This window comes from Homarus americanus, unplaced genomic scaffold, assembly GCF_018991925.1.
Source record: "Homarus americanus isolate GMGI-L3 unplaced genomic scaffold, GMGI_Hamer_2.0 scaffold45562, whole genome shotgun sequence".
NCBI classification, from domain to species: domain Eukaryota; kingdom Metazoa; phylum Arthropoda; class Malacostraca; order Decapoda; family Nephropidae; genus Homarus; species Homarus americanus.
This window is the reverse complement of record NW_024744839.1, coordinates 333,719-477,897: the sequence shown is the minus strand read 5'-3', so window position 1 is coordinate 477,897 and position 144,179 is coordinate 333,719. Positions and strand designations below refer to the sequence as shown.

The following is a 144,179-nucleotide window of genomic DNA, read 5'->3' as shown; positions in this document are numbered from 1 at the left end:
CAAGTCAAACCCAAAGGCGTTCTACAGCTATGCAAAGTCGAAATTAAAAACGCGAGTAGGAGTATCAGACCTGAGGCTTGAAGGTGGTAGTTACGCAGATTCTGACCAGGATAAAGTTGAGGCATTGAACAGCGTCTTTTCCTCGGTGTTCACAAGACAGGATGCGATTAACCTTCCTGCGTTTGAGGACAGACGGTTCGACACAGCACTGACCCACATTGTGTTCACAGAAGAGGGTATTAGAAATAAACTGTCAAAGATACTAAAGGTCCATAAGAGTACCGGCCCTGGCGTGGTGCATCCTAGAGTGCTAAGAGAGTTGAGCAACGAGCTTGCTGAGCCCCTGAAGATCCTGTTTTGTAAATGCCTAGATGAACAAAAGGTCCCCAGTGATTGGAAAGTGGCTTATGTGAGTCCTATCTTCAAGAAGGGCGATCGTCACTCCACGAACAACTATAGACCGGTGAGCCTGACCAGCATAATATGTAAAGTACTTGAGAGTATTATCAGAGATGCCACGATGGAACATCTACTACGAAACAACCTTGTAAAGGATTGCCAACACTGTTTTATGCCGGGGAGCTCTTGCTTAACACACTTGCTCAAGGTATTGGATATTTGGACCCATATTCTGGAACGGGGTGGTAATATCGACAATATATACCTAGATTTTGCCAAGGCTTTCGACATTGTACCCCACGAAAGGCTGAAAATCAAACTGGAAGGGTACGGAATTCGGGGAAATGTCCTAGCGTGGATAGAAGACTTTCTACATGACCGCAAGCAGTGTGTGGTGATTAATGGCACGAAATCATCCTCTGTACCTGTCACAAGCGGGGTACCACAGGGCAGTGTATTGGGCCCACTGTTGTTTGTTTGTTTCATAAATGACATGCCTGACGTTGTACACTCCTCCATACAAATGTTTGCCGGTGACGCCAAGTTATTTCGGGAAATCAAGAACCAAGCGGACTGTGAACAGCTGCAGAAGGACCTCTGTGGGCTCCAGGAATGGTCGAAGAAATGGCTGCTGAGATTCAATGTCATAAACTGTAAGAGGATGCACCTGGGGCGTACCAACGGTAAGGAGGCGTATCATATGTCCTAACGGGATGAAGAAACTGCGCTATTTGAGACTGAATGTGAGAAGGACCTAGGTGTGTATGTTGACAATGAGCTGAAGTTCTCGGGCCATTGCGAGAAGAAGGTAAATCAGGCAAATAAATTATTGGGTCTTATAAGAAAGTCGTTCAGATATCCCTCGTAACGATCTTCAAGAGTGAAGTGCTTCCCCATCTGGAGTACTTTCACCCCGTCTGGTCCCCGAGATATGCTAGGGACTGTCAGTTGGTTGAAAATGTTCAAAGGGGGCCACCAGACTGGTGCCTGCACTTCGGCATTTCAACTACCCTGAGAGATTGGAGCGCCTGAACTTGCCTAGCTTATACTACAGACGGGTAAGGGGCGACCTAATTGAGGTGTATAAGCATCTCAAGGGGCACTACTCAGTCGAGTGTCCTTACTTGAAGCTGGCGGACGCTCACCCCACAAGGGGTCGCAGCTCAAGAATGAAGAAGCCGCAGGTCCAGAAAACTGTGGGGGCAAACTTTTTCGGAGTGAGAATTGTGTACTGTTGGAACAATCTACCACAGAGTGTTGTGACGGCACCGAGTGTGAACTTTTTCAAGACCAGACTTGACCAACACTGGAGCAGATTCAGGTACATTCAGGAGCGGTGCATGCCCAGTACTTGCCAATAGTGCGTAACAGAGACGTGACCGAACGTCCAAGCGGCTAACGAGCCGATCAGTGGTGAAGAGGATAAAAGTAAAGCTAAATTAGCGAATTTTATGAGAAAAAAAAATCCCGACCTTAACTTGATGTCGTAATGGTCTCCAAGTAAACATATTCTGTAGGTAAGATAAGAGTCTCCGTATAATTGTGATGATATATTCAGATGATATTTTTTGTTCTGTAAATCAACAAATTATGTGCAATCTTTTTGTTCTGTAAATCAACAAATTAGGTGCATTCCTGCAACTTTGTTAAAGCGGAATAGTCATCGTCCGGAATTCTAAGAAACCGAGCTTGGACTGCACGCCGATATCAGGAAAATTTTATCTCTCTCCCTGTCCCTCCCGCCACACAAAAATAACACCAGGTGCAGGAGTGATATTTTAAATGAACTCTCCAGGTGAGCTTATACCTGCTTCCCACACCTGTATTTCACTAATACGCATCCGGAAGCGGTAACTTGCCATGTACCCTAACACATGTAGACTGAATCATACACGTAGCCTCGGTAATCCCAAGTGAGAAGAGTACGCCACATGGAAAAGGGGAGCTCATTTCTTTAGTATTCATTCTCCATATGCAAATGAATGTACAGTGCAAGCTTAGTTTTTTTAATCAATTAATCTACCATACATATTTCCTTTAGACTGTACTGGCATAACTTTGCAGACGTGTGCATCATCATCCCTTGATTTTGATTTTGCCCTCTAGAAAAAATTCTGTTGATACCCATGGCAGTCTAGGTGTTCCAGTGTGACACGAAGCTTAGGTGAGCCAGTGAGAAATACACGTACCCTTGGTGATCCAGTGAGAAATACACGTACCCTTGGTGATCCAGTGAGAAAAACGCATTGCCTTGTGTTCCAGAGTGAGAAAAACACGTAGCCTTGTGATCCAGAGTGAGTGAAACCCTCCCATGTCCAGTACACTGATGAGGTGTTTTGAGTATGCGTCCAAGACTGTACTGCTGACCATGTATTCAGTAGTTTTGTTATGCAAAGTCTAGTAGATTTGCTGCTTATAAAAGTCGTGTTGCTTATTAAGAATGGTTGTCCTTCCTACGACCTACGATAATGGGTTTGTAGGGGTATCGAGATATTAATGTTGTCTAGCACTCAGGATGGAAGGAAACACTAATGTGGTTTTCTTGTATAATATATAAGTTATATGAAGACAGTCTGGTGCTGGAGATGCTGTGTGGTGGGGAGCTGCTCAGTAGAAGACGTTCGGTGAGTAGCGTGTTGAAGGAGGTAGATGTGCAGGAGCTTCGTTAGAGAAGATGTTGCCTGTTGCTGGCCTCCTGGTTGAATAAATGTTAACAGCTAGGAGCTTGCTGGAGGAGGTGTTGCTTGTTCAGGAAAATGGGCAGAATGAATCTCAATGGAGAGACAGAGCTTATATACCCAGCAGCCGCTATGAGTCATGTTGGGAAAACCCGAGAAGTCGCCGGCCTTTTGGCTCGGTTGCTAGGATACGGCGGGCATTGGAATGCGGATACGCTTGGTTGCTAGGGAAGACGGTAGCAGGTGGTGTGCAGCTACGCAGTTTGTAGGGGAGACGTCCACTACAGGTTCCTTAATCTTGCAGGTGAGACTCCTAACTCCATTAGCTACTGGCCGCTTACTGAATCCAACTTATGGAATCGTAATCTCTGTGCCGTAGATCTCCTTGTGTGGTTTGTAAAGTAAATTTAATTGGATATGGCAATGTAATGACCACAGTTGCTCAGGGGAGAGTAGTACTGCCTGCACCTCTAGTATTGCTCTTGCCTTATTAGTGTGAGAGTTAACAAGATTTGCTCATTTTACGTGTGGTTGACGTAAAAAGAAGACTCCCAGTGTTGTCTGTGATGATCATTTAATATTTGAGTAATAAAAATCATCCAATAACATAAAGCGTATTATGTAGCTTCTATTGACACGTTGTTCAGGTGATCATTGGCTGCTTTTCCACTCTTCGGAATGCTGTACATCTGCTTGAAGCCTAATCTTTGCTCTCTTGTTTCTCAGATATATACAAATGATCTTAATATTCGAGTTGCAGGTCTACGTAGTTAGTACATAAACCTGTTTTAGTATACTATGCAATGCTTCTCCCTGTATCACCTGCCAGGTTTGTTGTGAAAGTGCTGTAGCCATCAATTTCTGAGTAAAACTGTTTTCTGATTTCTTCGATTTCTCGGGTATTGTACGGTACCTATTAATGCCTGGTAATTTGTGTTTGTAGGAGACGAAATTTCAGGACAGTAAGACTTATGAGATGAAACATTACATTTGCACTCCACACGTAAAAAAAGCAAATCTTGTTAACTCTCACATTATTAAGGCAAGAATAATAATTCACGTGCAAGCAGCACTACCAAGACCACCGAGATACAAGGCCTAATTGATCTGACGTCTCTTGCATCTGACGTCACGGGTGTGTTAAGGCAGCGCGATATTGATATACTTGTACGTACAAATATAAAATACTAAAATTTATTCACTTAATTAAATATACTCTCTTTAGCTGCTATTATATTAGCAATATATTTTAGAAATTAGATGTAACCTTTTTGTAAATATCTTAGTCTAACGAAATTTTACTGATGATATATGTTTTACGTTTGACTGGTGCGTAGCTTGAGCAGAAAATGAATGAAAACAAACTCGAAAATTAGTCCTGTCTCTTTTGTGCTTTCTTTTGCCATTTCATGGAGAATATTATCTAATGATGAATGAAATTAGGTAAGGATGCTGAGGAAAAATATTTACCAGTAATGATTTTTCTGGCAAACTCGGGCTACCACCTACAGTACATAAAAAGGCAAAACAAATAAGTAATTTGCGGCCTTGAAACATATCACACATTTAGTGGTAGAACTGACAGATTATTGAACAAATGAACTAAAAATGAAATATATACTAACAGGTAACTCAGACAAATCATCTTGAAGCAAGGTTTGCATTTGGTCAGTATCGCCAGCTTGCAGGTGGTCGTCAGTCCAACACATCAGTGCGTCAAGTGTTAGAGTGTGAAAAAAAATTAGAATGATATCTGTATTGCATTTGATCCTACCACTTCATAACCAAAATGATTACCTAAGGAATTTTGAGGAAATTAACCGGGATGACATGGAAAAGAAGCACAAGGTAGATCTTCACAAACTCAACGTAGATGTGACAGATAATGATATTAAAGAATGTAAGGACGTTCTTCCTGCTGTAGCCTACTTAGCTGATTACTGCTGCTATGCAGTTTTCATGAAAATTAAATGTAACTTTTGAAAGGAATTAATAACGTGTACAGAGAGTGAAGATAAACTGCCAGACAGCCACAACTACATTCAACATATTAGCAGAGGTGCTCTGTTGTACCTAAATGAAACTGCAACAAACATTGTTCAATATAATTATGTTATTGCTAGAAAATTGACAAAGCATAATTTTTCCTCATTCTGTCAACCCTTAGCAGTGGACACTTAGTCGAATGTTCTGGCAGATAATGATGTTTTCCCAGCGACTTTTGTGATGGTGGTCACAGTATGGAAAAGGTAGAAAGAATGTTGCTATGGGCTTCTAATGCTCTGGTAAACAATTATTGTGCTAGGGAGAGCAGTGACATAGCTAAGGTTGGTCTGGACTTCATCCAACATATGTGTGTGTGTGCACACAAGCCTGGCTATTTCCATTACAGCATTTTGTTTCACTTAGGCTGCATTTACACCAAGCCAGTCAAGTCAAGTCAAGTCACGTCAAGTCATGACTCATCGTGAATCGCCACTCTAATGCACATTTACTCCAATGTATATTCTCAGAAACCATTCCCACTAGATGAGTCAAGTCAAGTCAAGTCACGTCGCATCGTGTCACGTCAAGTCACAGATGGGGTTGGGCCCATTTTCTTCATCAGTCACGCCGAGTCCTCAGTGGTGTGTACATCATGCAGGTTGACGTCCTGATAAATTTAGTTCGAGTGCGTCCTGGAAGACCCAGTCAAGTCCACCAGCTTTATGAAGTTTTCAACTGTCATCCTAAAGAAATTGTAGAATTTGTCTTGATGGTTCACCAAGTCTGGGAATAAATGACTGAAGCTTCCAAAATTGGGTCTTTTGGTGTTGAGTTCATGCATCCAGATTCGGGTCCTCCTCTTGCATTTACGACGCCGAATCCACAACAAAACAGCTAATTCAGCGAGAGAATATGCGCCCATCCTCCTCGAAATCAGTCTGGGTACTGAGTCCTGATTGACTCAGGTTGACTCAGTCGGTGTGAACGGCAATGAGTCAAGTCAAGTCAAATGACTTGATTGACTTGACTTGACTTGACTGGCTTGGTGTAAATGCAGCCTTAGTCTGGTCGTCTCTTCGATTTTTTACACCATGTCTCCGGGAAACTACAAAAATCTTACTTGATAATTTCTTTACAGCTTCGGGCCTATTGTTTGTGTCACCACATTTTTTCCTCTAAGTTGAATAGCATTAATTATTTTTCCTTCTCTTGCATCTCTTTTTACTTTTACTTTTATCCTCTTCGCCACTGATCGGCTTGTTAGCCGCTTGGGCGATCGGTCACGTCTCCTTTCCTTTATATTCACCAAAAGGTCGGCTCGCTAGCCGCCCGGGCGATCGGTCACGTCTCTGTCACGCACTGTTGGCAAATACTGGGCATGCACCGGCTCCTGAATGTACCTGAACCCGCTCCAGTGTTGGTCAAGTCTTCTCTTGAAAGAGCTCACACTCGGTGCCGTCACAACACTCTCTGGTAGATTGTTCCAAGAGTTTACAACCCTCACTCCGAAAAAGTTTGCCCTCACGGTTTTCCGGACTTGCGGCTTCTTCAATCTTGAGCTGTGACCCCTTGTGGGGCGAGCGTCCGCCAGCTCCAAGTAAGGACACTCAACTGAGTAGTGCCCCCTGAGATGCTTATAAACCTCAACTAGGTCCCCCCTTGCCCGTCTGTAGTATAAGCTAGGCAAGTTCAGGCGCTCCAATCTCTCAGGGTAGCTGAGATGCCGAAGTGCAGGCACCAGTTTGGTGGCCCTCCTTTGAACATTTTCAACCAACTGACAGTCCCTAGCATATCTCGGGGACCAGATGGGGTGACAGTACTCCAGATGGGGAAGCACTTCACTCCTGAAGATCGTCACGAGGGACGGACCGTCTAGATATCTGAACGACCTTCTTATAAGACCCAATAATTTATTTGCCTGATTTACCTTCTTCTCACAATGGCCCGAGAACTTCAGCTCATTGTCAACATACACACCTAGGTCCTTCTCACACACAGTCTCAACTAGTACATTTTCTTCATCCCGTTGGGACATATGGTACGCCTCCTTACCGTTGGTACGCCCCAGGTGCATCCTCTTACACTTCGTGACATTGAATCTCAGCAGCCATTCCTTCGACCATTCCTGGAGCCCACAGAGGTCCTTCTGCAGCTCTTCACAGTCCGCTTGGTTCTTAATTTCCCGAAATAACTTGGCGTCATCGGCAAACATTTGTATGGAGGAGTGTACAACGTCAGGCATATCATTTATGAAACAAACAAACAACAGCGGGCCCAATACACTACCCTGCGGTACCCCACTTGTTACAGGTACAGATGACGATTTCGTGCCATTAATCACCACACATTGCTTGCGGTCATGTAGAAAGTCTTCTATCCACGCTAGGACATTTCCCCGAATTCCGTACCCTTCCAGTTTGATTTTCAGCCTTTCGTGGGGTACACTGTCGAAAGCCTTGGCAAAATCTAGGTAAATATTGTCGATATTACCACCCCGTTCTAGAATATGGGTCCAAATATCCAATACCTTGAGCAATTGTGTCAAGCAAGAGCGCCCCGGCATAAAACCGTGTTGGCAATCTTTTACAAGGTTGTTTCGTAGTAGATGTTCCATCGCTGCATCTCTGATAATACTCTCAAGTACTTTACATATTATGCTGGTCTCTGATACCTCCTCATTTTCCTCCTTACCTCTAATGTGCCCCCCCCCCCCCACCGGTACTTATTCTAGCCTTGCAGATCTGTGCCAAGCCAGATAATAAGCTACACCCTGTCCTCTTTCATCCTTCTCGCATGGTCAAGCCACTTCTGAGTCTCTCCAAACAGCCTGTACGATTCATTGCCTCTCGTCAGTCCCTTCCTTCCCTGATACAGCTCAACTCTTTTCATTCACCACCAACACAGTATATTGCTCTCTCACTGAATTTCCTCTCCATCGTAATGTTTTCACATATGATCATTTGTAAATATCTGAATCTCTTATGCTCCTCCAATATATCACCATAACTTTACAATGTACGAATCACTTCTGTGTATATCTACTCTAAACGCTGTCTGTGCTCTTCTGTCTTGTCTCCTTCATGCACTATTGGCCACTGGCTGGAGCTAGACTGGAGACGCACCAGAGTTGTGGCTTGTAACTGAGAGATCTCTTCCCTTATGTCCACATTTCCGGTCCCCCAAAGCAAAGAAGGTATGTCAGATTTTATTATTGTATTATTTTCAACCTTCTTCCCTCTTAGTTCAACATCCACATTTCTATATTCACAAAAATGGGCCATTACCTTCTGGTTGTCCTCTACCTTTTTTCTAAGCATTTGAATTTCTTGCTTGAGTTGAACTACTACACCATACACATCACCAAACTTGTCAATTACCTTATCTTCTGGAACAACTTTTGGTTCAGCCCCTGCATCATTTCCTGTTACCTTCAAAGTGTTACTCTGTTCCATCCTCCTCTTCCACACGTTCTCAGTTGAAGGTAGAGTTGTCTCACTTGCATCTCCTCGTCCTTCCTCATTTTCTCGCTGCCGCACCTCCCCCGTGCCCTGCCACCGCACACCACGCATCTGTGGCTTCTTATTGCAAATTGAGAAACCTGCATTATGCGCGCCGCCACAATTACAACAGCACGGCACAACATGTTACCCCGACTTTATTTTATTTCCACATTTTATTGAATTATGATTTTTTCCACAGTAACAACACCGACATTCACTTTGACATTTCCAGGCCATATGGCCCCACCTGCTGCACTTGTAACACAGAACAGGTTGTTCAATGACTTTGCAATTCTCCTGTATCCTATTCCAGAAATTAATATCTTCTCCGGAACGTCTCCCTTCATCAAGGCTTCCACTTGGTTCTTCTTCTCACCTCGGATTTAGTGTCGCTTTGCCCATACGAATATTGTATCAAGTAGAAAATCAGGATCCAGTATAACCGGGTACATGAAGACGATCACCTTGGTGTGTTGCTCTGTGTCCCGAGGCATCGTCATAATCACCTCTTTAAACCCTGTCGTCGTCAAAAACTTTACCGCCTCATCCCCAGCTACAGTCAGATAGGAATTATTATAACCTTCCTTAAGCATGGGTTCAAACCTTTCATGCCCTCTTCCCAGTGTAGCAGCCCACAGCAACCGCTCAAAGGACATCCGTAAATCAATTGGAAAGTTCAACCTCATCCTACGTGAACGGTTTCCACCACCCGAGTTGCTCGGCACATTGGTACTTTCACGATGATCCATTCGACTAACCTGCTGTGTTTTATTCCCAGTTGAATTCTTTCTGCTTTCTTCTGTGTGTCGTCCTTTTCTTCCTATCATTCATGATCTCATCACTATCACTTCCTTCACTTTTCTTCGCCAACTCTCGCCTCCTCTTCTTTTCTTTCTTACTAATCGCCTCTTGAAAACTGTCTTTCACCTCCATTGTTGTTGGCCGCGGATCATCTGCTTCTGATTTGCTTCTTGAAAGCCGCAGATCGTCTTCTAAGCTGTTCAGTAGTGCAATATTTTCTTCTCTAGCCAAATCTTTCACAAGTTTCTGCTCACCACTTGCCCGAGGCATGGTGCAAAGCTTAGGCAGCCAGTGAAAATCATCAGTGTTGTCGCAGAGAACAAGGCTGACACGCCCGACAAAATGCTTCAAGTAAACAATCTCCCAACAATGAGTTTCCCAGACAACTCAGCCTCTGGATCGGTGCTACAAGCGTCCCGCCTAGCCAACCTAATAACACCACAGGAGACAGACAAATCAGAAGAAAAGGGAGCAGCAGAGCAAACACCAGTCGCAACAGCAACAGTACACGAAACGAGCGAAGCTGACAAGATAAAGCCACAAATCATCAAAACATCCACCCAAAGTACAGGAAACAGAACCTTCAAAATACCATCCAAAGAGAAACAGGTGCTGTAAGGAAAAAGGTCTCAACAGCAACCATGGATACCGCGGACGAGAAAACGCTTCAGACATTAGAATATGCAGACGACTGTAAACTAAACATTCATTGGTGTGATAAAATATTAGCCGCTAGTAAATGCAAAACAATGCCGGACATAATACAAGCCATAACAAAACAAGAACTAAAATGGACCTACTCTATGATAAATACTCTGAAGCACTAGTAGAAGCCTACCTCATAAACCAAAGAATTAAAATTAGGAGACACAACTTCAAAAAAGAAGAAGAATGGAAATTCCAAAGAGATCCCCATCCGCGCAACAAAGAAGAAACAAAAAAATAAACTAAAAATAAGACAATGAATAACGAAAAGCACGGAACACTTACCATTATGCAACACAACGTCCGCAACTGGGAAACAAATAAAACAATCTTGCAAACACATACCTCAGCGCTGATCCGTACATAATTTTAATAAATAGTCACGGCAATTCAAATTCCAAGAAAATAAAAATATTTGGATATACAATCTACCAAATGAACAAAACAGAAGAATTAAATGATGGCGTGGCCATTGCTGTAACACACAGACTCAAACATCAAATCATCGACGATTTCCAGGACGAATTGCTAGCAATCAAAATCACTACCTCACTTGGAGAGATAACAATAGCCACAGCATATTTACCGCCAAGAAGGAACTACCTAACGGCCCCATACTTAATGAAACTATTAAACTACAACTGCCCAACATACATAATAGGATATTTAAACCCAAGACATCCAATATTCGGCCACGGAAACAAACAGGGTGGGCACTGCACTGCATGCCATAATGAACACAGGGAAGTTGATCCACCTAGGACCACACTTCACCACATTCATTGGCATTAACAAAACAACAACCCCAAAGTCTTCACCAATAACAAGGCATTCCTGAATTACCATATAAAACAAGGACCACTAACTACCAGTGACCGCATCCCAATGATAATAAAACTATCTACAAGCCCAATCCAGGTTCCAACAACCCCACGATTCCAAATGCAAAAAGCAGACCGGGAAGGTTACAGGAAGCAACTAGAAGAAGTCAATATCCCAGATCTCCAAGGCAAAATACGAGAAGATATAGACAACGAACAGATACCCTTATACTTAACATCAAAAAGGCAATAGAGAACAATATACCAATCAAAACATATCAAACGCTACCACACATCAGGGCAACTCATGAATTGCGAATGCTCCAAGTACAATATAATAACATAATGATGTACAGTACATACAAAACTATCCACCAACAGCAGAGCTTATTAGAAACTTGAGGCAAATACAACAAAAGCTAAGGGATGACAGTCTAACAGCACACCAACAGATATGGAACGAACTAATAAACAACCTGAATACCACAAGAAATTATAAGAACTTCTGGCAAAACGTAAACAAAATTCTAGGAAACGACAAACCCCAACAAAAGTACATAAAAGACCAAAACGGGAAAAACATCTTTCAAGAAAAAGAGATAGAATCCGCATACAGGAGAGAAGGGAAAAAAGTTTTTTAATTATCAGAAGAAGAAATGGGCAATTTGATGAGGAACACGTGAATCATATCCGCAGAGAGATGGCTCAAATGATAAATAGGATAACCCCATACCATGTGGTGGATAAAACCAGGCTCAACACAATAGAACCAATTACAGAAGAACTGCTACACTACCTCAGACACACTAAGAAAAAGGCACCAGGATTCACAAAAATCACAAGAAATATGATCCTATACCTACCCAACAACTGCACACAAGGCATCCTTGAAATATTAAACTCAGCATTGGCAGATGGATACTTCATGGACGCATTCAAAAACGCAAAAAATCATATTCAAATCGAAACCAGCCAAAGACCTCACTCAAGTAATTAACTACAGACCGATTTCTCTACTCGAAGTTATAGGAAAACCATATGAAAAGGCAATTAACATGAGAATCAGAAAACACAGGAGCGAAAACGGACTACTAAACCCTAGACAACACGGAATCATTGAAAGAAAGGGAACACATACTGCACTAGCTATAATCATGGAAACGTTATCTAACAAGAAAGCAGAAAGAAACCAAGTCAACATTGTATTAAGAGACGTTAAGAAAGCTTTTGATCAAGTATGGCACCTAGGACTAAAATTTAAACTGCTTCAATTAAATCTTCCAGACCCACTAGAAAAAATCGACTGTCACTTCTTAGACAATCACACGGCACAAATACAAATCGGCAGCTATATAGTACCATCCATAGAACTGAAAAGTGGAGTACTCCAAGGCAGTGTCCTTTCACCCACGCTGTACAACATCTATACAACAGACCTTCCAGAACCAGCTCCCTACAGTGAATATATAAGTTTTGCAGACGATATCACAAAATCATCACATACCCTGGCAAATCAACAGCATTAATGGCACAACATACTGCCAACGCAATAGAGAAAATCAACCAGTACGAAGATAACCACCAACAAGTCGTTAAGACAAGGGATCATAATCAGACAATAAAGTAATTCCATACGCTATGGAGAAGGCACTGTCCCAGGGCTGAAGAGGTAACTGAAAACTAAAACCAGAACCTGTCAGTTATATAGAGCCTATGTACAATCCCGACTAGTATATCCACTAATTCCCCTACATGCAATAAAACAAACAAACATAAAGAAACTGCAGACAATTCAAAACTTAGCCCTAAGGGATGTATATAACATCAGTTATCCTGACATAGTCACCAACTGTCAACTACACCAACGAGCGTAAATAGAACCCCTAAACATTTACCTACACCAACACTCAAAAAGAATATGGACAAGTTAGAAGATATGGAGATAGGACCAATCACAGAATGGATGGAAGAGACAGAAGAAGGAAGAAGAGAACACACGTGGTTCCCTCGCAGTAAAGGAAGAGCCCTCGAACCCACACCAACTCCACTCTATTGAAAGAATGCAACGTTACCCCAGTGACAACCTTGGTAGCCCTGTAGTGGATCTGGAGGGTTGGAAGTAGTCCGTGATACATGCGAGGCGACTTCCGTGGGCAAGGAGGAGAGCAGGGCACCGTACTTTTGCTCGTCAGTAGCTTGTGAGCCGATGAGAGTTGCTTCCACATGATCTAACCAGTTCTCGACGTTGTGGTTGAAAGTCGGTAGAGAGATCCGTTTCTCCGCCATCCTGTGTGAGTGCGTTTTTCCGGGGGTCACCATTGAACAGCTCTGCTCCTCCATGCCTGCTTCTTCTCCTGTTCCTGCCCCACGCAGTGTGTCCTACCAACCCCAACACCCCCGTCCTGCCCCAGACACCGCCGCCAGCCCCCAGCACAATGTACCTACCTTCTGTTGGTACCATCAACGTTTTGGCGCTAAAGCTAGACGTTGTGAGGCTCCCTGCAACTACACGGCGAAGCAACATCGACGGAGACTGGTAGGCGCCATAACCTCCGCCACTATCAATCAGCACATCACACGCTTTACTTCTGACCTTGACCACTTCACTCCTGCTGCCCGTCACGACCTACTACAAACACTACATCAGGCGGTTTCTGCATTCAAGGTTACTGCCCCACGCCAGCCTTCCCACTGCCCTGAACACATTCATCCCGCACCTCCTCCGCCAGTCTACCCACCATTGCCACTTAGAGCACCACCTCGCCCACAACATTTCTGCATACCCTCTTTTCATCCTCAGGTACCTACTGCTCCTGACGACCCCGCAGCCGGCCCTAATGACCCAGATACCCCACCCGGCACCCCTGCACCTGCAGCGAAAGAAGCACCACATTCCTCGCCAGTACAACCTTCTCCTATCCACAACCCTCCTTCTCTCCCTGATTCTCCCACAGGTTCTGTTTTACTGGATGGAGTCGTCACCCGTAGCGGCCGAGTCGTCCACACCCCTGCCCGTTATGACTCACATGTGAGATACATCCCTGCCGACAACAAATCTCCTGCAGCGCCCCAGGGGAGGGGAAGTATTGTAGTGGATCTCTCCCCTACAAACTACATCCGCATTCCAATGCGACAGTATCCTAGCAACCAAGCGAGCTGTTCAGGGGGGGTCACCAGCTGCTACAGTATCCTAGCAACACGTGGGGCGGGGAATCACCACCTGCTACGTCTTCCCTAGCAACGGAGTCAAGAAACCGGCGAGTTCCCACAGGTTTACTTCCGGCTGCTGTGTATATAAGCTCTGTCTCTCCATTGAGATTCATTCTTCTCTAAGTTCCTGAACACGCAACACCTCCTCCAAGCAAGTTCCTCGCTGCCCAGCTCTCATTCAACCTGGAGGCCAGCAACATGCAACATCTCCTCTAACGAAGCTCCTGCACATCTACCTCCTCCAGCACGCTACTCAACGAATGTGTCTACTGAGCAGCTCCTCACCACACGGCATCTCCAGCACCAGACTGTCTTGTATACAATATATTTTATATAAGAAAACCACCACCTAGAGTTTCCATCTATCCATCCTGAGTGCAAGACAACATAATATCAAGTACCCTACAGCCCTACCACTTACAACATTAGATCATAAAAGGACGGGATGTTCTTAGCAGAAACACAAGTACCTGCCCTAGACTCCCCACCATTGGCTAGAACACAAGACACGAAAATGTAAGGCATAAAATTGCAACACTTGTTAAACATACAAACACCTAACATAAATATAATACCTACTACGAAAATTAGCTAAAACACAAACATGAGAAAACAGAAGCACTTGGGTTGAGCCCCAAGACCTATCATTCTACTACTATTTTCCAATTTCCTCACCTTTCTTTTTGCACTATCCACCAACCCCAAGCCCCTCCAAATTCCACCATCATTCTTCAAGTCTGGTTCCCTTGCACCAATCTACGCACCAGCGGATCAAGATTTCTTCACACTTTACTTCACTCATCGATTCTATTCGAAGGTCATTCTACTCAACGCTCTCAAACGGACAGGACCTCCTCTCAACGAGCTCCTCACCGCACAACTCCCTAGCACTACATTGTACACTCACGCGCCATAGTTTCGATGCACACACTACCCCTACTCCTGACTCAATGGAAGTCGTAGCCTTGGCTTCATACCGAACGCCCCCCCCCCCCACCCTACTCACCTCCCCACCCTTCGTTCAGTGATGCAATGTGGTAGCTCGAAGTTTCGCTGGATTGCACTTATCAAACTTGAATCCGTTGTTCCGAGTCCTATCCTGCTCGGATATTATAAGAACTTTATCTATATCTCCTTTATTGATTTCTTTCACCCACTTGAATACTTCTATCATATCTCCCCGCACTCTTCGTCTTTCTAGGGAATGCAAGTTTAGTTTCTTTAACCTATCCTGATATGGAAGGTTTCTAAGTCCCGGAATCATTTTCGTCATTCTTCGCTGCACCGACTCTAGTGACTTGATGTCCATTCTATAATAAGGGCACCAGAGCTGAACCGCATAATCGAGGTGCGGCCTGACTAGCGCAAGATATAGTTGCAATAAGACCTCTGCACTCTTATTACTTACACTTCTAGATATAAAACCCAATACTCTGTTTGCCTTATTTCGAACATTAACGCACTGTTTTCTAGGCCGTAGGTCCGGGCTTACAAGTACCCCTAGGTCTCTTTCACAAGTCGACTTCTCTAGGTTGATGTTGTTAAGGCTGTATACATTACAGTATTTGTTCTTCCAATATTAAGTATGCTGCACTTGCTGGTGTTGAATTTCATTTGCCATTTTTCAGACCACCCCTGCAGTTTATTTAGATCCTCCTGTAATGCATTTGCATCCTGCCCTGAATTAATCTGCCGCCCTATTTTGGTGTCATCCGCAAACTTGCTTATGTCACTGCTGATCCCAGTATCTAGATCGTTTATGTAGATTATGAACAAGAGTGGGCCTAGTACTGACCCCTGGGGAACCCCACTGGTTACACGACCCCACTCAGATTTAACACCATCTACGCTGACCCTCTGCGTTCTATCGGTGAGCCATGATTTTATCCAATTTAAAACTTTCCCCTCGATACCATGAGCCTCAATTTTTCTCAGAAGCCTCTGATGCGGTACTCTGTCAAATGTTTTGCTAAAGTTTAAGTAAATAACATCGTAATTTTCGTCATTATCTACTACCTCGAAGACTTTCCTAAAAAATGTCAGCAGATTTGTTAGACAAGATTTTCCCTTTGTAAACCCATGTTGAGAGTCGTAGATTAAATTGCTTTTCTCTAAATGCGATCGGATGTTATCTGCTATAATTGATTCAAGAAATTTCCCCACTACTGACGTCAAACTGATCGGCCGGTAATTTGACGCTGATGCTCTGTCTCCCTTTTTGAATATGGGTACTACATTTGCCTGTTTCCACAAGTCTGGCACAACTCCCGTGTCTAATGATTTTGTAAATAAGTTTACAATGGGTCCGCTCATCTGTTCCCTGCACTCTTTCAAGACTCGAGGGAAAATTTCATCCGGCCCTGGGGATTTTGTCTTCTTTGGTATATTTATCTTCTTAAGAACATCCTCTTTTCTGATAGTGATATTCTTTAATTTCTCTTCTTCCTTTCCCTTAAATATCAGTTCCACCTCTGGAATTTCATCGCGAATTTCTTCTGTGAAAACTGAAAAGAAGTAGCTATTCAATGCTTTGCTTATTTCTTCACTGCCATGTATCACTTCTCCCCTCCCTGACTTTAAAGGCCCAACTTTGTCCTTGACCTTTGTTCTATATACCTGGAAAAATCCCTTGGGATTCGCCTTGGATTCTCTTGCTATTTTGATTTCATATTCTCTCTTTGCTTTCCTTACATTTTTCTTAACATTCCTAGATAGTTCATTATACCTATTTCTGAGCTGCTCCTCCCCTCCCTTTAGTTTCTTATATATTCCTTTCTTTATTCCTATGTCATGTTTAAGTTTTCTGGTCATCCACCTTGGCTCATTCTTATTTGACCTAATTTTTCTGTATGGTATATTTTGTTCTTGTGCTTTATGTAGTATACTAGTGAATATATTATAGTCATGATCAATTGTTGTGTCATCTGTGACTTCACCCCTTCCTACTGGGGACTGACGTAACTGTTCCCAGGTGACCTCACCTAGGTACCTTCTTAACCCCTGATAATCCGCCAACCGAAAGTTTGGGACTCTGGCCATATTGTCATTGTTTTTCGTTTCCCAATTTAGGGTGAACCTGATTTCTCTGTGATCACTGTTACCTAGTTCTTCCCCTACTGTGATATCTCTGATAATATCACGTACCCTACAGCCCCTTTGCATTCTTAATATATATATATATATATATATATATATATATATATATATATATATATATATATATATATATATATATATATATATATATATATATATATATATATATATATATATATATATATATATATATATATATATATATATATATATATATATATATATATATATATGCAAAAGGCCCCCGCACCCCCCTAGGGACGGCTCTGCACCCACGCTGTACAACATCTATACAACAGACCTATCAGAACCAGCTCCCTACAGTGAATATATAAGTTTTGCAGACGATATCACAAAATCATCACATACCCTGGCAAATCAACAGCATTAATGGCACCTTGCCAAGACTGGCTGCAACAAGGCCACACCTGACTACGTTGTTCCTCGAACACTTTTACAGTTTAGGACCCAAATTCGCCGCAAACAGAGAGAAGCTCGAGAAGCAGCCATCCCCCTGGACTCCCCGCCCACCTGGTACGATATCCTCCGTAAACTTCCTGACGTCTCGTACAGTACGTCTACGGGAAAGGGTCGCGGAAAGGGGACGTGATTGCTGCCCGTATCATCATTGGGTATGACTTTGCTTGGGAGATTGGTATCCCCGCATCCCCTGAGCAGCGCTCTTGTGCATTATGCAGAAGACCCGACAGCCGCACCCTTATCCACTACCTCCTAAGAAGTCCCCACACACAACGCTTCCGTGACGCCTGCTGGACCACCACTCCATGACCCCCTGACGGAGACACGATGATCCTCCCCATACTGGCCAGATATTTTGTAAATAATATTGATTATGTGTTAAAGGGATATCCTTCCTTCCTTAGGCTTTAGTAAGTCCCTTTATAATATTTATACTGTATATACTTGTCACACTTGCCAGATCCCGCTTCCTCTATCAAGGAATAAACAATTGAAATTGAAAATTGAATTAATGGCACAACATACTGCCAACGCAATAGATAAAATCAACCAGTACGAAAAAAAGTGGAAGATACAAATCAACACCAACAAGTTCAAAATAATACCAATCGCCAAAGGGAAAAAAGACCCCATTCTTGTAGACAATAAAGTAATTCCATATGCCATGGAAGGCACTGTCCTAGGGCTGAAGATAACTACAAGAGGCTACAAAACATTCATAACCGAAAAACTAGCAAAAACCAGAAACATGTAATTAAATTAAAAAGCTTTAGAAACCTATCAGCAAAAAACAAGTTAAAGTTATATAGAGCCTATGTACAATCACGACTAGTATTGTAGTGGATTCCTCCCCTACGTCCGCTGTTTGTCGCTGAGTAGCCGACCCTCTTCGAATTCCCAAGCCTACGCCTCGTGGTCTAGGTCGGTAACCAGCGCCGCCTAACAAAGCTGAGGTCATCTATCAAGCCATGCCTACCCCCGCTATATAAGACCTCACGTGGCCGTGAACTACCTGTTTCTTCTAGCTCAGGCCCAGCAAGCAACACCTCCTCCGCGCCTGCCTGGTGGCCCTCACTCCCGCCGGCGACTATAGTGCCCCTCAAGCTGCGTGTCTTCCTCTGAGCACCCTCACCAACCAGCTCTCTCTACTCCACGCTTGGACCCACGCTGCCACTCCCCAGCACCAAGCTGCATTGTACATCCAATACAATATGTATACAGAGAGCACATTGTGCGTTTCCTTTCTCCAACCCATCCTGAGTGTGAACCAATATCTCATAACCCCACAGTATATCCACTAATTCCCCTACATGCAATGAAACAAACAAACATAAAGAAACTGTAGACAACTCAAAACTTAGCCCGAAGGGTTGTATATAACATCAGTTATCCTGACAGTCACCAACTGTCAACTACACCAACGAGCGTAAATAGAACCCATAAACGTTTACCTACACTTGGTTACTACTAACCAAGAGTTGTAATGTAGCTTCTAATATTACACGCTGTTTACTTGTTTGCATCCTTCTTTGTTTAAAACATTCCTTATTTCCTTATTACTGTACTTAATTCAACCAAATTTTTAGTTATCCGGTACGTTCTAAGTTCCTCCCTTACTTAGTTCATTCTTGCTTGCTTGCTTAAGTTGCTTATATACTTTTTTCCGTCTTTCCTTAATTATTTACTCCCCAACTCCGCAAGGGAAATTAAAACATAATTATATTTAATTATTATAACTACAACTAGGTGATCTGTATTTACTTCTAACAACAGGATTGTCACTTACTATCAGTTTGTTCGTAAACCGTTATGGCTCCTCTAATTATCAAAACTGATTTATTTTATTTTAAATCCTCTTCAGTCACTGATCGGCTCGTTAGCCGCTTGGGCGATGGGTCACGTCTCTGTTACGCATTGTTGGCAAGTACTGGGCATGCACCTGCTCCTGAATGTACCCGAACCTGCTCCAGTGTTGGTCAAGTCTGGTCTTGAAAGAGCTTACACTCGGTGCCGTCAAAACACTCTCTGACAGATTGTTCCAAAAGTTCACTTTTCTCACTCCGAATAAGTTTACCCTCACAGTTTTCTGGACCTGCGGCTTCTTCAATCTTGAGCTGTGACCCCTTGTGGGGCGATTGTCCGCCAGCTCCAAGTACGAACACTCGACTGAGTAGTGCCCCTTAAGATGCTTAAACACCTCAGTTAGGTCGCCCCTTGCCCGTTTGTAGTATAAGCTAGGCAGGTTCAGGCGCTCCAATCTATCAGGGTAGTTAAGATGCCGAAGCGCAGGCACCAGTCTGGTGGCCCTCCTTTGAACATTTTCAACCAACTGAGAGTCCCTTGTATATCTCGGGGACCAGACGGGGTGACAGTACTCCAGATGTGGGAAGCACTTCACTCTTACAAGACCTAAGAATTTATTTTCCCGATTTACCTTCTTCTCGCAATGGCCCGAAAACTTCAGCTCATTGTTAACATACACACCTAGGTCCTTCGCACATTCAGTCTCAAATAGTTCAGTTTCTTCATCCCGTAGAGACATATGATACGCCTCCTTACCGTTGGTACGCCTCAGGTGCATCCTTTTACACTTTGTGACATTGAATCTCAGCAGCCATTTCTTCGACCATACTTGGAGCTCACAGAGATCCTTCTGCAGCTCTTCACAGTCCGCTTGGTTCTTGATTTCCCGAAATAACTTGGCGTCATCGGCAAACATTTGTATGGAGGAGTGTACAACGTCAGCCATGTCATTTATGAAACAAACAAACAACAGCGGGCCCAATACACTGCCCTGTGGTACCCCGCTTGTGACAGGTAAAGATGATTTCGTGCCATTAATCGCCACACACTGCTTGAGGTCATGTAGAAAGGCTTCTATCCACGCTAGGACATTTCCCCGAATTTCGTACCCTTCCAGTTTGATTTTCAGCCATTCGTGGGGTACACTGCCGAAAGCCTTGGCAAAATCTACACTCCAAATCTTATATAACAGTTCGATAAGCTTACTTTATCCTCACTACTTGTCGACTTACCAACCGGCTGCGGACACTGGTTTTATTTTATTTTTGTGTGTTTCTAAAGGACTGAGTGTGTGTATAAAATACGTTATTCATAGCAAAATGCAGTGCATATAGAGATAGCACATAAATACTGACACACCGCCGAAGTGAACTGAAAAAATAAAACATAAAAAGAAGAGAAGAAAAACAGAAGACAACCCTAAAGGCAACAGGGAGGTTAGAACCAGCAGAGGGCAGCTAAATACTGTGTGTTTGTTTTTTGTCTTTTTTTTTAAATAGGTGTTGATCTATGCAGTCTGCCCCCCCACACACACACAACAACAACAACCATGAACAACCATGAGGGTTATGATGATATGTGACTACTGTTGGGAGATGACGGTTATGGGTGATACAGGCCTGACCCTTGCAACGTTTAGGAAGATGCAAGCTGCCGTAAAGCATGAAGGCTGTTGCTGGTGTTGCTCTGACTGCATAGTCAAGGTGAAAGAGGCGATTGCAAGCCATAGGGGAACGAGTTCCCTAAGTACGAAAATAGATGAAGCTGGAGCCTTGCTGGTTACCAAACTAGAAAAAGTTGGGAAAGAGATCCCTGCTAAGACTGAGGAAGTAGCCGATAGAATGGAGGTGGTTGCTAAGAGAAGTTATGCAGGGCCACGGGAGGTGGTGGAGAGTAATGCAGGATCAGAACAGGTTCTACAGCAGCTAGGGACTGAAGAAGTGTGTCGAAGAAATGAAAATTAACGGACCTACTGTTAGGGGAGAGGAGGAAAAACGGGAACGTTTCCAGCTCAGGAACAATGTAATAGTTTTTGGAGTCCCTGAGAGCCGGGCGGAAGGAACTGAGAGTAAGGTAACACACGAAAGGATGCAGTTAAAGAATATTTGTACGGAGGTTCTGAAGATGCCATCAACCCCACAGGATGTGAGGAGGCGTTTTACCGCTATGCAAAGTCGAAATTGAAAACGCGAGTAGGAGTATCAGACCTGAGGCTTGTGGATGGTAGTTACGCAGATTCTGACCAGGATAAAGCTGAGGCATTGAACAGCTTCTTTTCCTCAGTGTTAACAAGAGAGGATGCAACTAACCTTCCTGCGTTTGAGGACAGATGGTTCGACACAGCACTGACCCACATGTGTTCACAGAAGAGGGTATTAGAAATAGACTGTCCAGGCTAAGGGTCCATAAGAGTCCCGGCCCTGACATGGTGCATCCTAGAGTGCTAAGAGAGTTGTGCAACGAACTTACAGAGCCCCTGAAGATCCTGTTTTGTAAATGCCTAGATGAACAAAAGGTCCCCAGTGGGGGCGATCGGCACTCCACGAACTATAGACCGGTGAGCCTGACCAGCATAATATGTAAAGTACTTTTGAGTATTATCAGTGTACCCCACGAAAGGCTGAAAATCAAACTGGAAGGGTACGGAATTCGGGGAAATGTCCTAACATGGATAGAAAACTTTCTACATGACCGCAAGCAGTGTGCGGAGAATAATGGCACGAAATCGTCATCTGTACCTATCACAAGTGGGGTACCACAGGGCAGTGTATTGGGCCCGCTGTTGTTTGTTTGTTTCATAAATGACATGCCTGACGTTGTACACTCCTCCATGCAAATGTTTGCCGATGACGCCAAGTTATTTCGGGAAATTAAGAACCAAGCTGACTGTGAAGAGCTGCAGAAGGACCTGTGTGGGCTCCAGGAATGGTCGAATAAATGGCTGCTGAGATTCAATGTCACGAAGTGTAAGAGGGTGCACCTGGGGCGTACCAACGGTAAGGAGGCGTACCATATGTCCCAACGGGATGAAGAAATAGCACTAGTTGAGACTGAATGTGAGAAGGACTTAGGTGTGTATGTTGACAATGAGCTGAAGTTCTTGGGCCATTGCGAGAAGAAGGTAAACCAGGCAAATAAATTATTGGGTCTTATAAGAAGGTCGTTCAGATATCTAGACGGTCCGTCCCTCGTAACGATCTTCAAGAGTGAAGTGCTTCCCCATCTGGAGTACTGTCACCCCATCTGGTCCCCGAGATATGCTAGGGACTGTCAGTTGGTTGAAAATGTTCAAAGGAGGGCCACCAGACTGGTGCCTGCACTTCGGCACCTCAGCTACCCTGAGAGATTGGTGCGCCTGATCTTGCCTGGCTTATACTACAAACGGGCAAGGGGCGACCTAACTGAGGTGTATAAGCATCTCAAGGGGCACTACTCAGTCGAGTGTTCGTACTTGGAGCTGGCGGACGCTCGCCCCACAAGGGGTCACAGGTCAAGATTGAAGAAGCCGCAAGTCCAGAAAACTGGGAGGGCAAACTTTTTCGGAGTGAGGGTTGTGAACTCTTGGAACAATCTACCGAGTGCGAGCTCTTTCAAGACAAGACTTGCCCAACAATGGGACGGAGAAATCTGGCATGCCTATCCAGACCTCAGTCTTCTTCAGACACACACAATACACGGTCACTCATAAAATTCAGAACCGAAAGCATTTAAGGTTACAGGACTGCCAGAGGGCTTTGAATGGCACCGAGTGTGAGCCCATTCAAGACTAGCCTTGACCAACACTGGCGCAGGTACAGATACATTCTGTACATGCACAGTAATTGCCAACAGTGTGTAAGAGAGACGTGACCGAACGCCCAAGTGACTATCGAGCCGATCAATGACGAAAGGATAAAGTATGAGTATACTGTATTTACCATTATATTAATAGGAAATGTATGCATGTTCTATCAACACGGCTTCCTTTAAGGTTTCCTGGTAATACAGAATAGCTATTGCTATAAAAACAACCATATTATTATAGTACCAACCATTATGTATTGTATTTAATTAATAGTTTTCATTATATCAGAGAGACCGAGGATGTGCTCACAGCAGGGAAGCCTTTGGTATGGCAGTTAAAAATCCCGCTTACACTTTACCAACCGTAAATAACCTTTACCCGTGTTTAATCTATGTTTCTTTTAGAAATAAAAAGTTACGTAAATTTTAATAACTAAATTGCTATTAGAATTAATTTAGTCACTTTGCCAGAGGGAAAATTTAAGATATAGTGTGTAAATATAATGGAGAGATGGCAGGCCTGGTACCCACAATACCTCGGTGCAGTCGTACACAACAAACATGTCGGCGGTACTCGTATAGGAAGTGCTATTTTTTTGGTCATGAATATACCCGATTTAAGTGAGGTTGAAGCCTGATGCCAGCTCAAAACTATGGCAGAGTCCAGCCTAGATTTACGGCCTTTAACGGCCCTGGAAAATCTAGTGGGAGTGCAGATAGAAACTTTACAAATGGTTGGTGGCGAGGCTGTGGACGAGGAGTCGGCAGCCACAGAGAGGGACAGGGGAATGGACGCGGACGACGACCAGCCCCTGAAACTGGTCGACGACGAGAGGGTCACTCCTGCTACGCCACCTTCTGTCACGGAGGAACCTCCGGAGGCGTCGGGGAGCTCTGTGCCCGATGGTGACACGGTGGAGGGGGACGGGGACCTGCCCCAACTGGACAATCAGGCTGGGGGAGAGGGGACCGTCCCTCACCAGGACAGAACTGACTTTACCTCCTGTACAGAGCCTCCAAACTCCCATTTAGTGGGCGAGACGCCTATTGCCTCCGATCTAGAACATTTAAGTGTACAAAATGATACAGAACAAGTTTCAGAAAGTGAACAAATTGAAACGACTAGAACCTGGTCTGTGTCAGAAAAGGACCCAACGCCGAATGATATGAATGATGAAACGGCGACACAAGAACCAGAAACTGAGGAAGCTATGGAGGGAGGGGGGGACTCGAGTGCCAGTAGTGGGGGAGGTGAGGGCAGTGTGTCAGGTACAGGGGCACCTGAGGCAGAAGACCAGTTTAGTTGGGATAATGTGCATTGTGTGTTTTGTGACTCAAGTGCAATGGACCAGGAGCCAAAACTGTTGCCGTGCCTCCACTCAGCGTGTAACAAGTGTCTAACTCATGAAGCAGCTGAACCAGATATGAACAAAGATGAAGACGTAGTTGCCAGTGAGTATAAACACGATATGAAGATTTTGAATTAAATTTTTATTAGATGTAATTTTTGGCTGTTGGTAAGGGCAGTGAATCTAGTTGACTATTAAGACCCATGAAATTCTGGATGTAGAGTAGATGAAGAGCTGCCCTAACCAAATGCCTAATCATTTCTGGAAATGATCTAAACATAGTGTTGAGTTAGGTGGGGTAGGCTTCGTGTGGTTAGTTCAGCACTCCCGGAAGGATTATTTGTTTACAAGATGATGAGGCTCATATGGATACTTAATACCATAATCTGTTTAGTTGTAATTTTTGCTCAATGAGATTGTCATAAGAATGTCTGTTTTGTATACTGTATGGAGCGGATCCACACTGGAGAATAAACAAATCACCAAGTCTTAACGAAAGGGTAATTGTTGGTTATACTTTGCTGCACCTTAACCAGCAGCTTGAAAAAATTATTCTATTGAAGGTAAATGCATTCTTACCTCGAAAAAAAATTGGAATGGCATAAGTTTTTCGCATACATGCTGTATTTCGACAACTTTTTCTGTCCCGAACATATGCACGGCTGCACGCTACGATTTATCAGCTACTGCTAGAGTATATGATTTATTGGACATAGAATAATCAAATCTATTTAACTTAGGTTAGATTGGTATTAAGTATCGCCAATAAATCCTAAAATGTAGCAGTAGCTCGTAAGTATTTGGAGCATCTTGGATGGAACATAGTGGATATGTCATCTAGCAGGCAGTGCAAATAGTACTCAGAATTTTTTATTTATTTTTAATTTATTGGGCACTCACCTACATCCTTGTGTAAGGTGAAGCGCAGAAGCGTTTACAGCGCCCAACAGGGAAGCATGCTAAGTTCATGCTTGCCTTTATGTCTCATGAGTTAAGGGCGTGGGAAAAAAAAAATCTGGTATTTTAGTTTTGGTCATCTGGGGAATCTTAAGAATTTTGGTTAGGTTAGATGTAATTTCTGAGTTTTGTGGCTAGGTTAGGTTCGCTAGGATAGGTTAGGTAAGATCAAAATCATTCAAAACATGTCAAAAACCGTTGAAAAAACATAGGGATGACCGAAACTAAAAGGAAGAGCCGAGAATGTTCGTGAAGTGGTGTGTGTGTGTGATGCGGTAGTAGTGACGTAAACAACACTAACTTGTAGGCAGTATGAGTTACAGGACATTTATTTTACTATGTTATTACTATTTACACTATTAACAATCATATCAGTAAAAGTCCAAAAATCCGGATGCCAGAAATCCGGACCACCTGAGAATCCAGACTTTTCGAAAATTCAAACTTTTTTTTTTTTTTTTTAGCGGGCTTTTGTGTGTATATGCGCATACGTGAGCGCCACAGCTGCACAGCGACAACAAGCGACCACGTGGTCACCACTTTAAAACGAGCAATCAAACTGTGACAACATATGTAATTTTGAGTCCTACTCTTTCCATTTACAAAGTACTGTACAAGCCCATAATAATGGCTCCTAAAGTAGATAAACTTCGTTGTGTGAAGAGAAAGAAGAACATGTTGAAATTGAGTGACAAACTTGAAATAATTAAGAAATTAGAACGTGGTGTGAGCAATACTGTTCTAATGGAAACATATGACATTGGAAAGTCTACAATTTATGATATAAAAAAGGCAAAGAATAAAATTCTAGAATTCACAGCTTTTTCATTAAAACTGCTCGTTTTGATAAATGAAGCATGCTATATTTGCTAATGAATAAACTATCAAAATGTACCTGTTCATCTCTTCTTTATTCCTCCTTAAATTTGAATTTTAAAAGTACTGCCTGAGAATCCGGAAAATCTGAAAATCCGGACTGATCCAATCCCCAAGCAGTCCGGATTTTGGACTTCTACTGTATTACTTCTCCAGTAATTGATCACACTACAAGACTTGTGCTTGGGGGGTTAAAAACACATGATGCAGTAAGTCAAGTAACTCAAGTCTAAGGGCGAGTTGCATACATCACAAAAGCTCGCCTCGCAGTATTACATTTATTTATTACTGTAATGTACCGTACATACATTTTAAAAAGTATTTGCCTGCACAATAATTATAAAAAGATTATTTTATGTGGCAGCCAAGGCAAGGTGCAAGAACTGAACAGAAAACGAACGAATAATAAAAAATTAAGAAATTGTTGAATAATGTCAAAATACTCTATTCTGAACTCGGTTAATTTGGATTTTTCGGTAATTTGAGTGACCTGGACCCTCTTTTTTGTGGAATTAATGGGGGAACATAACTGCACTTTGAGTACTGTAAAAAGTTTTACTTGAAAGAGCAGAAAAGTAGTAACGAATGATGAATAAAATAGATACCTTGTAGTGATATCTCAGTTAGCTAGAACGATTAGTGCTGAGCACTTCGGGAATGAGAGATTTCCGGGTAACGAGACAACTCTCTCAAACCCGGACGAAAGTCCCCCATCCCTATAATTTTCCGGATACCCGGAAAATTTTCTCGGGAATTTGGGAAATTGCGCATAACTTCAACTCTCAAGCCCTGAAAAACATCCCCCATCCCTGGAATTTTCCTGGTACAATACTAGGAAAATTGTTCCCAACCCCAGAATTTTCCGAAAAATTCCGAGCAATTTTCACTTCAGGCTATCGGAGAGTTCCAGTTAAGGGGAGAATCTGGTGTTTGGTGGAGGTGCTTTTAATTTTGGTCGATTGTTATGATATTCTTGTCATCAATCAAGGATCATATATACTGTACATCAATTCTATCCCCATAACCCCCTTCTACCCTTTCAAGTTTTTCTACCCTTTACACCTTTTCTCATATTTTTCTAAATTTTCAAGGCACTGTATTGTATAATACCCCTCCATTGCTTCTTTCTATTTTGCCTTGAAATTGATAGTGCTAAGAGATCTAGTACTATTGTCATTGAATATTACACAGCGATGTGTTTGTTTTTGTCTTTGGTTTTAAGGATAAAAAAATTTCAAGTTTGGTCGAATTTTTTTTCAAAACATCGAGATTAAATATTCAACCAAAAATAAATCTTACGAGATAGAAAAAATTGGAGTCTGTAGTTATATTGGAGAAAGGTTCTTCCTCTGCTGAATGTTTGTTTCATTGAATTAGGTAAAAAACTGGCAGAGAACTGTGAATCTGAGTGTTGACACAAGTCTCACTGATTGTCACAGGGTGTGTTTGCACATCGATACTTGTCAGAGAGGAAGAGGGTTGCCTGAAATCAATTTCTAAAGTCTTTTTTTGTGCTATCAATTCCCTATTTTTGGGGACAAATGTTTTACCACGATCATTCATATGTATACCTAAGGGGATGTGGGAAGGTTGGGGGCAGAGGGGTGAGGAAAACCATACATAACTGTACCCAATAATGCCATAAAACTCTGTCCACATACAGCCATAGGCAACACCTTTGCTCGGGAATTTTTTCATATTTTATGATTTTTTCTTCATTTTTCACCGATCTAAGCTGGACGCTCCCCTTAAGAGGGGTTCTGGCTAACGTAGGTATTACAGTACTGTAATACTGGAATAATGTATTGTCTAATGGTAGACCCTGCTGCTATATGGCATTGCGAAAATTGTGACCAAGTCCCAGGTTGCTGATCTGACTTTCTGCCTCATTTACACACAATTGCAGGGTCTCAATTGTTTCTCTTACTATTGACAACACAACATACATATATTGTTTCTCGCTTTTGATCTTTTCTTTAATTTTTGTATTTATATATGGTTCTTTATTATTATTATTATTACGACATGGTCATCGGAACGGAACCCCCGTCTTAAATGGAGGAGACTGTATACAACAAAGATATATCAAGGGTAGATTGGAGTTTTTGGGGGGTGGCAGGTCCCTAACCCCCTGAATTTGTTATGTTCTTATGGGATTAATTGCTTCAATTTGGTGACCTGTGGTGTAATGGTCAGCATGCTTGCCTCACAAGCTAGTGGACCCGGGTTTGATTCCCAGACAGGGTGAAACTATGGGCAAGTTTCTTTATGCCATTTGTCTCTGTCTACCCAGTAGTAATTGGGAACCTGGCTATTAATCGATTTGCGTATCGTATTCCGGGGTAATGGTTAGCCAGTGCAGTTGGCGAGTTGTCCGGTCTTCTCGGACTATTCGACACTGGGTCATGCAGCTCGTTAACTCAGGGTGTGGTTGTTGTGTTGGCGACAGCTTCAACACCTTAAACAAATTCATGCCTAGGTGGCCTTAGGGCTGGCCATCCTCGATTTCGAGGGGCAACCATTATTAATTGCTTTGATAACCGATGATTCACTAACCAATGACTTTTCCTGGTACCTATATGCATCGGTTATCAGGGTACACTGACGGGTATTGGGGTGTGCTCGAGTACTTATGGATGTGTAAAATGTTATACTGTACAGTGGTCCCTCGGTTAATGAACACAATTCGTTCCAGAAGGTCGTTCGTTAACCGAAAATTTTGTTAACCGAAACCGTTGTTTCAATGGGATTTTGGGTAATTGGTTCCAGCTCACCGAAAATTACATACAAAGTAAAAATAAATGCAGTAAAGTACACTTACTTTGAGGTGTGTATGTAGAAGTCTCCTGGTTGATGATGATGATGGGGATTAGAAGTCATTTCACCCATAAAATGTTAAGTTCACTAGGTGTAATTCAAGATTATTTTCTTTAAATCAACACTGCACTGCACTGCACTATATATTGTCAATATGTAAAATAAATTTCAGACTGACCAATAATTGTACTGTAGAAACGTAAAAAATAGTTTATGTTCAAGAGAGCCACAAGCAAGATGTTACCTCCACTGACCAGAGGTACAAACTGACGCCTTGCTGGGTGAGTCAAGTGGCTGATTGGCGCACCAAAAACTAGTTTCCTGTACTGTACTGCAATTATGTTAAATAAGTGTTAAAATGACTAAAAATTTTAATATAAAATTTGGAAAATTATTGAATAGTACAACCTTCTTGATATTTACTCAAATGGGAACGAATTTAAGCCCTAGAATCGATTACTGTATTGGCGGACTAATATTCCAGCTGGTTAGCAAGCGAAAACATATTGACATGATTTCATAAAAATTTCGTGAACTGAATTTTTGTTCGTTTACCGAATTGAAGATTCTTATGGAAGGTAATTCGTTAACTGAGGCGTTCGTTAACCGAGGGATCACTGTACAATACAAAGAAGGCGTATGGTGTGGCTACAGCGCAACTAGTACTACACATGAGCGGCTTTAATCCGGAAGTTGTTCCCGTGGTGGCAGACCAAGGCCACACCCAAGAAACCCATGTATTGTACATGTATTGGATTGCCAGTCTTAACAGGTATAATTTGTATGTTTTACAGAGGTTTTTGACCATCACGAGTCAATTTCTGCAGAATAAACTATTTAGCCAACGCTGGCATGTCATTTAATTGTGCGGTATTGTAGCCTATATTATATTACGGTGACATGGGGATTAACAAAATTGTGAAGATAAAATGCATTGGATTTTCACTTACCATGATGTAGAGTATTGAAAGTTACATGATATGATATACTTACATAATTTTTTACTGGTGCAAGTCGGCAGTGGGAATACCATTTTTTTGTGATGTTCTCTTTTTGTCTTGTTTCTTCTTCACTGAGCTCACTTTTGGTACTGTTTTCCAAGTAAAATTTTTCTGAAATCAATTCCTTTTCATTCTGTCTCACTTCAATAGATAAAAGAAAGTACTGATGTATGGATCAGTAAGACATTGGGGCCACCGACCCCATCCCCATAAGCCAGATGACACTTATTTTATATACAGCCTCAAAAGCCTCATTGACCATATTACTATACATATGCTGTAATGTATTACTATCTGGTAACTATAGGTTGCCAAAGAAATGATTGACTAACATTATTGACTGAAATAAAGCATGAATGATTGTAAATCGGTAATTTGGTCATATGTTTCAACCAGTACCGGTACATACTGTACAGTACCTGTATTACTGCACCACATAAGGTGAGAATTTCTAATAAAAAAAAATTGGGTACCAGTACCACATATTATCACTTCTAGCAACACTAAGTGGTTCATTCCTGTTAAGATCATTCATAGTTCAGTAATACAGTGTCAAATAATAAAATTAAATTTTATGGCCAATCCCCCTACAGCTAGGTGGTTTGAGTATATAAACTTAAAGTTGTTGGTCAAGGACCCATAAGATCTTGGTGTAAGTGGCTGGGACTAATCTATTGTTAAATAATAAGTAAGCCTCCTTTGTTACAACTACCGTACTGTACTAATGCAGTAGGTATGCATCCCTAAAAGGGGGGTACAGTATTTACAAGCAAAGGCTTATCCCTCGCACGAAGTATATGTCAGACAGTGGACAAGCATAAGACATCACCTGAGCTACTCCTTAACTTAACTTTCTTCTAGGTTGTCCATCCTAAACTTTCAAGCTTCAATGTTCATTCATTTCCAGTTACTCATCACAGTGAACAAGTTGCCCCTCTGTTCACTTTGCTTCACACTTGGCTATTATTTTTCATACATGGTTTAAAGATTTCATGTGTCATATTGTCCACTGTATTAATATTTGACTGGAGAATATTTAATTCATGTTTCACAGGTTGATATACTGGTTCAACTAATATAAACTTATGAGTTGATGAAACTGGCAGTAATTGCTGTGTCAAGGTATTCCCTGACATCAGTGTGATTAACACTGTACAGTCTTTCTCTTGACTTTGTTTTCCGGACCTACTGGGCCCAAGTTGGCAGTTAAGAGGCAATTTCCTTGTAGAGTTACAGGAATTTCTGTTTTAAGATGTTTGTAAGACTCACTAAATTTGTGCTTCGTAATTTGATGGGTCTGCACTTAGCCTTTCCCTTTGAAATCATATTTAGTACTCTTCTCTGCTCTGATAAAAACTTAGGTGAACCATTAAAGGCATCTGTTTGTCAGTTGATATCATTGAATTATTCAGTCTATATAATTAGGTCATTATGTCCTATCCTCATTTTAAATTATTACCCTTCTTGCTTGTGATGTTACTAAGTCAAATTATGTCATGAAATATGGGTCCAACACCTCAATCCCAGATCTTGCAACCCAGGAGGGGACTGTTGAGTTCAAATAATCCTTTATATTGCTCAAATTAATTTAAAAGCAAGTACAGTAGTTTGCTTAAAACATGAATAATCTTTACTTAAAAATAAAGAGTAAGGAGATATATAAAGTGTGTACATGGGTATCATAGAAATATATATTGATGACAGACCAGTGCAACTGTGGTGCTTGTTAGGTTACTCCACAATTGGGACAGCCAAAGTAATTGTGTCTGGTGCATGATCTCTGCAGTCTTTGAGCACTTGATTTCAAAGAATTTGCAGCTTACAACAGAATTTTGGAGTTTTCTGTATGTTATGTTTAAAGACAGTGTACAGTGGTCCCTCGGTTAATGAGCACAATCCGTTGCAGCAGGTTGCTCGTTAACCGAAAATCTCGTTAACCGAAACCATTGTTTCAATGAGTTTTTGGGTAATTGGTTTCAGCTCACCGAAAATTGCCTAAATTCAACAAAAATTTTAGAAATTGACACTTACCTTGAGGTGTGTATGTAGAAGGCTCCTGGATGATGATGCTGATGTGAATTTGAAGTGGGAGGTGCAGGAGGAGAAGAGAGAAGAGAAAGCAGTGGAGGTGGAGGAGAAGCATTTTACTGCTTCTTGGAAGGTGAGTCACCTTCCATGAAAATGTCAGGAACCTCTGGACTGACAGATTCTCCACCATGAACATCCTCTCTTCTTGAAGTGGAAGGCTGAGGGCTAGCATCATCCTCTCTCCTTCTTGAAGTGGAAGGCTGAGGGATAGCATCTTGTTCCCTCTGCCTTTTATTGAAGAAAGTGTCAATTGTGGTCTGTGGGGCATCTCTCCTCCTCACCATTAACTTATGTTTAAAGAAGGAGACCATTGAGTCCTCAACATGACACAAAGTTAGTTCATTTTTTTCACATCTGGGTGCTTTGAAGCCAGTTCCCTGAACTTCTCCCAGTGGTAAATCACATCTTTCAACTGTTTAGCTGACATATGGTCATCACTTTCAATTTCCTCCTCACCACTGTCAGCCTCTACCTGTAACATCTCATCCAGTTGCTTCAAGTCATCAGGAGTAAGTTCCTCCTCATGAAACATCACAAGCTCTTCGACATCATCCTCTTTCACTTCAAGGCCCAATGACTGACCAATGGACACAATCTCCTGGTCCAACTCTGTGTCATCCTGAAATCCCTCAAAATCATGGACTACTGATGGCCACAGTGCTTTCCATGAAGAATTGAGAGATCTAGTGGAGACTTCTTGCCATGATGACACAATCAATTTTACAGCCTCCAGGATGTTGAATTGTGTCTTCCAGAACTGTTTCAGTGTTAGTTCAGGATCATTGGAAGTTGCCTTATGATACCTCTTAAACATTTTCTTCATGTACAACTTCTTGAAGTTGCTGATCACATTCTGGTCCATTGGCTGTATGATTGATGTAGTGTTGGGAGGCAAAAACAACACTTTCACAAAGTCAAATTGATACTCCAAAGTTCTGGCAAGTTCAGGGTCATGACCAGGAGCATTATCCATGAGAAGAGCCTTTAAAGGGAGTTTATTGGTGGTTAGGTAGCTCTTCACAGAAGGGCAAAACACATCAACAGCCCATTCATTAAAGAGCTGTCTTGTCACCCATGCCTTACTGTTGGACTTCCAACAAACTCCAAGCTTTGTTCTTAACACTTTCTGTTGCTTGAACACCCTGGGGTTTTCAGAGTGGTAGACAAGCATAGGCTTCAGTCGGAAATCCCCTGAAGCATTGGCACCAAGCAATAGAGTGAGATGGTCTTTCATGGGTTTATGCCCAGGTAAAGAGGCTTCATCTCTGGTGATGAATGTTCTTTTGGGCATCTTTTTCCAGAACAGCCCAGTTTTGTCCACATTGAACACTTGCTGTGGAAGATAATTTTCTTCTTCCATCAGTTCTTTAAATTCACTAAAAACTTTGCTGCCCCTTCCTTATCAGCACTAGCAGCTTCACCATGCCTAACAACACTGAAAATGTCACTTCTTTTCTTAAATTTTTCGAACCAGCCTTTGCTGGCCCGAAAATCTTCAAATTCTGTGCCTGAAGAACCAGGTTGATCTGTCTTTAAATGTTCGTAAATCTCCCTGGCTCTTTCACAAATGAATTCAGTAGAAACTGAATCACCTTTCATCTGTTTTTCCCTAATCCAGATGAGAAGTAACCTCTCAGTTTCTGCAATTAGGGATCTACTTTTAAACACTCTTGTAGATTTGTCTCTCACTTTCACTTCTTTAAATTTGTCTTTCTGTGCAAGAATTGTCGACACAGTTGATGTCGACATGCCATATTCTTTGCATAGCGCATTTGTTCTAATGCCTTGTTCATGTTTTTTTTATAATTTCCTGCTTGGTTTGGATTGAAATCGCTTTTCTTGATCTCTTAGGCCCCATGCTGGATTCAAACAATGTCAACACGTGATATTGTAAGTTTACACTAGCTGTAAATAAAGAATATATTCTTTAAAATAACACTGCACTGCGCTATATATTGTCAATATTTAAAATAAATTTCAAAATGACCAATAATTTGCTTGGAAACACAGAAAAAAAGCTTTTAGTAGAAGAGAGTCTCAAGCAAGATGTTACCTCCACTGAAAACAGAGAGAGACTAACGCTTGTTTGGTGTGTTAAGAGGCTGGATGGCGCGCATAAAACTAGTGACTTTACCTTCAATTATGTTCAATAATTGTTAAAATGACTGAAAAATTTAATATTAAACTTTTAAAATTATTGAATAGGATAAACTTCTTGATATTTACTAAAATAGTAAGGAATTTAAGCCCTAGAACTGATTACTGTATTGGCGGACTGATACTACAGCTGGTTGACCTCCAAGTGCAAGCGAAAACATGTTGAGGTCGGCTCGTAAGAAACTCGTTAACCGGGGGATTGCTCGTTAACCGAAGTTAAGAATCTTATGGGAGGTAACTCGTTAACCTAGGCGCTCGTTAACCGAGGGATCACTGTACTGTATATACCAGTGGTTCCCAACCTTTTTTGGCTGTGACCCTAAATTTCCCAACAATACAGTGTCATGACCCTCAGGCATATAATATATTATATAGCTTGAATGATATGTACAGTGAGTTCTGCTATAACGCGTGTTTTGATAACGCGAATTTGCTCTAACGCGATATATGAATTAGGAACGATATTTGTATAACGCGAACGCTTGTTTGCTATAACGCGATTTTTGCTTACTATTTCTCCAATTTTGTGGTACAGTGGGGTATGCTATGACGAATCTAATTGGTTCTAGAACCTTGTTTGTTATAGCATTCGTTCGTTATAGGATTAATCCGTTCTAGGCCCCCAAATACAACCACTTAACACTGAAAAATATAATATAGAATTGTAAAAATTGTAAAAAAGTGCATAAATATGCATCTAAACCCATGAAATAAAGAATATCATTAATATTTGTAATAAAAAAACAATAAATTAGAAAAAAACAAAAAAAAAATTAAATAATGTTCGTTGTAGGAGTTTCGTTCGTTATAGCATACCCCACTGTATTAACTGTGAATATAGTAAAGAATATCAACGAGAAGCGTTCTGGTGATAGAATTCCCGGTGATGATCGTGAATGAAAGGATATAACACTTGAAGAGAAGCTCGATTTTATCAACCTCAAAATCACCCTTCTCCCCCATCAACTAAAGTGTTACATTTACTGTATGATTTCATTATTAGATATGAATGTAACATTTATTTAGACTGTGCTATCCTTTGTATTAGGCTAACTACTAAATTTTTTCGATTTCGAGTAATCTGCACCTAACCCTATTTTCTCCATAAGCCCTGTTATTTCTATTACCCGATTTTCTATAACACGATATTTTACATGAACACAATTATCGCGTTATAGGAGAACTACCTGTACAGTACTATATTTTTAAAATTGTCTGAGGGGACCTTGCGACCCTACTGAGGACACCCCGCGACATGAGGTTGGGAACTGCTGGTATATACCGTCGGCAGTTTTTATTCTGAAAAGTGCTTCCATTTTCAAGAGAATGTGTGTTGGAACAGGATAAATTGCTAAGAAGTACCTTTTTGCTGTATGGAGATGCCATTTTCTTTTTTCAGTAGCTGAAATTCTAACTCTGGTGCAGTATACCATTAAAAAGTAGTAACATGATATTGCTCTAAGGTACGGTTGGCCGGTAGAAGGTTTGCCCTCCCAATGCGTGTGTGGCTCTTTCTATGACGTCAATCACGCCATGGTGTGCACTGTGCAAGAAAGGGGGCTTCATATGCATGAGGAATGACGAAGTAAGAGACCTCACAGCAAATATGTTGAAGGAAATCTGCCGGGATGTCATGGTAGAACCGACCCTCCTTCCTTTGGTCGGTGAGTTCTTCCAACATAGGACTTCAAACACATCTAACGAAGCCTGTGTTGACGACAGTGCTCGAGGATTCTGGACGCGAGGACAGCGAGCTTTCTTCGACATCAAGATTTTTGATCCCATGGCCTCATGTCACCGTAACCTAGCTCTCGATGCTGCACACAGGAGGAACGAGAACGACAAGATAAGGGTATATGGGTAGAGAATTCAAAATGTTGATCAAGGCAGCTTCACTCCTCTAGTGTTCACAACCTCTGGTGGGATGGGAACAAGTGCAAGATGTTTCTACGCCAGACTTGCGGAGGTGATCTCCGAACAGAAGCAGCAGCCCAGAAGTTATGTTACTGCCTGGATGAGATGTCGACTGTCTTTCTCTCTCCTTCAGTCGGCTTTGCTCTGCCTCAGGGGAACGAGAGCTTCTGCCCCAATGCCGACAACAGCTGCAGATATTGACTATGAGGCTACAGTCACTGAATGCCGCATAGATCTGCGGCTCAACTAATTCAACACAGATAGGATAGCTACTTATGTATTAGGATATTTAATATTACTGTAATAAAATGGCGGCGAAGGTGTGGCTATTGGGGGAGGCTGGAGGCCACAATAAAAAAAATAAAAAAAACACAGGATGCAGGGATCTTTCAGTAAAAGGACTGGGCCTTGAAACTAAGTTGGGTTTCATTCATCCAACAGAACTGTCTACTGATGCATAAGGTGGGGGATAAATGTCCAGTCTCCCACTCCTTCCCCTTTTTGGTTTGGGTCTCCTTGACCTGACCCCCATTCCCGTGTAGAGTCTGGGTAACCAGGATACAGTAGATTTTCCTGGTCCCAACTGGCCCTGTGTAGTGTTCATGACAGGTTTGCATTTGTAGATAAGTCAGACAAGACTACTTACTGTACTGTGGTTCAAACTGCTGGCCCTTGCAAGTTGAAGTGTTTCGTTTTCTTTATCTGGTGGATTGGAAGAAGGTAATGATTCAAGGTTTGGATGTGAAGACACATCCACAGGCCAACACCATTAGGAAATACTTTAATTGCTTGTGCAAGGTGACTGTGTACCACTTGGGACTGAGAGCCAATTGAGTCGTGGTGTAGCAGCAGCTACCACACACAGACTTCCCTAACTGTTATTAGCCATAATGGATTTCCAGCACCAGTCATGTAGTCTAGTCTTCTCTCCCCACTTGTAACTTATTGTTATCTGAACAGTGCTAGGTTAAAACAAAGCTAAACATGTAAATATATATATGGCAATACCACAGCTACAGGCAACTGCTGTACTGTATCTTATTCAAATATACTGTATACCTGGAGTGTTGCCAGTAGTTTAATGGTGTACAGTATAGAGAAATTAGTGCTATAGGACTGTTGGTAGAGTTTTTATGTCTGACAAACATGCCAAACATTTTCTTCTGTGTTGGAGGAGGAGATTGTTGATAGGGGTAATGCTCTGACGTCCATGTAATAAAAAGGGACAGCCTTTGACTTGGGCATCAACCAGTATTGTTTTCCTTAGTTATCTCCTGTTACCATCCCACTGACCAAATACACTAGGTGTTTGCTATCTGTTAGTTCATAGACATAACTTTGTTTAAATAATAACTGAAGTTTCACACTGGGCATTTCAATGAAACTTAATACATAGAACCTGTAGAAGTAGAGGAAACAGTCCATAGATTTTGATAGTCATCAGGTCATGGTCAGATTTTGATAGTCATCAGGTCAGGGTCACAGGTAGGGGGATAAGTCATTACACTGGTAGCAATGTGTTAATAACCTGTCCTGTTCCTGAAGACATCAGAACCTTCCATATTCATCTTATTTATTTCAACCACTTTTCACAGTATGGGTGCAGGTTATATTAAAAACTTTCTGATAATAATGTCAAGTATGTCACTGGTATTCTGAATGGTTAGCTGCACATGTCTACATTTAGTATAATTTTGGATACTAATTCATTTGTTGCATTTTATAGCACTCAAACTCTCTTAATGACTCAAATTAGATCAGTATAATGCTCATATTGACTAGTGTAGCTACATTACCACTGTTGCGAATGACCTCAGATATCTCACAAGTGCTCTTAATGACACCAGGAGTCCCACAGGTGTTAACAGAGACTCATATGTGCCAGGGAAGTTTATAAATAACACCTAAGGTCATACAAGTACTCCTGGTGATAACTTTTAATTCACGGGTGCACAGTATGACTGAAGGTATCCAACAGGTGCACATTATGGTATCATGTGTGATTATACTGTAATTATGCCAGGTGTCGTGTGTTTTTAGTGATATTATTATTACTACATTTTCGCCCCCCAGGCCCCGATATGGGTCAGTGACCTGTGCCAGGTTGGGCTAATCCGGGTAAAAAAAAGGTGTCGGATTGACTCCACATGTTTCAAAAGTATTTAAAATAATGCCAGACAGGCCACTGGCACTTGTAATATCCCCAGGTGACTCTTAATTAGTCTTACTTATCCCAGTGTCATAAGTGTTTGTGATATTGCCAAATGATTCACAGGTGTTCAAAATGGCTCCAAGTGTTTCACAGGTGTTTATGATAATTCAATCACAGGTGTTCAGCGTAATTGCTGGGGACTCACAGGTGCTTACAGTAGGCTCTCGCCAATAACGTTTAATAGGTGCCTGAAAAGCACCGTTATTAGCGAAAACATTATTTGTGTGACATTAAAATACATGTAAAAAGGGTTTATTGGTGCTGCCGCCACAAGAATTTCACCCATTTTTTCCCCTTGAAGCCCTCCTAACGGATGTTAGATCAAAGTTACAGGTCAGGGAGTAAGGTTTGGTTACAGGCCAGAGGTTAAGGATTGGCTACAGGCCAGAGGTTAAGGATTGGTTACAGGCCAGAGGTTAAGGATTGGTTACAGGCCAGAGGTTAAGGATTGGTTACAGGTCAGGGGATAAGGATTGGTTACAGGTCTGGGGGTAAGGATTGGTTACAGGTCAGAGGGTAAAGATTGGTTTACAGGCCAGAGTAGTAAAAAAATTTTACATGCCAGAGAAGTAAGAATTGTTATACTGTATGCCAGAGGAGTAGAGAAGGGTTACAGGCCAGAGGAGTAAGGAATGGTTACAGGCCAGGGGATAAGAAATGGTTACAGGCCAGGGAATAAGAAATGGTTACAGGCCAGAGGAGTAAGGAATTGTTACAGGCCAGAGGAGTGAGGAATGGTTACAGGCCCAGGGGTAAGGATTGGTTACAGGCCATGGGATAAGGAGTGATTACAGGCCCAGGGGTAAGGATTGGTTACAGGCCAGAGATTAAGGATTGGTTACAGGCCAGGGGATAAGGATTGGTTACAGGTCAGGGGATAAGGATTGGTTACAGGTCTGGGGGTAATGATTGGTTACAGGCCAGGGGATAAGGATTGGTTACAGTCCAGAGGAACAAGTTTTGATTACAGGCCAGAGAAGTAAGGAATGATTACAGGTCAGGGGTAAGGAATGATTACAGGTCAGGGGTAAGGAATGGTTACAGGGGAGGAATGGCATTTGTTACAGGCCAGAGGAATAAGGATTGGAGTAAGGAAATGGCCAGAGGAGGAAGGAATAATTACAGGCCAGAGGAGTAAGGAATGATTACAGGCCAGGGGGTAAGGATTGCCAGTCCAGAGGATAAGGATTTGTTACAGGCCAGAGGAGTGAGGAAGAAGTTACAGGCCAGAGGAGTAAGGAATGGTTACAGGCCAGAGAGAGTAAGGAATGGACACAGAGGAGTAAGTGAATGGTTACAGGCCAGAGGATTAAGGAATGTTACAGCCAGAGGAGTAAGGAATGGTTAAGGCCAGAGGATTAAGGAATGGTTACAGGCCAGAGGCAAGGAATAGTTACAGGTCAGGAGGAAAGGAATAGTTACAGGCCAGAGGAATAAGGAATGGTTACAGGCCAGAAGATTAAGGAATGGTTACAGGCCAGAGGATTAAGGAATGGTAACAGGCCAGAGGAGTAAGTGAATGGTTACAGGGCCAGAGGATTAAGGAATGGTTACAGGCCAGGAGGAGTGAGGAATAGTTACAGGCCAGAGGAGTAAGGAATGGTTACAGGCCAGAGGATTAAGGAATGGTTACAGGCCAGAGGAGGTGAATGGTTACAGGCCAGAGGAGGGAATGGTTACAGGCCAGGAGTAAGGCCACAGGATTAAGGAATGGTTACAGGCCAGAGGCAAAGGAATAGTTACACGTCAGGAGGAAAGGAATAGTTACAGGAATAGGTTACAGAATAAGGAATGGTTACAGGCCAGAGGATTAAGAGGGAGGAGTAAGGAATGGTTACAGGCCAGAGGAGTAAGGAATGGTTACACAGAGGAGTAAGGAATGGCCATGGTTACAGGAAGGTAAGGAATGGTTACAGGCCAGGAAGAGGAGAATGGTTACAGGCCAGGAGGAATGGTTAGGAATGGTTACAGAGGTGCAAGGAATAGTTACAGGCCAGAGGGAGTAAGCAGCTGGTACAGGCCAGAGGAGTAAGGGAATGGTTAACAGAGGGAAGAATGGTTACAGGCCAGAGGAGTAAGGAATGGTTACAGGCCAGAGGAGTAAGGAATGGTTACAGGCCAGTGGATTAAGGAGTGGTTACAGGTCAGAGGAAAGGAATGGTTACAGGCCAGAGGAGTAAGGAATGGTTACAGGCCAGAGGAGTAAGGAATGGTTACAGGCCAGAGGAGTAAGGAATGGTTACAGGCCATAAGAGTAAGGAATGGTTACAGGTCAGAGGAAGGAATGGTTACAGGCCAGAGGAGTAAGGAATGGTTACAGGCCAGAGGAGGAATGGTTACAGGCCAGAGGGTTAAGGAACAGGCCAGAGGAGTAAGGAAAGGCCAGAGGAGTAAGGAAATGGTTACAGGCCAGAGGATTAAGGGAATAGAAGGCCAGAGGGAGTAACAGGCCAGAGGAGTAAGGAATGGTTACAGGCCAGAGGATTAGGGAATGGTTACAGGCCAGAGGAGTAAGGGATGGTTACAGGCCAGAGGATTAAGGAATGGTTACAGGCCAGAGGAGTAAGGAATGGTTACAGACCAGAGGTGCAAGGAATAGTTACAGTCCAGAGGAGTAAGGAATGGTTACAGCCCAGAGGGGTAAGGAATGGTTACAGGTCAGGAGGAAAGGAATAGTTACTGGTCAAGCATGGTAAAGATTGGTTATAGACCAGGGGGGGGGAGGGAGGAATTGTTCCATGCTATGGCATAAGGATTGGCTACATCCCAGAGGGTGAGGAATTCCACTGTTTTTTCTTATGTCAATGTTATTGATTTGCTATTCACTTCTGTGAAGCTGAGGGCCCTTTAGGCTACACTATTACAGAATTTTTTAATGCTGTGCATATACCTGGAATTCCCAATACCCAGAACTCTCGAAGAGCCGGGAAAACTCCCCATTCCGGGCATGAGAACGAGTTTCCGAGGATGAAAATAAGGGCCTTTTGTGAGAAAATCTCTCCGTTTTGAGCATAAGAACAAATTTTCTGGGTGCTCTGAGAGAAAGCATCATGCTCTGATGCGTCCACTCGTTTCCTCACTTTCCGGGCTGCGTAGGTGGGCTGTCTTTATGTACAGTGCATGTCATTATCACAGATAAATTCATAATACTGTACATAATAGTTTATATAAGGAAATTAATAAAATACAGGGCGTATCTAAAAAAAAATATATATATATTTATTAAGCCTCGTACACAGACTACACACTGAGGTACATTGTTGTGCAACAATGTCTCTGGACTGTTTCGCGGCTGTCTCAGAAAAATCCAAATTTGTTGCGCGACTGTCGCGCAACAGTCCAGAAACACGATTTCGGATGTTTCTTGTTTCCTATCCCATATGGGAAACACGATATAAAATTGCTCAATCTGGATGCATTTGGCAACACGGAGGATCAGTTGACGTTCAGCTTGTGATCTGTGAGGTGGGTTGCTGACACTTAAGAACTACATGCATTATTGTTTGCTTTGTAAACAGTACTACAGGTAGTTGATAACTTTTATTTTCAGCATCATGTAGACACCTGAAACAACACTTTCTGTAATTGAGGTGCTACATGCTATTCCTTCTTTGTGGGATGTCACATGCCCAGACTAAAAACCGAGGAAAACAGAAAGACGCCATACAGAAACTTGCAAGTGAGCATAATGTAAACTTTATTCAAATGGAAAAAAAAATCATTCCTTAAAGACACAATTTAGGCACCCGCTGCAGCGGCCACTTCTGCATCCACCAACATGACGACGTCGACTGCTTTTCCCGCCAGCTTGGTCTGGACGTTCTACATTGTTTCTGGACTGTCTCGCAACTGTTGCGAAACAATCGTGAGACAGTCCAGCAACAAAGTTTACCGATTGTTTCTGGACTGTTTCGCAACAGTCTCTAGACAGTCCAGAAACAATGTTGCCGTGTCTCCCAAGTGTTTCTTAACTGTCTTGCGACTGTTTCTGGACTGTCTTGCTTTAGACACTGTTGCATGACTGTTTCTAGACAATGTATCTTGGTGTGTATGAGGCTTTGGGTCTTGTAAGCAAACACTAGAGGCCGCGACCATCGTAAAACTGATCTTGGCCATCGCATAGCGGTAAATGCTGTTAATTTTTAACATCATAAAACTGATCGATCATATATAGGCCCATCGTATAACGGTCAACACCTGTACTGTATTTGGGAAGTACCTAACATTAGCTGTAATGGTAAATGTATGGAAGAAATCAAAACAAGAATAGGGCAAGCAAAAGCTTCATTTAATAATCTTAAAAGACCGAATGAAAAGGGACAATAACTTCAATCTAATAAAAAGGCTGCAGAAAAGCTTTGCTATAGCGCGTTTTTTCCCAGCTGAGAAAAGATGCCCCGCCTCCTCCTCAAGAGTTACAGCTGATTGGCTGTTGGAAACGTGTCCGATTTTGTCCTGAGTAATGATGTATTTCTAAATGAGTTTATTCATAATCGCTGGGATGACCGTTTATGACGAGAAAGATATTTAGCTAAATTATATAAAGATACACACATTCATTATTTCAAACATAAGCACGTAGGAAGTTTATCATTAGTACAGTATTATACATGTATTAATTGTTAAACTCTGGTTAACAAATTCACGCTTTCTGAGGATGCATTTAATATACTGTATACTTATTTTTATTGACAGTAAGACATACTAAGACAAATTACATATCAATAATACTACATTATGCAAAAACAGCATTTTAAAATATCAGAAGCACATTGAAATACAGTAAAAACCTTGATTAACCGCCCATATATGGGGGGAAGGGGCCGACGGATAATCCAAAAGGTCGGTTTATTGTAAATAAAGTCTACGGAAATAACACACACCTTTTTAAAGTACCTATCCTTAATCCACCTCATTTAAGTCCCTCTATTCATTTTTGTATTTAGCATCTACGTGCAATATATTTTTTTTCCATAAAATGCATATTATTGTATAAATAATATATAAGATTTGTTTATTTCAAGCACTATATGCACTGAGTAAACAAGCATTTTTAAATCAAAGCACTATATGCACTGGGATACGGAAAAATCAAATACAATCAATTTTCTTATTTTTTTATTTTTTTGTATTGCCCATTTATTTATTTATTTATTTTAGGGGTCCGGGATCGTCGTTTAATCGAGGTTTTGCTGTATTACATGACCGTAAGCAGAGGCGGGAAATATGAACTGCGAACTACTTCATATTTTTCCCGCCTCTGCTAACGGTCGTGTAATATTTCAATGGGCTTCTGATATTTTAAAATGTTGTTTTTGCATAATGTAGTATAATCAATATTACTGATATGTAATTTATCTTAGAATGTCTTATTGTCCAGTAGGTAAAAATATGTACAATAGTATACAGGTATGGAATGCATCCTCCGAAAGCTTGAATTTGCTACCCGAGTTTATCAGTTAATTCACGTACAATACTTCTGATACCGGTAAACTTCCTACGTGCTTATGTTTGAAATAATGAATGTGTGTATCTTTATATAATTTAGCTCAATATCTTTCTCGTCATAAACGGTCATCCCAGCAATTATGAATAAACTCATTTAGAAATACATCATTACTCAGGACGAAATCGGACACGTTTCCAACAGCCAATCAGCTGTAACTCTTGAGGAGGGGGCGGGGCATTTTTTCTCAGCTGAAAATAAATGCACTACTGTATACTGTACGTATATGGCAAGGACTGGTGTATGGGTTAGAAGCCGACACCATAAAGAGGTTGGAAGCCTTTGAAATGTGGAGTTATGGGTGAATGCTAAGAATATGCTGCACTGACAGGAAAACAAATGAAGAAGCACTAATATTAGCAAAAACTTCAAGAGAAATGTTGTACAGGTTGAACCTCCCTAATCCGGCACCTTTTGGACCTGACTGGTGCCGGACTATAGAATTTTCTGAACCACAAGTGGTCTTTGTAAAATACATACAGGGTAGTATTATTGTTGTCACACAGTTTTAATGTAAATGATATAAGTAAATATGCATGCAAAAGGATAAAGAAAGATATATGAAAATTAAATACCTGTACAGGTAATGTATTTCAACTACATTAACATAATACAATATAGCTGCTCCTCGACTTATGACGGGGTTAGGGACCCAAATCCAGGTCGTAAGTTGAATTGGTCGTAAGTCGAAAATGCGAAGATAATACATAGAAAATCTAAAATGGGTGTCTCTTTTGCTTCTCAGCACCACAAAACTCTCACTTTTAATCTTGCCAGCCATTTTAAAGGGATTTACAAACAAAAATTTTGTCTGTACACAGCGCAATCACTAACGTCGGGACTTGAAAATTCGTAATTTGAAAAATTTTGGGTACGACTGGGGCGGTCGTATGTCTGGGTGGTCGTAAGTCGAGTAGGTCGTAAGTCGAGGAGTAGCTTACAGTGTAATTGTAATAAACGAAAATAGATAAACAATAATTCTCATTCTGCACTTAAAATGACAAAATAGTTATGGTACCTGTACCTGTACATAAATTGGTGATGTTCACCTGTAAAGAAGAAAAAAATACCTGTACAGTAAATGAAATACAATAAAATAAAGAAAATAGAGAAAAAAAGGAAAAATTAAAAACTATAGAAATAAAATAATTACAGAAAAACATAAATATAACAAGTTTACTTACTGAAAATTAAATAAGCAAATTATGAAAATAAAGTAAAACTACAGAAAAAAAATAGAAATAAAGATAAAATGAAGAAATAAAGAAATATCAAAAAACAAAATCAATTAACTTGACTAAAATGTTTACTGATTCTGCACCCAAATTTATGTACAGTACAGGTACGTACACACATATCCATCCACACTACATTGGAGTTACATCTGGGGTCTTGGCTGGGGTGACTTCTGGGGTCTCAGCTGGGGTGACTTCTGGGTACTCTAAGTCATTGGCTGGGTCCTCGTGTAAGATGACATCTGGGGTAGCAGAAGTAGATGCAATAGGATGTTCAGTTGAAGAGAGTTGCCTACTGGTCTCTTGCTTTTTTTAATCAATTATCCAAAGTTTTTTGTTACAGGTATTTGGGCTTTTCTTTAATGAGACGGTCTTTCATTAGGTAGAGATGCATGCTTTCTTGATCGGTAAATGTTTCTCTACTCCAGATCTTCTACTAGATCTGTGGTCAGCTGAATGCATTTGTCAATAGATATTCATTCTTGAACTTTCTCCTCATCATCTTCACTGTCATTACTGTCTGTACCTGTATTTTGTCCTTTCTGTACCATCTACACAATTTCTGCATCCGTCAGTTGATTCACAGTTGGTTCATCTCGGTCAGTATCCAGCCACTCTAGTAAACCTTCTTCCCCTATTTCCCTGACCATTGCACGTGCTGCTGGGTTGATCAAACTGTTGGCATACTCCATTATATCACGCACAATTATTTTATTTTGCGGCAATTGAAATCCAGCGAAATCTCTCTCCTCACTGACATCGGAACTGTCCTGAAACATTAGTGTTGGCCATAAATTATGCCAAGCGTTCTTCAGAGTAGATGGTGTTACTGCATCCTAGCCTTTAGCTACTGTCCAGATCATATCCTTAAGAGTGAATTCTTTTCGAGCTGTCCCAATATCTTTGCCATTATTAATGGCTAACAGCAAATGGTGCATAAACACTGATCTGTATTTACTCTTCATGGAGCGTAAAATACCTTGATCACATGGATGAATTAAGGAAGTACAGTTAGGAGGTAAATACAGTCCCATAACATTATCTTTGACAACTAGTTCTGTATGAGGGTGGGCTGAACAGTTATCAAGCAGGAGGACAATTTTGCATTTAGCATCCAGACCAACTGATGTGCAATGAGCTCTAGCCTCCCATACGAAATATTTCTCGAACCACTCAAGAAATATTTTACTGGTCATCTAGCCCTATTTGTTTGCACGGTAAATAACTGTGAAAATTTTTAGCCCCATAAAACACCTAGGGTTCAGACTTTTTCCAATAATCTACAGCTTGGTCTTGTGTGTGTCTGCTGCATTACTGCAACCAAGCACAGAAACCCTGTCCTTAACATCCTTCGTTCCGACACATGCCACTTCTATTTCTTACGCCAAAGTTTTGCTGGGGATACGACGCCAAAAAAGCGCCATTTCGTCAGCATTATATGTCTGCTCGGGGGATAAATTGTCATGTGCAACATGCTGTGCAAATCCATCAACGAACTTAACAGCTGCTTCAGTATCTACATTTCCTTTTTCCCCCACATATACGGTGTAAACTAGTAGCATGCCTTTTTAAAAATTTTTGCAGCTATCCCTGGGAATACTCACACTCATGCTGCAGGTTAAGTTCTTTGTGAAATATTTTTGCCTGTGCAATTAACATATTGCCCGACAAAGGAAAACGTTCACTGCGCCTAAGTTTGAACCACTGTATAAGAGCACTGTCTAAATCACTGTTTTTCCCTTCCTTCAGTGTTTTATGCATATCCATATACTTCTTAGTGTCAGATTCACTATAAAACTTAAGGATTTGAAGCTTTTGCTTCTTGACATCATACACAGTAGATGATCCAACATTTTATATTTCACATAGCGCACGGACCGATACGCCACTGTCCAGTTTCTTCAACAGTTCCACCTTCTGTTGTATTGATATAGATATGTGTTTGCTGCGTTTGGAAGCATTTCCTGCACCAGTATCACCTGCTGGTCTCTTAGGAGGCAATTAAGGGTAAATAACAAGTGAAAAATATTACAGAAACACTTGAAATACCTAGGAACGCACCAAACTCCACGAGGACAAGATGTAAACAAAGGGTATGCCTAACCATGGATACTAGCAAACTAAAATTTTGCCGGACGACGGGAGGTGCCGGATAATAGAGTACCGGATTAGGGAGGTTCAACCTGTACTAAACTTGAAATGTACAGAAAAAGAAAAGTGAGATACTTTGGTCATATAATTAAGGATGAGGGAATAATAACAGAAATATTAATGGGCAAAGAGAGATACAAATCCTTGGAGGGTTGGTAAAAATAACCTGAAAATGTTTGGAGTGGAGGACTGTGGTTGCCAACCCTCAGATATGAGGACGGTGCTCTGATTGATTGAGCTTTTGGGGACCAAGTTATTACAGTATAGTACAGTGGTTTTAAACCTTTGATCCAAGTTTATTAGCCTACGCTTTTGGTCCAAATTTATTAGTTTCAAGCTTTTGGGGTAAAGTATAGTACAGTAGTAGTTTTATACTTTTGGTCCAAGTTTATTAGTTTTAAGCTTTTGGGACCACGTGATTTTGGAGTTTCTTTCCACTTGAGTTTTATTGGAAGTCCAAAAATCATTGTGCGCCAAGTGTAGTGTGGGAATGATAATATTATTTTAAGGTTACCGACATTAAGTAAATGAGTTACAATTTAAAAAGGGTCTTTTGGTCTGTGGGATACAGTACTTTCTGGTACAGGTACTGTATATTAATTGATATACTGTCTATAATATTGTAGGATTTTCTAAACATGTTGCCAAAATTGAATTTGAGAAGCATCCCCAAGCTCTCGTTGTAAGTTGATTGTAGTCTAGCTTATGGCTGGCTTCATGACCATTGGAATGTGAAGGTTTTCATTTAAACAGTTTCCAAGAGTAGATCACCAGTGTTATAGAAACAAGACGGTTGGGCTTCTTGCTGATAACCTTCATCATCCAAGGGAGATTTGCTCCTTCCTCTTTAGGAACATTTTCTCAACAGCTCGGGGGCATCCTCTCTACCAAGTGTGAAGGAGAAACTTGCTGCTCTTATGTTGGTCCTGGGCAGTGTGTTGGAGGCTAGCGCCCACTACAAGATGATGCTTAATTTCTTGGTTAGGGGGTGTTGGGATTGTTCTCCCCCTATGAGAGTTGAGTTTGTTTGTCAGCTTGTGTCAAATAGTTGACCCTGCTTAAGTTACTCCATTAATAGATGTCCCTAGTTAAGTTACTTCATTACTGGGAGATAAGCTTAAAGAGAGGAGCCTTAGTTTTATGGGTACCAAGTTGAACAAGTTGTTGTTATGGGTCATCTAGGTATCTTCTCATAGGGGCAATTGTTTGGATGTTTAGAGTTAAGGCTCTCATGTATCACAGTAGCAACCCACTCACTTGAATGGTGGATGGCATGGCTAGATCGCCATGTCCCAACATTCACTTCACTTTTTTAATATTAATAATCAATAGTGTTAACTTGTATTTCAGGAATTAATGTCAGAGTTATGTTCAATTTATTTCCTTTCCTGTTACAGGTTGACAATCCCTTATCTGAAATCCTTGGGGCCAGGGGCATTTCGGTTTTCGGAATTTTTCGGTTTTCAGAATGGTTATTTATTTATTTTTTATTTTTTTAAATGTGTATTGGCCTACCCGGGCGTGGATCACTGACCCGTATCAGGGCCTGGGGGGCGAAAATATAATAAAAATAATAATAATAATAATAATAATAATAATAATAATAATAATAATTCTTAGGTCTACAGTAGGTCGTGTTTCTCACTTTTGATCTTTTTTTCATTCTTGTATTTCTTTATTACTATTATTATTTTATTATTACAGTATTACGGGTATTGTTATTATTATTAATTTTATTATTATATTTTATTATTATTATTATCATCATCATCATCATCATCATCATCATCATCATTATTATTATTATTGCTATCATTATTATTTTATTTTGGTGTATTTTTATTAAAGATTTTATTTACTATGAATAATTATTATTATTATAATTGTTATTACTATTACAATTTCGCCCCCCAGGCCCTGATGTGGGTCGGTGATCTATGCCCGAGTGGGATAATCCCTGTTTGGAAAAAAAAAAAAAAAAAAAAAATTGGCCCCACAAAAAAAAACCTTTCGGTTTTCAGAGCTTTTCGGTTTTTGGAATTTCGGATAAAGGGTTGTCAACCTGTACCTTCAAGTTGGGTTACAAGCTGATTCAGCCTTGCACAAGTATTTGCTTTTCTCACTATGACCCTGAGTTGGAATCTGGGTGTGTACAAGTTATTTCCGTAATTCTTTAAGTTTGGATATTCAAAGGCATCATTTTTCATGGTTTGAACTGTGTGGATGCCAGTTTAGTTATAGACAGTGTTTGATCATGTAGCACACTGGATAGCCGCCACTCAAAGGCTTGTGAGCTTTGCTGGCTGTGGAGCATAACAGAGAAATGCTCTGATCCTTTCATTACTTTGTCATCGTTTACAGAACAAAGACAAATGTTTTCCAGACAAACTTCCTTTTGTTAGTCAGCTCCTGCAAGGATTTATTTATTTATTTATTTATTTTTTTTTTCGAAATAGGACAGAGCAAATGTGTCAAGAATGATAAAGGGTATCAATCTGGAACCCATACCACCTATTTCTTGAACACTAGAAATTTGTGCTATGATGTGTTTAAATGAGAACATTAATTTCCTCTAATTTACCATGAATCCTTTCTTAGCCAGATTGGCATAAAAGCTTAAGAGTAACTGAACAGAAGGATAGGAAAGTCTTTAGAGTTCTTGAGAAAATCTCATCAAGTGTCTGAAACATTTAGAACCCTCATTTGGGATATAATTATTTGATTAAAGATAGTTGATCTGTGTACTGGAATATAAATGGTCTCAGTGCAAGGGGACATTAGTCCAGTAACCAACTTGCCAATAGTCCAGGGTACAGGTGCTCTAGGAAAAGAAACACAAACAGTGGAGTTGGTAGTAAACAAGAAGGCTGAGGTTTACCTTTTGCTGCAGTCTTCTTCCTGTGCTAATTGTTCTTGTATGGCTTTTGTAATACTTTTGCACCTCATATTTCCAGTTTCAGTCAATGGATGTAATGGGGAGATGGGAAAGATAAAACTTCCTCTAATGCCACAACCAGGTACAAAACTTGTTTTTAATAAAAAAAAATACGAAGTATACTCAATGATTTTAAGCCCATAACAAACACACTGCTTCACAACTCTTCACCTTTATTATACATATTAGCATATTAAATCTAAGAATACTAAAATTTTCATGTACAATACAGTACAATACCTGCATTTAATTTTCCATTTACAGTATTTGATTAGAGTAAATACAGTGAGGAGTAATTGGACAATCAGGCAACTGGCTGAGTGACTGTGTGGAGATAAGTCTACTTGTCTTTAGGGAGTTTTAGGAGTAAGGGCCAATTGCAAGAAGCTCCGTGGTGTATACCACGCAGTGGTATCCTGGCGGTCTTAATACAATGAGGTAAAAATTTTGTGATTTTTTCATGATGGGCCATGGTGGTACCCGACCGTCATTTGTTGTTACTACGTCATCATAGTGTAGTCAGGTGTACCAACTGGCGGAAGACTGGGAGGTTGGTATGCTTGCACCCTCAAAACGTTGTCAGTGGTACGAAATGTTTACTCTTGCTACACGATTTACGAGCATGAAAAACTTGAATCCCAAGCTAAGGTGCACCTCATTTTCCCATTTTCTTGGATTATAAGCCAATTCTGGGAATGAAATACGATCACTTACAGTGAATATAGATAAGTAAAGCCTGTGACAACCATAGCAACTTAGGAATAGTGTGTAATATCTGTTCCTTTATTCTTTATCCTTATTAAATCTAATAATAAAGTAATAATTTTGTCACAAAGTTGGGGTTGGGTAAGTTTAAATAAAGGGAACTAGTCCCTGTTCTGTGGATGAAGTCAGTAGAATATAGGAAAGTACAGTATTAGGTATTATAATTTTGCTATGACAGTGATGAACTCGCTGTACAGATGAATTATGATAAAATCTTGAAAAAATATCACCATAACTGTGAGTTTTCTATCAAACAGGAAATTATCTTTGTACCAACATTTTTTACTTTCATATTATACAAGTATAAAGGCCTGTTATCTACAAGATATGAAAACTTGAGATAATGTTTCCAACTTGTCTCCATCTGATTATAGTACTGCAATAAATACCTATGAAAGAAAGCAAAACATGAACACTTTCCCAATGTCAGGAGTAAAAGTGTTTACAATATGTTAATGACATGGACTAAACCAGCAGTTGGAGAAAAGTATCTGCTGTTTAAATGGTCTTTTATTTGGAAAATTATTATATGTAAATACTGTATATATGGATCTTCACCAGAGAGTCTTCATATAGTTAGTGTGCAGACATTAGTTTACAAGGCATATACTCACAACTATAATGGAAAGGAAGACATGTTAGGTTATGTTAGATTAGGTTCATCTTGTGAGCAACTGTCATGGAACCCATATACAGTAGGTATATTCATGAAATTCTACCGACTAATCAGAGACTAATAATGTTAAACATTGAACAAGATGATAATTAAATGGTTTAAAAGTATCCTCAATACAGTCTGCAATGTTAATTGCAAATTATTCCTGCATTTTTAAATGTTTAATATAAACTGTAATAATAATAAGGATAAGCATACAATGATCATGCTTATGTCAGAATATACCCTATATTAGAAGCAGGATATGTTATAATATATGAATGATCAAGAGTACAGTATTTTAAAGGAAAACTCATCCACAAATTTCACAAATATATTAATACGTAATATCCATGTATGTATGCAGAGTGTAAAATTAAAAAATAATAATAATTAAGGCATATCTTATGATTTCTCCAAGGCATGTTTTCTGAAAATTCCAGAAGCTGCATTTTTTCTGGTCTATGTGTAATTTGGGGATTTTTCTGTTCCGAGTCTGGAAACCAATTCTGAGGTTAGGTTAGGTAGCAAATTCCAAAATCTTCCCAGGAACTGGAAAAATTCTGCATCAATCATGATACCAAGATTTATTTCTTCAGTATTGGTGAAAGATGAATAGTCAGCTGTATCTCCACCTGTACGTGAAAATAAAGTACTGTAGTGATTTTTTTGTATGGTATCACAATAGAAGGGGTATAAGTAATAGTGAAGTAAAGGGGCTTTTGGAGTGGCAGAGTAGGTAAAGGGTGAATACAGAGGAGTGGAGGAATGGTTGTAGAGAAACTCACTGAGATGTTGAGAAATGTGAGAAGGATGCAGCAGAGGAGGATAGTAAAGAGGATGTACAGAGGTGACGTAGTAACTCGGTGTGATGGGTAGAGGGAGACCACTGAGCTACATCAAGGGAGGGAAAGGTTGAGCAGTACATTAAGGAGAGAACAGTGGAGGGGATAAAGGGGAATAGAAAGGGCAAAGGAGGTATGTAATGATAAGGTGGCCTAGAGGACCATAGTAACATGTCTACCTCCTGAGAGTGGTAACATATCTTCAAATAGGTTATTCTTATTCTGTGTACCGGTATTCATAAACATTCAAAACTCAATTACTGTATTTCTCTTCACTACACTCACATTTATTATACATCTACCATGTTTATTTTGTTTGTATTAACGAGCCTGTAAGGTGGTTGCACACTTAGCACACCTATTTTGCTTACCTTCCTTTGAATAATTTTTCTTCACCTTTGGTATATTTAATGATGCAAGAAGATAGTCATGTGGTGTAGCTACCTTATCAGTGACACAGGTGACTTAATTAAACTTAATCAAGGTGCTTGTCCTGAGTTCTGTGTACAGCTTCTGTGGTCAGTACGTGTATATTAATTTGTTGCTTCTTTCCTTTACAATACAGTAGTATCAAAGTACATGTACAAATAGTCCCCCCGACCCCCAGACAGTAATCCATAATTGTCTTGTTACCTACAACTTAATGCTGCCTCACTTCAGCCTCTTTCCTATTCTCAAATGTGTTCCTTTATTCAGTGTCCAGGTCAGAGATAAATGGGTCAAAGTTAACCTGGATGCTACACTTCTCATAGGTGAAGATAAGGATGTACAACAACACAGTTGTTGGTACAGTGCCAAAGAAAGGACATGGTGCTATGTAAATGTCTTTTAATATCAAGGGCACTTATTATCCTTCAATCATGACTAAATTGTGAGCTTCCAGGTAATGTACTCCAGCAAAGATTCTCACAACTCTGATTTCTTAACTTTAGAAAGTAGATATGCTATGTCCTTAGTTTTCATATGGCATGACGGGCTCATCCTCCCACCTTGCACTGTTGGCCTAATGTGAGGGCTCTGATGTAGGTGGGGGGTGCCTATTAACCCTCTGGTAATCCTTGCCATGGTCGGAAATCTCAACCCCTCGTGGTCTTTCAATGCGAATACCGTCATGTACAATCTCGCCTCCTCCCAGTCTTTCAACACAGGTTGCATGGGTCACAGGAAAGGGTTTTCCAGTTTAGTAAACATTGGGTAGAGCAATCCAAGCATAAATTACACCCTTAGAGATGCATCTGCCAGCCTACGAGATTTGTGAGGTGGTTGATAGGGCTGGCCCACTGTTGCCACGTTTCTGCTTACAGGAGGGGTGCTCTCAGTGTGAGATATGGCTGAGCAAGAGGGGTTATACCAGCACGGGAGCACTTAGTGACACAAAATGCATCAAGAGAGCATGAGAGAATTAACGGGAGATCTCTTGAACCAGAACTGCTGAATCAGTTTTCACTGTGGTGAAGTCATGGTTCTGTCCCATATGAATCGGTGTGAATCCAAACACTCCCAGGACAGGAATTTTATCATAGAAAAACTTATGTTTATAGTAATACAGTAAAACCTCGATTAACCGACTTTCGGATTAACAGCCGATCCCATACCCCTAATTTTTTTTTTTTTTTTTTTTACTGATTAGCCCACCCGGGCACAGTTCACTGACCCACATCGGGGCCTGGGGGGCAATAATAATAATAATAATAATAATAATAATGATAATAATAATAATAATGATAATAATAATAATAATAATAATAATAAAGAACCATAAAGAAATGCAAAAATGAAAAAAAATCAAGAGTGAGAAACAATATACCTGTATGTATGTTGTGTTGTCACTAGTAAGATAAATAATTGAGACCCTGCAATTGTGTGTAAATGAGGCAGAAAGTCAGATCAGCAACCTGGGACTTGGTCACAATTTTCGTGATGCCATATGTTCCTTGACTTTTCCGTTTTTTATTCACGGTTTCTGTGCTGGTTCATATTTATTTACTAAAGTGGTTAATGTTTAAAAGCAAATTCTATTGAAATGTGAATGGCAAATGAACAAAAATGAATAGAGGGACTTAAGTGAGGTAGGTTAGGGATAGGTACTTTGAAAATGCATGTTATTTCCGTAGACTTTATTTACTATTAACCGACCTTTTGGATTATCCGTCGGCCCCTTCCTCCCATATATGGGCGGTTAATCGAGGTTTTACTGTATGACAAGACAATCTACCAGTAGTTACAAAAATCACACGTGGTACAGTATGATTTTTTGCTGAGGAACAACATTTACCTTGCCAGAATAATGTTCCATGTACTGTCCCATTTACTGGTAATACCGTACACTAAAAACACAAAAGCAGATGCTATTAGTTCCCTGTACGTATTTAAAATTACCATAGTGCACCTGTAGTTTAACTCAAGTTTGATAGACATATGTTGTTATATTTTATTAGCATTTAATGACCCTGAAAGGTGTTGTTGGTGCAAAATGCATAGCTACACATAGCTACTACACTCAACCCTCACTAATTCAATACAGGTGTATTCACAGTTCGATATATTGATATAATTTGATATTTTTTATTGATACAGTTGATACAAATAACATGAAATACCTACAAATATACCATATATGAAATACAGTATACTCTTTATTTAACGGAATCCGATATAATAAACTCGATTTAGCGGAAGGATTTTTTCCGTTATTTTTTGCTCGATTTAGTGAACTAGTTCACTAAATCGAGAATAATTCCATTAATATGCTCACACCTATGAAGACACCTCAGACACATGATATGTACGTATAACCATTAGAAACATTATTCATGGCTTACCTTAAACTAGGGGGTTCGGTGTTTGTTTTAAAAAAAATTCTATTTCCAAACTTTTTTCCAATTGAAAGCTGCGCTCTTTTGACTCTCCCCCACACCAATTCTTTTCTGAGACTTCTGAGAGACTTTCAGCGTGATGTCTAAGCACAGTAGTTAATTGACCGAGAGGTAGCAGTGAACAATACACACGGTGGTGTCAGGACACAGACTGAGCGGATGTAAACAAACCCCACACGCCAAGTGGAGCAGTTGCCACAAAATTTAACGGAATCATACTTGATTTAGTGAACTACACAGTTTGCTAAATCGAGCGAAAATAACGGAAATTCGATTTAGCGGAAATTTTTATTTAATGGAAAGGGGTGACTCGAATTAGTTCATTAAATCAAGAAAATACTGTACAATATATACCAGTACTGCATCCCGAGTTGGATGTGAGGAGGGTGTTATCCAGTGTGACTCTACCAAACATCACAGATTTTCTTTGGGTACAGTACTCTGGTTTCCTTCGTTACTAACACTGGAAAATGAAGGTCATAGCAGAGCAGACCGACCACCCAACCAGCTAATAAGCCAACAATGAGTAAAAATGGTAAATTAAGAAAAAAATATATAAATGGAAATTAAAACAATGAACATTTAATCACTGTATAAATACAAAAGGAATTAAATAAGTTGTAGTAGTGAGTTATTTATGGAGAGGCATGTGTGGGTATGTTTTCTCTTTCATTACTGATCATAAACTGTTGTTCCTTCATCATGCTCATGTTATCTAAAAATGTAAAATTTCATATAAGGATTGACACATTTGTTGTTTCTTAGTTACAGTAGTTACAGTGCAAAGTGTGTTTGGTGAAGGATTTTTTTTTTCTTCTCTATGTACAGTATGATTTCAGGTGATATCTAAAACAATAATTGTGTTCATATGTAACCAACTTTTGCTACAAGTGTCTACACATCTACAGTAGAAAGTTCTAGTTAACCCTTAAGCCCCGGGTTAGGGTGCTGCTGGTAGTACCCCCCACGCGGGGTTAAATCGAGAACAAAAATAAACATTTCCAAAATTAATAAAAAAAAAAATAAATAAATAAATAAATAATAATAATAATAATAATAATAATAATAATAATAATAATAATAATAATAATAAAAATGGCGGGAAAATAAGCGGACGTTCTGGAATGTCACCCGGGGCCTAAGGGTTAATTACATGATGGCATTTGAATTATTTTCTTGTGTACAGTATTTTAGAATGTGAAAAAACATTTACCGGTATATACCAGATGTTTTAAGGACCCTTCTCTATTTCACAAAATACAATCATGACTTATAAAGATTGAGCAAATTTTGAGGTTATGTGTGAGGTGATATCGAAATGTTGGGGTAATTCTATAATTTAGGCCAATCCAATTGATCCATAGCCCCAACAATATGGAAGTAGGAAGGTTCAGTGTACCGGACTCCACTTGAATTCCCTAAAATGTTTATTGGTATCTAGGAGATAGATTGTGTGTGTGTTTGGGTGGGATTTTTTTATAGTACTGTATACTGTACATATAAGAAATATTAACAAAAAAATTTATCTCAGCCAGTTTGGGATCATGAAAAAGTCAGAAATATAAATTCTTTCATTTGTATTTGCATAAGAACCCTGTAAACACAGGCCTCTTAATACAAGTACTGTACATTATGCTCATGTAATTTTTTTTCTTTTGTTTCAGTGGACCCTCTCATCCATTGCCCAATGTGCAAAAAAGGTTTCCCCCAGGAGAGTGTATTAGACAACATGTTTGTGTGTGAGGCTCAAAGCAGTGGGGACCGAGGATCAAGTAGTGCGACAGAAGAAAGCTTTACCTGTACTTCTTGTACAGATGAGGCAGTGGCGACAGGCTTGTGTACAGACTGTTCCGAGTGGCTTTGTGATCAGTGTATTCAGGTGAGACTGTATATTAAGAACCTTAGAGATCTGAATATTTGTGGTTCATAGATTAGAGTGTGACTAAAATATTTTATGAACAGAAGGCAATGGAGTTTGTACGAGTTTTTTTTTTTTATTTATACTATATTTTTATTAAATTTTTTTGTAATTATTATTATTTTTTTTTTCGGGTAAGAACATGATAGGTAGTGAACAGGACAGGGACATTGAGAAGTTTCTGTGAAAATTTCTCTGATAATAAGTTGGTGGTGTATTGAAGATGGTCAGGGACTTGGATGTTCCCACTCCTCAACCATTACTACATACAGTATTACAGTACAGTAGGCCCTTCAAATTCACGGGGGTTAGGTTCTCAAAATGGCCATGAATAACATTTGTTGTTGGGGAGGGGGTACATTTTTACTTGTGTGCAAAGAAATGTATATTCCCTTTATGTGTTTGCCCTTAGGACAATTATTTCTTTTACTTGTATTGTACAGTATATATGTGTGTGTGTGTAGAAACACATGTGGGGAACAGGTTCTTTGGTTCACACTCAGGATGGGATGGAGAAAGGAAACTCACAATGTGCTCTCTGTATACATGTTGTATTGGATGTACAATGCAGCTTGGTGCTGGGAAGTGGCAGCGTGGTTACAAGCGTGATGTAGAGAGAGCTGGTTGGTGAGGGTGCTCAGAGGGGGACCAGTTTGTGGGTCGCCATGCTCGCTGGCGGGAGCGAGGGCCGCCAGGCAGCGGCAGAGGAGGTGGTGTTGCTTGCTGGTTGGTGTAGGTAGAAAAGAGAGAGAGATCACCACGAGGTCAGGTCTTAAATAGCGTGGGGTAGGCGTGGGTAGATAGTTGACCTCCGCTCCGTGGGCAGCGCTGGTTGACCTAGACCACGAGGCATACACTGGAGAATTCGTGGGGTCGGGTACTCAGCGACAAACAGCGTTTGTAGGGGAGAAATCCACTACAATACTCCCTCCTTCCCTCCAGGCTGTATACATATTGTATTGGATGTACAATGCAGCTTGGTGCTGGGAAGTGGCAGCGTGGTTACAAGCGTGATGTAGAGAGAGCTGGTTGGTGAGGATGCTCAGAGGAGGACCAGCTTGTGGGTCGCCATGCTCGCTGGCGGGAGCGAGGGCCGCCAGGCAGCGGCGGAGGAGGTGGTGTAGGTTGCTGCAGCTGTAGCTAGAAGAAGAGAGTTGGTTGGTGAGGATGCTCAGAGGAGGACCAGCTTGTGGGTCGCCATGCTCGCCGGCGGGAGCGAGGGCCGCCAGGCAGCGGCGGAGGAGGTGGTGTTGCTGGCTGGTTGGTGTAGGTAGAAAAGAGAGCGGTCACCACGAGGTCAGGTCTTAAATAGCGGAGGTAGGCGTGGCTTAGTAGTTGACCTCCTTCATGTAAAGCGGCGCTGGTTGACCTAGACCACGAAGCATACACTGGAGAATTCGTGGGGTCGGGTACTCAGCGACAAACAGCGTTTGTAGGGGAGAAATCCACTACAATACCCCCTCCTTCCCTCCAGGCAGTGTAGGAGACTTGTTGTCTGCAGGGTTGCATGGCACATGTGAGGCAGAACGGGCGGTGCATGCCACATGTGGGACATAATGGCGATGGCGTGGATGAGCCGGTCGCTGGGGACAACTGTCTAGATACACAATATCTGTGGGAGTAGAGAAGGAGAAAAAGGGTGTGTGGAGGCGATGAATGTTGTGCTTCCCTCACGGCAGGTACAGAGTCGTCAGATGCGCCTGCTGGGGTGTGTGGGCCTGGGTCAGGAGCAGGGGCTGCGTCAGCAGAAGCGGATGAGGGCTCGTGACAGCAGCTGGGTCCACGACAGCAGCAGGGTGCAGGACAGTAGCAGGGAGTACCTGAGGAAGAAAAGAGGGGTGTGTGGGTCCGCACTCAGGCGCATGGGCCGTGTCGGGAGCAGGGGCTGCATCAGGAAGACCGGCAAGGGGTACTGCTGGGCTGGGGGCGGCGTCTGAGGTAGGACGGGTGTTCTGGGGTCGGTAGGACGTGGTGCTTGGGGCAGGAAGAGGAGCTGGTGTCTGCTTAGAGAAGCAGTGCTGCTCTAGGGTGTCTAACCTGCGGTTTAGAGACCGTAGCTGTAGAGCTGATGAGAGCTGCTTCTGGGTGGATAAGCCAGTCTTCCATGTTGCTTGAAGACTGGGAGCGTGATCTGTTTCTCCTCCCTCCTGTGTGAGTGCGAATCTCCAGGGGTCACCATTTGTGGGGTATGGGATGTTTGGGTTCACACTCAGGATGGGATGGAGAAAGGAAACTCACAATGTGCTTTCTGTATACATGTTGTATTGGATGTACAATGTAGCTTGGTGCTGGGAAGTGGCAGCGTGGTTACAAGCGTGATGTAGAGAGAGCTGGTTGGTGAGGATGCTCAGAGGAGGACCAGCTTGTGGGTCGCCACGCTCGCCGGCGGGAGCGAGGGCCGCCAGGCAGCGGCTGAGGAAGTGGTGTAGGTTGCTGCAGCTGTAGCTAGAAGAAGAGAGTTGGTTGGTGAGGATGCTCAGAGGAGGAGGGGAGAAATCCACTACACACACACACAAAACACATACCTGTACAAATAAATAATAATGGGAAAATCCTCTCACAAATAATCAGAAACAAATGTATATTAAAAATGTTAAGTCTACCCTCAAGTCTACTCCGCTTTTTGTTATTAATAAAGCACTGAGTAAACTTGAGGGTAGACTGTCGCATTTTTAATACTACATTTGTTTCTGATTATTTGTGAGAGGATTTTCCTATTATTATTTATTTGTATTGTATGTGTGTGTCTACACACACACACACACACACACACACACACACACACACACACATACATATACTGTATACAAAACAGGTAAAGGAAATTATTGTCTTTAGAACGAATGACTCCCTGTCCTGATTGCAAAATGCCGGCAACTTTAAAACTACCCGCAGACATTCTTGGGTACATCCAGGGTGTCATCCACGAATAATAGAGGACCGCGAAATTAAAATCGCAAATTATCCGGGCGTACTGTACTATCAAATTATCAGATAAATTCTCAGTTTAACTTCTCAGTGGGCTAAAAAAACATATACTGTACACTATTTACTGTGTTTGTACCTAGAAAGATTATCATTTGCATTCTACTCAAAGTCGCCGTCATCCCCTCTGTATTATGTAATGAAATACAAGGTGATTTAAAATATTGTAATAGCTTATAGTACAATATACATAAGTGTATTTTGAAATAATGTAATGTACCATATCTAATACTGTACTGTAGTTATTGCAATAAATAAATAAAAATTTGCCTTACTGTATACACAAATGAACACAATAGCAACATATTGTACTGTACAATCCTTAAATGTTGGAAATGTTCACCACTAGCACACAAACATTCACTTTAACATTGTGCAACAGATTAGCACACAGTGATGCATGTGTCCTATAAAATGTTTGGAGGTGTATTGCCAGGTGACCTTGGACAAAATTAATGAGTGGTCCCCTTCGACCAATCCTCAGCCCAGGAAACTCCACATGAAGAAAGCTTTGAACATGGTGTTGTGCCATCTTTCTTAAAGTTAATTCACCAACTCTGTACTTTTGTTTATTCAATGCAATAATTATTAAAGATACAAAATTTCAAAATGTGTTTACATTATTTTGAATTCTCCTGTACAGTATTATAAGACTGCTTTGATTCTTGATAGGTTCCTATTGTAATGCTTTTTTATTTGCTTTTATGGTATAGACAGTATTTTTATTAATGATACAGTACTGTTACTTGCATTCATGATTTTTAGTTATATATTTCTTAATTATTATTACCGGTATTATTATTTTTATTTTTTTACCATTCCCTTCAATGTGGGGCAATAGGGTATTGTCTTCATTTCTTTCTGTCACTAAATTAAGTCAAGTGGATTTTTACTAAACTTGGCAGGTTTGATCACTATGACAAACTTTTGGTGCAAATCACCCATAACTGACCAAGTTTTGCCATAATAAGGGTTTGTGCAGTGATAACACACAGGGTTGTTGTGAGTATTATTAAAGAAAACATTGACATACAGAGGTACTTGTAATACAGTAGTCTCAAGCAGTGACTAAATTAATTTACAGTATCACTTTTAATTTTATTTAGTGAAAATCATTTGTACCATTAACCCAATATAAACAGCAGGCCCTTGTTATTCACAGGTTAGGTTCTTGAAGAACCCAACAAATGTTGAAATCCTGAGATTGGAAACCTTAGTTTGTGGGGAAAAGAGAGTCAGGTTCCTGGCATGACTGAACATGGAGGGAAATAGTAAATGGTTAAAAACAATGACTACAACAAACACTGTACCTGTACATGATAATAATGCAGGCATCCTCCTTATCTGAATGGGTTAGGTTCCTTTAGAGCCACCCAGTTATCAGATGTTCAGGTAGTGAATAATACTGTTTGATTATATTACAGAAAGTTAGTTACGTATATATAACCTGTATGTATTAGTTATTACCATATACAGTTTCTTGTAAACACAGTTCTGGATACTATTATATACAATTAGTCAGTGTCCACCACATGCAACCAGGATAGACAATGGGTGGTTCAAACTACAGTTCTGTTTGCTTGACAGTTTGCAGATATTATGGTGTACAATATTCTGCTGTTTCCCAAATACCTAGGCCACTTAGGTTCTATGTACTGTACTGTACATTTGTTGTTGAACAGATAGAAATTTTGTCTGTTTCTGTTTGACCTCATATATAGTACCATAGAATTTCTAGTGATGAGTGATGTAGTTGGACTGTAACACACTATCTTACCAATTCTGGAGGCTGATCAATTTTTTGTTACTTTGGGACATATACAGTACTGTACCAACAGCTCATTGGGGGAGTGGGTCTGAGTGTGACCAGAAGAGCTAGGGTTGTGTTGATGGGTGGTAGGTTGGACTGAGAGATGTTAAAAGTAAAGAAGATTTTTTGTCTTGGGTGTCTGGATGACTGGATTATATTGCAAATTTAGAATAACAGTTAGACAAGATGCAGGGTACTTTCTTCTAACTTTGTAGGGCTGTCTCACTTCACTCTTGGTCAGATTTTCCAGTGGCTAAGTCTCCAGTGAAATACAAGGAGTGGTGCAGGTGGGTATTTGGTAGATAAAATCAAGTCTCTTTTTATGGAGATCCATATTCTGAAATCTAGGAGGTTTATTTCTCACAGGTGTGTGAGGAAATAGTGAGTTTATTGTTGCAGTTGAGGTGGTGCAGCTTGGGTCTGTTTCTGTGGAATGTCATCTTCTGATTAAATTTGTCTTCAAGAACCAAACATTGAATTGATTAATTAATAATGTACATAATATTTTATTTGAAATGCTAAGACTTGTGAAAGTTGGTTGCTGGCTAGTAATTTTTAAATTGACCAAACTGACTGAGTGACTGATTGAAAAGGTTAATACTGTATAAAATCCTGTACGGTAGTGAAATGGCATCTGCTTTCCAGTGCTTCGGAATTTGTCAGAGGAAATATTTTAATGTAATTTGGCATCTGTCTTTTAATTGGCATTTTTTTCCATATTTGCAGGCCCATAAGAGAGTGAAGGTTACCAAAGATCACATCATTAAGGCTAAGGGGGAGGTGGACTCAGATTCACCGTCAGCGAAGAATCAGGTCAAGAAGTCGCTCCTCTGTAATGTACACACTAAGGTAATTGGCTGATCATGGTATTGACTTGACCGGATGATTAACCTGTCTCATGCTGTACTCCATGAAGGTGTGAATGCTGTAGTAGTTATAAAAGCACACGGATCTTTATAAATTTGTTTCCTACTGATTACTTCAGTAGTGTGTGTGTGTGTGTGGAAAAATAACAAAAACATTAATAAGCTCAATTTATAATGCAGTACTTTCATGTTTTACAGGAAAAGTTAAACCTCTACTGTCAGACGTGTGATCAACTGACGTGTAGAGATTGTCAGCTCATTGAGCACCGGGAGCACAAGTACAAGTTTTCGGAGGAGATGGCGGGTCTCACCAGAGATCGTTTGAGACAATTCCTCATGGATATCCGGAAAAAGAGAGGCTATATAGAAAATGCTAAGGAGTTGGTAGCGGAGCGAAGACAACAGATTCTGAACAAACAAGAGTCAGTGCAAGCTGATATTAATAGACTAGTCGAAACGTAAGTAGTGTTGCCGCAATCACTTATTTTTGGTATTTCAGTTTGTTCACTTTATGTTCATAGTTCAGTCAGTTCTGGATAGTATCTTACAGTAAGTCAAGATATTCTTAATTATGTCAAAATTTACGTTATTTTATGTTTGAATTTTTCTGTTTTGAAACGAGGCTAATCAGTGGTCTTTCACGTGGTGCTTTGCATTATTATTCTTCACTTGTGAACTGATCACAGGAATAGTTTTCATAGACACCTGAAATGTTTGTTAAATTGGCAAGTACAGTAGAACGTCGATATAACGAGAGGAGAGGTCGCTTTAAACCGAATTCGCACTAAATCGAAGTGTTGTTTCAATGGAATAATTTAGTTTGGTACTTGAGAGAAACACAATATACTAAAACGACTGAGAGTCTACCCAGATGCACTTTAGCCCATCTAGAATAAACAAAACATTGTTTTTTGTAGTATTATGTTAAAACAAACACTCATAAATCAACACAGCTAAAATTAAGAGAGGGAGGGAGGTGAGGTGATATCTTTGACAGTTGATGCCAAGGTCAAGTGCTAATTTATTTATCTGTCCTTAAGAGTGACTTTAAGTTTTTCTCTTATAAAATGTCACTAAACTGACCTGGGAGAATATAATTAACATTGCTGGAATTCTTATAAGATAGTGATTAGTTTGAATATAAACATGCTATAGTTCGCATTAGACATACAAATTTTAGTTCTAACTACAGTAAAACTTCGATTAACCGCCCATATATGGGAGGAAGGGGCCGACGGATAATCCAAAAGGTCGGTTAATAACGAATAAAGTCTACGGAAATAACACATATATTTTCAAAGTACCTATCCCTAACCTACCTCATTTAAGTCCCTCTATTCATTTTGTTCATTTGCCATTCACATTTCAATAGAATTTGCTTTAAACCATTAATCACTTTAGTAAATAAATATGAACCAGCACAGAAACCGTGAATAAAAAACGGAATAGTCAAGGAACATATGTCATCACGAAAATTGTGACCAAGTCCCAGGTTGCTGATCTGACTTTGCCTCATTTACACACAATTGCAGGGTCTCAATTATTTATCTTACTAGTGACAACACAACATACATACAGGTATATTGTTTCTCACTGTTGATATTTTTTCATTTTGCATTTCTTTATGGTTCTTTATTATTATTATTATTATTATTATTATTATTATTATTATTATTATTATTATCATTATTATCATTATTATTACATTATCGCCCCCCAGGCCCTGATGTGGGTAAGTGACCTGTGCCCGAGTGGGCTAATCCCCATAAAAAAAAAAAAAATAAATAAATAAATAAATAAATTAGGGGGTATGGGATCGGCGGTTAATCCGAAAGTTGGTTAATCGAGGTTTTACTGTAATTATATTAAAGGGCTAAGAAATTTTATCTCTTGTGCAAAATATATGACGTTTATATTCAAATTATTTGCTGTCTTGCAAGGATTCTAGCAATGCAAATTATATTCTCCTAACTTTAGTCTGTGATATTATATAAGATAAAAACTGTAAGCCTACTGTATAACCCCTAAACCCTGGTTGGGAGGGGGAGAGGGAGAGGAAGGGGAGGTGACAGTGACATGTTTGACAATTGGCGCAGAAGGTCTAGTGAAGTATTTATTTGTTTATTTATGTCCTTTAGATTGAGTTTATGTTTTTTGTTTATAAAATGTCACAGAAGTGACCGGGGAGAATATAATTTACATTGCTGGAATTCTTATTAGATAGTGATTAATTTGAATATAATCATGCTATACAGTAGTTTGCACAAGACAAAAATTTTAGTAATTATTTAGTACATTATTTTGAGTACATGTACAGTACAGCTCTGCCCTTAGGACAGCGTAACATGCCCAGAGAAACATTAGGCGTGAATTTTAAAATATGATGCCCCAGATTGACTCACGCAAAATAGGAAAGATTCACTTTAAATTAAAACATTGTCCTTAATTATGGGTATCGCTTTAAATCAATACAGTGGTTCCTCGGTTAACGAAATTTCGGTTAACGAATTAACTTCCATAAGAATCTTAAATTCGATTAACGAACAAAAATTTGATTAACAAAATCCTTACGAAAATCACATTTTGTTTTGAACATCAACTGGTCAGCTGAGGGGGTACTCAGCCAATTCAGTAATGTGTTCTATGTTTATATTCGTTTCCAGTGGAGTAAATATCAATAAAGTTGTGCATTATAATATTTATGCATGTTTTCTATTAAAATTATTAGTAATTTTAACATTTATTTAATATATTGATAATACTGTATATGCAGTACAGGGAACTAGTTAGTTGTGCACACATCAGATGCGTGAGTCGGTTACAAAGCTCAGTCTGGCTTTGTTTACAATCGAGAGAGCACCTATTTTGTTGGTGTCTTGAATATTTTTGCATTTTTCATTGAAATTATTGGTCATTCTGAACTTTCGTTAACTTATTGATAATATATAGCACAGTGCAGTGTTGATTTAAATAAAATAATCTTGAATTACACCTAGTGAACTTAAAATTTTATTGGTGAAATTACTGCATCAAGCATGAGTCCAAAGAAAGGCAATTTCTCCTCCATCCCCACTTCCTTCTCTTCTCCCTTCTCCTCCACCCCCACTTCTAATTCCCATCATCATCATCAACCAGGAACCTTCTACATACACACTTCAAAGTAAGTGTACTTTACTGCATTTTTTTTTTTTTTACTTTGTATGTACTTTTCGGTGAGCTGGAACCAATTACCCAATATTCCATTGAAACAATGGATTCGGTTCACGAAATTTTCAGTTAACGAACGACCTTCTGGAACGAATTGTATTCGTTAACCGAGGGACCACTGTAATCTTAATTGAATCGCTTTAAATCAACGTTCTGCTGTAAATAAAATTAGTAGTCTTTGGAAAGTTACTTCTAACTCTATAGTGTATTAACCCTTAGCCAGCGGCAGCAGTGACTGAAGAAGCGCCGAATTTAAAAATCGTCATTATATAGATGCCGCCGACCACTGGAGTGGAACATAAATAAAGTTACACCGCATTTTGTGAAATTTTAACACCATCTATATATAGACTCTACCGCAATATGGAACAGTTGCTACATTTCATGAACATAGCAAAGATGCTTTTAATATTAAAATGTGAATTTTGTAAGTAGCTATTACGGTATTTATATTCGTATAAGTAAGGTACGTGGAGTCACTCACACCCACAGCCAAAGCTGTGTCCAGGATTTATGGCCTGGATGTGGTGTCCCTCCCATCCTCCCTTACTATATTGTTGCCTTACTGTTGCTTCTTATGGCATTTATTCATTCACTGCTGTCACTCTCCTACGTTGGAAGGCTCTCTGATGTGTGGTAAAACATGGAGTAATACACAGTCCAACTTGACAAGCATCACAGCTGTAGATACTTCTCCTCACTTTCTTTTGCATTGCACAGTAAGTACATCTCCTTTGAACCTTCTTTGTACTACCACCTTCAGCTGACTCTGTCTCTATTGGGAAATGTCTTCCACTCAGTCTTGTAGGGCATGGCCCAAGAGTCACTGAGCTTGTGGGTTTCTTTATCCAATAAACATCTTTGCTATATGCAGACACAATCTGTTCAATCAAGAGCAACTTGAAGTCAAGGAGGTTTTTCTGGCCTCTATTTCTCTCGTAGATTACATGGCAGTTATGCAAACTCATTTCTATCAGCCTGAAAAATAGCTTCTTGTTGCACAGGCACTTTGTAATACCCTTGCGCTCCTTCTCTTTTCTTCACAGACCTTGGCAGTATATTTGTTTGTCTCTCTCACTATATGTTCTATTATATCTCTGTCTACAAAAGACAGAAAAATCTCTATTGGGTTCTGAGGATCTTGCAAAACTACTTTGATTCCCGTGTTTCCAGTAAATGGAAATCGTTCTCTACTAACTGGAGAATTGCTCAACCATCCAACTGGAGCGCTGTCATCTTGACCATCAACTTCTGCACCTGACAGAATATCATCTGGTTCCTCTGTAATAATCTCAAGTTGTGATTCATCACCACCATCAGTGTCAACATCACCACTATCTGATTTTACATCATCACTAATATCATCCATGAATTCATCATCAAAATCGTGGTCTAGACTCTAGAATATACTGTATTTCATCATCAGGAATGTTCCTCCTACGGAACATAATTATGGCTATAATTTCTATATACAGTACAGGCAAAGAAAATAAAATGTAAAAGAATGGTGAAATGCCGAACAGACAAAAAAAATACAGTACAGTATTACCCCGCTTTACGCTTTTTTTTTTACGCGTTTCCACATTTACGTGGTACCCTGCCAGACCCGGAATGCTCACTTTACGCGGTGCATGTACTCTTTTACGCGGAGAGCGGCGCGGGCAGTGTGCGCACAAGGTCGCCCAGTCATCAAAACATTACCGAGTTTTTCACCCGCCACCCACCACAGCCGGCCCAAGTCAGTGATAGTGATAATTATAGTGAGGATATGGACTTATATGAACTTCGAGGGGTTTGACAAAGAGGCCCTGCAAGCCTCTGTGGTGGATAGTGATACAATTGATACAAGTGATACAGGTGAGGGCCAATAATCTGCCCTCTGCCTCGGAACCAATCCCCCATCCCCGTGTGCCCAGCCATCTTTTCTACTAATGTAAGTGTTAAATAACCTAATATTATTGATATTTCTCTTAATTATTAATTGTGTGTGCATACCATCATAAAATTAAGAAGTAATTTTTACTACATCGTAGGTATTGTGTCTGAAAAAGTGGAGTTTGGGGGTCGGCCCAGTCTCTATTTCAATTAATCCCATATGTTCTGTTGTTCACTTTAAAAGTTTCCCGCTTTACGCGGGCCTCCGTGGGTTCAATTGACCGCGTAAAGCGAGGTTTCACTATAATTGCAAATTATATCTGACAAAACTTAGCTCTCTTCAAAATATCAAAACAAAGAATGGAAATTCAGCTCCACAGATGAGACCAAAGAGAGTGCTCTGTACCATATGAAAGCTGGGAACAGACTGTTCGAGTGATTGGAGCTTTAGGCGGCTGGCGCCAGCAATCAGGCAAGCCATCGCTACCCTTGAGTTGCTAGTTAGGGATTTCTGAGGCTCTAGGACACACATACATATCCGACTATATATAGTCTCAGCTGGGAAATACAGGAGATGAATTTTGGAGAAGCGTCTATATACAGTATAGTCTCACCGCAATTTTTCAGCACATTCCGGACCCTCTATACGTATATAGTTTGGCTGCCGGCCAAGGGTTAAAGATGGTCGGCCATTATCAGTACTTTTCTAACAGATATTTTATGACAATATTATATTGCTGTATACATAACAGGACTATTTATTCTTACAGTACATAATAAAGTAGAACTATGAAAATTATCAGATGTTTTAAAAGATGCTACTGTATTGTAATAGTGACACAAAAGAACAAATTCTGTGTGTCCTACTTAGTGTAGCAGGAAAGCGACATACAGGTTTGTTGTTGGTGGAGGAAATCCATTTCTGGACTTCCTCTAAGAAAGATTTTCAACTGTGGGTCTTTAAAGTGAGAATAAGACCTCCCTGGAGACTGAAGCTTACTTTCCTTAACATTTTTGCTTCCCATTCTGACCTGGGCTTTTCCTTCTTGTTTTGGAATATTAATCCGAGTTATTTGTAAGCTTAAGTAACCTAAAGATTACCCAATTTGGAGGTCATCTTAAGAGCCTCTTATTTCACCTTTCCTCTCTTTTCATCAATTTTCCGTTTTTAGTTTATGAAGTAAATATTTCTCCTAAATGGTATTGTCAATTTTCAGGTTCATTGAAATTATTAGACAGCGTGGGAACACCCTGTTTGACTTATTACGTGAAGTGTGTAACAGTAAACAGGAACAACTGGATAAGAAGAATGAGGTGCTACTCCACCTTGGCTCACAGGCTGACCACTGTATCACCGTGGTGGAGGCAGTTCTCAATACATCTTCAGATATGGCTCTTCTCTATTCTAAAAAGTGAGTACTGTACTGTACTTTGATGTAGGTCAAATTTGAAATCTAATTTATGTCCTAAAATGTTTCAGAATATATGAATGAGGGAGTTGGGTGTGAAAAAGATTGCTAATATTTATGACCATTAAATGTACAAGAGCTTGTGAGAGTTCAGAGTTGTACTGTAGGTATTGTTGTATAGTAGAAGCTGTGTAGTTCTGCAAAGGAATACAGTATTGGGCAGTATCAGTCAGAGATGGTTTAATTAACTTTATGTTAAACCCATGGATTTACAGTGCAATTTCTTTTTTTCTGAATGAATCTTAACTCTCCAAATTTTCCAGGTATCTGAACTTTTTCCCGTGGCCCCATTCCGCAAAAATTCTCATTTTGTCCACCAGCAGCCCTGTACATACACACCCATGCTCTTCATTTTTCTTATTTTATAGATATGTATTATATATATACAGGGGTTCCCCGGGTTATGAACGGGTTCCGCTCCTGGGGACGTCCGTAAGTCAACACATACCCTATGTACACTATATCATATCCCAAGTCCTTTTATACATCTCGAATCACTTAAGTTAAGAGACAACAAGAAATTGAATGATAAAGTACAGTAAAGAAAAGTAAAAATTAAAGTTTAACACTTACATTAAAACATGGGGCTGGCTTGCATGTAGAGATGGGCATTTGTAGGAGTGACAGAGGCTTCTTACATTAAAACATGGGGCTGGCTTGCATGTAGAGATGGGCATTTGTAGGAGTGACAGAGGCTTTATTGGGACGAAGCTGAAGATGGTGAGGTAGAATAAACTGGTTCTGGGGTTACTGGGAGTTGTTCTGTAGATGCTGGAGAGGTTAGTGGGACTGGTTCTGTAGATGCTGTAGAGGATGGTAGGACTGGTTCTGTAAATGCTGGAGAGGTTGGTGGGACTGGTTCTGTAGATGCTGTAGAGGTTGGTGGGACTGGTTCTGTAGATGCTGTAGAGGTTGGTGGGACTGGTTCTGTAGATGCTGTAGAGGTTGGTGGGACTGGTTCTGTAGATGCTGTAGAGGTTGATGGGACTGGTACTGTAGATGCTGTAGAGGTTGGTGGGACTGGTTCTGTAGATGCTGTAGAGGTTGATGGGACTGGTTTTGGCTGCCTTTCGATTTTCTTAAAAAAAATTTCAAGGGATGGTTGAACTGAATCTTTCTTCTTTTCCTCATAAATATCTGTAGCATCGTAAACATTCAGTAATACCTCTATGAACCTTGGTGAATCTTGCTATGTTGGGATATTGCAGTTCAGATGTAAACAATCCTTTTTCAATGAGCCTGAAACCTTCAGCCATTTCTTTTGTAACAAATCGCTTTGGCTGTGGAGTTTCAGCTTCCTCTACATCCTCTGACAATCAGGTGTTCATTGCCTAATTCTTTGGCAGGAGACTCAAGCAACTCTGTGACATCATCCTCATGAATATCAAGCTGGAGTTGGTTTCTAAGGTCTATCGCTCTTGTGTCACTTCCCCAACATCATCTTCAAAGCCCCTGAAATTGTGGATAAACTGTGGGCAGAGTTTTTTCCAAACACCATTCATGTTGGTTTCTTTTACCTCAGCATATGACTCTGCAATGTTTTTCACAGCATCCAAGATGGTGTAGGACTCCCAAAATTCCTTTAAAGTCCTACCCTCTTTTCGTTCTATTGCCCTGATAGCTGGAGCAAATGTTCTTCTTGGGTAATATGATTCAAATGAAGCAATAACTCCCTGGTTCATCGGTTTTAAACAGATGTTGTGTTTGGAGTAGGTACACAGCCTTAATGTTTGGATGAACATATCCAAAACTGCTGGATGGCCAGGTGCATTGTCAAGAACCAAGATAATTTTAAAAGGCATTGACTTTGAAATGCAATACCATTCCACTTTAGGCACAAAATGATCAAGGTACCAGTCTTCAAAAAGGGACAATGTCACCCAAGCCTTCTTATTAGCCTTCCAGATAACTGGAAGTACTGCCTTGAAAACACCCTTCAAGGCTTTGAAATGCATTTAGTATGATATAATAAAATCTAAAAACAATGTAATTCCATTTTTATTTTAAGGAATAGCAAAAAAAAAAAAAAAATTGGGATATTTTAAAATCTGGGCACACTACCAAGGATGTGATTTATCTTTATTTTTTCCTTTCTCTTCCGATTTCCCCCATCGTTTTAGGCAACCCCTCGAATCGCATAGATCCGTTGAGGAAAATTGGGGGGGGGGGGGGTGACCATGATGAGAGAAATGTTTGACAATAAATAAAAATAATTGACCCTTTAGGGTCAATGGGTCTGCCGCGCGAGGACGATGAGCCAGTATAGTGGCTGCACACTACATGTTCATACATTACGACATATACTACTCTATTTCTCATTGGCTGAGTATTGCTTGTTTTACATTTCATTCTTCGATTCTTAAGTATTTCATTGACCAAAAGATCAATGACTTCATATAACACCACTATTAGAAGCATTATAATATGTTCCCCCACCTTATCCACTTGATCCACGGTGGCGGGGGAAGGGCTAAGCATTTTTCAATACAGTATAACTAAGTTTCTATAACTGTTTTACACTTTCTGATGATCACAATTTATTTTACTATCCATGCCATATTTTATAGTTGTATAGGCAATTCAGTAGGGTGTGTGTGTGTGTCCCAGGAGGTCAGGGCTGTAGGGCATGTGTGTGTGTGTCCCCCAAGAGGTCAGGGCTGTAGGGCATGTGTGTGACCTCCAGGATGTCAGGGCTGTAGGGCATGTGTGTGTTCCCCAGGAGGGGGACCCTATAATAGGAACATAAAACTCTCCAGCGGTAGGTATAGAAGCATGCTAAAGCAGAAGAGGTTGCAACAGGAAGAAAATAAAGGAAATTTTTGTTAAAGACACAGTTAGAATCAAAGAAAACAGTGTGAGGAAATGGCTCAAAAATCAAGGAAGAGCAGAGAGGCCTTCCAGCAACGAGAACAGAAGTATTTACTCTCCCTGAAAAAACTATCTGATGCAGTTAAAACTAAGACTAAACAGACCAATGAGTGACTATTACATGGGAAAGAAAACTAAATATTTTGTTTGTATATATTATTGAAACCCCAGTTGCTGGTGCATTAGAGGTAAATCCCTTTGGTAAGTATTAAATTTTTAATTTTCACACCATACAGTGCAAATAAAGCTTACCTTTTAGTTTATATTCTCTCAATAATGGTGCACAATTAAAAATATTAAACAAATTCAAGTTTAGTAACAACTAAAATTTGTAAAAGACTTATTAAAACAATATGCATGAAAACTATTGTTGCAATAAACATACATGTTTGGTTTTGGGTACTGTGTATTTTAACTATTAGGCACTCACAAAATGAGTAACAATGTGAGAAATTAGGTTAAATGTGGTAAAAATTTCCCTGTTAGGTGCTTCCCCGGAACCCCCAGCTTAAATTTTTTTATTAATTTTTATTTTTATTATTTTTTTATTTTTATTTTTATTTTATTTTTTATTTTTTTTTCAAGACCCAATCACATCCCTGACTATGAATTGTTATTGTTGCTTGATTTGAGTTCCATGTCCACCTACCAGCACAGTGATTCAGTTTTCATAGGTTGCCTTTAAAAGGAAGAGTTGGGCTTCATATTTGGTGTTAGATTATACTATTTGTATATTTACTGGCTTATATTTTGGAAATCATTAGAAATCATTGGATAATATCATCCATAAGATGTGTAAGGGGGAGGGGACTGGGAGGTTGACGGTTAGGGGTGGTCACAGAGTCACCGAGTTTTGTGGAGAAGAATATTGCCAAGTATTGTTTCTGTATATTAAAGATAGATGAAGGTGGAAGGGACCTAACATGAGTTAAGAGCATAAGCTAGAAAAATCTAACTTTTTGTATAGAGTCAGAGCTGATAATAAGCTTTAATACTTCTGTGATCCTGACAACACCTCTGCTGCATTGTGATTGGCTACTGACATTGTTAACGTCACCACTGCATGGAAAACTTCAAAATTTTACAATATGTAAACACATATCTCCGAGTCATAATAACTCCTCCTACCTTTCATCTATAATTAACCATCAGAAATCAGTAACATGACAAATGTATGCTGCACACACCCCCACCACCTCCTTCCACCCAGCCCCGTACCCACTGTTACCGGAAGATGGACTCTACCAGGTGGTTTGCGATTTATATACTGGTCTCACACTGATGGGGGTTCACATTTGTTGGAGAGTGTAGCACTTGGAACCTTCCCCAGCTGTACACATACGAGTCCACCGTGACTCATATGTTCACCATACACCCAATATTCACCCAACACAGACAGTCCTACATAACTTTAATAAGTTATGTTTCTCAGTGATTACTAGTTGTCACTGAGTACCTGAGGTCAGTTGACTGTGCACCCAACAGCTCCTGTGTTGGGGAAAAGCACTAATAGAAAAGAAAAAAGGAATATAACCATTTGTGTATGGACCCCCTCTTTGCTGAATAAATTTGTCGGTCGTTAGCCCAATAAAATATTAAAGATGGCGTCCCTATAGTGAAGGGGTTAAAGTAATTTTTTTTTTCAGGTTGCTGATGGAGCAGGTATTAAAAGTAGACAAAGATTCTCCTGATAGAAGTTTATTTGACCGCTTTAAGGCCAAACTTAACTCAGGGGATGACATATCTCTAAGAATATCCAGTGAGTCTCGGGGACTAGGGAAAGGTGAGCAAATTTAAACTTTTTTATTTAGTTGATTACATGATAAATATATTTTTTATGTACTGTAGAAACTATAAATGTGTGTGTTTATGTATGTGTCATGCACCAATTGTATGTGTTTATAGGCTGTGCCACCCAGTAAAGAGTGAGCTTACTAGCTTACTCTTCTTTGCTATTTGAATTATTTTTAGTATACCTGTTTATCCTTCCACCTTTGTGTGAATTCAAGTACAGGTTATAGAAACCATAAAGAAAGATTAGTGGGAATAAGACAGGTTTGGGTGATGGGAAGGGGCTAAGACAGCAAGTAGAAAAAGCCTCTTCAAGTAACTTGATGTGTCCTCAACTTGTATATGCAGAATACAAAGTGTACTTTATACTGCATATAGAAGAAGAGTCCTCTCATACAATTTGTTTTTACAGCATTAAAAGATGTAGGCTATCTGTTGGTGGATAACAAAATATACCCAACACCTGATGGAGCAGTCCAGAACAAAGCTCGTTCTTCTCAGCCCTCTCCTGTGGACCAGTCAGCATCCCCACAGCCCCCGCAGCCTCCACAGCCTCCAGCACTCACACCCATGCACTCACATATCCAGCAGCAACAGCATCACCTTCAGGTAATGACAATCTGTAGTTATATACAGTAATCATTCCATATAATGGAATACAACATGCAGGCTAATTCTGCAAGAAGGATTCTGCTAACTCGAATCTGGTTATACCTCTGGCAGTGAAGTGGATATGTTAATGAAGTTCACTTTGTCCTCCGAAACTTTGTTTTCCGAGTTAGATTTAAATGGGAATAGGTTCCAGTCCCTTGTTATTCTGTATTTTGTTTAAGTGAAAAATTAACAAAAACTGTTTTAAATAAACAATAAAAATGATATCTGGAACATCATGAAATATAATAGCACACATTTTATGTAAAAAAAATATATTGGCGATGCTGAGAGTGAACCACACAGTTCAGTTGGTCAGCTGACTCAGGTATGTGTGGCTGCTACACTGTGCTGTGTGTATGCTGTGATGTCACATTGGGCCCCGGGGAAGGAGCGAGGTATCGGCTGGCTAGTGAGTTGTGACATAGTTACACCAGCTCACTGCCTACACACATATTGTACAGTCAACCAAAGATGCATCGACTCCACCCTTGCTCTAGTACTGGCAATTTTACCTGGCAATACTTAATGAAGTAAGGCTGAATGTAATGGGGAATGTGATTGGTGGATCTATTTTTGGCTGTATCACTGTTAGGATAAATATTAAACAACCCAGAGGTAGCATTTTTATAATATTAAGCTAGTCTTCATTTTTTAAGATCATGAGAAGTTTCCAAATGTTTGAATATTTTCTTAAATAATGAAGAAAATTATATTAATGAATTGGCAATGCAGCTACATCCAGGGCTGCCACAATATTCTCAATCAAATTTCAAGAATACCCTGTACATGTTCCACATTTAACCTTGAGTGTTTGATGAAGGCACTAATTCTCTTCACAATGTGAGCATTATATAATATAATTTGATGTAAATTTGAGGGCAGACACTGTTTAATAGACTCATCTGACACAAATAATAACATGTGGTATCCCTTCACCAGCGCCCCACAGATCACCAAGTATTGCCAGGTAAAATTGCAAGTACGAGAGCCAGGGTGCGGTCGATGCATCTTTGGTTGACTGCACTTTCACTTCCCACACATACACACCTATGCTCTTCTTTGTTCTTATTTTATAGCTTTATATTACATTTTCTATATTTCTAAGTCACATTAAAGTATTGAAATTATTTTTCCATAACATGTAACAATGGCAGTATGCCTAGCCATCTCACAGCTGACTGGTGACATGTTATGGGGAGTTCTATTATTACTTACAATGGTTATTTTAATCATATTAGATGCTCTTTGCACTATTGATATGTCATTCTTGGGTACTGAGTGGTTAGGCAGTAAGTAGACTGTTGGAAACCACTTGTAAAAATACTGAGAGTGAGAGATGGTTGTCAGCCACCAGACAACCACCGGAACTGACAAAAATGCCCGATGATGCCCGAAACTCAACGTATACATTTCAAACCATCCGAATGTGCACTTCTTTTGATTTTGCACATATTATATAGAATAATATGTACAGGATATTAGGATATTATCGAAATAACTGATACAGGGGCTAATACAAATTTCTAGTTTCTGTAAAATTGAGAGATGCACTCTTTTACCCTTCTCTTCACCGAATTTAGCATGGTGACAAAGATGTTCATGCACACACCTTGGGAGAATGCAAAAAAACCTGGGAAACCACATCAATGTGTGGAGAGACAGGGCAGGAAACTGACTGATCGCTCTAAAACAATAATGTGTTGGGTGTTACCGGAAATTCCCTTTATCTAGATTATAGCAGAAGGCTCATCTAGATGGAAACGCAAATACCGGCACAAATTTGTTCTACTAAATCAAATTTCCAAAAGGAATTCCATTATAAGGAATGATTACTGTACTGTACAGTAAGCTCTTGATGTATGCAGGTGGTTATACTCTTGAAAGACTTCCTGTATATTAGAATTTTGCTGATTTAAATTAACTTCTAATGGGATACAGGGCTATATATTCCTAGGTAAAAAAAATGTGACTATCACCCCTAGATCTCACTTTTCTCAAACAAATGATAAAGGTCTGAAATGATGGATGAACATTATTCAACCCCACACACTACTGTACTGTACTTACTAAACACTTTAACATGGGTACATAAGTGGATATTGTACAGGATAGATCACCCAGTCTGGACATATTTAGTTTGTTAATCCTTAACCCATTTAAATGTTATATAAAATAAGCATTATTTACTTAGATCCACACCTTTGGTATTTCTTTGAGTGAAATTTCTGACCCAATCTACTTGCTGGCCATCAGAGGCAATCACTATTTCAGAAGATGGGTTACTAGCTGTACAGTATTTACTTTAATTGCAAAAAGAATCATTTTTCCTCTTAATTACAACCATGATATGGCTAGTGCTTCCATGAAGAATTCAGAATGTTAGAAACAGGGATCCCACAGTCATTGAAAAACTGGAAAAGCCTCTGAAATAAAATGTGCCATGGAAATGTTTTGGAAAAATCTGATAAACTTTCCAGTCATGGGAAATGAGAAATTAAATTTCAGCTTTACTTTTCCATGGATGATTTGTAGATCATGACATTAAGCGTAGAGGTCATTGGATATCTTGGTATGACAGTTTTTAATTTTCTTAATTGAACATATATACTGTACTGTATTGTGGGCCTATAATTTTCTATAGAGTATTAGTGGGCCCTCTTTAAAAAAAGGGCATGTACACCTATATTTATATTTTGTCAGTTGTAACCAAAACTTAAAAACTACCATAACAACATGAAGAAATGAAAGCAACACCTTATTGAAGTTGTTAGAAATCAGTATTATATTATAGATTGTTAATAGTAGCCTAAAATGTTCCACCGGTATAAAATTAACAATAAGTTCTCTTCAGTTGACTCCCAATATCTACCATTCAAAAATACAATATATTATGTTTACAGAGTGGGGGTAATATGCATCATAAATTCCATACCTTTGGTCCTGCTCCTCCTGGTGCTGCAAACCCACCAGGCCTTGTGAGAATACAGCCCAAGCCTTCTGGTCAGCCCCACCCTGGCCCCAGTCACACCAGCTTTGCCAGAATGCCACAGTTAACTCAAGGAAGATCTTCAGATGTGTCCTCATCTGTCTCTTCTACAACTCATCCCATAGGAGAGAATAGGTGTGTATTTTTGTACAGTATATGGGCCATAAAGACTTGTAAATTTATCTCTGAGACCACCCATGAAATTTCACATTGGTCAGAGTCTGGTTGTGTCCAGAGGGATGCAATTTCTGGTTCTTTGTTTGAGTGGTTTAGGTTTTACTGTTCACTTAGGAGTGTTTCTAGGTCATAAATGATCCCTGAAACTATATTATATAACTTTGGAAATCAGGCAAGTGAATGGCCTGGGTTCACTTCCTTCCAAAGGGAAATCCTGAAGTAGCAAGGATTAAGGAATTGGTGATTAGAAGTACCCCGGTATGTGTTATCATTTGGGGTCCTTGAATGGGTGTACCAGAGAGATTTTATTCCTATAAACTTCATTGGCTTTTGAAGTAATTACTAGGTCTGAGACATGAAGCCGCAGAGGGAGAAAATTTTGGTGACTCGGCAACATAAGATCCAGTCTTCTCTTGCACTCCAGTTAGGCTCTGCCATGTGGAGAATCTCAATCTCACAGGTAGTCTCATATATCATTCACACATCAACAGTATAATAAAGTGGGATTTCATTAATTAATCTTATTTATTTTAGATTGAGATTGACTTGCTGCCATTAATCAGTTCTCCTATGTTAATTATGTTAGTATGTTAGTATATTTCTTAACATTTAAAGAAAGGATCTCGTGCAACATGGAGTTATATTCTTGAAAATACTGTGTAGGGCAAATCTGCTATGGGAAAACTTAATAGGCTAAAATAAGGTTAAGGGGAAGTTGGAAAAAAATTTAATAGTTGTAACCTGATCTAAAAGGTGAATACAATTTATTATATACATAGACATGTACAGTTGCAGACAAAATTCCCTGGAAACTTGGCAGTATCTGGCATGTAATTACGTGAGGATCATTAGGTGAAGGGATTGGAATTTATAGTATTTTCTCAGATTTTTCTTTATATTAAGAAGTGGGTTTATTTAATTTTTTTTCTATTTTGTGGTTCCGACATAATATGTGATGAAAATCAGTGTTATTAAATACACCAATCATATACATGACCTAGAAGTAGATGCCAGATATTGCCAAGTCTTTAACTGTACATAAATGTGAAATAAATAGGCAATTATTAATGTGTACAGTAGAACGTCGATATAACATGAGATACGTTCCAAGAGAGGTCACTTTAAACCGAATTAGCTCTAAATCGAAGTGTTGTTTCAATGGAATAATTTAGCTTGGTATTTGAGAGAAACACAAAATACTAAAAAGACTGAGAGCCTACCCAGATGCACCTCAGCCCATCTCCTGGAATAAACAAAACATTGTTTTTGTAGTATGTTAAAACAAACACTCATAAATCAACACAACTAAAATTAAGGGATGCAAAATGGTCTGTTTACTTACAATCAGCTGATGTGAGAGGGTGGTGTTTCTGGCGTCGTGCATCACCCGCCTCTAGTCTGACCCACCAAGCACTTTCACTTTCCTCTCAACTTAGTTTTTCATTACTTTATGCTGGCCCTCTTCCTCCCCGACTGAGAGTTTACCCAGATACATTAGAACTCATAAATCACTACTGTAATGTAATACAGGTCCACAATCCCTTATCCCTTATTTGAGGTGTATAATGTCTACATTCAAATTATTCACTGTCTTGCAAGAATTCTAGCAATGCAAATTATATTCTCCTAACTTTAGTCTGTGACATTTTATAAGGTAGAAATTTTAAGCCTAAAACTACCTTCACCCCTGGGAAGGGGGAGGTGATGTGTTGACAGCCAGGCAGGGGGGAGGAGTGGGGGGAGGTGAGGTGAGGTATTCACCAGCCGGCGGGGACATTAATCCTGTGTGACTTATCTGTTTTCGCTTATAAAATGTCACTCAATTGACCGGGAGAACATAACTTCACATTGATGGAATTCTTGTAAGACAGTGATTAATTTGAGAATAAACATGCTGTAGTTTGCACTAGACAAAACAAAATTTGTAATCATTTAATACATTTGAGGACAGTACAGTGTGGGCATGTAAATATGATTAAAAAATAATGGAGAAAGTTATGTAAATCTACCCAAAAGTACAGTTGAAAAACTTGTACATTACTAAATTGTACTAACATTTTTATCTCGTGCAAAATATGTGATGTCTATATTCAAATTATCCGCTGTCTTGCAAGGATTCTATCAATGCAAGTTATATTTTCCTAACTTTAGCCTGTGATATTTTATAAGATAAAAAGTTTAAGCCTAAAGCCACCAAACCCTGGTTGGGAAGATGGGGGGGTGATGTGTTTGACAGCTGGCGCCGGGAGGTCCAGTGAAGTATTTATTTATTTATCTGTCCTTTAGAGTGGGTTTTTGTTTTTTGCTTTTAAAATGTCACTGAACTGACATGGGATAATATAACTTACATTGATGGGATTCTTGTAAGATAGTAATTAATTTGAATATAGATATGCTCTAGTTTGCACTAGACATAAAATTTTTAGTAATTATTTAGTACATTTGAGTACATGCAAAGCACAGATTTGGCTTGTGTTTGGGCATTATGAACGAGTATGAGAGAGGTTTAAGCACACTAAATTGACACACACGAGAGGCAGGTGTTACTCTGACAATACCCAATACCCACACAGCAACTGGAGACAGAGAGGATGGCAGGGATGGAGCGTTTGGCGGGCTAGCGTTTGGTTCGCTTACAACCCATTTTTTTATTTTGAGCTTAAAATTGGAAATTGTAACCTAACCCCCGGGGTAATCTGCGCCAGATTTGACTGCGTAAAATAGGAAAGATTCGCTTTAAATTAATAAGGTTGTCTTAATTGTGGGTGTCGCTTTAAATCAATAATTTTAAATCGACGTTATACTGTACACGTTTGTAGATACAGATACAGTACTGAAATCAAACAAAAATCTAGTACTGTACAGAAGATTGCACTCACTGATGAAAACTAAACTTTCAATGTTCCTATGTATTATGTGCTTTTTTCTGTTAATAACTTCTCCGTCTCTTCAACACAAGGAAAGCTTTTTACTAGCATGAATCTTCTTACTAGCATGACTCTTCTTACTAGCATGAATAGTGCTTATGGTCCCAATTGTTCCGGCTAACAGAGATATCACTGTATAATGAAATTTTATTATAACTGTATTTGGCAATTAATTAGTATTTATTAAATTGTGCATAACCAAATCCGTGTTGGATGTGACCCAACTGTATCCTAAATAGAAGTGGAGTAAATTTAAGAGCATCCTCGTGGGAAATATTGTTAGTGAATTGAGAATGATTTTTTTTTTTTTTTTTGGGGGGGGGGGCAATTTTTTTAACCCCCACAAGTGTGTAAGAGTGATGTAGTGTTGACGTTATTTGGCCTACCTTCTGACTTTGCTCAAAACACTACCCTGTACAGTCATGAAAATTAACTTGTATATTCATCTTGTTGAGTATTACAGCACCACATCTAAAGGTTGCTGTCACCTCCATTTTTAAACTGTGTTCCACCTTTCTTTAGCACTGGATATTGTCACCTAGCTGTATGTGTGTCCATTAAGGGCATGTTCAGTATCTTGTGAATGTGGTAACTCAAAAAATTGGAAATGGATATTAATAAACTTGGTGCATAAATTTAACCAAACAAAAGCTTACATGTGTTTATCATCCCTTAATCTTTTTGGGAGTTATGGCTTGTTTTGTGTCTGTGACTGTGAGGAGTTATGGCTTGTTTTGTGTCTGTGAGGAGTTATGGCTTGTTTTGTGTCTGAGGAGTTATGGCTTGTTTTGTGTCTGAGGAGTTATGGCTTGTTTTGTGTCTGTGAGGAGTTATGGCTTGTTTTGTGTCTGTGAGGAGTTATGGCTTGTTTTGTGTCTGTGAGGAGTTATGGCTCGTTTGTGTGTCTGAGGAGTTATGGCAGGAGTTATGGCTTGTTTTGTCTGTCTGTGCTTGTTTTGTGTCTGTGAGGAGTTATGGCTTGTTTTGTGTCTGTGAGGAGTTATGGCTCGTTTTGTGTCTGAGGAGTTATGGCTTGTTTTGTGTCTGAGGAGTTATGGCTTGTTTTGTGTCTGTGAGGAGTTATGGCTTGTTTTGTGTCTGTGAGGAGTTATGGCTTGTTTTGTGTCTGTGAGGAGTTATGGCTCGTTTTGTGACTGTGAAGAGTTATGGCTTGTTTTGTGTCTGTGAGGAGTTATGGCTTGTTTTGTGTCTGTGAGGAGTTATGGCTTGTTTTGTGTCTGTGAGGAGTTATGGCTCGTTTTGTGTCTGTGAGGAGTTATGGCTTGTTTTGTGTCTGAGGAGTTATGGCTTGTTTTGTGACTGTGAAGAGTTATGGCTTGTTTTGTGTCCGTGACTGTGGATGGATGTTGAACTCTTGCTGTCAGCTTGTTGACCTTGGTTAAGGGTCTGGTTAACCTGCGTATTTAGGTCAGTTGACTTTCCTCGTGCACTACTGATTATTCAGTCTTAAATTTAATATACATCTTGACAAGTGCTTCAGCATTCCATTAGAAGTTGGTCAGTGATCTGTATGAGTGCACATTTTGAACTTTGTTCAGTATTTGCTCTACCTTTGCACTCAGCTTACCTGAATTTTCTCAGTTTTAGCCATTTGGACATGAAATTTTGCATGCTTCTGCCTTGGGGTAGTTTTCACCTTTGGCTGATTTTAGTGTATAAACTTTTGGTGTCACTGCACATGGGACATGTTTTTTCTGTGGATGCAGATTCTAGTTTGATGATACCTTATACTGGTGCTGTCTTTTTGTAAAATTTAATAATTTTTATTTTACTTTTTCAGTCACCTTCGAGGGCTGCTAGGGTCTGGTGGGTCGTACAAGCTGAATGCTTTTAATCCCCATTTAGCAGCCCGACTCCAACAACACCAGCAGCAACACCCGGGTCCTGGGCGACACCATGACCAACAGGGGTCCTCTAGAGGCCCAATGTCTTTCAGACAGAGTATGAATCCTGCTGCTGCTGCAGCAATGGCAAGCATTTCACAAATGGCAGCTGTATCAGCTGCTAATTCCAATCAACTTGGTATGGTGAACATGGGTGCACAATTAAATCCTCCATCAGGAATAAGCATTACACCTGTTCCTCAGCAGAAGCCAGTTCAACCCCACCAACAAGGGCATTCACAACATCAGTCACATCAGCAACAGAAACAACAACAACAACAACAACAGCAGCAGCAGCACCAGCAGCATCTCTCTTTACAGGGCATTTTACGAAATACTTTGTCACAACCATCATTAGGACCAAAGCCCGACTCACGTCAACCGTCGCCTCACAGTACTCAACAACCGCAGCTTAAGAAGGAAAGCAGTAGTCCCACTCCATCATGGCACATCCCACAAACGGCCGAATCCTCAAAATCATCCGTTAACACCTCACCGATGGTTTCCATCCCTTCAGAGAATGTAGACAACTCCTTCAAGATTGTCCTAGGGTCCAATAAAATCAACGGCGGGGTGAGTTCCTCAACTACGATCACCCCCAACACCAACACCATCACTTTCAACAGTACTTCCAACATCCCTCCCAACTTGCCCCCGCTCACCAGGATCCCAGGCTTCAGGTCAATCCTTCCCAAGCCCTCTGGAAACTCAGACGGGAAGGAGACCGCCAAGGAGGCCAGGCTCCCGAGCGATAGTTTGGGCCAGGTAAGTCAGTCTGGTTTCCTCACGGGTTCTTGCACAAATCTTGGAATATTTTGGAATATTAGTCATTCTTCCAACCATTGACTAGAGTAAAGTGTAGTCATATGATTTGCACATTTAAAGATGGATTTGCAGTGCTCATGATGCACCACTCACAGTACTTGTCACAAAATTCCTTTCAAAGCATATTGCAGGCTTTGAAAATAACCTGTCTAGCAGTTGACAGTACTGTAATTTTCACTTATGATTGAATACTTGATGAAATTTGAACAAAAGAATGAAGTTTACTTGGACACATCTACCTTCTAACTGCCTTTCCTTGTGCTTCTTGTTTCTCAGAATTCTTTATAGTCTCAGTATATCAGTACAGTGCATTTGTTCACAGCTGCAAAATCCTCCACATACTTTATTAGTGAATGGGGTTTCATCCATGTTTTTACTTTCCTGTTCATCTTTGCCCCAAATTTTGTGCTAATTTTTACAATACTGTACTGTATATCTTTCAGTCTTTTAAGCTTCTACTTTTTGTTTAGAGGGGGGATGATCCATCCAAAATTGTAATGATAATACAGTACTTTGGGCTTTTTTGCTTCTCATGTCCCGATCTCAGAAATTTTTTAGCAGCATGTCGTTCGGACATTTTGCTCTTGCATTCCTTTTTCTCTGATAGTACTTCTCAAATTTTTTAAGGCCGTTTCAAAATCTGGGAGGATTGATAAATACAGCTCGAAAAATGTTTGGAGTGGTGGGTGGTGGTCGCCAAGGCATGAGGTTCACATCTTGATTGATTGCTATAGTGATTGTCATATAGTCTGAGAAGTTGACCTCAATTATTGTCATATAGTTTGAGAAGTTGACCTCAATTATTGTCATATAGTTTGAGAAGTTGACCTCAATAGGTGTTGTGGCTTTTATTCCATAGAATTGTTAAGAATAATTAATGATAGATTCAGTCTGCAAGACAAACATTCTAATTAGTATTTGTACACCCTAAGCCTACCTACGGAGAGTAACTCTTGGAGACACAAGAAAGACATCAAGTTTGCTGTTGAAGGTGGGCTCCTCGATGAGCTGTAATAAATCTAAACTTATTCCGCAACAAAAATGTCAGAACAAATCCCGGTAGACAAAACAGTTATTCCTCCCTAGTCAGGAAATTGGTTTCCAAACCTACCCCAGGTTTGGAAACCATTGTGAGAAATTATTAAGAGATGTTAAGCTTCATGTCCTAAGTCATCCCTGTGAGGAAGTTTGTTTTGTGTAATGGCCTTCCAGTGAAATCACCTGTTAAAAATTAAGTTCATTGATTGCTTGATTTTTTTTTTCACATCTTAAGAAACATTTCAGTGGTGGAGATTATTTGGAGAATTGGCCAGGAGGAACCTTTTGGTCACATAATCTCAAACCTCTCACTTTTAACAGATGCATTAGATAAGTGTTGGAGGTTCCATCCTACAGAGGCACTTTATAGTGACAGTTGGTTCTTGATCATGAGGGACTTAATCCTCAATCAGAAAGACGTAACTTTCTGGTAAGCAGTAGTTTGCCATTTGGAGAACAAGTCCACTGTGGTATTTGTAAGAAATAAGGGATCTTCATGATCTTTACCCTTTTAGGTTATACAGTACTATATTCAAGAATGTTTTTCTTACCTCAGCACCATCATATTTCATGATGTCACCTCATGCTCTCAGTATAAAAGTATATGCTGCCTCCGGGACATCTTTAATCCCAGCAGTGGTTTATAAACCAAGACTCCATTCTCTGGACTTTATCCTTTGGGGTCAGTCCTCAAATCAATTTGTTACCCATGATGGACAATCATGAGCCATCTTTACCTGTCACTGCAGGTCCTCAGGGAGGCTTGTTGGGTGAGTTAATTTTTATAACCAGCAAGAGTGTAGGCTTGTTGGGTGAGTTAATGTTTATAACCAGCAAGAGTGTTTGGAATCAGATTTATTTACTTCCACATGTTCATCACCTTTCCCAAGTTCTAAAATTGTCTCTTTTCATGTGTTAACAATTCTCCTTTCTATCCTGGTTTTACAAGAGAATTCTGGACAAAAGAGTTTACGCTTCTACACTCATCCTGCCTTGATTATTTTGCTGCACATTTTTTGGTTGAATATAGATAATTGTAGTACAGTATTGCTAGTTTCTTTCTAGGCTTTGCTTAGGATTTAGAAGCCTTTAGCAATTTGTATGCCTTTGTTCAATGATTTTTCTTTTATTCTGGGGTTTTCAGTTTCATGTTGATGTTCTGTATCTAAACTCTTAAACACTGCTTCACCTTTGACTTGAACTTATATTCTTTCAAAGATTTATCTAGATTCCCTAACATTCACTTAAAAGATTGTTCCCTCCAGGGACCTTTGAGTTTGTGCTTAAGTTAATTGCTTCTGTCACATATTTTTAGGGGTGGCTCTCTTGAGGTGACTTCCATGAAGACTACCTTATTTATCTCCAAAGCTTTACTGTGACGGATCTCAGGAATTCCTGCGCCTTGATGGGAATATTGTTTTGTGCTTTTATGATGGTCTCCAAACTAGATGAGTTCAGGACTTAATATTAAATTTATTATAAAAATTGACACAGGCTACAGAGGTGAGTAATCCCCAGCCAACTGCATGGATAACGATCTAGAGTGGTGGTCAAAGACTGGTCTTAATGGAAAATTGGTATTAGGGGAAGTGACCCCTGAGAGAAATACCTAAGTACAAGGTGTCTCCTATACTTAAAGTTCTTTTATTATACTGTATAAAGATATTTAATAATAATAATTAACGGTTTATTTAAAGAGCATGGCAGCCGGAAGGCTGAAAATATACAATTACATAATTGGGGAATGGGTCTCTTGATTTACAAATAATACACACGCAACGTAAGTGATACAAATATGATATATAATAACTAGGTAGGGAAAAGCTCCAACTACAGGGCATTTCAACAGTGCAAAAAGTAAGTTTGACTGGGAGTGAATACACTGGTTGATTACAAGTTATTGATAATTTTTACAATGGTTGGGACTGGGCTGTTCTTATAGTGATCAGTTCGTGCTCGTATGGGCTGGATGCGGTTGTGGTGTCGAACAGCAATTCTCGGACGAGGGATCTCGGGTGGTAGTAGGAGCCGGTGTCGAGGGTGGTGCAGAAGCTTCTCACCAAATTTGCAGATGAGGTCGTGATGATGGTCAGAGAGAGCCGAGAGGGTCAGTGTGTTGAGCCCTTCTTGATATATGGAGTAGAAAGGGGAGAGAATATTCTTGCATGCCCTCTTTTGCACTTTTTCTAGGTGATTACGTTGTGTGGCATTTAGGGAGGAAGACCAGTTAGAGGAGGCATAGGTGAGCTTGGGAAGTATGAATGTTGAGTAAACAATGAGGAGCTCAGGTGCAGGAACTCCGAGGGACTTGAGTTGGGGGAGGAGGTGGAGATGGAAACTGGAGGATTTGACAACTTCACTGACATGTTTTCCAATTTAGTTTGTTGTCTATGGTGACGCCGAGGAGCTTAGTGGAATCTACAACCTGGAGTGTGTTGGGACCTAAAGTAATGGAAGGAGGTGGGACAGCGTCGGAGGAGAGGTTGATGTGCATAACCATGGTCTTGGTAAGGTTGATGGTGACGTGGTTGTTGGTGGCCCAGTTTTGGAGACACTTCAATAAATCCTGAAGGGCGGTATAGTTGGGAGCAAAATTGTTGACACTGATCCCAATGCTGGAGTCGTCGACATATTTCCAGTGAGCAGGGGTTTCTCTTCGGGCATCATTGATGAGCATAAGGAAGCAGAGTTAATTCTTTTATGTTTATGTGTTTGTCCCAAAGGGAGTTGCTTCACTTCCCTTGACGGAACTCTCCATTTGAGGAATGGTATCCCCATCCTGTTTTGGATGCATCCGTACAAACTACCAAGTCTGTTTGAGGGGGAACCCAGGGAGATGAACCGATTAGATTGTCCCAATTTTCCCACCATGACAGAAGATTCTTGATCTGAATAGGGAGAGAAGAAGCAAAATTTCTGTTTCTGTGAAGCAAATTCGACCCCAGATGAGTTAGTTGCTTCTTCCTTAACTTGCCCAAAGGAACTATTGTGGCAAAATTCAACATGCCCTGTAGTTTTTCCCAATCGTGCCAAGAAACCTCTTTCTTTGCACAAAAGGCTTCTACTTGGTTTATCACATCTGTTACCTTTGCTCCTGGTAGACTGACTGACTGCTGATTTGTGTCCCAATGGAGACCTAACCAATCCAATTTCTGACGGTATAAGATTTGATTTGATCTGGTTTATATTTAATCCTAGGTTTTGAAATAGTACTAGTGTACTTTTGGTCACCCTTTGACAATCTTTGAAAGAGTTTCCCATTATCAGCCAATCATCTAGATAAGCAAAAGTTCTTATGCTCTCCTTTGCAAGGATCTCTCTGGGGATGTTTGCCAGTTTTGTAAACATTTTTGGCACAATTGTCAGGCCGAATGGCATCACTGTGAATTGATAACTTACATTCCCCACTGCGAATACTAGAAACTTTCTGTACCTGGGAGCAACAGGCACGTGATAATAGGCATCTTCGAGATCCAAGCATTGGGCGGAAGTAGATGCCTCAGATGATCGTAAGTGAGCATCTTGAAACTTGTTTTGGTGATGAACTTGTTCAAGATGGAAGATCTAAAATCCACCTCAATTTGTCACTGCCTTTCTTGGGGACTGGGAATAGGCGAGACATGAAACATTTCTCTGGCTGCAACAGTTCTATCACACCTCTGTTTAACAGTTGAATTACAAATTCTGTAAGTAAGGGGTTGGTTTTTTACCCCTTTTTGGCAACACTAGGGGAGGGCGCCTCAACCAAGTCCATGTGAGGCCCCCTTGATTGTCTTGTAAGCCCATATGGAAGAAGTCCACCTGTTTTCCCAACCCCCTAGACAACCCAGCTGTCTGGCTTCATTGGGAGGGAATGAACGCTGATGTGGTGGAATAAGGTCTCCTTCCACTTTTGAACAAATTGCCACCCTTACTACTTCTTGAATTGTTTCCTCCTCTAAAGTTTCCTCTAGGTTGATAACTGAACCTAGCACAGGGATGGCCAACCTCCGACACATGCGCCAAACGTGGCACATTGGATAATTAGAAGTGGCGCATTGCATCCCTGTGATAATAATAAAGTAAGGCAGTAAGCCTACTCATTATTTTTAGCGATTTTCTTATTTCGTGCACATCCTTTTTAGCGAATGTTATCTTCTTTCACATTAATCTGTTTTCAGTTAAAAATATGCTTAATGAATCAAACTAGGAAAGATGGACTTTTGTTTTGCAATCGTCCCGTAACATGTTCAATACGCGTTTAATACTTGTGTGACCGTGAGGGTCCAGGCGTCTGCCCCAGCAGTGTGTCACAGGTTCTTGCCAGTTTACAACTGACGCACGGTGCGGTACGACATTGTGCTTTGTTTGTCCTTTGTGAACATTTGCAGTTTTGTTCTTTTCAAAAATTAAGCCTTGTTTTTACATTCCAGTTACCCATCACAGTGCAAAAGAAAATGAGCAGAAGAAAAGCAGAAAGTGATAAGCGTGAATTCAATGAACAGTGGGAAAATGAGTTGTTATTTATAGCGGGTCCGTCAGGAAAACCGTTGTGCATTGTTTGTGAAAACACTCTTTCACAGAATAGAAGACTTGATCTTAATAGACACTATAGAACACAGCATCAGACTGAAATAGAAGGAAAACTGAAGCTCGTGCTTGGGTCTGAGTTACGGAAAGAATATATGACAAAAAAAAAGGAAGAATTCAGAAGAAGACAAAATGTATTTGTTAAAAAAAGTTGTGAAAGTTTGTCGATGACAGAAGTGTCCTATGAAATTGCTTTAGCGTTGGCGAAAAAAAGGAAGTCTTCTCTGATGGAGAAGAAATTGTTAAGCCTTGTCTCCAAATATTTGCAAGACGTCTTGGTGATAAAAGTATTGAAAGGAAGGCAAACGAAATTGCTCTATCAAAGCAGACAGTTACGAGACGTACCGAGGAACTCTCTCATGATGTATCTCAGCAACTGAAAGACCTTGTCCATTCTTGTACTTTCTTTTCTTTAGCTTTGGACGAATCAACTGACATATGTGATGTAGCCCAGTTAAGCATTTTTATAAGAGGAATTGATGATCATTTTAGTGTCTTTGAAGAACTTGTCAGTCTTGAGTCGCTTCATGGAAAAACAAGAGGATCAGACATATTTGACAAAGTCAAATCATGCCTAGAAAATCTACAATTAGATTCTAGTAAACTCATCACTGTGTGTACTGACGGAGCGCCGTCAATGATAGGTAAAGTCGCCGGGACTACAACTTTGCTTGAAAACTTTTTAAATCGTCCTCTACTAAAATATCACTGCATTATACACCAAGAGTCACTGTGTGGAATAACTTTAAATTTGCAGCATGTTATGTTACCGGTTGTGTAATGTGTGAATAAAATTAGAGCAAGAGCATTAAACAGACGAGAATTCAGAGAATATTGTGAAATGTTAGATTTGGAATATGGCGACCTTGTCCTTCATTGTGAGGTGCGCTGCCTTTCTAGAGGACAGGTTCTGAGTAGGTTTTGGAAACTGAAAAATACTGTTCATAATTTTCGAGAAGAGAAAAATGAGCTACCTGAGGAAAGAGCCCTTTTAAGTGATAAAAACTGGCTATTTGATTTGGCATTTTTAGTTGATGTTACCAGACATCTCAATGATCTAAATTTGAAACTGCAGGGCAAAAACAAATTGTTTCCTAGCTTAGTAAAGGACATCAATGCATTCAAGATGAAGTTAAAACTGTTCATCTCTCAGTTAGAAAATGAGGATTTGAGCCAGTTTCTGCACGTAAAAGAGCAGAGTGAATGTGCTGCTGATAATGGCAATTTGACAAAATACTCTGAAAAAATCAAGTTATTGCAAGAGTCATTTGAAAGTCGTTTTCGTGATTTTGCTAAAGAAGACTGCATACTCGCACTTATAAACCCATTTTCACTTAGTGAACAAAAAATAGTGAAGATGCCTAGTGACATACAAATGGAACTTATTGACTTGAAAACAAATTCATTATTGAAAATGAAATTTGATGAGCTTTCCTCAGTCCCAAATGCTTCTGACATGATTAATTTCTGGCGATCATTACCCTGTGAAAATTTCCCAGAACTAAGAAAATTGGCCCAGAGTTATATGTGTCGTTTCGGAACAACATATAGATGTGAACAAGCATTTTCATCCATGAAATTGATTAAAAGCAAAGCGAGGTCGCAACTGACTGATTCAAATTTGAAGAATTCTCTGCTGCTCTCAGTAACAAATTTAACTCCGAACATTGAAAGACTGGCGAAATCAAAACAGACTCAAAAGTCTCATTAAAGGTAAGTAATGTTTATCTGCTTTATCAGATATTGTTTTATATTTAATAATTTTATCATGTAAAAATGCTAATTATGTCTATAAACATATTTTTACAAGAAGTAGACGGGGGTACAAGAGTTGTATGGCGCATCTGAACTCGTGTGTGAACAAATTGACGCATGGTATGTAAAAGGTTGGCCACCCCTGACCTAGCAGCTGGTCCTGTTCCCCTGTTAGACCTCCCTCTTAAATTTCCAAAAGGTCTGAGGACTCCTGGGAACAGTAATATTAATAACTTGCTCAACAACTGATCTATACATAACTAATGTTTGTTCATCAAACAAAGCAGGAGAAAGAGGGGAAAATCGTAGCAATAAATAAACACTACCACTTGAAGCATTATTAGTGGCTTGCTTCCTTAGCTGAGCTTTTAGATTTAGGGCTGTCAACAAATTTTCAAAAATGAGTTGTACAGGGAATATGGAATCCCTTGTATAGCAGCAGCAAAACATGTGTCTACTTCTGAGCTGTCCTCATAGTCCAGCACAAACTCAGTCAATAACTGACACATCATAATTGCAGACCAAATATCTGCTGCCAACTTCCTAAATTTGAACTCTTCAAGCAACAGTGCAGAAGCAACTGGTTTCAAATTTATTTCATAACTTATATCAGCATATTTTGGAGCCGACAAATACTGGGAAAGTTCATATAAGGAACTTTTTTTGTCATTAAATTGGAACTTCAAAAAACTAAACTTGTGAGCATTCCTGTCTGCGGGAATGAATGTTAAGTCTTTCAATATATTAGCCCAGACTTCATCTAATTCAGAGATCATTTTGGGGCAAATATCAGGCCAAAAAAGTGTAGTATCACCTTCTAGAAACAATGAATGATGACCCACAGTTGCTTGGCCTTCCTGTCTCTTTGTAAGTGCTGAGAGATCAGGAAGTTTAGAAATATTTTCATAAAATACCTTGAATAAGGAATCCACAGACTCAGATATGGTTGAAAACAAAGAAGACTTAGATCTTACCAATGCTACCCATGGCCTGTTTTGATCATCCTTTCATTCACTGTTATCCATCAGCTGATTGGCAGTCGACAGCAGCCTGTTTCCACTCATAGTAACCAAGACTTTTGCCCCAGGTGGAAGTGGTCACCAAATTGGGGACAGGATGAAGTCAGTCTCAACAGGTTCTCCCTGCTCTGGTAACTGAACACTATGATTAGAGACCAACTTCCTCATCCTGATCCTAGAATCCACTAAAATCAGACTGACTAGGTAGAGGTTCTTGTAATCTTCCTATTGCCTCATTATCTAGAATATCCAATAACCTACTTTTCTTAGCAGAAGTAGGTTGGTCGAATTGGGGAATAAGTCTCTTACTTATCACCCATAATTCTAAACTTAATGCCAACTTGGGATCTTTTCAGTGTTTTACATTTAGAAATTTACTCTTCAAGGCTTTGTTCCATCTATTTTTAAGTTGGATTTGCAATAATTCTTATCTCCTGCAGCTTGATTATTTTTAAAAATTTGATCGTAACAGACTGCACAATCCAATGGTGAAAACAGGTTGTCTGAGACACAGCTGCCATGAATTATGCAACCCAAATGAGGATCTAACTTGGTAATCCAAGTGGCTCTACATCCTTGATAATTACATGTAGTATGGTCCCCTTGGGTCCTGGGTGAAACTACTACTACTGAATTCACATCCTCTACTGACGGACAATTCCTTGTATGTAGTGTATGAGCTGAACTTTCTAGTCCTTGTAGCTCGTCACTCAACACTAGTTCCCCAGGAACAGTTCCATCATCTAGCAGTTCAGACAACTGTCCTTCATCCTCCAGTTGCACATCACTCATCTAAACTAGGAGGACCACTATGTATCATATTGTATCATCATAATAATACAAGGGAGATAACATTTTCTCTCAAACATAATCAATATGACTCATAACTGTGATATTTTAGTAAGTTATTTCATTAATATCTCTTATTGTTATATAAATCACCAGTGTGACAATCATAAACAACTAACTCACTATATCATAGATCTATCTCTCCCTTCTCATATCTCAATTATCCCTCAGCTCAATGAACTTTGATTCTTAATCAAACTAACTTCATTTAGAGCATTTATATTTTGAGGGATCATCAAGTTCTCTATTTGTTGCCAATCAGGGTCCACAGACATCATCGCTTTAATTAATTAGCTTGAGCGAAAATGCCTGTGTGAGCATCGTCACCCGGAAGGGTTGACAGTGCTGAGCTGCTACCATAGCGCTCCATTGGCTAACATCGTTTACCATTACTCTAGCAAGATGTATTGGGTTGATGATACAAGGTCCATCCCAACATAACTCTAGATTGCTAGTAAGACCGGAAGGTCAGTGCCTGGAAAGATCACTAAGGCTAGCAGCCTCACTAAAGTTCTCAAGGAAAGACTGAACCCGCTACTGAGGACATGAATAAAATAGAGTTATGAAGAGAAAACTTAACTCTGGCCTGCATGCTGAGAGTAATTAGAAAACCCAGGGCAGAAGCCCAAAAAGTTTTGTGAACGAACATGAGAAGAGGGAGAAGGCTGGCCACATATACCATGGTATTATACTAGCACATGTATAATTGGGATAAAGAAAATTTTATACAGTATATATATATATATATATATATATATATATATATATATATATATATATATATATATATATATATATATATATATATATATATATATATATATATATATATATATATATATATATACACACACACAGTATATATAAGTGATCCCTCGGTTAACGAACGCCTCGGTTAACGAATTACCTTCCATAAGAATATTCAATTCGGTTAACGAATTCCTTAAGAATTTTTCCCAACATGTTTTCGCCTGCTCACCAGCTGTAGTATTAGTCCGCCAATACAGTGATCGGTTTTAGGGCTTAAATTCGTTACCATTTGAGTAAAGACCATCTTTCTGTTAATGATGTTGAGGATACAGTACAGTATTTTGTTTTGTTATCATCATTGGGTAGGTGGTGCACAGTAAACTCTTGAGATGGGGTCCATGACCCTAGTCTTCACCCATTTTTTTCTCAATACAGAAGTCTTTTTTATCATTATTATTGGTATTATTATCAAGCTTAATTCTTTTAATTTTGTTTGGTCTGTTTTATCAGTAAGTCTTGATTATCCTGAAATGAATTTCCCTTAAACATATTGTTATTTTCAAAGCCTGTACTGGATATGAGGAGGTAGGTGTTGGTTGAGTGTAATGTTCTAACTCATTTCTCCTGATCTACTCCAAGAGGTAAGTTACACAAAGTTTTTACCATTAGTTATTAAGCATATTGTTCCTTTCAGTGTCATAAATGTCTCAGTGTACAAAAGCTTTCATGGGTAATCCATTTTTTATTTTATTTTTTTTTTTTGAGGGGGGGGTTAGTTTGTAATTTTTAAACAATACAAGCACCCACTAACAATTCACAATAATGTTATCTTGAGTAACTATTATTTGTATTGCCGTATTTTTCCTTTCAACTCTCTTAAGCCCTTTCCCACTACATCACAGGATGGCTGGAGTTAAAAAGAGTGATGCAGGCTCTCCCCATATTCATTTTTGTTGATTCTTTAAAACAGCCTCACCTAGATTGCTCTGCTCTGGCAATCCACCTTCACAAAACCCCTAAGATAAGCATTTCATTTGCCTCCATTACCTCATGTTACACCTGATCATCAAATATCGCCAGTATGTCCATCCATAAAACCCAGTTAACTCCATATTTTCTAATCATGCATGGACAGTTGGACACTGTTACTTCATGATGTCCTTCCCCCTCATCTCATCTTTCCACCTACAGTACTGTACTTAGTCTTTCCATTTCTGTATCATCTTGTACTTCTGTTTACCACTTTCTCACCTCACTTCTCTCTCTCTCAGTACTGTATGCTCCTATAGCATTACCCTAGCAATGCTTAGATGGCTCTGTCTGACACTTCATTCTATTCCTTAATTCCTTCATGTGTCTTTTGTTTACCTATTCATTGCATTTTATTCACTTATACAGTAATTATCTCGGGTATTGTAAACCATTTTGGTTTTACATCTTTGTTATCTTTTAGTGTAATTCAGCTAGGACTTGATTATGTTGGTTCCTTCTATCATTCCTTTGCAGCTGCCTACTATCTCTGGTAATTTTTTATTTTATTTATCTATAAACATTTATTACCTTTCTGTGGCCATTCATTGTCCTGTCATTTTTTATTGTTCTTTCTCTTACTGTGTTGCATAATTTTTCAGGCATATGAAACAGAAAGTTCACTCTCCATTTATATTCATTATATTGCTTTTATGGCCAATGGACCTCACCTTGGCTGTGACCACTTAAGAGTCACTCAACCAATCCCCTAGGGAGAGCCTGCCAGTACCCTGAGGCAGCAGGTGGTGAGAGTGCTTCTGGTATTGATATAAGGTGAAAATACCTACTATTGATATTTTTCAAATCAGTTTCAGTAAGGATTTATTTTGTACCATTTTTTGATGCCACTTTTCTCTGTTTGTTTCAAGTAAAGAAACCCAGAGTTAGGTAATTTGTTGTAGGATAGTGATGTTGCAGTTTATCTAAACCTCTCTTCTGACTTTTGACCTTATGACCAATACAGTATTTACATGTTTGATCATACATACCTTTAAAGTGTAGGTATACAGTATACTGTATTAACATTATCGTAACTTGGCTCTTGGTAGTAATATTGTAGTTAATACATAACATTGTACTGTATTTAACTATTTTGGCCCATTTGCCTGTTTGACTTATTTAAATAGGGCAGATGTAACATCAGCAGATAAGGTGCTTGGGGTTGATTGTATTTGTATAAATTAGACGATTTTTGCTGCTGGTGAAAAATACTTGTTGAGAAGCTGTTTTTTAAGTCAGATTGCAAGGTCTTGTTGCCTCAAATAATTTTAATGCCTTCAGATTGTATACATGCAATATATATACTATTGGACTCTTGCAAAAGATGATAAATTGTTTCTTGAATGGAATAGTGAATGACAGTGAACAAAAACAAATTAGCTACAGCCAATGATACTGTATACTTGTTTCTGTGACATGAACATTTCTTGAAGGAATGTTTTGACAAGACCTTTGTTTAAGGTTCACTCAGATATGGTACTGTACTGTACTGTACTGGGCTCGAAGGAAACTTTCTGTCGGTGTAATCCTCATTATATGAGGTTTGTCCTAGTTATAGCAAAGTATGATTATACAAATTTCTGTAAATTTAAATCAAGCTGCAATTTTTAATGGTACATAGTGGATGGCCATTTTCTGTACCCCAGCTGTGATGAGGGGTAAGGTGGTTTTCCCTTGTGTGTTCAACTCCATGACCTTAATAAGACAAGATCTTTAGACTGGATGTATGGATTATTAACTGAGCCTGGTTAACAGGTATTACATACACAGTCCTATACATACGTGTGAAAGTCAAAAGTAAAAGATGTTTGATACTAAAGATTTATGTGTTTAGCTTGTGGACAAGATGTCTCAAGACTTAACAAGTGGATATTGATCAAACGTACACTACTTATGTTACAATACGGGGTACACCCAAAGTTCCAGACCTGAATAACTTTTTTGAAGTCATGTGTCAAAGGTTGAGATCAGATGCTCACTATCACTAAAAACAATAATGCAGTTTCTGTATACAGTACAAGATAACATATATGTTCCTGCCATAGGCTTAGGACATATTGGCTGGTTCATTAGCGCATTCATGCTTGCATCCATCTGCACATGCATGCCTGCATCTGTACATACGTGCCGACTTTGCATCTTTTCATACATGTATGGTTTCATTTGTCAGTGCACGTGTGCATTCATCCTAATCTTGTTCTTGTGTACACAGTATCTCACAGTGGATGATTAGGTGTTGAACAAAATTGTACCACACATACTGCCTACAAAATCTAAATTTGGTTGACTTTTGGATGTCATGGGTTGCATTGTTGTGTGTGGTAAAATATTGTTAACTGCTTGCTTTTATACATTCTTAGATAACTTAACTAGAAATTCAGATGTTTGAAATTATAACAGTTCTGTGGGATTGTTACTTGAGTAGCATTCATTTTAGCCAAATAGAATGAGGTTTACCCTCTTCATTGGGCTTTGTCTAAATTCTGTTCAGTTGTCATCTCAGAGGGTAGGAACAGGTATCTTCTCATGCCATTGTCCTCAGTTTTACAGGTTACATACTTGGAATCTTTAGTTTTCTTTTTTTAGTTTAATTTAGGTTATGGATAATGTTTGCTTCTCTGAATGGTTTAGTTTCAGTTATTTTGATTTGATCACATCTGAGTGTTAGGCTTCTGGGAACTTAGTTGATACAGTCTTCTGACATGTGACATTGAACTCCTCTGTGTTTAATCTCAGTGAGGGAGAATCTTTGCCAAAGGAGTGGTTATTTTCTCTCTCAAATGGTATTTCTCTTGAGTCATGGGTCTCACCAGATGTGTAGAAGAACACTGAGGGTCTGGGCAGCGGAGAGTTTATAAGATTATTCCCTGTGTTTAAATATTTCTGTACTAGTGGAGATTCATTGTCGGGATACTGTATGTGTTTTGCAGCAACTGAAACTTCTTTCCTCCTTTTCCATGTTTCTACTATTGTCATTCCAAAGTGGCATTCGCTTATAGATGAGGGTTTGATGCTAGAAATTCCTTTTATATAGCATTGAGAAATGAAGCAGGTTTCTCCCCTCTGTGTTAGGTTGGCTAATGGGAAGGTGTGGTACTGTGAGCCTTTGTGGCAGTTGAGAGGGAAGAGCCTTTGTGACAGACCATTGAGTTTACCAGCCTTGGGGGCAACCTTGGCAGCTTTTTAGCCTTCCTCATATAAAGGTGGTGGGTAGTATGGGGTGTTTGATTAATCATATCTTCCTTAGTTTGGTGTTATTCAGGCCAAACCCGACCAACTTTGGTGGCGTATCATTCATGGTTTGTTCCTTGATGACTGCTGTAAAATGAATTTTCATGATCAAGTTCCCATTTTTAAAGCTGAAAGACTCATGAAAAGGTACATAAACAAAATTATTGTGAAGATTAATGGATGCTTGTTTGTTTAGCTCTAAGGCACTGGTCATAACTTGACAGGAGTACTGTACTGTACTGTACTGTACTGTACTGTACTGTACTGTACTGTACCTGTATAATTGTAATATATATCTTGTCAGTATAGGCTTATTTTACTTCACATTAGAGGTAAGTAGTTTTTGTTGTTATCTAATATTTTTATGAGATGAAGTGTATGAGTTTTTCTTTTCTTTTCTTTCTTTTTGTACATGCACATTGTTTGCATCACTTACTTGATTTTAATTTACTTAAGGTGATAAGGAATAAATGAATTTACAATACTGTTTACTGAAGTTGGTATATTAACAAGTGTCAATCCTTTAATTTTGTTTTTTTAATATTTTACTTTGATATACTGTAGAATATGAATATTTCAAGTTATTATGTAAAAAATTTAATTGTTGTGTAAATTGGACAACAAAGTTAATCACTAACCAGGCTGTAGATATACTGTAGGTGTTGCATGGTCTTGAAAGATAAAAATTTATTGTGAAAATTTCTGAGAAGTTCTGATAGAAATGTTATTTAATTTAAGCCAGTGTAAGGGATCATTGTTTTACTAATCCTTGTTTAGTATTTTGGTTTACCTAAGGTTTTTCTTCATGATATTGTATACTTTAGTACATTTGAATTGCAATATATGGTGAGTAGTTCATTAATACTGCACTGTAGTTGATGGCTATAGTGCAACAAACATTTGTGTGTGTGTGTGTGTAAAGATTTAATTATATACTGTATTTTTATTCATAACTCATTTTTAAAACTAATGATGGAAAAGTTTCTTGCTTTCAAATCAGTTATTCACTTAAGTTAGTTACCAGTTTCTCCCCCTTGTTCATAGAATGGAATTTATCACACCTCAGTCCATCTCATTTTTAACGACTTTTCCCGATACCTGACAGAGTCGTTGCTCAAATTGAAATTGTGAATGCAATAATATCACACATGCATAGTTTGGGTACAGAAATGAGGCAGTAAGGTGTTTCATTGGGAGGCGTTTATGCTTTTCTGACGTACAGTATACGTATCAGTTTTCACTTTTCCTTCTTTATTGCAGTTATTCCTTATAGGGTTTCACTTTTGTACTCCTGATGACAGGAAAACGACATGGTCATTTCCTGTACTGAATTTTGTGATGGACAGACAGTCAGTTCAGAACTATGGCCTTGCATCTTCTTGATAGCAGAGGAAAACACAATTGTAATTTTTTCCGTATCTTCATTGCTGAATTATTTATACAATAATACTTTTTTACTTGAAAAGGAACATCTTTTTGTGTTTTTTTCCGTGATTTCTGTATTGCTGTAAATGACTCCATACAGTCTTATTGACTTATGGAGGAATAAATCTGTCTTAAGAAAATCATTGGTGGAGTACAGAGGTATACTGTATTACATTTTCAAATCATTTTGGTAATACTGTATAATAAATGATAAAATAGAAGAGATACGTTTAGCCCTATGATTTTGTTTCTCGAAGCAATATTACCAAGGAGTGTCAGTTCTCCAAAAAATATATATACCTGTATATATTTTTATTTTTATTTTGTTTTTGCTGTTTTTTATCAAGACAAAAGCATAAAGTTTCCATATCTGGCATCAGTATTTCTTAAAAACAACGTCTGTCAGCAGAGGAAAAACATGAAAAAGAAGAGACAAATTTATATACAGTAGTTATGGATTTCTCATTTTATGCTCTAACAATTAGTTAAAACTGTATCAAATGTCAAAAATTTTAGAAAATATTACCTAATATTGGAATAAAAAATTGTCTAATATAACTCGAAAATATAATATTATTTTAATCTCATCTTAAGGTAAAATTTTGTAAAAAATACTTTTTGTCATCCTCTGATTTCAGGTAAATCAAACAAAACAGTACAATGATGACATTCGTATTTATACTGTACAGTACAGTACTCTGGTGTAAGAAAAATACTGTATTTGGAGGTAATATAGAGAGAAAAACTTAAATATCTGGATTTAAATGTTGGCAATGCTGCCACATTGCCAACTTGTAAACAAATATTAGAAACATTGTACTGTACTGTATATTATCATAATGTAGCTTTTTTTATGTATAATAAATATTGCACCATCCTGGAACTGTCTGGATGGGGAGGGGGATCTTCGGGTGATCCTTTGAGGCTAAAATTGTGATTGGTCTAGACAACATCACTGGCCAACAACTTTTGACTCTGTCATCTGCCATGCAAGCAAGGGAGTGTTGAGGAATGCTCCAGCAAAATAGTAGTTTTTTTTTATGGAAGTTGGGAGAAAAGTCAGACATCGCATTAATTATTACAGTACAATACTGCACTAGTATTCATGATTTGTTGTACTGCAGTATAAGTGTCCAAAAGGTTAAATTCAACTTGAGAAAATAAGTTGATCAGTACAGGAAGTCTAAGATTCAACTTTACTACCATATCACCAATACATTACTCTCATAATTGATAATTCTCAGATTCTTAGTTTAAATTTTTTTCTTGCTCCACGACTTGGCTTGCCTTTTCTGGTTAGATTACCCTTGATGGTTAGAAACATATTAAAAGGGGTAAAGATGACATAACAAGTCAACACTACAAGTCTTGTTTGTCTGCTTTACCTGACTTTCATATCATGAATAATTTTGCCTTGAAATACTGAAGGAATTTCTTCTAGTATTTTGACTACAGGATGTCAGGGATTATACATGAAACTTTTGCTTTGTGAGAAGGTTCACCCTTGGCAAATTTTTACTGGATTGATTTAGAACTCATTGCAATTGTCCACATTGAAATGAAACAACTTTGAAGCCTTATAATTTTTTTTTGAATAGTGCAAACAGGAATATTCATACAGCTCATAGTCAATATGCTTGAGTTTCATTTGCTGTATGGGTACATATCACGAGGGTACATTTGGGTTGACATTCAACATGTGCACCATTCATAGCATGGACTAAGTCACAATGGCACTCAATATCCCTCCACACATTTTTATTACATCATGGGGGTTATAGAGGCCACCGCTGCTTTGATCTGCTCTTTCAGCAGAACAATGTCCTACTCCTTTGTGGAGTACAATTTGGATTTCACTTAACCCCAAAGAAAAAATCGAGCAAGGTAATGTCAGGCGATTTAGGTGACCAGGAAATGTGCACGTATGTACCCAGCCAGTGATGTGACACCCGGGTATCAAGGAAGAAGTAGGCAAGACATTATCTGACTAGTGGGGAGGAGCCCCATCCTGCTGGAATATGCAGTTCGGTTGGCACCAGGGTAGGTGACTTCAGTTTGGCCATACACAATTCGTCTTTTCAATCTCAAACACACAAAAAAAAATTAAGCACATAAATTAGATATACTGTATGGTGTGGTAACTGCAAGTTTCAGCATCATCACATTTATACATAAAAATTTATTAGGCTTCAAAGTTGTTTCATTTCTCTGTGGAGGACCTGTATATTTAGCATGGCAAGGGTAACAGATTCTGTTAATAATAGATTTAGGTATCCTTATGTGATCTATATATTAAAGGTCAATGAAAGTGTTTATAAGAGTCCGATGTTCATGAGGGCAAATGTGTAGTGCTCAGGTGAAATATGTGGGGAGTTAATGACACAATCTTTCATTACTTAACAGATGGTGGCTTTAACTATATTAGTACAGTACAGTGCATGTAAGTTGTTTCTGATAGAATCCCTTACTGTTTACTGTACAGACTTAACTGTATGAAGCAAGAAATTTTTTTAAGATACACACATTAATTTAAGTTAGGTAAATGGTTGACTAAATGAATTAAGAACAGGGCAAATTGGGCAACCACTTTCAAGTACTAATACTGTATATTCAGTACAGTTTATTGAGTTACATATTTCTCCTCAATGCAGGACACCTTTGGGGAAGACACTAAGGTCAAAGCTGTTCCTGCACCATCAGTCTCCATCACGTTAGCAGCTCTAACTGCTGTCGCAAACTCTTCTGCTATAACCTCTGATTCCACTAACGGACCAAGATTAAAGGTGGAAGATCCATTTTCCAATTCCACTCTTGTTGATAGTTCGTCCAGTCCTTCCAGCGGCTTAACCACAGATGACCGATTACATATAAGTGAAAATGGTATGTTCATTCATGTCAAATTACATACAGTACTATAATTTACTTCTTTTTTCATCACTGATACTTTAAAGCTAATATTACCTAAAAAAGAGATGGCTATCCTTTCCAACATTACACTCTCCTTCATGGTAGTCAGAGGTATAGTAATATGATTTATATTATACTGTACTATATTTATTTTTTAACTTTGACTCATAATTTTTGGTCTATGGATGATCCTATTTTCATTCCCTCAAAGTTTTATATGAGTTTTTAATGTATATTTTCGTAACACAGGTGATGACAGAAGTCAGAAGAGAAGAGAAGATTCAAATAATGATAGTGACAGCTTACCGGACCTGACAATTGACACAGGATCAGTCGACTCAGTGCCATCTGTACCGTCTGAAACCAAGAATGGGAAGGGTTCTGGTAAGGTGCCCTTTATTTAACCATTATAATTCAATTTTAAACAAAACTTCAAGATATTGGAAGCATAATGTGTTGTCTAATGGTAGACCCTGCTGCCATATGGCACCACAAATTTTTTGACCAAGTCCCAGGCTGCTGATCTGACTTTCTGCCTCATTTACACACAATTGCAGGGTTTCAATTGTTTCTCTTACTTTGACAACATAACAGACATACAGTATATAATTTTTCACTTTTATTATTATTATTATTATTATTATGATTACTGTATTATTATTTTTATTTTTATTATTTTTATTATTATTATTTTTATTTTATTATTATTATTATTATTATTATTATTATTATTATTATTATTATTATTATTATTATTATTATTATTATTATTATTTTGCCCCCAGGCCCTGTTGTGGGTTATTGACCTGTGCCCTGATGTGCTAATCCTGTATTTAAAAAAAAAGTAAAAAAAAAAAAAAATAATAAATAAAATAAAAAAATTACCCAGCCACCATCTTAGCTCTTAACAGGGTTCCCTATGTTTTAGTTTCATTTTACACATCCACCTTTTCTTTCTCGTTTCAGCTTGCTTAAGCCTACCTATTTCATTCCCAATAATTGCGCATGTTTCACTGCCATACAACATCACACTTCTCATATTAGTTGCTTATATCTTAATTTTTCATTTGAAGGAAGGGCCCTCATTTCAATAATATAGGCAAATAAAGGCAGCAACTTCCTGAACTTCCTCCAGCCACTTTTGACTGTAGCAACTGAGCTAGCTTTAGCACCCTCTCCAGAGTATTGATCATATCACCCAGGCAGCCAAGCTCTCTAACAGTTTGATTTCCTCTAAGTTTTGTGACCCTGCTTTACCAGCTATTTCCACCGGGTTACCAGAGCTGTGCCTATCCCCTAGTCTCTGCTGCATTTTCTGGGCTGATGCACTTAGGCAATGTGCCATACCTGGGTTTCCAGTGGTGATTGGAGGGTTGGGAGGGGAGGGGTGGAGGGGGACATCACATTCTGGTCTTTCCCAACAACTGCCATCGGGTAATCAAGGATAACCCACGTGAGCTTGGAAAATGGCCTTAAACTGTTGATGATGATGTTAGAATTTCTCCATCCTTGCTAAGACCACATTGATTACCAATGCATATAGAACACTTAAAGTCTGCAACATTCTGCAATCTGCCATGAACACAATTGTACCGTTTGTGTACCCATCTTCAACGCTTATTCTACATTATTGAGTTGCTGCCAACACTTTCTTAAGACAGCACATGGCCATTTTCCACTTCTCATCACGAGTCCTTCACCTATGCCAATAATCAGATTTTTTTCCCACATTCATTTTCAAGCCCTTTGACTATTTCATCCTTCCATTTCTTAAATGTCTCCATTGCCTCTTCAATACTATCTGCTCATTGAACTAAGTTGTCAGGATACAACTACTCCCAGGGCAAACCAGTCCTAAAGTCCCGTGATAGTGCCTCTGATACAGTACCTTGATAAAAAGGAGGAGATTCAAGATAAATTCTTGGTAAACTCCTATTTACAATTTTGAAACGACCAAAACTTTCATCTTTACAGCATTAACTCTAAACCATATTTTTCACCCTTTTCCACTAATCTGTTAACAAGTTTTTGTAATGCTTCATCTGCAAAGCGTATAATTATTATATTTTACTTTACCATTAACTCTTAGTCCTTCATTATCACTTATAACTTCTCTTATCAAGAATTCTTAAAATATATTATACAATGTCGGAGATAGAACACAGCCCTGTCTTACTCCCTGTTTAACTGTGAACCCATTGGTAGGTTCATTATTTACTAACACTGCAGCCTTCAGTTACTAATAAAGGGTCTTTAAAATTCTAATAATATCCTTCATTAATGACTATTTTTTCCAATATCTCTATAAGTTTATTGTGCTTTACCTTATGAAAATCTTTTTCAAAATTAACAAAGCTGACACAAATTTCTTTGTGCCTCTAAAGCAAATATAATTAATCTAGTTCTTTTCCCTTTCTAAATCCATTTTGCTGTTCAGATAACTCACCCTCGAGTCTAAATTTTTTTCTACTCAAAATTATGTTTAATAAAACTTTGCAGACAGGACTTATTAAACTTATTGTTCCAAACTGGGTGCACTCTATGGCTCCTGGCCTTTTAGATAATAATACAATGGTTGATTTTTTTTAAATCACTGGGGAAGGTCACTTGAATTACGTTATAGAATTACTGTACATATTTTAGTAAAAAAAATTAGCCCATTCTTGCCCATTTGTTTTATAAATTCTGCTGGAAGCTGATTAACCTCACAAGCATTATTTTTCATTTTGCTCACATTTGCCTCAACTTATGTTTCCAGAATTGGCATTTTGATCTGTATTTCCTTTTCATTTCTTACATGAACCCAAAGCTCATTTTTTTAAGATCTACTTGCTTCCTCTGCAATATTTTTACCACTCTTTCTACAGCTTTCATAACCTGATCTGATAGCTTTAGGCCCCTGTAGTTCCCACCTTTACCCTTGTAAATGCTCATGATCACTCTTCTGCCAGTCAGCTGGAACATACATTTAATCATAATTGCATTAAACACTTTGGTCACCATCGACATGCTCACATTGTCTGATGCTTTCAGCATTTCTGTAACTCATCCACAGCTTCTAGTGCTTTACATTCTTCATTTTGTCAATTACTTTCTTCATCCATTTCTTTGAATTCTTGGGTATGGTTCCTACACTGGCTCTGCTGCTCTTTGGTTGCCTCTCTCCCATTCGTTCTCCTTATTCAGCAGTCGATCATAGTAGTTTTCCAAACAACCTTAATTCCCTCAATATCAACAACCCAATGAACTTGGTCATTTCAGAGGTACCATAATGTGTTGAAATACAATTATCTGAAAAATGTGCCTAAACTGACAAGATGTGTCAAAATGGTGCAGTCATGTGTCAAAGTGAGAACATCATGTGTGATGACAGAATGTGAAAAAAAAATTTCTATAACTATTGTGTTCTTGATTAAATTGTTATAAACTTCTTTCAATATTAAGTTTTTGTGTTTTAACTTTGCTGATTTGCATTTTGTATACTAGGTACAGGTACAGTATTTAGTTTTAGTCTACCTTTCGAATTCACCTCCTCCATTTTTCTAAGCGCTGCCAGCATTGCCATGCATTCATAATTTTGTGCACTAATGTAGTATGAGTGTGTGGTGCACAAAATAAGTGCTGTGCTTTCCCGAAATATGATGAAATATTATGGTTTTTAAGAGATAAAAAACTGGCATATGTTTTGATGACAAACTAAACATTTTCACAGATGTGATGTTACATGATGGCTCAAAATAAAAGAATTATGGATTCAGTGACACATGGACAAGGCAGTAATGATGATTTAACCTGAGAAGTGCAGCACACATCTATGAAATCTGAACGTGCAAGTGCGGCACATATCTATAGAACAGATGCATTTAAAAACTCGTGCGTGGGCTAAGTGTGGTAACTAGTATTACTGTGTAGGGTTCCCCAGGCCTTCTACCCTCCCTCTCAATCACTCAGTGATCATATGGGGGATTATGGTGTGGTATCTCAGTACGGTACCCACATAGGCTGGACGTAGGTCACACTTGGCGAGTGGGGAGGCCCAACCCTCCGCCTCCGGTGTTACTAGTGTTGGTAGGAGGAAAGTTTGTATAAAGAAAAAAGTGCCTGCAAAGTGTAAACTTAAGCAAATAGCTAATAGGAGTGATGAAGATGGTAAAACAGAAGTACAAAATGTTAGAGGCAAGCAGGGTGTGGGTGTGCTTGGGAGGAGGAAGAAGCCTGTGCAGTTAGTTGCTCCCTCTCCTGCAACCTCACATGCCCCACCCTGGAAAAAGAAAAACTAAAGCCTCTATCCCCTTTCCATATTTGTTCCCATGGCCATGGAAACTAATTCGGAGCTGTTATCTCTGTCAGAAGACCCTACACGGAATGTAGAGTGTGCAGGTGAGGAGAGAGGTGTCAGTGATGGAAGTTTCCATGATCTATCAAGTGAAGGGGAGGAGGAAGAACAGCCATGTGATGCAACACTCGCATCCTTTGTGTGAAGTGATGGTTATCTGAAAATTTGCTAACTACTAAAACACTACTAGACAGAAACATAGTTCACACATCTCCTCCTCCCCTAAAAGTGATGCCTCCACCACCTCCTTCCCCTCCCATGCTGTTTACATCCTCCACCACATGCCGCCTCATCAGTGAATATCCTTGTGTTCTAAGCCAATGTAACTAGAGGATTCATATATTGGTTGTAGATGTAATACATTACAATTTGTATTTTTTCTCTATAAGGTTAATTTTATGATTTTGGGAAAAAAATTACAAATTTTTTGCCGCTCATGGGGTGGGCCAGGAAACCGACTCCTGCAGTTTTCTGGTTAATTAGTTTGTGGTGTATAAAATCATCCACTTATGTAAATGCAGGATATTGCTAAATTTGTAATGAAAATGTAAAATTAAGGTGTAATGCATTGGTTCATCATTCAAAGAAGCTTTCTCACATTGCAAATGTGAAGAAATGCTGTGATAAAAATAGACATATAAAACAACTCCAGCCTCCCCAAACAAGCATTGTTTAGATCTTCAGTGATACATCATCATCTAAGCCTACACTGTCATTTCCAGATCATGTGACTGCTGCTGAAGTTATTCGGCTGCTGCTGCATTGAATTGTAAGCGCTTATTTCCGAGAATTAGTTGAAAATTAAATTAAAAACTTTTCTTTAGCATATACAGTCAACCCTCACTTTACGCGGTTAATTCAACCCACAGGGTACGGCGGAAAGTGAACAACATAACATATGAGATTAATTGAAATAGAGACCGGGCCGACCCCCAAACTCCACTTTTTGACGACACACAACTATGTTGTAGTAAAAATATTATCTTAACTTTATGATGGTATGCACACACAATTAATAATTAAGAGAAATATTAATAATATTAGGTTTTTTAACACTTACATTAGTAGAAAAGATGGCTGGGCACACGGGGATGGGCGGTTGGTTCCGAGGCAGAGGGCAGATTATTGGCCCTCACCTGTATCACTTGTATCAATTGTATCACTATCCACCACAGATTTGTCAAACCCCTCAAAGTCCATATAAATCCATATCCTCACTATAATTATCACTATCACTGACTTGGGCCGGCTGTGGTGGGTGGCGGGTGAAGAACTCGGTAATGTTTTGATGACTGGGCGACCTTGTGCGCACCCTGCTCACGCCGCTTACACAACATAGCGGATGGCGGGAGAGGGCAGGAGAGATGGCGGGAGGTTTGGATCCAAAAATGGCGCGGCTTGCCAGCTGCTCTCCGCGTAAAGGGGTACACGCACTGCGGAATGTGAGCATTCCTGTATTGGCAGGGTACTGCATAAACGTGGAAACGCGGAATGTGGGACCGCGTAAAGTGAGGGTTGACTGTACATTAAGAGGCCGATGAGACATCAACTGCCAAACACTGGTAACATTTGGAAATTTTGGTCTGGTACTTCTCTGAACAAGAGAATCGTGTTGTTGTTTGTCATCTTGCTTCCATCACTATTAGAAGGGCTCAAGCTGCTATTCTCCATGAAAAAATAACTGACATTGCTACTCCACTGTACACTCAAAAACTTCTGCTGATTTCCAGTGATGAACCAAATGTAATGAAAGTACATTATTAACGAAGCAGGCAAAGGCAACATTAAATCCCCAGATTGTAGTCATTAGTGCCTGCAATCTTCATAAAGTGCTCAACACTTTTGCAGCTTCTTATGACAAGTTTGGTGATGACATTGAACAACTTGATATTGAACTCTTCTACTTCTGCAAGGCTTCCCCAGAAAGATAAGAGGATTTTGAGAAAGCTCAGCAAAAGTATAAGATAAACACACATGTTTTTGCATCATGTGTTGTAACTGGTCACCTTGCGGAACAACTTCCTGCTATTGAACATTATGTACTACATTAATTTTCTTTCTGATCAAGACCAATATTTTGAAGAATAAGTTGCTTGTTGTAGAAAGACATTTCCTGAAATATGTCATGCCAGTGTTTACATGAGTGACAAGGCTACTTAAGAGTGAATCACCACTTAAACATATACAGTGCATACTGTATGGTGAGCACTTCATGTTGGTTGTTACATTGCTGAAATGGTTGGAACAAAATGTGGCATTTACCGTAACTACAGTATCGACTCATAAAAAAAATGAAAATTGCTTGAGAACTCCACATATTGGATAAGAAGCTTCGAAGACACTCAAGCGATATTTGTCGGTTGTCAAGGTAGTCCACATTAGGGACATACCTTCTTCAAATTGTGTCTCGGCATTGTTGAAAACTCTTCCATTGACGAATATCCTTGGGTGGGTGCCATCATGGAGTTACCAATAGGAAAACAATGTGGCCAATCAAGCCCACCATTTTCAAAACTAACCAAGTTAAAAAACAACTGGATTCTGGTAAATCTGGTTTCCTGTTTAGATAATTAATTGTTATTTTTCGTTTTTCTTTAAACTTTATTTATGACACCAATGAGTTATGGCAATGGTAAAATGAAATACTGTATCTAAGCTATTCTAAACAAATATGCATATGCTTTTTGATCATGTTTGTGAATTTACAGTTATGAATTTATGATTGATCTGGTAATGCTGCAGTGCTGTAGGGGGTAGTAGTATGGGAAGGACAACCAGGAGTATAATGTGCTTTCAATGCCCAAATCTCTAGCAAAGGGAATTCTACTCAGTGATGACAACAAATATTATTGAGGGGAAATTCCAGCATCAGAATGCTTATCATAGCATAATAATTTGATCTGAATCCTATTTACTGTACATGGATTTGGAAAAAATGGGGCTAATTTAATTTAAATTAATAGTTTTCATCTTACAAATGGCAGTGGCATATCATTTTACCCTGCAAGAGGGTGGAAGAGGCTACTGCAAATTGAATGTTGCATATTCGAGGGGCAGATTTTCAAGTGGTAAACATTTCTGTCTTACAAGTAACAAAAGTTTGGAGTCCTATTACAGCTGGTTTAAATTCACGGAGTCTTAAATAACAAATGCCTGTGTGCAGAATGCTATATACTGTACAATTAGATAATATGTTAACTAAACAAAGATATTTTGATTTTGAAGGGAAGAATACACACCACTGCTGTCATGTGACTACATGGGATGCCAATGATTGGCTGATGTATTACGTAGGCTATCTCCTGTATCATAACATTCTTAATTCATTCTTTGCTGCCATTGTACAAGCTTGTTTGCTCGCTCACTGCTGTTTTCGCATATGATTTGTGTTTTGCAGTGCCGGAATCCCTCGCTATACAAATGGGTTAGGTTCCTGAAAACCCATTCGTTGAGTAAATTTTTGTATATCGAATAGAAGATCATATGAAAAAAATGGGGTTTGGTTCCCCAATGACAAGAAAACCCCAATTTCATACACGAAATCAGTTCACGTACAGCAAAAATCCTACTTAACTAATGATAAATAGTACACAATACTGTAATTTACTTCCTAACACATTAAAAATATTACTAAAATACTGTATAACTTTGGTACATTACATTATGGGAGGGCAGTCTGGGCTCTCCACAAGGGGGTAAGTAGGGGTGGGATGAGTAAGGGCCTTACTCAGCAAAATGAGGAGGGCTGTCTGCCAAGGACACCACAGTCACACCAGAGGTAGAAGGAGGGGAAGAAAATCTGCTGGTAGAGGTAGTGGGACTGGAAGCTAAAGATGCAGGATGCAGTTTGAAGCTGGTAAATTGTCTTATTTTACTCCTCAGCTGTTGTTAAATCTGTGTAGACTCTGATGGCTCTTTCCACACTAAAGCAACTGCACCACTCCTTTCCATGTATGGTCCAGGCACAGAAAAAGTTGAACCCCTTATGGATGAGGTCAAGGTCTTCTAGCCCTCTGGCTGCTCTTCCTCTTCTTCATGAAGCTTCTGCTGCTGGAGCAGATCCTGAACATAACCCTGTCCGCCTCCTCAGCAAGGTTAACAATGTCTTGCCGCACTTTTCCTACATAATCGTGCACGCACTCATGCCAAATCCTACGCCACACACTCCGTTCATGATTTGTTGAGACACTTCCTTCCAAGACTCGATGTGGTCGATGGCTTTCTTGACATTAAAGGCCTTCCAATATTCCTTGAGTTGGTTTGGTTGTCAGCAGTCTGGTGCACAAGTTCCCACATCGTGTAGCCTTGAAGGTGGAAATGACACCTTGATCCATGGGTTGGATGAGCGAGGTGGTATTAGGTGGCAGAAACATCACCTCGATGTTGTCTGTCCACTCTTCCATGCTAGATGGGTTTGTAGAAGCATTGTCAAGGAGGAGGAGGAAGTTGTTGTTCTTGGCACAACACTCCTTGCATATGTTGAAGAGGTAATTAATGACGTAATTTTGCATCATTGCCGTTGTCACCCACATCTTTTGGTTGGAGCGTCAAATAGCAGAAGGAGGCTCCTTGTAGAATCCTTGGGTTCTTTTAGTGGTAAAAAAAACTTGGGCTTCAGCTTTAGTGTTAACACCAAGTAAAAGGGTGAACCTCTCATTGGTTACCTTGAAACTGAGTACAGTATTCTCTTCCTGAGCAATGAAACCACCTTCCTTAATTTTCTGCTTCAGGAGTTCTGGGAAGGCTAATGCAGCTTGGGTGTTAGCACTTACAGCTTCCTTAGTCAGCTTCAAGTTGTTTAGATTTGCCCGACACTTGAACCTCTCAAACTACCCAGAACTGTCCTTAAAATCACTCACAACAGTTACCTGGTCAGGTGTGAGATTACTCATGCAGTCTTCCCACAATGACAAAGCCTTCTCGTTGATGATGAGGGTGGATAGGGAGAAGACGCTCCATGTTGTTCATCACAGAGTCATAACTACGGCTTGGCCTGCTTGCTCCTACGTGTAACTTTTCAGCTGCTTGCTTGATCTCAGCATCATGCTTGTAAATTGTGGTGACAGAAGAAGCAACCATGCCAAGATCTTTCCCAATCTTCATAGGGCCATCACCACATTCATGATGCTTTATTACCTCCAACTTGATGTCAAGAGTCACAGCCTTTCATATTTTCTGCAGTGTAATATGGGTAGCCAAAGATTCAGCAGAACGCTTGAATGCCATAACGAATAGTGGAAGGAAAGACGTGGGCCAAATTCTTATAAGTGGTGGAAACTTTTCTAACTCAAAAAATAGGTGTTAATTTAGGAAATTGTTTTAAGTTAATTTTCTTAACAAATGTTCGTACAATATAGCGAGGGATGCCTGTACTGTACCAGCATATAATCAGTGTTAAGATGTAAAGCTAGATTACAATTATGTGTACTATACAGTAAACCCTCCAGTTTGGCGACTAATTGGTGCCAAAAAACCATCACCAAACCCAGAATCGCCAATCCAGAAAGCTTAATCCAATGGGAAAAAGCCTAATTGATACCGAGGGGGCCACCCAAAGTCTCAATTTTTTCTTATTTTACCCACATATAACCTATATTTTATTGCTGAAAGAGAATGAATAAGTAGTTAATCAACATAAACATAGAAAACCAACCTTAAAATCAAAGTTGAGGAGCTTACTGTACACGAAGCTGGTATCTGAGGCTGGGGAAGGAAGGCTAACGTCCGTCACCCCCCACCCAAGTCTCCAGTCTCTCCCCTCCCCCCTCCTCCCTCCTCCCTCCTCCCTCCTCCACCACTGCCTCTGCCACCACTAGATCAAAGCCTTCAAAATAAAAGTCCTTTGGCAGGCTCAATCACATCTACAGTCTTTCTCTTATCCTCAAATGAGTACTTTTTCACTTTCTTTCCAACTCGATACTCATGAAAATTTTTCGTCTTTGTTTTTACCCCATCATTTGAACTGTCTGGGCGCTCAGACGGTCTTTCACCACCAGTATCATCCACTCCAATACCCCCAGGTACTTTTGAGGCCATTAATCTGCACGAGAACACCGCGCCAAGCGAGAGTGAATAAAAAAAATGCACACAAAGGAAGTCACTCAAACAAACGGCGGGAATGTGGTTTGACGTAGTCAAAATGGCTGCCTGAACAGCTGACTGGCGCTTTGCGCTTGGTATATGCTCACCAGTAGTATGATGCGAGATTTATCTTGCACTTATTATTCTACAATTATTAGTTGTGATTGCATTTAAATTTAAACTCTCACCAAAGGTGAGGGTTTGGTCGCCAAAATGGAGGGCAAACAGAAAGTCGCCAAACTGGAGGGTTTACTGTACTGTATATTCAGTAAGTGGGAAAGTACTGTACATAGCAGCATGGACAGTGTATGCTAGTGTGTAGAAGGTGTATGCACAGTTGCTAAAAAAAGTATCTGATGGGTGGGTCCGATGACTTCCAAAATTATACATACAAATCGTTGGTATGCATGTCTTCACCCACTGCCATTCAGTATCCAACGCAGGGGGTGAGTTGACATATAGGAATAGAATAAATGGTTAATTGATTATTATCACATAGTATAAAGAGATAACACACACATCCCAATACCTATCGTCTATGGTCTCGGATACTTTTTTATACCTAATGTAAAGTATACTGTACAGTGCCTGTCCAATCCTGCCTTCATGGAGGGAGAGGAGAGTAACAATTAGCAACACCTGGTACAGTAGATGGTACAGGACAAAGGCAGGCCATCCTGTAGTATCATAATTATCACCATTTGGCCTGCCTACATGACAAGGTCAAGATGACAGTATCTGCTGGTCTGTACAGTACTGTATAGTATATACATTATTATAATTTGTTTATTTACAATATATTGTATGTGTACAGTGGTGTTTGCGTAAGTAATTACTGTAAAGCTTTGTGTCTGTCCATGCAATATGCATAGTTTAGACTCTGGGAAAACTTTCCCCAGTACATGTATAGGGTGGAAAATTCCAGAGGGTGGAGGGATTTCTGAGTCAAGCTGCCTAAGAACACCAAACCTACTGTAATTTTTAACCTAGACTTAGGTAACACTCTCAGGGTTTTTATACGCTTGAGTCTCTCATATGCTCTCAGCAATTGGTTTTGCCGGGAGCTTTCATACACTTGGCAACAGTGTGTACTGCCTCGGCTGATACACAGCTCTATTCACGCCTCGCACCCCAAAAATATCTCCATTTGATGGCCTGTATTATATAGATTTTTTGTACTTTATATACAGTATATTTATTTAAACAAACTTTTTGATAAACTCTTCAGGATTATATAAATTTAAAAAAAAATTTTGTTTTTAACCTAATTAGAATTTATTTTATAGACTGGTACAGTACAGTACAGTACAGAGGAGAGAAGAGAGGAGACAAGACAAGATGAGACGAGGAGTACCTACATAATAGTCTCCTCTCCTCTCCTCTCCTGTATGTGTAATAAAAAGTTTCAGGGATCGAAGATTTCAACTAGCAAGGATATTATTACTGTATTGTTTTAGGTATGTGTCAAAATAGCTGGGGAGTTGTGGCACCCCTGCATTTCTCACACTTCTCACCAACAATATCATTATTTCTACTCACCATTTGTCTTACTATTATATATACCTAGCCTCTTGCATCCACACTATTCAGTATGCAAGTGCATCCTGTTCATGCTTCTGAATAAGTAATAATATATTACCTACAGTGCCTCACTCTTCTAGAAAACTCCCCTCTGAGGGGATGGCCACAACAGAAGAGCCTCCAGGCCACTTTATCACTACAGATATCCCTTGCCCTCTCTATTCCTCATAGCCCCTCCTCTGTTTTAACTTTATGTATTGCTCCACCTCTCCTTCCCTTGATGTAACATAGTCTCCTACACAGTGCACGTGCTACACTGTCCTTTTACACTGAATATCTTTACTGTCACATAAGTAATCACCTCATTGTTGGATAACTTAGTCTCTAGGTGTGACTGGATGATGAGTTACTAAGGCATAAAATGTGTTATTCACTTGAGTCATGCATCCTGTCTATGAACTGTTGTACCCCATGACAGTGGTAAGTTTTGTCATGGGATGTCAGCATTGTAAGAGTGCTTAGAATCATTTAGATTTCCCAACTCTTCAACTTGTGATTTCTCTTACAGTAACTGAGTACTGTACCTGTACAGTAATTGCATTTTATGCATTCATATTGTTTTCTTTCAGAGATGTCTTAAAAAATAATTGGAAAGACAGTTCATTCATATACCTATCTCCTCTAGGGTTGCCGCCTGGTGCATCAATACCTTTGAAAAAGGATCCCAACGATCCCAATGATGACTGGTGTGCTGTTTGTTGGGATGGGGGTGATCTTATATGCTGCGACTTCTGTCCCAAGGTTTGTGTACATCTTTTAACTTCTGTACCAGTGATCTTCAAGGACTGAAAATAATGTAGTCATTGAACCATGACTTCTTGTATTCTTGACAATTGTGTTTAAGGGAGTGGAGGAAATATATAGCAACAGTGGGGTGAGGTGGTGATCATTGAGGCCTCAGTCGCTTTGGAAATATAGCCGTAAGAAGTGATAATGATGCCCTGTATCCCATTGATGTATTTTATATTTGGTCACTTTGGCAGGATCACCACTTCATTATTTACCACTCAGTCACCGAAGGAATATTCAATAGATTTGTTTTAAAGATAGATGTTGATATTTGGTAGAAAATCTTGACCCTTAATCAGCAGCCATCATCAGTGGAAGTTAGCTGTAGTGACAATGACCATCATCAGTGGACATGTCATGTTCCTTGTGTTTCATTTTTGCACATAGGGAAGTGGAGAAGGGAATCCTTAGGCTGGTTGAGAATAATTCCTAGAATTTTATGAATACAGTGTTACCCCTCTGTACCAAAATTTCCGATACTGTATACCAAAACGCTCCACAGATTCCAGTATTACCTCTATACGAAACAAATTTGCTATATACCAAGCCCCTCCTCAAATGCTGTTTTCGAATATAATACTGTAATCTAATAGTATTAATAAAATTACTATGGGTATTTTAAATTACCCTCCCCTGTACAGTTCCTCCCTGACTTATGACGGGGTTAGGGACCCAAATCCAGGTCGTAAGTCGAAAATGCTTAAATAATACATAGGAAATCTAAAATGGGTGTCTCTTTTTCTTCTCAGCACCACAAAACTCTCACTCTTAAGCTTGCCAGCCATTTTAAAGTGAATTACAAACAAAAATTTTGTCAGTACACCGTGCAATCACCGACATTGGGACTCGAAAATACGTAATTTGACAAAATTTTGGTACGACTGAGGCGGTCGTATGTCCGGGTGGTCGTAAGTCGAGTAGGTCGTAAGTCGGGGAGGAGCTGTAATGGGAAAATCCTCTCACAAATAATAAGAAACTAATATAGTATTAAAAATGTTGAGTCTGTCTACTCCGTGCTTTATTAATAACAAGGTTATACCGTATATCACGGCCTATAAGACGAAATTTGAACATTAAAAAAATCTGCCCAAAGTTAGGGGGTCGTCTAAACCACCAAGTTTAAAATTCTTACCTCTTAAATATTGTGGTTTAGTGTGTCAAGAGTGGTGATGAAAACATCGTAAGCCACTCACAAGGTCTTACCACTAATTATTTTATACTGAAACTTACGTTTGGCAAGCTGGATTCAAATTAAGATTACCGGTATATTAAAATAATAAAAATGTATTATAAACCTGTCTAACATACCGTAAAAGAGATTTATACCCCTGTAATAAACACAGCTATCATCACACACCCCTCCCCACGCCCCCCCCCATTTGCCAGTGAGGAGACAAGAAAGGAAAAGTGCATTAATTCTTGAAACTATCGACGGTTAATTACAGACGCTCAAGTGACGTCACTAGTGTTTACACTACACCAGCTGGTAATATTTGATGCCATTACTTGAAGTGAATTGGCCTTATTTTAAGTAACTAACTATAAATAAATACAAAAATTAAAAAAAAAGATCAAAACTGAGAAATAATATACTGTATGTATGTTGTGTTGTCAAAGTAAGAGGAACAATTGTGTAAGTACGTAATATTTTTTCACTCAAATCCTAATGAAACACTACTGGAGAACATTCCTTTGTCGCAAAACAGTTTATAAATTAAAGAAAATAATTACAGTGTGTTTAATATATTACAGTATATTATAAATAAATAAATAAAACAAATAATTCGTAAATATTTAAAGTAAATGGAAAATAAGCAAACATGTTATTTACCAAGACCCTTCCGTCTGGCTCAGGGTGAGATGTAGGGGAGATAAAGAAGGCTATTTATAGCCCATCAGAAGTGGCTAGTACCCTAATGCACCATAAATAATTCATTGAACATTCATTTTTTGTACATAGTATATTCAGTATATATATATATATATATATATATATATATATATATATATATATATATATATATATATATATATATATATATATATATATATTATATATATATATATATATTTGTGTAATAAATGTATGTAGTAAGTACATACTGGTAACCTTTTTCACTCAAATCCTAATGAAACATCACAATTAGAATACGGTGGTTGCTGTTAACCACATGTTGTATAAATAGTCACACCACCCAGACGAGGGAACACTCCCACCACGCTTCAGTGACGTCACTAGTGTTTACACTACACCAGCGAGTATAATTTGATGACATTACTTGAAGTGAATTGGCCTTATTTTAAAAAATCAAGGATGGTTGGTAAAGGACTACTGAGTCAGTGGGTAAGTGTCACATTTGGGGTACTGGTCTTATACAGCAAATAGAGCTCAAAAGCTACTTTTTAAATGGAAATTTGGGGGGGGCGTCTTATGCACATAGGCCGTGATATATGGTAGTTAGTTGTGGTAGTGACAATGCAAAGATAATACCTCTGAAACATCAGGTGATCTGGTGCACAGGATGTATACGATCCCTGTACTGGACAGTTCCTAGTGAACATGCCCAGTACCGATAAGTATTTGTAATTTGTATACCTTAGGTTCCTATACGTATAAATATATCCTTTTGTATTAAATTAGGTAAATTTTATTGATAATACTAACAAATGTATGGTAATAGGTTCATAAAGTGATAGTGAGAAACATGATAGCATATAGCCAGTGATTTGGCTTTGCCAGTACAGTAGCCTATTAAATCTGCAATTTTTCTTCAAAATATACCTTGCTAATTATAGGGAGCATCTTATGACCTGGGCAATATGGTGCTCTACTGTCCTGTAGTGTTGACTCCTCGTGATCCCTGGCACACAGCCTCAGATTTATTTTATTTATTTTTCATGGTAATCCGAGAGTTCCGAGGGATGCAAGCTTTAAGGGAATACTGTATATTTTATGTTACAAAAATTATCCAGTATTGTGGCAATTTATCCGGACTAAAAGTAACAAACTTTTTTATACTGTATGCAGTCTCCAAACAAAGTTTTATGCCATAAAACTCCCTATACCTCCTGTACCAAACTGGCTGCTCACCAATTATTTCAGTATAGAGAGGTAATACTGTAATCTATGTTTTGCTACAACTAATGATCTCAATCTCTTCTTTCACCCAGGTATTCCATGTACATTGCCATATCCCAACTCTGACCCACATCCCGACTGAAAATGAAAAGTGGCAGTGTATGTTGTGTACAGACCTGGACAATTTGCAATTATTTGACAACAATGACAACTCTAAACGAAGATTAGGATTAACAACGCGTGATGTGAAAGTAGCCCAGAGAATACTGCTGGAACTCTACTGCAATTACGAAGCCTCACAACCTTTCCGGGAACTTGTGGATAGGGAGGTAAGTGACAATATCCTAAACAAAATGCTCCCCTATATAAAGAATGAGTCCAGTCACAGTTGGACCTTTCAATTACGGGTATTGAGAGTATCCAGGTGTAAACATGCAGCTGACCAGTACCCATTGTCTAGTGAAAGTTTCAAGTCTATTTATAAAGTTCTCTATACAACTACTTCCTGGCATCCATCATCTGATTATCATGGTCTTACCTACTACACAGATGAGTGATTTTATGGAGATGATGTTCTTAGGTCAGGTGTGGTTATAGGTCTATAATTCTTTCTTTGTGTCTCCTAAATATGTATACAGTATACAACTTCTATGGATTTTCCCCAACAGTTGACTGAATACTATGAGGTTATCAAACACCCTATGGCTCTTGAGATTGTGAAGCGGAAACTTATGCCAGACAACCCTGATCACTACGAGGGTCTTGAAGACTTTGTACGTGACATTCGATTAATCTTCAAAAATTGTTATGAGTTCAACCCAGTAAGTATATCATCTCCTAAGATTTGTCAGACATGGTTATATTGAAAATATTTTATTTTTAATGGTGTGTGTGTAGTGCTGCTTAACCTTGCTTGAGGTATCGGAAAAATTATTGTTGAATTGTAGGTGGTGATGAACTAAGATTTTTATTTTATTTTACAGTTGTACCCCGATTTACGGGGTCAATTGAACCCACAGGGTACCGTGTTAAGTGAAATCCGCGTAAATGGAACAACAGAACATATGGGATTAATTCCAATAGAGACTGGCCCGACCCCCAAACTCCACTTTTTGACTACACACAACTATGTTGTAGTAAAAATTTTATCTTAACTTTATGATGGTATGAACAAACAAGTAATATAGAAGAGGTTGGGTTAGGAAAAATAAAGGTTAAGTTAGGAAAAATAAAGGTTAGGTTAGGAAAAATAAGTTAGGTGTAACACTTACGTTAGTAGAAGACACACACTGCGCAACCTTACAGCGCGGCTTGCCCAGGCGGAGGGAGGGAGGAGGAGGGAGAGGCGAGGCAGGCGGGAGCAGCGGGTGGCGGGTGGGGCGAATCTAAAAATAGCGTCTCGAGCCGGACACTCTGCTCGTATATGGGTAGATGAACCGCGTTAAGTGAAAGTTCGGTTCTGGCGAGGCACCGCGTATATGAGAAATCGCGTTAAGTGAAACCGCGTAAAGCGGGGTACAACTGTATTTATTTTTTATTTTATTTTTTATATTTTTTTCTCCAAAGAAACGAATAGAAATCTGTATACTGTACAGGACCTGCATTTGTGTGGAAATTAGCCATAAGATGTTGGTGATGATAATGAATAATGATATAACACATTCCAATTCAGTAAACTTCCTTTAATCAAATTCAATGAACTTCCTCTAGTCTGGACTAATTGGGGGGAAAGCCTGCCCGAGTTGGGCTGGGGTCTGTATTGCACCCTAGAAAATTCCAGAGGGTGTGGGATCTCCAACTCAAGCTGCCTAAGAATACTGAACCCACTGTAATTTTTAGCCTAGACTTAACACCCTCAGGGTTTTTATATGCCATATGAGGGTGTTTTTTAAATACTTGCTTAGGGTATTAACATCTGTGGAAAACTGTTAATTTTTCCCAGTGTTTTATACGCTGTCGGCAGCTTGGTGCTGGTTCTCAGTACTAATGTAACTGGTGAATCACTGAACAGCTAGTATTGCCAGGATCTCTTATATGTCTGGCAGCATTATATATATATATATATATATATATATATATATATATATATATATATATATATATATATATGTTATATTGTTATGTTGGAAGAGCATATATATATATATATATATATAGGTTTTTTTTTTTTTTTTTTTTTTTTTTTTTTTTGTTAGCCAGAATACGCGGACTTCTATTACACCGGCTGACCAACCCGCCAGGATTCGAACCCACGGCTCACGAAGGACAGAATCGGGAACTAGTCTGGATCACCAGCAGCAGCCTTAGACTTCTGTTATATTGCCACGCAATGAGCTTATGGCGCAGTGACTGCATATATATATATATATATATATATATATATATATATATATATATATATATATATATATATATATATATATATATATATATATATATATATATATATATATATATATATATATATATATATATATATATATATATATATATATATATATATATATATAAGCTCGTTGAACAGGCTTTGTGTGAAATATAACAAAGTCTAGGACTGCTTTTAGTATCCTGGTGGTCTAGAAGTAGCGTTCCCCGGTCACAGCCGTGGGTTCGAATCCTGGCGGGGTGAGGTGTTGATTATATGTAGAAGTCCGCGTGCTTTATTGGGCTAATGAAATATATATAGATCCTCGTGTTTTGAAGCCGGATTTGGTAAAACGTTACTCTGACCACCTAAGTTATACGGGTGGGCCCCTTTAGAGGTTCACGGTGCCATAAGCTCGTTGAACAGGCTTTGTGTGAAATATAACAGAGTCTAGGACTGCTTTTAGTATCCTGGTGGTCTAGAGGTAGCGTTTCCCGGTCACAGTCGTGGTTTCGAGGTGTTGAGGTGTTGATTATATATAGAAGTCCGCGTGCTTTATTGGGCTAATGAAATATATATATATATATATATATATATATATATATATATATATATATATATATATATATATATATATATATATATATATATATATATATATATATATACATATATATATATATATACACACACACACACACACACACACACACACACACTGATAACCACATAGAAAAAAAAACACAAAGTTCCCAAGCGCTTTCGTGTTATTCACATTTTCAGGAGTGAGTACAGATTAAGGAGTAGTTACTGACAAGGCTAATATATACAGTAAAGGAGAGTGAGATCAAGTCCCTAGGGACAGCAGGTATCCACCATATTCAAGTCATTAAGGAGTGACCCAACCCTTTCATCTGGTTACAAATCTTCATACTCATAAAATTCTCTTAATTTGTACATGCCATTACTCAAATTCATGTTGACAGATTCATTATGTCAGGTAGCCTGTGCTGGGCTAGATTTCCTGCAATGGCCATGGAACCCTGCAATTACTTAAAACTGGATACTGTGGTTGGTAAAATAGCTTATAAAACATGGATAATCATAGCCTTATATAGTGAGGTATTACTGTATGTGTTGTGCTACTGTCAGATGCATTTATTGTCTTTACTTGGGAGAGAAAAAGGAATGTTTGATAACTCATTGTATTTTTTCTCAAGGTTTTCTGTCCTTGGAGAAAAATAAATCTCAGACTTGAGCTCATCTTATCAGGGCCAGATCCAGACTTCAAATTCGACTGATGCAATCTTTTAGTTTTTGTAGTTGTGGCTAACCCAGATTATAAAAAAAAGGGAATTTTTACGACTCACTCCGCAACACCTTATTTTTAATCAGTTATTAACTATTTACTTGGATAAATGTATATTTGGCCAGATATTTCAGCCTATATTTTTTCATATAATAAAATGAAGTAAGACTGTATATACCTAGTTATATTGATATTACACAATACTGTACTGTTTATGCAATATAGCTTTGTACAGTATGTATACTAACAGACACACACACACACACACACACACACACACATACACACATCAATAAGCATTAAATGTACTTAAGATAATTACCGTATATTCTCGTCTATAACCAACCCTCGTTTATAGGTCGACCCTGATTTTTTTTACCAAGAAACCGTTAATTTACGATATTCCTCGTTTATAGTTCGACCCATGTTTTTGAGGGTAATGGAACAACAAACCCTTCACTAAAAATGCTCTACGTCCTATAAACTGAGGTTCGCCGTGCATGAACCACGAGTGCCGAAGGCAAATTGTTTACCATTTATTATTACGACACTTTACACTGAAACGCGGGTAGTTTCAACAAAAATATTGTATATTTCCATTCAAGTATTTATTCAAGTCAATTAGGAGGGAATATTATTGTAATACAACAGTTTTTTAACTAAACCATTCGAAAAGCGATTACGGTAACATGTTTTGAACGAAAGAAAGCGAAAGTCATTGCTTTCGTCACGATTTTATCCCACTTTCCTTTGTACAGGTAGTTCTGCTATAACGCGATAATTGTGTTCTTGTAAAATATCGTGTTATAGAAAATCGCGTAATAGAAATAACAGAGCTTATGGAGAAAATAGGGTTAGGTGCAGATTACTCGAAATCGAAAAAATTTAGTAGTTAGCCTAACACAAAGGATAGCACAGTCTAAATAAATGTTACATTCATATCTAATAATGAAATCATACAGTAAATTTAACACTTTACCTTGAAAAAATATGAATGTAACTTGATGGGGAGAAGGGTGATTTTGAGGTTGATAACATCGAGCTTCTCTTCAAGTGTTATATCCTTTCTTTTACGATAATCACCGGGAATTCTATCATCAGAACGCTTTTTGGAGATATTCTTCTTTACCATATTCACAGTTAATACCACAAAATTGGAGAAATAGTAAGCAAAAATCGCGTTATAGCAAACAAGCGTTCGCGTTATACAAATATTGTTCCGAATTCATAAATCGCGTTAGAGCAAATTCGCGTTATCAAAACACGCGTTATAGCAGAACTCACTGTAATACGCACGTAATTTCAGCAAATATATTACAAGCACAGTATGAATAGAATATCATTGTAATATAACAGAATTTTAACCGAAAACTATTAAAAAAACGAGTAACATCTCAAGAACAGAAGCGTAGGTAAAGTCTTTTGTTTTCGTCATGTATTTTATCCTATTTTACATTGAAATACATCACGTTTCAGCAAAACTACTATTTATTTCCGAGAATATATTCATTGAGGCGCAGTTTAGGTAAAATATACGTGTGATGTAATAGTTTTTTAACTGAAAACGATTCGAAAAACACGTACCCTCTAGCCCTGTTCAAGGAGAGGACTGGGAGAAGCTGTTTGATGCTGCAGACGATGACAAGGAAAATGATTTTGATGGATTTTAATGAAAATATTCAGAAATATGGTATCGTAGTATTTATTCAAGTCAATTAGGATAGAATATTATCGTAATACAACAGTTTTTTAACTGAAAACCATTCGAAAAGTGATTACGGTAACATCTTTTGAACGAAAGAAAGCGAAAGTCAATGCTTTCGTCACGATTTTATCCCACTTTCCACTGTTATATGTACGTCATTTCAGCAAAAATATTACATTTCCGTGAATGCATTATATCAAGCACAGTATGAATAGAATACCATTGTAATATAACAATATTTTAACCAAAAACTATTAAAAAAACGAGTAACTTCTTTTGAACATCGGAAGGTTAGGTAAAATCTTTTGTTTTCGTCATGTATTTTATCCTATTTTACATTAAAATATATCACGTTTCAGCAAAACCACTATTTATTTCCGAGAATATATTCATTCAGGCGCAGTTTAGGTAAAATATACGTGTGATGTAACAGTTTTTTAACTGAAAACGATTCGAAAAACACGTGTACCGTCTAGCTGATACAGCTGGTGGTGCGTGATGAGTCATGCGTCATTGTAAACAATAGGAGGTTGAAGTAGATTACCGGGTATTATATTAAGTGTGAAATATCGAAAAGGTTTTTAATACCGGTATTTTTTGTAGATCAATGAGAACTGTGATACCGTATATGATATGATAAGTTAGCCTGTGCTAAGAACTTCAACATAGACTACTGAAAGCACGTTGTAAAGTAATTTACCCTATTGTAAGTTGGTGAGCTTCATTTACTGAAGGAACTGCACAACTTTTCATTACTAATTGGTACATATTTTACGTTTCCATTGTTTACTGGCAGTAAATGGTAAATATTTTTCATGTCTGAAGCTAAAAGTTGCTCCTCGCCCTTCCCATCATGCACGGGTTCAACCTAACAAAACTATTACGCGTGTATAGGACGACCCCCAATTTTTTGCCTAAAAATTTGGTCTTAAAAACTCGAACTATACACGAGTATATACGGTATAATATGTCATAATTTTTCATGATGTCAATTACAGTAGTTCCTTCCTACAAGGAAGTACCTTAGCAAACTTGTTCACATCAAGTTCCATGGAATAGCGAACATTCATGAGAGCAAGTCCATTGAAACAATCTTGGCCTATCGTATTTCTGAGATAGGTTTTGAGCCGCCTTAGTGTTGAGACAGTGTGTTCACAATCGTATCACCTGAACTCCACCTGGGATTCCCCTTTGAGGCATCACCACACCCTCAGATGGTAAACTATACATATCTTTGTCCTATGTATCAAACCATAGTGTTATTAATTCAGTAAGCCAGGATCTTGGTGTAAATATTGCCTTCAGATATACTTCCACCCTTAAATCTATGTTGGTAAGAAATAAAACTATCAGTGATTCTACAGCTGGTGTGTGCAGGATTCCAGGAAAGGAATCCTGGCGGTGAATGTGTTACCTGCAGGGCCAGATTAACCATAAGGCTGTAGCCATAGGCCCCTGAGTTTAGGCCTTAATTTGTGTTTCTTAAACTTGAATTGTTTCTTAAACTTAAATAATTGTTTCTTAAACTTAAATCTTTGTTACAAGTTCACATCTTCACAAGTTGGTTAAGTAATTGACTTTTGTTATGTTTAAGAAGGCTATATGGTTATTATATACTGTATACTAGATTAAATACCCCCTTCTTTATGCATATAATATATGGTATTACAGTATGCCCTTAAAATTTGCAGGGTTTAGGTTCTCAAAATGGGCTCAAATAGAGAAATCCTACTGCGTGAAAGATTTAGGAGTAATGATAAGTAGGAATCTTGAACCAAGTCAACAATGTGTAAGCTACAAGACTAGCAAGGTCATTTTAAAACTATATCTTGGGCTTGTGAGACCTCACTTGGGTTACTCAGTTCAGTTCTGGTCACTGTACTACAGAATGGATACAGAATCCCTAGAAAGAATTCAGAGGAAAATGACAAGACTAATCCCAGGAAATAGGAACCTTGAGTACAGAGACAGGTTAAAACATCTTAATTTGCACTTCCTCAAGAGACATAGAGTGAGGGGCGATATGATCGAGGTGTATAAATTGAAGTCATTGCTAAACAAAGGTGATATAACAAAGGTACTCAAACTATCCAACCAGGAGCGAACTCGTACCAAATTTAGATTTAGGCACGAGATAGGTAAACATTGGTTTGGAAATAGAGTAGTGGACGAATGAAATAATTTACCAAATATCATCATTAACTCAATACGCTGGATAGCTTCAAACATAGGTTGGATGGATATATGAGCAATAGGGGTTGGGTGTAAACGGGACTGCCCAGTATGGGCCAATAGGCCCGCCGCAGTTTCCTCCTTTCTTATGGTCTTAAATAGCCAAATCCGTGAGCAACATTTGCTGTTGGGGGTTACATTTTTACTTTTGTACAAAGAAATGTATATTCCCTTTGTGTATTTGCCCTTAGGATAATTATTCTTTTATCTGTATTGTATATATGTGTGTGTGTGTGTGTATGTGCACCACACACACATGAACACACAATACAGGTAAAAGAAATTACTGTCTCTAGAATGAATGGCTCCCTGCCCCGGCCGCAAAAATGCCAGCAACTTTAAAACTACCCTTAGACATTCTTGGGTACATCCATGGTGTCATCCACAAATTGTCAGGGCATGCTGTACATATGAATATATAGACCCTTCCCTCTTATCAGGGGCCTACCTCACAACTTTAATCCTACCCTGGTTACCTGACATTGTCAAAGGTGACCGATGTGTGATGCCCCAAGGGGGGAATCCGGCTGGAGTTTAGGTGATGTGGATGAGGAGGTGATGTGATTGTAACCTTACCTATGACTTTATCCCACCCCCAGGCCCTGCTCCGATTATCCCATGCCTGGGGACAGTTTGTCAAACCTGCCACTCAGGTACGGAAAGTGACAGCTAGGGTCAGAAGCTGGTGGGCCATGTAGGTCAACACTGACAATGAGAGCACGTTATCGACAGGTCAATTATTTTACCGATGCATATGATACCTTTGCATTGGTCAGAATTTTTTGAGCAATGCAAGTGCATCATCCTGGATCTAGCCCTGCTCATCTAGGCAAGTGCAATTCTCTGAACATTTTTGGATATTGGTCATATTTGCTAATATTTTCTTAAATATTTACAGAAAGACACAGAGATCTACCAGAATGCAAAGATTTTGGAGGATTTCTTTGAGCAGCTACTGGAAAAGTGGCTAACAGCATATGCTTTTGATGCCATGGACACAATGGATGAACCAGATACCCCAGAGCCAAAGAAGAAGAAGAAACTGAAAGAAGGCGACCCCTTACTTCACATTCACTGAAGTCACGACAATGGGTGATGTTGGTCTTTGAGCACGTACATTATTTGGTCTAGATTTATGCAAATGTACTACTGAGTGTCTGTTGCATTTGCTGTCAACATGATTGTCTTGGGTAACTATCTGGTGTTTTATGAAATGCCTATATACATTTGTAAATGTAAAAAATGTGTCTTAGCATAGAGGAAGACATGAGTGGCAAGCACAAGATCAGATGATCTGTATAGTGTATTTTTTGATGTTTTGTGCCTCAGACTACAAGGATACTACATCAGACACATCAGACTTCGGTTTTGGAGAATCTTCTACTCTCCAAATTTGGTTACCACACATTTAATTATTGTTTCACAAATTAGGAGCCAGAAGCTTATTCATGACCAAAGTTGATCTGTAACAATGAGTTTGTATTTTTTTATTGAATTTTCAACTTTAAAGTGGAATAGATCTTGTCATTTTTGCACAACCTTTTGCTCAATAGCACCAAGTTTTCACTTTACACAATAAAAGCAAAAAGCTTAAGGTGGGTAGCTATTCAAGAAATAAATAGGTACAGTATACAATACTGTACACAGCAAAATTTTAAATAAGTCTACAAAATTTGAGGGATGAACTCCAAATAATTCTGTCATTATTTTTTTTTTTTTTTAGTGAGAATATTTGGTCTGTTCTCCTCAATACATATTTCAGTTTGTGCTGAAAATTGCATGAAAATTTTGGGGTGTAAGTGGTTGATCTTGGTGTCACAGAGCCTTTCCTTAAAAGTTTGGCTACAGTAATACCATAGCCTGATAAATTTACAGTCTTGAGAGTAGTATGCATTGGTGCCTAAAAATTTTCTCTTCCTATATTTGTTTCATTGCAATTGATGAGAACTGTGATGTAAGATTCCCTCAACACTGATAGGGTGTGCATTAATGTGTTTGTCTCAGTTACCCATTTCAGTACGGATTATTTTATTCAACTGCGAATACATATTGAATTTTACTCAACAATATTTTATATTTTTTTATATAAATTGCATAATAATTTTGATTTTGATCATGTCGTGTTAGCTACAGGACAGCCAAGTTAAAATCAAGGTATAGTTTACACCAATATTTGGCACTCCAGGTTTTTTGTTTATTACTTATTGTTGGATGTTTTAAACATAATTTTCTTGGTTGTGACAAGAGAGGAAGTTAGATTGGGATATTATGTGTATTGGATGATGCTTGAATTAAAATGATTACAAGTGAAAATTATTAATATGTATTAAACAAACTTTTATCACAACAATGTTAATGCCTCCATATGACATGGGGTTTCCTTTTCTACACAAAACTGGTGGTGCAAAAGAACGTTCCATGCACATCTTCAGTCTGTGAACAAGAACTTTGCAAATTTTATTACAGGGTATTATTATTATTATTATTATTATTATTATTATTATTTTTATTAAAAAAAAAGTTGTTTACATGAACTTTAGACCCTGTTGTTTGCTGGGCAAACAGAATAGTGTGATCCCTGCTAACATCATTAGCAGTCATAATTACATTGTCTGTCTTTAGTAAAATAAGGTACTTTCAGGCACAATGGAATCGAGATATATATATATATATATATATATATATATATATATATATATATATATATATATATATATATATATATATATATATATATATATATATATATATATATATATATGCATGCTTCTGGTAACTATTACCAGCTCCATGCTTGGTGATTATCTCTCCAAACCCAAGAATAAAGCTTGGCTCACTATCTGTTGGTTCAGCCAAAGATCAAATCCAATTCCTCATGTTAACATGCTTGCCACTTGCAACAGGGCGGTAATTCGGTACCGTATCATATACAGTGGTCCCTCGGTTAACGAACACAATTTTGTTCCAGAGTCGTTCGTTAACCGAATCTATTATTTCAGTGGGATATTGGGTAATTGGTTCCAACTCACAGAAAAAGTATACATACAAAGTACTGTATACCGGTAATAGAATTAACAAGACATTAAATATAAACTAAATACAGTACTGTACTGTACAGTATACTGTGAAATAATAAACACTAGAATACAGTATTGTATTTTAACTTACTTTGAGGTGTGTATGTCGTATTCCCGGCACCTTTATTTACATATCAAACAGCTGATTGTAGAGGCAGTCGATGATGACATGCCATATTCTTTACAGATTACATTGGTTCTAATGCCTTCTTCGTGTTTCATAATAATTTCTGCACTGTATATTATCAATATGTTAACTAAATTTCAGATTGACCAATAATTTTAATATAAAACATGCAGAAATATTCGAGACCAACTTTCTTGATATTTACTCCACTGGAAATGAATGTAAACATACAACTGATTACTGTATTGGCGGACTGGCTGATCATCTGATCAGCTGATGCGCACAACAAAACGTGTTTATCGTAAGGATTTTGTTAATCGAGGTTTTGTTCATTAATCCAACTGAAAATCCTTATGGGAAGTAATTCGTTACAACCAAAATTTCGTTAATCAAACTGTTCGTTAACCGAGGGACCACTGTATATTGAGAACTGCACATCAAGCATTGAAAGATACAAAATTTTAAATTATATTTAAAATTCTCATAGTTCCACCCAATAGCATATTCAGACAGGAGAAGCTTGGAGGAACCATAATGAGTCAGTATTGTAATAAATACTGTACTATGCAAGTAATTTGCTCGTCAATATTCAGTAAATAGCAATATTGTAACTGTTTTAGTGATGTATACATTTCCATTGACTCTCTATTTGTTTCAGTTTACAGTAGAGCTTGTTAAGTTCTTCTATCAGCGAACAGGCCATGGGATTCTTAGTAACTTGCCTGTTTTCTGCATCCTAAGTGATAATTTTTTTCTTAAAATTTTGTAGTCACATATGACTTAATCACTACTGCACCATTCAAAAAGAGTTTCGAAATGGGTGCTGAACTTAAATTGAAAGAACTTAAGGTTTGGTGGGTTATAATTGTTTACTCATTCATCAAAAACATTGTCGTAAATAATTGTAAAAAGTTGATGCCTTAATTATAACTACTTGCATACTTTCACTATCTTTATTTGTATTGTTATTGCCGGTAAACCAAAATTTTATTTTATTGTCAGATTAATTAGCACAGATGAGACATCTACTCATTTTAAATTTTTAGTTGCAGTACTTTGTGGCATCCACTATATTATGACAAGGCCAGATAACTTAGTGTGATGAACGTGCTCCTGTATACAGTATTACTTGATATTAAGAACTAGGGGAGATGTACAACCTGGATTGTGTTAATATAGATAATATTTTCCTCCTAGCAGAGGTAATGAAATTTGTCTGTCAGTGTGCATGGTTGTAGACTGTGACCCTTATGATCACAATGAAAATATAATTTTCAATATCTTTTACTAAAAAGTATTCCGTATTGAATATATATATATATATATATATATATATATATATATATATATATATATATATATATATATATATATATATATATATATATATATATATATATATATAAACTAATGTTTTAGTGGCAGTCATGGAACAATATATTGAAGACTTTTGGATAGGGCCTTTGTTTCCATTATGTAAATATTATATTTAATACTTCCGTTGGAAAATTGCAAAAAAACAGGAGAGGACTAGTTTTGTAAAATAATATTGATATTTGTTCTCATTGCAGAGCAAACACTTTATCTGTATTTATTTTCATACCTCACTGCATCTTGACATGCATGATAACTGTGTCACTAACTGATTGAATACAGTACAATAATCAATGTTTTATCTGTAGAAAAAATTATAAAACAATAAAATGCTGTTACTTTAATGAGCATGACTGGCTCCAAATTGTTTTGCCTAAAAAAAATCTTTATTTTAGGTGGTATTTGTGGTTTCAAAGTATCAAAACAAACTTGCAGCATTGCTATGTCCAGGGGGAGGTGTAGTAGTAAACCTTTCTGATAAATGAGATACTGTAATGTTTTTTGTACTTATTCTGTTAAATATGAAGAAAAGGATTTAATATGTACACGTGAGATGGAAAAGGTTTGTTTGCTTCTTCAGCTGTGGAAATAAAGTATCCATACATATTATTTGCTTCCTATATATGTTATTTGCACCTAGTGGCTCAGTGCTAGGACAAAATTATTTATTTATATTAAGATAACCCATATACTCCTGTACAGAATCTCTTGAATCATTGAAGGAACTTGGTATGACACCATTTAGCCAATCAGATTCTATCAGATGTAATGGTTCTTTCACCCCTTTATTCCTACACCATAATAGTCTTATAATATACCAGTTTCTTGTCTGTAGGCAAAATTAAGTATTGTAATTTGCATTGGACTCCGTGCTATCCCAGCATTAGATGACAAAGATGATAGTGGATTAGAAACAGTGTAGTTGTTCATCCGTTAGACAAACATGGTGTGATATCTGATCTTGCAAAATGATGGATTATAAATTTTACTCTTTTCTTTATTTATTGTCGATTGATTTTTTATGAACAATTTAGGGCTGATATAACTGGTGTAATGAGTCACAAGCACTGGGTGCAGCTTATTGTTGTACATTAAGACCAAACCATCTGGTTAGTATAACTAGAATTTTTTTTCTTTTTTTTTATTGACTATACTGAAAGTAGCAAAAGCCCCAAGAGTATATCAACTTACACTGGAAGCGTTAACAAGCTTTCCTTGCCCTCCTGTAGTATATGTGAGCAGCAATGTAAATGTAGCAATTGTGGATTTTCTTATGTATAGAAAATTTTATCTGCTGTTCTTAAAGGTAGATGATGATCATGTCTCCAAGATTAATATTATAGAAGAGGTGGCGCATTTACTATGATGAATATTGGCTAAATTAATGTATTTGCCTTGATTTTTTCTGTCATAAGATTTAAACCGAAAACTTGTGAAAAAGCTGTAAAGGAGGATTATAGAATAGGACTTGGTTGCATCCTGTATTTCAGAACTGTAATGAAGTATGTTGCAGCTCTTTATTATAAATATATTTAAGCTCTAAAAGGTGTTTCACTTTACTCAACTACTTTAGTAAGAAAGTTTGGTGGATTAAATTGACTTGTGGGAAAAAACGCAATCAACTGATCACCGATTTTCTCTTACTTGGCAAATACAGCATTAATTTTCCTTACGTGGTGTGGAATAGGTCATACATACAGTGTATATAAGTTATCTATTCAAATATATTGCTCAGTTCATACAGTTATTACACAGCTAATGCAAAACAAGACTTGATAATTTCATATCAGGGAGCTGATAACTGTTAACTTTAAATATAGAAAGCTATTTAAAAAAAAAACAGAATTCCATTGCTATGTATAATGCAGAACCATAAAACTTACATAACAGCATATGTATTACTGTTATGTATTATACATCCCTTGGTGCAAGCACTCCTGAAGACACTTCAAGTAACCTATTACTGAATGTTTAAACAAAGAATTCACACAATTAAAACATCTTAATACATACAAGTTACATGTACACATACAGTATATGCTAAAGCACCAACTCTATGCTAATAAACATTAAAAACTTTTCTACAAAACAATGTACTTTGATTCATGACCAGGATTTCATATTAACAAAATTATAATTATTCTTCCACTGAATAATAGTAAAACATCTTGTGCATTCAAGCTTAAAACACATTATCACCTGTGACAGTGTGACACCTTCCTCACTGTTGCCATGTCACCTTCCCAATGTACCTTTCAAGCCTCAGGTTATCCGTCCATACTACTAAACAATTTTCCTCAACTTTATGAACCCCTTCATTTATCTGATATCTCCAAACTCCTCATTCCCAAGAATCAACTCTTCTAGTAATACAGCCCTTTTTAACAAAATGCATCTCAGTTGCTAATACCTCTAATTATCTTTCAATACAGGTATTAGAAATGCTTCAAAATAATTGCTTGTTCTCTTATAGCCTGAAAATACCAAAGGGAGCAGTAAGAATGTAAAAGACATGTCAATTTGGGCTTGGAAATGGAAAACCTAACATCCTCGTCAAACTGGTACATTTCTCCTCTACAAAGATTTTTTTACCATACGATCTAAACTCTTCTTTTTCCTATTATAAATCCCAATACATTATCTCATTTATATTTGAGAACTGAACAGATTGTTCACTTTACCACAGCAATGGCATATAGTATACAGTAGTTTTGTTTGCACAAAAAAAGGAAAAATTTTCAAGTACAGTACAGTAAATCATCTATTTATGTCATTCCAAATTACTGTAGAGGTACATAATTTTTCTGAACATCACTTATATGTTAGGGAACAAATAATTTGCTTCAATTTAAAAATAAAATAAAAAATTTTCATGCGACTCACTACTTTGAGCGGTCTCTACAACTATTTCCTACACTACTTGGCAAGAGTTACAATCTATTAATTTATTACATTTAATAGTTTCATGCACAAATACTGTAATGCTTGATTAATTCTTTTTATTTAATAAGAAATAAAGATATAAAACACACATTTGTTCCGCATCTCTGCTACCATGCTGCGGTCAGCAGTTTTGTTGCTGATAAATTTTTAACAGTTCTATAATCCATCTTGAAATATTTTTTTTTTCCAACTTGATAAAGCCAAATTTAGTACTTAACAATAAAATCCTTTCATATGTATGTACATACAGTACAGTAAACCCTCAAAAACTCGAAACCTCTTTTCTCGGGGTCCCCATGATTCTCGGACAGGGGATCGGCTTCAGACACTTATCAATCCGAAATGGCTGGACAAGCACAGCTGCCCTCTCTGACAACTGCAAGTTTCCCTGAAAGTTCTAGAAGCTTCCCAAAGATTCTTCAAGGTTCCTGACTCCCAGCACACCTACATTTGTGGCATGGGTGGCCTCCCAGGTTGTGGAGTGCGAAATGAAGTGGGTGTAGTGGAGATAATGTGGATGTATAGTGGAGATGATATGGATCTGTTATGTATCTGGATATGTAGTCAAGGTCAAGTAAGTCACATCCATCTTCAGTCTCAATGTATTTGTGCACCATAATTTTAAGCTTTGTTTTATTTTTTTATTATCTTACATTTTGTTTCATAAACAATTCATATCTATATATTCAACTAATTATTTCTGATTTGCATTATATTACATAATTAGTAATATGTTTACAGTACACAATGCATTATAGTCCATCCATAATATCTTGAGAGTAACCGATTCAGAACACGTGATACAGTCGCAATGTCCACAGGATCGGCAGACAATGCACCCACTCATGTTGACATTTATTGAGGGTGGGGGAAAATATGTTTTCAACAGGTTATTGACTCTTTTCATTTTATATTTGTTTATTAAACCTTTAAAAATTTATTTAAAGAAGTATACAGTATTAAAAAATATTTAATGTTTCTCTAAGAAATGGAACATTAGTTTTTTGTTTTTACACTAGAGGTGATGAGGATATGCTCCAGTACTGTAGGTACACTCACGTGCCATAGTTTCAATGCACCCTCTACCCGACTCATGCAAGTCGTAGCCTTGGCCTCATACCGAACGTCCCCTTCCCCCCATCGTTCAGTGGTGCAATGTGGTAGCTTGAAGCTTCACTGGATTGTACGAATAGTAGTTCATGATGAAATATTTGAGAGAATATATGCACGATACAGGTTTTTTTTAGTGACTTCACAACACTTTATTTATCATCACTTTCCAAGAGGGACCGTTCTGTTTGCAGCCCTGACTACGACTTCCCTCGAGCCAGGAGTAGGGGTAGAGGATGCATCAAAACTATGGCGCTTGAGTGTACATTAAAAAAGCAACCAGTGAGGAACAGAATAAAGTAAACAATTCTTAATACACCACCTTTTTTCACTTCAACAGTAATTCCATCATTTCATAACACTTTTTATAAAATTACTGTACAGTGTATTGTTTAGTACAGGTATATGTTTACTCTGCACAATGCATTGCTGTACATCCTTATGTCTTGAGAGTAAATGAGTCAGAACATGTGATATGGCCACTGTGTCTACAAGATCAGCTGGTGAATATTCTCAACAATACTGCAGTATAAAAAATAAAAATTGGTCACTTAGTTTGTATCTACCGCATATGTATGGTTCTCTATACTATTCAAATTTCTCAAGGTACTTGATGCAGACTTTCCCTTCAATCTCAGACTATTGCCCATAGATTGTCAAACCGAGGTTGATCTCAGACTCCTTCTATCTCAGACCTAATTGTCCTCAGAAGTCGAACTCAAGCCTACTTGGAAAATTGGCCTTCTCGGACTGCCCTTTCCCCCAATTAGTCCTAGTTGGCGAGGTTTTACTGTATATACAGTATGGATTTATAGTCGGGGTCAAAAGTCTTGAACACTTAGCAATATCTGGCATCTACTTCTGAGTTATATATATATATATATATATATATATATATATATATATATATATATATATATATATATATATACACACACACACACACACACACACACACACACACACACACACACACACACACACACACACACACACACACACACACACACACACACACACACACACACACACACACACACACACACACACACACACACACACACACACACACACACACACACACACACACACACACACACACACACACACACACACACACACACACAGTATTACCCCGCCTAACGCGGTTTCACTTAACGCGTTTTATCATATACGCGGTGCCTCGCCAGAGCTGAACTTTCACTTAACACTGATTTTTTCCACATATACGCGGTGAGTGTCCGGCTCGAGATGCTATTTTTAGATTTGCCCCACCCACCACCCTGCCTGACTGCCTGTTTTAGCTCATAAAATTCATACAAATTACCCGGCCAGAATATAATTTACATTGCTGGAATTCTTATAATTTGGTGATCATTTTGAATATAAACATCATATATTTTGCATTAGACATACAAATTTTAGATAAAATGATTACTCTTGAGTAAATATGTTATCTTTTGTGCAAAATATATGACATTTATATTCAAAATATTCCTGGTCTTACAAGGAATCCAGCAATGTCAATTATATGATCCTAACTTTAGTTTGAGGTATTATTTAATACAAAAAAGTTAAGTATTCTGGTTTTCCCACACATCTCCTTGGGACGGTTGGTGGGGGGTGGGGGGGAGGGAGGGACTGACCGACCGACCATCTGTTACCCTGTGAAGAATATTTTTTTTTTTTTATTAACTGAAGATATTTGTTTTAGCTCATAAAATTCATACAAATTACCCGGTCAGAATATAATTTACATTGCTGGAATTCTTATAATTTGATGATCATTTTGAATATAAACATCATATATTTTGCATTAGACATACAAATTTTAGATAAAATTTTTAATCTGAGTAAGTATGTTATCTTTTGTGCAAAATATATGACATTTATATTCAAAATATTCCTGGTCTTACAAGGAATCCAGCAATGTCAATTATATTATCCTAACTTTAATCTGAGGTATTATTTAATACAAAATGTTAAAATTTATTTTTTTCACCCCACATCTCTTGAAGGGACGATTGGTGGGGGGTGGGGGGGAGGGTTGGGACTGACCGCGAGGTTGGAAGAGGGGGGAGGCAAGGTGGGGTACTTTGATTGACAGATAGTGTCCTGAAGATTATTTTATTTTTTATTAACTGAAGATATTTGTTTTAGCTCATAAAATTCATACAAATTACCTGGTCAGAATATAATTTACATTGCTGGAATTCTTATAATTTGGTGATCATTTTGAATATAAACGTCATATATTTTGCATTAGACATACAAATTTTAGATAAAAAATTTTTCTGGGTAACTATGTTATCTTTTGTGCAAAATATATGACATTTATATTCAAAATATTCCTGGTCTTACAAGGAATCCAGCAATGTCAATTGTATTATCCTAACTTTAGTTTGAGGTATTATTTATTAAAATTTAGTGGTTTTCCCCCAAAAATTTCTCAGAGAGGGAAGAGCTGGCAGTGTAGTGTGAGAGGGGGAGGGAGTCGAGTCCATTATTTGAATGGACATTAACTTGGCGACTGTATTTCTCTGTTTCTCTTAAGTATAATTGTGTGCATGTACCATCATAAAATTAAGATGTTATTTTTACTACAACATAGTTATGTGTCTTCAAAAGTGGAGTTTGGGGGTCGGGCCGTTTCTATTGGAATTAATCCCATATGTTCTGTTGTTCACTTAACGCGGATTTCACTTAACACGGACCCTCTGGGTTCTAGCCACCCAGCGTTAAGTATAACTATATATATATATATATATATATATATATATATATATATATATATATATATATATATATATATATATATATATATATATATATATATATATATATACAGTGGCCCTCGGTTAAGAACTCAATCCGTTCCAGAAGGTCGTTGTTAACCGAAACGTTCGTTAACTTGAAACCATTGTTTCAATGGGTTTTTGGGTAATTGGTTCCAGCTCACCGAAAATTTCCTAAATTCAACAAAAATGGTAGAAAAGTTCACTTACTTTGAGGTGTGTATGTAGAAGGCTCCTGGATGATGATGATGATGATGGGATTTAGAATGGGGGTGGAGGAGAAGGAAGAAGAGAAGGCATTGGGGTGGAAGAGAAGTCACCCCATGGTGCCATTTCACCCATAAAATTTTAGCTCTCTGGTTTAATTCAAGATTATTTTCTTTAAATCAATGCTGCACTGCATTATATATTGTCAATATATAAAATATATTTCAAAATGACCAATAATTTGCTTGGAAACACAGAAAAAAGCATTTAGTTGAAGAGAGTCTCAAGCAAGATGTTACCTCCAGTGAAAACAGAGAGAGACTGACGCCTGTTTGCTGTGTTAAGAGGCTGGATGCCGCGCATTAAACTAGTCACTTTACCTTCAATTTCGTTCAATAATTGTTAAAATGACTAAAAAATTGAATATTAAACTTTTAAAATTATTGAATAGTATAAACTTCTTGATATTTACAAAAATAGTAAGGAATTTAAGCCCTAGAACCGATTAATGTATTGGCGGACTGATACTAAAGCTGGTTGCCCGGTCAGTGCAAGCGAAAACATGTTGAGGTCGGTTCGTAAGAAGTTCGTTAAGCGAAATTTTTTTCGTTAAACGAATTGAAGATCCTTATGGAAGGCAGTTCGTTAATCGAAATTACGTTAACCGAGGTGTTCGTTAAACGAGGGTCATGTATATATATATATATATATATATATATATATATATATATATATATATATATATATATATATATATATATATATATATATATATATATATATATATATATATATATATATATATATATATATATATATATATATATATATATATATATATAATTTGGATCTACTAATAACACTACTTGTCATCACATATTATGCCTGAACCACAAAATGGGATAAAACTCTCCTTAATACCTAAGATCTTTGGGTACTTACATGCCAAATACTGTCAAGTGTTCAAGATTTTGACCCCGACTGTACATGTACTGTATATCTGTATATCTACTCATATGTAAGCTGAGATATAGTATCTCTTTTGACAGTCATTTAAAATTTTTCCTGCAAGGTACTGTACAACCAGAAAATACCCCTTAGTAATGCAATTTATAACATTTAGAGTACAGTATATGGGAAAATACAGAGATTAATGTCATTTCACTTGATGATTTGTTATCTAGAAAGGCATCCATGACATAAATAAAGGTTTTACTGTAAGTGATACACATATGTTGCTTCACACAGTCTACACTAACACCATTCCTCTTACAGTACACAATTTGTTTTAAAACAAGCCCTTAATACTACAAATGTTTTAATACATTAACAAAACAGTGCTGCTGACTTCTTATTTGTTAACATATAATAATAGCATTTACCTTGTTACTTATTAACAGTCCATTCAAATTTTTTCATGTCAAAAACTACAAGGGATAACATTATGATAACTACTGAAACAACACCGGACCAAAAGTCTGGTAATTTTAAAATGCCCTATTGTTCATTATCAAAAGTCAAGAAGAAACTTAGGTTTTCAATTAGAATTTGGTCTGTTTTATTACTGTTTTTTTAAATACATTATTTTATGAACATCACATCAGATAAATAACTTGGCACTTTAACATTCTCAATAAATTTAATAACCGACTTTACAATATCAAGGCATCAGTAATCATGCAGTCATGATAAGGCACAAATGTGTTTGCTTGTTTCTAAGATAAAATAAAATATATATCATAGACTGGGGCACATTATTTACCAAGATATATTATTGATACTGTTGATGTTAATGAAAACTATAATTAAATACACACAACTTTTCTTGCACGTTCCAAAATAATCATCTCTTACAGAACACAAAAATATCACCATATTTGGAAAGTATCCAAAATAGTTCTGAATGCTAAAGTAAGAAATTTTTTCTCTGTGGGCAACTGCCTCCTTGTAAGTGTTAAATGTGATCAACAAAACCATGAAGTCAAAAACCTGTAATTGGTATAATTTTTTGAAAGGTACAGTAGGGTATGCTATAACGAACGGATCCTACTACGAATATTCCTATAACGAACGGTTTTACCTATAAAATTGAGAATGCTATAACGAACGAAAATCCTACAACAAACATTATTTAAAAAAAATAAATAAATAATTTTTTTTTTTTTTTTTTTTACTAATTTATTGTTTTTTTATTACAAATATTGTTGATATTCTTTATTTCAGGGGTTTAGATGCATATTTATGCACTTTTTTACTATTTTTACAATTTTATATTATATTTTTCAGTGTTAAGTGGTTGTATTTGGGGTCCTGGAACGGATTAATCCTATAACGATCGAATGCTATAACGAACAAGGTTCTACAACCAATTAGATTCGTTATAGCATACCCCACTGTACATCAAACCTAAATTACTGGTACAGTATCCCTTAAGATTTGGAAGTTTGACTTAGGGAAACTTACATTCATGAATATTGAGATACAGAAGAAATCTTTGTATGAACAGAAAATCTTTGGAAGTTTCTGGAGTCAAAGAATGCAGAAAAAATTAATAAATATTTCCAGCCTCCCATCACTACTGTAAAGTAAGAAAATCACTATTACTGTACATAAAGATATTTAAACTACCAGTAAACTAAAACAACATTCAGTATGAAAAGTATTACAGCCATCTTGGCTGACACCACACCATCACCGTAAGTGATGCACTCTCCACAGTTACTCTTAAGGAGAGAACTTTTGCTATATTTTTTTTTTACTACAGTATTCTATAAAATTTCTTGAATAAATACTTGATCACCTTAAAACTATTTTCGATGTAATTTTATTAATTCTCCAGGAAACAGACTTGGGTAAATCTTCTTTTGCTTATTGTTTATTGTAAAATGTGCATGCCTCTCAATGATTAGTCATTATCACAACTTTTATTTCTTTTATGCATTTTTTTAGTTATTACATGCTTACTGTTTTAATGTCATAAGATTGACAGCAAATGGTGGGTGCGGCAGGCAGTCGGTTATAGGAAAAAATACCTTCTGCATCTGTAGGGATGCCTGTATCTATGTGTAACAAATATCTCTCCAAAAGTTTATTATAGTGGCCTTAATATATATATATATATTGTGTAAATAAATATATGACATTAGGAACAGGGTTTATTAACATTTAACCATCTTAATCTATTACAATACTACACAAAAATTATTTTTGTTAAATGTGGGTTTTTCTTCTTTTCCCTTCATGGTGTACTGTACTGTATCTGATTCAGTCTTTGTATTAATTAATCTCACTAACATTCACCATACCAAATATACATACCAAAAAATTAAATAAAAATTTGAAAAAGGATGATATAAACAGTCTCAAGAAACTCGACATGTTCTAATGGCAATGCTTAACAATGCTTAACATGCAAGTGTAATTGCGGCAAAACAGCTTCTCACCCAGCAAACCAGGAATGAAGCAATGCTTTAAATTCCTAGGTCTTTCAAGTTCAGTAAAAATTCTACAATGGGTTCACTTCTTGCCATATACCACGCAGCTATGAATTGGACACAAAGTTTGACCTTCACAGTTCTGTTGACCCAAAACTTATTGTAGGTAAGAGGGAAGACTAGTCGAGAACTTCCTCCTTTTGGCTATAAAATGGGATTTCACACAACTCCTAGCCATCAAAATTTAGTCAACTTGTTTTGTTGACATTAGATCGGTTGTGTGACTTGTGTGCCACATTAATTAATTTTAAATTATATGTACTCTTCACAAAAACTTCTCATACACCTGGGTATAATGGATGCTAGAAAGAGTAGAATATGGCTGATCATCTCAGAATGGTTTCAGATTCTTTGTTCATTTTTCAGATTGCATAGTGCTTATAGCTTTTGAGAAGTTTTTGGTGACAGTGTACCTCTAAGAAAAAAATCACTTAACTCTTAGCCTTTAAGGCCCGTCCACATGATCGAGCAGCGCCCGGCGGGCACGCGCTAAATGCCGGTTATCGGGCAAAATTAGCAGGCAAACCATCAGAGTGCCCATGCCCGTCGTTGAGCGAAATCATGGTCCGCCTGCCTGGTGGTTTGCTGTCGGATATGGAGCGACAACTCTGTATTATGTAATGAGGACATTCGTGTGTGTTCTTCGTTCCTGCCGCTCTCCTCACTCTAGTCCCATAGCTTCCTGTCTATGCATATCATAATTCTAACATTATTCAATGAATTTTTATGTACTACAAATCTCACCTGCATGTAATCTTCCTTGAGTACTTCATAAATGGCTTGACAAGTTGCAGGTATTATGCGAGACAAACTTTTTTTTATATCCTCGTTCTATACTGAAGTAACGTGTAGGTACATCCAGTTGAAAGATATATGAGCGTTGCCTCTAGACGAGCCTCTGCAGATATTCTCTCCCTCATATTGGTATCCTGTTTTTTATATATGGTTCCACTTTCGCTAGAAGTTTGTAAAAGGTGTTGGGGTCCATTCTCATGTAATTGGTGGTCTTGCTCATGTCCATCTTGCAGTTCACGTAAAATCGTGGCATGACTTCCCAATACTTTTCTTCGACCTGCATTTGGTTCTTTTTGCACATAGCAGCAATTATTATAGGACACAACGCTATGCTCTTCGCTTTAACTGTCCGGCAATTATTCCTGCGACACACCATGGTGATCAAACCGCACCCGCCACTGCCGACCACCTACTAGCTACCGGCGCCCGACTATGACTGCCGCCAACCACCCCGTGTGTACAACAACACACAGGCTTTGCCCGGTAAAAGGGCAAAGCCCGCCGAGCACTGCTTGATCGTGTGGACGGGGCTTTAGACTGGTATAAGTCAACAGACATTAATTTTTTCTATCACTGTTTAAAAATTTCCCACCAAGTGATTCATCATTTATGGGAACCAGCATGGTCTGGAAAGCACTTGTGTCAACCCACGCTTCTCATCAGTCACTTCTTAGCCATTCACGTCCATCAACCTCCTACAACTTCCCACCTCCAGAAATGTATAAACTTAATGAAAACTTGACCCCTCCGAAAAATATGAAGAAAGTTATTGACCCCAAGTGTGGGGGTGAAAAAATTTATCATCTGACGAATCAAAGGAACATTTTAACCCTTAAAGCCCGGGTGACATTTCTCTACGTTCACTAAGGTGACCCCCAGGTGACATTTCTCAATGTTCTTAATTTTTGCATCATATTTTGAATGCCCTGGTGGGACAAAATGCTTTTATATTAGATATTTGTTTAATTGGCAACTCAACTTATTCGAAATCTTTGTCTCAAGACTCGTGCCTCGTGGTCAGTTACCCACCAACTATCATGATGGATGCACATCCTTCATCATCTTTTTAGTATGTTAGTTATTTTTTTAAAAATAGAAAGTTTGTATTTTGTAGTAGCTACGAGGTCGAAATATGATATAAAAGTGCCTTCAAGTAAGAAGTGTGTGTTGCAAGTGCATGTCAACATCACTTCCCGCTCGCTCTGGACTGCACGCAGCTTCAAACAAAACATCTTTCATCACTCGACATTGCTCATCAATACACCAGACAACTTTCCAACCATGCTACAGTGAAAGTTGAATATAAGAACATTCTTCTGTTTTTTTCTAATATTGATGAACCCATTTATAAGGCAACAATGGAATTTTTTTTTTTTTTTTTTCTTGCCGAAATTTGCCCGAGTGGGGGGTCCAGCGGGTCTTTCATCGCCCGGGCTTTCAAGGTTAAGAGCAGTGAGGGAGCCCAAGCTGCCTCCATCACAGATTTTCTGAGATACCACACTCCGCCTTAGTGTGGTCAACAGCCAAAATTTTGTGCCAAACTTTTATGATTTTAAAACAAGGTGAATCTGGTGTGTCTGATAATTTTCCTGCTGAGGAATTAGACTATTTTCAGGAAATAAACTTATATAAACTGATGAAAAGAAAATATTTAAGTCAATTCCAAGGAAAATGTCTCAAGTCAGATCAAGATTGTTCACTTTGTTAACAAACAATATAAAATATGATCTGTAAACAATAATGCGAGTATGAGGAGCTGGATGAGAGTGCAGACAATCAAACAACCTGAGCAACTAACACAATCCTCCAGGGGTGCAAGCAGGAGATCCACAACATATGCTACCGACACATTTAGTTTCAGGAGGACGAGTTTGATATGTGAGACAACTGGAATATAGTGATAACTATTGGTTATCCCTAGTGATACTAGAAATGAACTCCAAGTGCCTACAACTATAATTTCATAAACTGACAAAGAAAACACAATACTACCGGGTAATCAAAATAAATGGAGCAAAAACTATTTGTCAAACCTGAAGTGCAGGACTTAATTATCCCTGCAAGCTTACTTACAGGTTTGAATCAATATAGACAAAATAAAATTATATGTTTGAATTACACATGAAGGGATGGACCATAAGTGTCCTATTTCAACATTCAATTAATATTTTCCCAGTCAACCTGATCTAGTAACTCATCACCAGAAATCCACAAGGGCAACTAAATAAACTTTGCACTTTAAACTTTGTCAAAATGTTTGTGAAATTGCATCTCACCTTATCTGAACATGATACAGTAGCTAAAAAAAGGGCAGTGTGGCAAATACCAATAAATATCAAATGCTG

The 144,179-nt window shown here is 38.5% G+C and overlaps 1 protein-coding gene across 2 annotated transcripts; it reads left to right on the top strand.

Moving 5' to 3' along the window:
• Window positions 1-23,813: 23,813 nt before the first annotated feature.
• LOC121878079 (transcription intermediary factor 1-alpha-like) lies at window positions 23,814-127,632 on the top strand. Of its 2 annotated transcripts, none has more exons than XM_042384067.1 (15): window positions 23,814-24,714; window positions 57,266-57,480; window positions 63,041-63,163; window positions 63,379-63,638; window positions 69,480-69,674; window positions 74,246-74,382; window positions 74,803-74,999; window positions 77,945-78,165; window positions 82,936-83,611; window positions 102,180-102,408; window positions 102,685-102,819; window positions 115,059-115,174; window positions 118,394-118,630; window positions 118,970-119,122; window positions 126,811-127,632. In XM_042384067.1, exons 1-15 carry the CDS (start codon window positions 23,916-23,918, stop codon window positions 126,988-126,990), a joined length of 3,873 nt encoding a protein of 1,290 aa, XP_042240001.1. In that variant the 5' UTR covers window positions 23,814-23,915; the 3' UTR covers window positions 126,991-127,632. The 2 variants fall into 2 exon arrangements, with proteins under 2 accessions (XP_042240001.1, XP_042239999.1); XM_042384065.1 differs by having other exon boundaries at window positions 82,936-83,803.
• The last annotated feature ends 16,547 nt before the right edge of the window (window positions 127,633-144,179 follow it).

Bases quoted from the DNA above. Each gene is read 5' to 3' on its own strand.
- LOC121878079 (XM_042384065.1), top strand. From the start codon at position 23,916: ATGGCAGAGTCCAGCCTAGATTTACGGCCTTTAACGGCCCTGGAAAAT. The intron at 75,000-77,944 runs GTAATGACAATC...TTATGTTTACAG, and splicing joins AGCAACAGCATCACCTTCAG to AGTGGGGGTAATATGCATCA. The intron at 83,804-102,179 runs GTAAGTCAGTCT...TCCTCAATGCAG, and splicing joins CGAGCGATAGTTTGGGCCAG to GACACCTTTGGGGAAGACAC.